The 125,948-nt window shown below is 37.1% G+C and overlaps 3 protein-coding genes across 6 annotated transcripts; 1 reads left to right on the top strand and 2 right to left on the bottom strand.

Moving 5' to 3' along the window:
- Window positions 1-11,987: 11,987 nt before the first annotated feature.
- DDHD2 (DDHD domain containing 2) lies at window positions 11,988-29,735 on the top strand (the record flags this gene model as incomplete). 2 transcript variants are annotated; one of them, XM_084232840.1, is made up of 16 exons in its annotated part: window positions 11,988-12,651; window positions 13,375-13,565; window positions 14,293-14,382; window positions 15,210-15,330; window positions 16,391-16,480; window positions 17,730-17,865; window positions 20,217-20,425; window positions 20,690-20,757; window positions 21,598-21,720; window positions 23,068-23,163; window positions 24,543-24,671; window positions 24,764-24,919; window positions 25,173-25,275; window positions 25,414-25,584; window positions 26,588-26,750; window positions 29,654-29,735. In XM_084232840.1, the coding sequence occupies exons 1-16, from the start codon at window positions 12,432-12,434 to the stop codon at window positions 29,733-29,735; spliced, it is 2,148 nt and encodes a 715-aa protein (XP_084088966.1). In that variant the 5' UTR covers window positions 11,988-12,431. The 2 variants fall into 2 exon arrangements, with proteins under 2 accessions (XP_084088966.1, XP_084088967.1); XM_084232841.1 differs by lacking the exons at window positions 24,543-24,671; window positions 24,764-24,919 and having other exon boundaries at window positions 23,068-23,160.
- A 4,214-nt stretch (window positions 29,736-33,949) lies between these two features.
- On the bottom strand, window positions 33,950-38,757 carry PLPP5 (phospholipid phosphatase 5; the record flags this gene model as incomplete). 2 transcript variants are annotated; one of them, XM_084231256.1, is made up of 7 exons in its annotated part: window positions 33,950-34,113; window positions 35,351-35,521; window positions 36,175-36,299; window positions 36,726-36,789; window positions 37,823-37,913; window positions 38,358-38,466; window positions 38,696-38,757. In XM_084231256.1, the coding sequence occupies 7 exons, from the start codon at window positions 38,755-38,757 to the stop codon at window positions 33,950-33,952; spliced, it is 786 nt and encodes a 261-aa protein (XP_084087382.1). The 2 variants fall into 2 exon arrangements, with proteins under 2 accessions (XP_084087382.1, XP_084087383.1); XM_084231257.1 differs by lacking the exon at window positions 38,696-38,757 and having other exon boundaries at window positions 37,823-37,859; window positions 38,358-38,459.
- A 6,415-nt stretch (window positions 38,758-45,172) lies between these two features.
- NSD3 (nuclear receptor binding SET domain protein 3) lies at window positions 45,173-111,805 on the bottom strand (the record flags this gene model as incomplete). 2 transcript variants are annotated; one of them, XM_084232837.1, is made up of 23 exons in its annotated part: window positions 111,086-111,805; window positions 103,136-103,207; window positions 102,823-102,985; window positions 95,884-96,038; window positions 93,663-94,178; window positions 91,341-91,473; window positions 87,955-88,049; window positions 85,795-85,840; window positions 82,790-82,920; window positions 82,288-82,416; window positions 81,287-81,413; window positions 74,765-74,962; window positions 74,114-74,287; window positions 69,918-70,064; window positions 66,646-66,802; window positions 60,341-60,543; window positions 59,242-59,354; window positions 57,300-57,569; window positions 50,371-50,487; window positions 47,713-47,854; window positions 46,540-46,646; window positions 45,832-46,036; window positions 45,173-45,414 (listed from the first exon to the last, which is right to left on the bottom strand). In XM_084232837.1, the coding sequence occupies exons 1-23, from the start codon at window positions 111,758-111,760 to the stop codon at window positions 45,173-45,175; spliced, it is 4,317 nt and encodes a 1,438-aa protein (XP_084088963.1). In that variant the 5' UTR covers window positions 111,761-111,805. The 2 variants fall into 2 exon arrangements, with proteins under 2 accessions (XP_084088963.1, XP_084088964.1); XM_084232838.1 differs by lacking the exons at window positions 45,173-45,414; window positions 45,832-46,036; window positions 46,540-46,646; ... (10 more) ...; window positions 82,288-82,416; window positions 82,790-82,920 and adding an exon at window positions 84,813-84,895.
- Window positions 111,806-125,948: the final 14,143 nt, after the last annotated feature.

Below are 125,948 nucleotides of genomic sequence, written 5' to 3'. Positions count from 1 at the left end.
AATGTAATAGGAAGCTATGGAGTTATCAATATTGCCAAGTAGACTTACTCCTTAAGAAATTTATGGATATTTATAAACTGCTTCTTATCAGCAGGAGGGAAATATACTTTATGTAACAGGCTTGTCAGAATCCTAACAGATGAGACTGGATAATCTGAGACAAACAGGCTCTGTTTTTTAAAACATCTTATTTAAAAAAATCTTGTCACATTTTTGTAAGTTGTGACTGCTTTCAGCATATACTTTATGTGTAAATTACAATTTGGACGTTTGCCTTCTGGGATCTTTGTTTTGTTTTGTTATTTGCAGTTCACAAATATAGTATTCTCTACTTCTTGGTACATTTTGTAGTAATATGTTTAATATGATTATTCAAGAGACTATATTGACAGCCAGATAGTTTGGCAATTCTGAATGAATTTGTATCTTTTCATCACTTGAATATATTGCAGTGTGTAGTGAGTTCCTGAAGTAAATTGTCTCCTTTTTTGTATAGATCATTAGGCTAGAGTTTTGCCCCTTTGCTTTTCATGTTACTAGTGGAAGGTGAATTTGGAAATGGCATTGGCATAGGAATGAAAATGTTGCTTTTTTATTTTATTTGGATAAAGATTCACTTATAAAATTCCTTTTTCTTTCTTTTACAAAATATAACTATCTTTTCACTACTGCTGCTTCCATACAGAGCATTGTGATAAATACAGATAAAAAATTAAATGCCACAGTGAGTGGAAATAATAGCTATTTATTATTGCAAAAGTAATAAATTATGACTATCTGCAAATGTTATTCCCTATCTAAAATATTAATTTCACCACCAAGATTCCTATGAGCAAATTTCAACTTAGTTTATAGTCAGAAATGAGGGTAAAAGAGGGTTCATGCTCAGGGAATGAATCAGCCATAGCTAGAGTGGGAAATTATTTTCTTCTTTTAAGGTAGATTTGGTGTTTGTCTTTATTTCCCTAGATTAAATTACATGGACAATATTGCCTGTTTTATTTTTAAAAGATGATTATTACCATTAATAATGTTTTAGAGCCAGATTTAAGGAAGGGATACTGTAAGGGCTTTCGCTGGGTTCACTTGGTTAGCTCTATGCTGTCATGTAGAAAAGGCTTAGGTAAGTAACTTAGTTTTCACATCTGAAGTGAATTCTATACAATATCTGTTACTGGAAAGACATCTCTTAAGATGTCAAATTGATAACATTTTTTTCTAGACTTCCAGGTCTATTAGTGATAATGAATCTATCAGTCTTTTCCACTCCTTGTACACAAAATAAAACATATATAATGAGAAGAAAGAAAGTAAAAATATTGGCTAGGTCTTATAGTTGGGATGAATGATTTTTATGAGATAAGGTGGTGATAATTTTATTCTAGGATTTTTATTTTTGGCCTAATAAAGGAATGTTAAAAATTTTTCTATGAAAATTTAAAATTATACTCGGAACTAAAAATTTAGAGGAAGGAGAACCTTACAGCTATTATAAACCAGTAAGACAATGATTAAGACAGGAGGGAACATTGCTATTTAACTGAGTGCCCATGAAGTCTTGATTTATATGTATAATTATACATATTATGTACATATATAAATATGCGTGTGCTTTTTAACATTTATTTTTTTAATTTTTAGATAATTTTAGACTTACTGAAGATTGTAAAAAATAGTCATTTCTGTAGTTGCTTCACCCAACTTCTTGTTAACATCTTACATAACCATAGAACATTTGTGAAATTAAGAAGTTATCCTTGATGCAACACTATTTATCCAAAGTAGGGAGTTTATAAAAAGTAGAGATTTTCTTAGTCTTTTCAACATTACAGAATTCAACCTTGCACTTAACTGTCATGTTTCTGTTGTGTCCTCTAATCTGTGATACTGTAGCATGACACCTGATGTTGTAATGTATTTCTGGTGTTGTTACCCTTAATTGCTACCTAGGGTGGTGTCTGCTAGGATTTTCTACTGTACAATTCCTATGTTTTCCTTAATAACTAAATATTTGATGGAGATGCTTTGAGACTATGCAAATGTCCTGTTTCTGTAAGCAGAAATCATTTTTGTATCCATTAGCATATCTTGCTGTGTCAGTTACTACTGTGATGTTCTAATGGTGATTTTCTATTTCTTTCATTTCTTGTACAGTTATTAATTGGAATTCTCTAAGAAAAGGCTATTGCTTCTGGATTTATATTTTCAATTATAGTAAGATATTTAAGATCAGTACATTTTCAGAGCTTAAAGAAGTAAACCATGTTAAAATGATTCCAAATGCCAGTATAAAAGGAAAACTTAAGTTGGTAATCTGTTTCAGAAAATAATGGATTTTAAGAAGAAAAATAGTATTTATGATTTGTGGATTTGGTGAGTTTTTTTTTCTTAAAAAGCTTTATTATTTACTTATGCATACAAGAACTGGGGTATAGGCCAGAGGTGCAGGGGGTGAGAGGATTCACAAGAGACAGAGTGGGGAACAGAACAGGCAGACTGACTGAAATACATTACTGAGGGGAGCGGCAGGCAAGTCAGGCGAGGTCTGCTGTGCCATGTGGGTTGCTCCCTGGCCTGGGGATCGAACTCGTGCTGCAGAGGCTGTGGATAGCTTCATAATGCTGTGCTTAACCCCTTGCACCACCAGGGAGGCCCTGGATTTGGTTTTTGCTTTAACATTGACACCAGACTGAGTAATTACAGCGTTTTCTTGAAATTTCAAATAAAAACTTTTAAAAAGTATACCTTAATTTATATGACTTTGGGGGTAATATTTGTAAAAATCTAGAATAAAATTGTCCAGACTTGTTATGTTATATATAATTATCTTTATAATTAGCCACTATTGTTCCAAATATAAATGTCACTATAAATATTTAGACACATAGCCCTAATGAAGTATCTGGAGGATGGGTTATATTTGTGTTAATATTAAATCAAAAACCTTGTGTCTACTCTTAAATAATTTCAAATATAGGGTTTTGAAAAAAGCTGTTTAGTTGGGTAATATAATGCCATTAAAGATAGGCCAATTAAAAAATAGATGAGGGATGTAGATAAAAATGGCATTAAAATGGTATGGGGGAGATGGATATTTGATAACTGGAGGGTTTATGTTCTAAAATAACAAGTTTATTAGGAAAAAATATTCTTGCAGTCATAAGAGGGCAGAAAGAGCTACCTCTGCTGCTTTGCAAAGAGAAAAGGTGAAACACCTGCATAGTCACAGGTGGGCAGGAGAGCTACCGAAAACTGGAGTTTTTCATCTTTTTTTAAAAATTGTGAATTTAGGACCTCCCTGGTTGCGCAGTGTGTTGAACACAGGGCTGTGAAGCTGTCCACAGCCTCTGCAGCACGGGTTCGATTCCCAGCCAGCCAGGGAGATACCCACATGGCGTGGCAGACCTCTCCTGTCTCCCCCACTGCTCCCCTCAGCAGTGTTTTCGGTCCCTCTGCCTGTTCTGGTCCCCGCTCTGTCTCTGGTGAGTTCTCTCACCCTCCCGCGCCTTTGTACGCCAGTTCTTGTATAAATAAATAAATCTTTAAAATGTGAATTTAAAGACTCATCATCCTATGGAAGTTTTGAGTTTAAAGAGTCAATTCTCTGAGAAGCATTCATTCTTCTATTGCCAGTTTTCCTTGTATAAGAGCAACTTTGCATTGAGTGGAAAAAATTTATCTCCACATTTTTAACAGAATTGCATTGCCTCTTGACTTGTCAGTTTTAGGTTATTTCTACTCATATTGTATTATAGAGGATGAGGATTTTGGTTTATCTGCTAATACACACATCTCAGTTCCTTATCCACCTAACTACTTAATCTAGTCAGACAGCATTTCTGTTATACGTGATTATGACTGTAAATGCTGGCCAGCTATCATGCAGTTAATGGTGATTACTTTGCCTTTCCTGAACAAATTTTCATGGAATTAATTGTTTATGACTTCAAACCTTCCATGATTTGTCTAAATTTTCTCAAGATTTTCAGACATAAATTTTACCAATTTCAAATTCCTGAAGAAGAAGACTATCTTAGAATCTTCTGATTGGAGAACTGATATGATCTTGGTGCATACTCTATCATTGTGGGGTCTTTATCCTGGGGATTCTTTTCACATTTCTTGTTGGTTTCTTGTTTTCTGTAGCCTGTGTCTTTTTCTTTTGTTTATTCCTTCCTTTTGGTGGTAGAATATGTTTTCCAGTAGCTCACTAGGAAAGGGTGCATGGGAAATAATTTTTTTCTACATCTTATGTATTTAAATGTGTTTTCTTGATCATTGACATAAAAACTGATTTTTCTCTTTGCAAATTGTAGGATATTTTTGTCCCTTCTGCTCTAAAATTTACTGGCTGTGACTTTGGTTAAACTATTAAAAATGTTTTTGAACATTTTGCTGGGCACATTTCATTCTGGAAACTCATACCCTTAACTCCTATGAAATTATCTTGATTCTTGTATTCTAGTCTTGATTCCTATTCCAGTCTGTTAACTCTTTTTAACTCTTTCCAGAATTCTTGTTATTTCTATTATTGACCTTCTAAATGGAATCTTTACTTTTCCCTCATTTTCATATTTTGCCTTTAGTTTGCCTGTACTTTGTGGGAGATTGACTTTTTTTATTTTCCAACTCTTCTTTGAATCTTACATTTCTTCTATCATAATTTTAAATATTCTTTGTTTCTTCTGGGATTCTGCTCTTGTTTATGGATGTAGCACTTTATATCTGAGAATTTTAATGATGATTTCTTGTATAATAACAGATTTACCTAACGTTGCTTTTTCTTTCTTTCTTGATCTCTTAGTCTATTCTTGGATATGCTTTCTTACTGTTGTGTTATATACTAGAGTCTCATTGTTTTTAGAAAATGCTTTCTGGCTATTTTTTCCCACAATCTTTCTTGGAATGGAATAGCTATTTTAACTCTGAAATTTGGAAGGGTAAATTTTCTGGATAGCTTTCTTCCTCATAATGAAAGCCAGGAGTGTTTTGTACTTTTTATAATTTATCTCACTGTGACAGTCTCACAAATGTACAAAATGAAGCAGAGGAGGTGCCAGCTGCTGAAAGTAAGGATTTAGTGGCTTCACATTTTCTCTCAGCCAACCCTTAAATGTCTTTTTTTTTTTTTTTGAAGATTTATTGATTTATGCATACAAGAGCCGGGTGCAGGCCAAAGATGCAGGGGTGGGGGATGTGAGAGGATTCACCAGAGACAGAGTGGGGAGTAGAATAGGCAGATGTACTGAAATACACTGCTGAGGGGAGCAGAGGGCAAGACAGGAGAGGTCTGCTGTGCCATGTGGGTCACCTCCCTGGCTGGGGATCAAACTCATGCTGCAGTTGCTGTGGATTGCTTCATAGTGCTGTGTGTCTTAACCCTTGCACAACCAGGGAGGTCCCTAAATGTCTTTTTATTTTGCAATATGTTTCATTTAGGAAAGCTAATACCAAGAGTATTATTGCCAAATAAAGTATAGGACTCCCAGTTAAATTTGATTTTCAGATAAACAATAGGTCATTTTTTATTACAAGTGCTTCAAATATTGCATAGGACATACAGGTACTAAAGATGATTGTTTTTCTGAAACACAAATTTAACTGGGAGGACTAAAGTTCTTTAAGTTTTGAGGTAATTGTAATTCATATTTAATTTTAAGAAACAGTGCAGAGTTTTTGCTTATTGCAATGTCACAATGAGGATACTGACATTGAACCAATTGAGATACAGGAAAATTCCATTACCACAGTTATCCCTTCTTTTGACCTTTCATTTCCACATTTACTTCTTTCCTACCATACTAGCCTGCAATCACTAATCTGTTCTATATTTCTGAATTTTGTCCTTATAAGAATGTTATATAAGTAGAATTATACAGTATGCAACCTTTAGAGATTTTTTTTCACACTTAGCATAATTCTCAAGATTCAGCAGAGTTGTTTCCTGTATCAATAGATTTGTTTTCCTTTTTGCTGAGTAGTAGTCTATGGTATGGATGTACAACAATTTAACTATTCACCTGTTGAAAGACATCTGGTTTCCAGTTTTTGGCTATTATGATGAATAAAGCTGCTATGTACATTCATGTATAGGTTTTTGTGTGGACATAGTTTTCATTTCTTTGGGATCAATCCCAGAAGTGCAGTTATGGGTCATTTATGGTAATAGCATGTTTAATTTTTTAGGAACCCCCCCCAACCTTTTTAGAGTAACTATACCATTTTACATTCCTCCTAGCAATGTGTGAGTTTCTTGGCATCCTATCAGTATTTGGTATTGTCATTATATTTTAACCATTCTGACAGCTGTGTAGTGATATCTGGTGGTTTAATTTGTATTTCCATAGTAGTTAATGGTGTTGAACACCTTTAATATGCTTATTTGCTGTCTGTATATTTTCTTCTGTTAAATGTCTGTGCATGTTTTCTAATTGGACTTATTTTTAATAAACTTATTTTAGATTAGTTTGGATTTACAAAAAAATTGTGATAATATTATAGTTTCCTTATACTCCATACCCTTTTATTAACACTTTTAATTAGTGTTACACATTTGTTACAGTTAAGGGATCAAAATTGATACATCCTTATCCACTAAAGTCCATAAGTTACTCAGATTTTTTTTTGTTTTTACCTAAATTTTCCTCTTGCAGGATCCCATTCATAATGCAATTAGTCATTTCTCCTTAGGATCCTCTTAGTTGTGACATTTTCTCAGACTTCCTTGTTTTTGATAAGCTTGATAGTTTTGAGGAGTACTGGGCAGATACTTTTAGAATGCCCGTCAATTGGTATTCTTCTGATGTTTTACTCATAATTACATGGGTCTCTACATTTTTGGGAGGAAGACCACCGTGGTAAGTGCTTTTCTCATACATTATTATACATCATGTATTCAGTGTGTATGCTATCAGTATAACTTAGTACTATTGATGTTAAACTTCATCACCTGGCTGAGGTGATGTTTGTCAGGTTTCTTCCAATATAAAGTTACTTATTCATACTGTAAGGAAATCACTATACACAGCGTCACACTTAGAAGTGGGGCGTTACCTTCTCCTAGCTCTGTGAGGGTATTCAGTTACACATATGTGAATTTCCCTACAAGTGTCTAGTCTCCATTTATTTAATCACTTTTATCAATATGGACTCAGATATTTATTTTATACTTTGTGTTATGCTCTAATACTACCTTACTTATTTTGTTGCTCAAATTTGCCTGCTTTGGCAATTGGGAGTGCTTTCTTTTGGCCCTGTGTCCTTTTTACATAGCTGTATCATTGTGTGTATATGAGGCCTTTGGGAAAAAAAGACAAAGCCCTTTCTGACACTACATTATTCTTTATGCCCATTTTGTATATTTCCTGTTCTGGAAGCAGTTATATTTCTTTAAGTCCTGGTTCCTCTTACTGAAGAATGGTATTGAATGGGATAGCCATTGTCTCTTTCTACTGTTGAGTTTTGAGAATTTGTTTTCTAGGTCTTAGTCCTTTGTTAGCTGTGTGGTTGCAAATATTTCAGTCTGTGCTTACCTTTTCATCCTCTTTTGCAGAGTTTCACAGAGCAATTTTTATTGAAATCCTACTTACCAATTTTAAATTTCATTGAAATCCTACTTATCAGTTTTTCCTCTTAAGTATCAGACTTTTCGTGTCAAATCTCTCAAAATTCCTTGATTACCCCTCAGTTTCTGAAGATTTCCTCCTGTTTTTTTTTTTTTTAAAGATTTATTTATTCATGCATACAAGAACAGGGTACAGGCCAGATGCGTGGGATGGGAGAGGATTCACCAGAGACAGAGTGGGGAACAAAACAGGCAAACTAACTGAAATACACTGCGGGCAGGACAGGACAGGTCTGCTGCGCCATGTGGGATTCTTGCTGGCCAGCCGGGATCGAATCTGTGCTGCAGAGGCTGTGGACAGCTTCACAGCCCTGCGCTCAACCGCCTGCGCCACCAGGGGAGGCCCCTCCAGTTTTTTTTCCCCCAAAGTTTTATAATTTAATTTGCATTTACTACATTTACATTTGTTCAATCTGACAACTGTAGCTGAAAAGAAACTTCTAGGGTTTATAGAAACCTCCAAGGATTAGAGGAAAGCCACCTTGCTGCTCAGCTAAACTTATCAGGTTGTCAGCTCTCAAAACAAATAGCCCTCATTGAAATAAGACAGAAATCGTAAGTATAAATCACTTTCCTCACAATGAAAACAAATAGGTTTATTCAAGTTGGGTGCAGGAACTATTACTCAGAGTCATAAAGTGCATTTTGTAAATGGTTTATGGACTTAAAAAATCACCAACTTTGACTGGAAGAGAACATCACACTGCCTGTCTCTCAGGTTCCATCTAGTCCTACCATCATTATTTTATAAACAAAGTCAGCAAATGGTACAGCTGAAATTATAGTTCAGGTTTTCTGTTTTTTAATTTAAGCAATTTGCCTCAGCAGCAGCCTGTGTAGTCTTTTTTTTTAATAAAGTTTTTTTTTTTTTTAAAGATTTATTTATACAAGCACTGGGTACAGTCAGAAGCGAGGGAGGGTGAGAGAATTCACCAGAGCCAGAGCAGGGAGCAGATCAGGCAGAAGGACCGAAGTACACTGCTGAGGGGAGCAGCGGGCGGCAGGAGAGGTCTGTGCGCCATGCGGGACCCTCCTCCAGTGGCTGGGGAGCAGCCGGGGATCGAACTGGCGCTTCAGAGGCTGTGGGCAGCTTCACAACCCAACGCTCAACCGCTGCGCCACCGGGGAGGCCCAGCCTGTGTAGTCTTGATTAAGATGTAGATTCATGTATCCTTCTGAGTGTTAGAGCTGAAAAATCTACATTTTGAAGAATCTACTCAGCGTACTCTTCAATTCGTTAGAGTTTATCAAACTAGAAAATTTCTAGGACCTAGAAAACAAATGTGGACTGTCACAGTCCAAAGCCCTAGTCTTACAGCCCAGGCATCGGAGGCAACTGGAGTTTTCCTCAACTCTGTATACTTAGATGCTATGAAGGATGGAAGACATCTGCGTTCAGAAACTATGTATCCTCCTGTCACCTAATACCTTCAATAGCACTCAACACATACTTTTTAAAAAAAATCTATGCATACAAGAACTGGGGCACAGGCCAGAGGTGTGGGGGTGGGGGCTTGGTGGTGAGAGGATTCACCAGAGACAGAGTGGGGAACAGAACAGGAGGGCAGTCTGAATATACACTGCTGAGGGGAGCAGCGGGGGAGGCAGGAGCGGTCTTCTGCACCATGTGAGTAGCTCCTTGGCCTGCCCCGGATAGAACTCACCCTGCAATGGCTGCAGACAGCTTCATAGGTTGCCTCTAACCCCTTGTGCCACCAGAGAGTCCCCACACATACTTTGAATACTGAAATTTGGTTTATTCTGGAAAGGGGAATTCAAAATTGACGCCTGTCAATTTTGGATATTAAATCAAATTGTTTCATGACCCTCAGACACTTGGTGTTGCTGTTTTTTGCAATGTATTGGCCATTACATTATCTTTTATAGTATAGCATGGAGTCAGCAAATTTAATCTACCCTAAGTTTTTGGAACTGCAGTTTTACTTGAATACAACTGATAGGAGGCTAAAAGTAGAAAATTTAGGGTGGAGGTGTCACAAGACCAGAAATTGGAGGTGGGTGTAGATATGATTAACATAGTTATTCAACTGGCTATAGAAATGAAAATCCTTAGGTGCAGACTGCTATAGAAAAAGACTTATAGAAAGGATCTGGAGACACAGAGCAGAGGTGACGATAGGGAATTTGAGGGTCATTATAGAGAATCAACTACCTAGCACATAGTAAGAGCTCAGTGAATGTTAGTTAGCTGCTACCATTAATTAGTCTATTAGGTAATTCTCTGACAGGGTCTTAGATAACGAGACACACTCCTGGCCTTCATCTCTAGAGAACAGAAGCAATTTGGGTATTACAAATTTGATACGGTATAAGTAAATTTGTGAATATTTGTGTTTGGCTTTAGCCTGTAAGAGAATGTGTTAAGACAAATCCCTTTCCCCCGCCCCCTTTTTTTTTGGCTTCCGAATAAATAACTAAAATTGAAATACAATTCCCTGAATCCTTGCCCTATAATCTAGTTATAAAATAGGAAGTATTTTATTGAGTACCCAAAGGAATTGACATCTTCCAGAAGACGAAATACTCAGGAGAGCAGGTTAAGGATACTAATCAGCTTCATAACTAGGAAATTCGTTTAAATGTTAACCTCCATTATCTTACTGTAACTGCCCCCTCCCGTCCCGCCGCCCAAAAACCAAAACAAAACAAAACAAAAAACAACCCAAACCAAAAACCTCGTTTCTAACCAATTTGGGTCTCCTAAAATTCGGTCAATACATTTTCGGCAGCCTCTAACTCCAAACTAACAGGGCGGGACCAGAGAAACTTTTTTCCTTGCAAATGCAAATACTCTCCTCAGCACCCCGGAGGCCGGGCCGACCTAACGGCCGCAAACGCCCGGCCGTTCCGCTCCTCGGGGCGTGGCCTCCCCGCGTCTCCCGGGTTCCCGCGCCAGCCCGGGCACTGGGTCGGGCTAAGCCGGAGCGCCACTCGGGTCGGAGAGCTCGTGTCCCCCCTAGGAGGGGAGGCTGGACGTCAGTGAAAAGCCTTCCTTTCACTGAATTTCAGCATGCGCTCTTACACCCGCACCGTCTTATGCCCCAGCTTCGCCTTTTTAAAGACCTATGACCAGAGAGACGGCGCGACCGGCTCAGCGCGGCGCACTCGCCGCACGCACCACCCGCACCCGGCGCCGCGGCCCCTGCCCGCGAGGAGGAGCCACATCTCGCGCGACTCCCTCCACCTCTCGCGACACTTCCGCCGGTTTCCCCCGGGGCCCTCCTCGCTGCACCCGTCGCTTCACGCCCGGCGCCCAGTCGCCTCCCCTTCGCCCTGCGCCGCCCGGCCCGCTACTCGCCCGCTGGGAGCGCGCTGGAGCCCGGCGTCGGGCCCGGGCCCCGCGGAGCCACAGGCGCCGCCCCGCCCCGCCCCGCCCCGCCCCGCCCGGGCTGGAGGAAAAGGCCGCCGCTGGGTCATGTCGTGCTCCCCTCGGCGAGGGCCGGGGAGCGTGAGAGGCGGCGGGCCTGCCAGGTGAGCTCGGACGCGGGGCGGGGCGGGGCGGGGCGGGGCGGGGGGGGGCACCGCGGCGCGGCGATGCCGGCGGGGAGGACGCGGTGTCGAGGCAGGGAAGGGGAGGGTGGGAGCTGTTGGCCGGGCTGGCACCGGGGGGATGAGGGCGAGCGCGGTCCTGGGGAAGGAGCCCGGGCCCCTTGTGTTGAGCCCCCAAAGGAATTGAGGTCCCTGCGCCTCGAGACGCCGGCGAGTCACCTTGTTGCCCCGGGGAGCGCCGCTCTTCTGTGAGGGCTGAGGTAGGAGGAGACAGGACCGTAGTTTCTGGTCTCTTATCTGGACTGCAGGAGGCCCAGGGGGTCGTGGGGTGAAGGGACGCGCCAGGCTGACCCAGGTAGATTCGTGCTAGAAAAAGTGGAACGCGGCCGAGAGCCCGAGCGCGCGCTGCGGAGGCCAGGTGTTTCCACTCGGCTGTAGGGGCGGGGGTACCGGGGCTGCTGCTCACTCTCCTCAGAGGAGCGTGAGCGTTGTCAGTGGCAGCGGTGTGGGTCGCTGCCGGGGGGTCTGAGTGTAAAGGGGGTAGAAACGCAGAGGTCTAGTCGCCCCTGGGGAAAGAGGCATTTGAGGTCACCTGTTACCTCGCACCTGAGCTGGAGCGTCGCGGCGCGCGTGCGCGCGGTGGCCCCGAGCGAGGGCTCGCGTTCTCGGAATCGGTACTGTGGTCCCTTCCTAAGCTTAAGTCGCGAGTTCTCTTTTCAGTGTTTTAAGATGCCAATCGTCATGTTCATGTGGAATGATACAGGCCTGGAGCCTAAACCCAGGTGTTATTAAACATGGCAAACTGACTTGGCTGAAGTAAATTTTTTACATTGAAGGTAGACTTAGATTGGGATATTTTGTTATAATCAAGTTTTTGACCATGTGAATCTTGTGATTCTGGGTTTTTTTTTTTTTTTTAAACAAACTGGTGAAAACCATACAGTTTTCTGAGAGAATTGGGAGATTGGCCTCACTATAAGAAGTATTTTGTTTAAAGAGCTTCCCTCCACGTCCAGCTGTTAATCTATGTTATTTTTAAAGTATGTAGCCCCCACAGACTTTTTTGTTTGTTTTTGCAGAAATGACTCCTTAAAATGACCAGTTTTGGATGTGTTTGTGTCAGCAGTTACATTTCTTTTTTTTTTTTTTTAAGTTATAAATAGACCTTTAATGACTGGGGTGTGATTTAGGACTTAAAGGCAGAATGGTCTAGGTTGAGGGCAGAAGTGCAGTTACATTCTTAATTGAAGGAAAATAATTTTTTCTTAAAGTTTTCTTTTATCTTTTAGAGAGCGAAATGTCATCAGTGGAATCACACCAGGAGCAGTTGTCCCAGTCCGATCCATCCCCATCACCAAATTCATGTAGTTCCTTTGAGCTAGTAGACATGGATGCTGGCAGTTTGTACGAACCAGTTTCTCCTCATTGGTTTTATTGTAAGATAATTGATTCTAAGGAGACATGGATTCCTTTCAACTCTGAAGATTCACAGCAGCTGGAAGAGGCATATGGCTCTGGTAGGGTGAAAATGATTACTTGTACTAGATAAAGGCTTACTGTTATCTCTCTCAAACTGTCATTGTTTTTATAGTGAGTGCTATTAAAAAATTGCTAGGTTTTTTCCCCTTAGTTATCACCTAGGGTTTTTATATAGAAAAACTCTGCATTACTACCCAACAAATATTTAATACTCAAGAATTTGGTCTGTATTTTGAAAAAAGTACCCATTGTAATTTCTGTGTAGTTATTTGGTATTATGTTCTAGCTTGTTTCATTGGAGAGAGAGAAAGAAAGAAAATGAGAGAATGAGAATGTGTGTGTGTGTGTGGGTTGGTGTCACATTGCAAATGAATGCATTTTTTAACTTGTCACTCATTTTTTTCTTTTATGAAATAAGAATGATGCTAGTTACTGTTTCATCATGATAATCATCATTAATTTACTTACTGACTTTTCTTACATACTTTTTGTTTTTGTTTTTAAGGTATACTGTTTCACTCCTCAGAAAAAGAACAAAATAATGTTTGGGTATTTTTGTTTTGTTAAAACCATGAATGATTTTGATAGTTCATAAAGTTGTCAGTGTTAAAAGATATATTTATTAAATTTCATCTTGCTAAATGTTTATTCAAGTAGAAACTTCATGTGTTTCATAACATTATTTATAATATAATTCAGAATTGTATTTTGGGAGGTGTATTTTGATAAATGCACTTTTTCCCTTTTCTAATCCTTGATAGGGAAAGATTGTAATGGGAAAATTGTCCCCACTGATGGAGGCAGATATGATGTTCATTTGGGGGAGAGGATGCGGTATGCTGTATATTGGGATGAGCTAGCTTCAGAAGTGAGACGATGTACCTGGTTTTACAAAGGAGACAAAGATAATAAATATGTTCCCTATTCAGAGAACTTCAGCCAAGTATTAGAGGTATTCCTCTGACTGCTTTCTACTCATCATTTTTTCCTTTCTGTTATTTAATAATCTTTTCTTCTTCTTGTGACTTTGTGAAATTTCTAGATAGAGTTTAAGTCTGTCTGCATCAGTTTATAGCATTTCTTTTTCAAGTTAGTTTCAGAATAAAATAGTTTTACTTTCAAATTTTAAAATATGGGAACTTATGACCTTATATTAACATATCCTCCCCCACTAGTGTTAATACTTAAACTATAACCAAAGGATTGGCTATTCGCTTTTTAGTTTTTGCTCTGAAAACAATCTGAAATTTCTTCAAGCTGAAGTAAGACATTAATCACTGCCGAAAGGAATATTTCAAAAATATGATTGTTACTACTTTACATGATGGAATTAGGAGTGATTTTTTTTCTTATCCTTATTACTGTTATTTTAAAATAACTTAAAAGTAAATTCATAAATCCAGAGAAAGAATTGTCTGATAATATATCTAATTTTATGGAAAATATACATGCATTATTCTTATTGAAAAAAAATCAAAATATGAATGGCATTTTCTTTAAATGATAGAAGTAGTGATTTTTGTTCTTGTGCTATACTTTTTTTTGTAATTTTAAAGTAATTTAAAAATAAATTTGATAAACTAGAGTAGGATATCTTACTGTAATTATTTAGCAGTATTCTTGTAAGTTCAGTTTTAAGATGTATTAAATAAATGTAATGAAATATGTTTACTTTTAAGGAAACTTACATGCTTGCTGTAACTCTGGATGAATGGAAAAAGAAACTGGAGTCTCCCAACAGAGAAATTATTATATTACACAATCCAAAGGTAGAGGAAATTAAAGCCTATCTCTATGTGGGGTTAAAGGTTAATTGCATTGCTAATGATAAATGATTTCTTTTTCCTAAGGATTCTACTTAGGATAACCTTTGGAAATTTTTGTGTTACCTTCACAACTATGCAACTTAAAACTTGTAGCCACTACTATTTACCTTGTTCAGCTTATACTAAAGTTTTGTTGGCTTTTTTTTTTTTAAAGAAAATTATGCCACTATAGATTAAGAAAGTCACACATTATGTGGGAATATCATCCATGTGTAGGGGATCATTGAAAGTTGTTAACCCGATTTACTTTACTTTTGCCGAGGTATAATTGACAAAATTGCAAGATTTAAAGTGTACTATATTATCAGTAGTATAACATATTTCCAGGGGTTTTATTTCAAGCTTAGGAGATGCATATCAAAACTCAGGTTGAGATTTAACTATATATTATGTTTTCAAAGATATGTTCCCACTCTTCAGAATGTATAAATAGAGGGCCTCCCCTAGGTGGTGCAGGCAGTTGAGCACAGCGCTGTGTAGCTGTCCACAGCCTCTGCAGCGCTGGTTCAATCCCAGCCAGCCGGCGAGAATCCCACATGGCATGGCAGACCTCTCCAGTCTCGCCCAATGCTCCCCTCAGCAGTGTATTTCAGTCAGTCTACTTGTTCTGTTCCCTGCTCTGTCTCTGGTGAATACTCTCACCCTCCTGCACATCTGGCCTGTACCCCGGTTCTTGTATGCTTGAATAAATAAATCTTTTTAAAAAAATGTATAAATAGAGATGACTTTAATATGGAATATCTTTTTTGTTGTCCTCTTTTGTATTTAAGCTTATGGTACATTACCAGCCAGTGGCAGGCGCTGATGATTGGGGTTCAACACCCACTGAACAGGGTCGACCAAGAACAGTGAAGAGAGGGGTTGAAAACATCTCTGTTGACATTCACTGTGGTAATGTTAATCTTTTTTTCTTATCTTCTTATATAGTTATTTACTTACGACTTAAATGGTTACCTTTTTTTGGTGGATTTGGATTCTATCAAGGTTTAAAAATCTTCAGCTACATAGATTTTTCTAAATTAAGATTAGGATCACATCATCTACTAAGAATCTTAATGCCTTTTAGAGTTGCTAATTACATATGGTAGTAATCAGGAAGTCACTAAGTACAGATGAATTGATTTAGTCCTAATTTTAAGACATGTGATTCTCTCTGCTTGATTAGAAATTTATTTCTGGTAACTCCTTGAAGATTTTCAACTAAAGAAAACTAATTTTTCAGTAGGATCTTGATAGTTACTGGTTGCTGTCTAGCTTGGGTTATTTATCGTTGATTTTATTATACACTTGATTATAAGATTCCTTTTATTTTATAAAGGCGATGGCTTGTTTCTTGGAATTTATCTTAGACTTAATACAAATAAAAAAAATGAGTTTAATATAATGTGTTTCTACTACATACCAGACATTATTGGTATAATTGATAAAAATGAATATTAGATAAAAATATTTTATCAATGTAAAGTTGTCTGAATTTGATAACACATTATGATTATGTAGAGAATAGTCTTAGGAAATACACATTAAAATATTAAAAGGTTAAAAAAATATATATATGGGCAATCTGATGATGCATACAGTCTGTTCCCAAGTGGTTCAGAAAAATAAATGTGTGTATATACATACAGATAGAGAAATAAACAGTAAAGCAAATATGGTAAATGTTAAAGTACTCAATCTGTATAAAAAGTACATCAGCGTTTATTCCTTCATATTTTCTGTAAGATTGCAGTTAAATATTCAACATAAAAATTAAAAATTTCAACATAAATTGCAAATAGTAAGATCACTATATTTTTACTAAGTAGTTAAGTAGAGAACAATTTTGTGTCCTTTAGTTAAAGCTCATATTTTCACTTGATCATCCTATAACCTGTTCATTGTAAATGTTTGATTTTAGAATACATGACTAGTAACATAGAATAAGATTTCTTTTTAATTTCATTTATAGGGGAACCTTTACAAATAGATCACTTGGTTTTTGTAGTGCATGGGATTGGACCAGCTTGTGATCTCCGTTTTCGAAGCATTGTACAGTGTGGTAGGTTTGCAAAGTACCTGTGATTAAATCATTTACAGGGACTATTAGTGCTTCTGTGAGCTGAGATAAAGCATTGTCTTTGTTGTCTTAACTGCATAAGATTGGGAGAACTAAAGACAGGTGGTGGGGTACTAAAGCTTCTGAGCTTAGACCTAAAGTAAATTCCTTAGGTTAGTAGTGTAAAACTCTAAACTAATAATTCTTCAGTGGATAAGCCTTTCATTCTTTAATTTTTAAAATTTTTTTTATTTTTTACATCATTGTTCATTTTTAAGCAATATTTGCTTCCCTCCACCCCCTAAGGTGTAGTCCCCATAGAATTTCCTTCACCAGTGCACCCGTGCACTATCACCTCAGTCCCCTGTGCTTCTCCCTCCCTCCCTCCGATCCCTCTCCCTCCTCCTCCCTTGCAGTATGTCTCTGATTTATAATTGTCTGTTTTTGCTTTGTTGTGTTTTGTATTGTTACTGTTTTTTTACACTGATGTCGTATTGGGTCCCCCTATATTCCTGCTATAAGTAAAACCATCTGATATTTTTCTTTTTCCTTCTGACTTGCTTCACTGAGAGCCTTTCATTCTTATAAAATTGTTTTATGATATGATGGCCCTGTTTCTGACCATTCCAAATCTAAATGGACCTTTAAAGATGATATAATTTAAATGAATAACAAAACTTTTCATCACTTTTGTAATGTATGCTGTGATAAATGTTTTGATATTTTAATTGGCATATTAAATCATTAATATAACTTGATTTTGAAAGATAGCATCTTTTGAAACGTGATAGTAGCCAAAGTCTGATTGTCCCAAATTGGGAGTCTTACCCTACTAAAAGGTATAAGCCCTCTAGAGGGTTGAGACTGATGTAATATAAACTTCAATCAGCAGTGTATTTTTTTTTAAATCTGAAATGTTGGTTAGTGGTTATAAGAAGCAGAAAGGTAGGGTAAAAGTCTGATTGCAATGTCTAATAACATAATTACGAGGTTTTTTTTTCAAATTGAAATGAAAAATTCTAACAGAATTTTTGAAGTTTTCTTTTGATGAAATCTTTTCAATGGTGAAAGCAAGTTCTATGTTAAAGGAATGTCTTTTCCTATATGCACTGATAATTTTTCCTTAATACCACTTAGCTATTTTTGATTCAAGTCTATATGGTTTCAAAGAAAATCTAGAGTATAAATACGTGATCTGTTGCATTCTGATTGTGACTTCATGGTTGATGCATAAGTTAATTTTCTTTTTCAGTTAATGATTTTCGCAGTGTTTCCTTGAACCTGCTGCAGACACATTTTAAGAAAGCTCAAGAAAATCAGCAGATTGGAAGGGTAGAATTTCTTCCAGTCAACTGGCATAGTCCTTTACATTCTACTGGTGTAGATGTGTGAGTAATGTCTTATATCTTTGAGTTGTTAATTGTGATTGTAATGTTTGCTGATCTTTGAAATGCTTAGGGACATTTCTGTTATAGTGGATTGTAGATTTAAAATTTTTTTTAACATTAGGCTTTTTTACTTCTTTATCTCATAGATATACATTATTAAATGCTGACCTCTCCCTTGACTTAATTAGCCAGGATTAGGAATAAAGAGCTGTATGTTCTTATATATTTTACTCGCACATTAGTATTTAAAGTAACATCTTCACTTTGTCTTTAACACTATAGATAAACATTAAAAACATAAAGGGTAAACATTGATTTTTTTTTTCCTAGAATGTGTAAACATTTATATCCTCAGTTGTCAAAAGCCAAATTGGACCTTAAGATGTACAAAGTATTTAGTTCCTTTTGTATTTAGTTCATATTTAGATATTATTTGTCCAAGTTTGGGGATAAAAAGAAATTCAGAGGGTCTTCCCTGGTGGCGCAGTGGTTGAGTGCTGGGCTGCGAAGCTGCCGGCAGCCTCTGCTGCGCCATTCGATCCCCTGCCGCAGGGAGGGTCTCACATGGTGCAACAGACCTCTTCTGCCTCACCTGCTGCTCCCCTCAGCAGTGTATTTCATTAGTCTGCCTGTTCTGTTCCCTGCTCTGGCTCTGGTGAATTCACTCACCCTCCTGGGCTTCTGACTGTACCCAATGCTTGTATAAATAAATCTTTAAAAAAAATTTTTTTTTTTTAAAAAAAGTGCTTGACTTAAAAAAAAAAAAAAGAAATTCTGAAACATTAAATTGTTAGCATGAGTAACTTGAGGTTAATGGTACAGTGACTTCTAAATGATTACTTTTAAGTTATAAAATCCAGTAGTTTTGTTTGTAAATTTTATGTAATGTCCTCTAGAGAAGTTTGCCTTGTATTAAGGATTTTCAGCTATTGGCTCTTCAGAAAGGATGTTCGTAACATAGTTGTAGGATAAAACTAGAAGATGCTTCTCTGGAAGAGAGGAAATAGCATTATTTCCAGGCTGGTCTTAGAAATGCCTTTCCTGATTCTGCATCTCTCCATTCTTTTTTTTTTTTTTTTTTTTTAAAGATTTATTTATTTATTTTATGTAAGCACTGGGTATAGTCAGAAGCGCAGGAGGGTGAGAGAATTCACCAGAGCCAGAGCAGGGAGCAGAGCAGGCAGACTGACAAAGTACACACTGCTGAAGGGAGCAGTGGGCGTGGCAGGAGAGGTCTGCGCGCCATGTGGGACCCTCACCGTCAGCTGGGCATTGAACCAGTGCTGCAGAGGCTGCAGGGCAGCTTCGCAGCCCAGCCCTCAACCGCTGCGCCACCAGGGAGGCCCCATCTCTCCATTCTTAATACCCTATGATTTGAGCATATTCCATGTGTCAAATACTCCAAAAGATGTTGAATCTTTGAGGTAAAAGTTATGGGAATTTTGAAAAAGCTTTAACTGAATGTTACTTTAGACTACATCAGCAGAATTTTCCTGTGTGAGATATGAGTCTGTTTGTCTTTGACACCTTTTCAGCTTTTAGACATTCTGAATTAAGAGGGAGTTGATTGGTTTATCATTTGACTTGTTATCAAAAACCTTATGTTGAGAATCCTAAGAAAATCCCCTTTGTATCTTGTCTTTTTTAAAAAATATTTCATTATATAGAATTTTACACAAAAATATATATATAATGAATCTTAGTACTTACTGTGATTACCCAGCTGACATCAGCACATAGCCAGTTCTGCCCCAGCCATATCTTCAAACATATGTCTACTACCCATCTTTCTACCATATTATTTTTGAATCAAGTCTTAGACATCATATCATCTGTAAATGTTTCAGTTTGTATATCTTAAGGGACTTAAAATTACATAAACATACACCATTATCACACCTAAAAAAATTAATGTCAGCAACTATATAGTATAGTCAGTATTCAAATTCCCAATTGTTTGATAAATGTCATGATATATATGTATATATAAACATACACACTGGGATTTTAAACATACACTGGAATTTTAAACAGATCCAAATAAGGGCTATGTATTACAAGGTCTCTTAATCTCTTGATTACCTTTCTAATTTTGTTTTTTTGGCAATTTATATATTGAGAAAATTGGGTTGTTTGCCTTGTAGAGTTTCCTGCACTCTGAATTTTGCTGATTAATATCCCTTCGGCATTATTAAACATATCTCTCTGTCCTCAATTTCCTGTAACTTGATAATTCTTTCTTGTATTTATAAATGTCTAAATCTAAGCTTGAAGGCTAAGGTGGAAAATTACTTATTGGAATTATGAAATGTATTTAGAGTTTCTGCTTAAAATAGCTTTCCTTTTTTCAGAGATCTGCAGCGAATAACCCTGCCCAGCATTAACCGCCTAAGGCACTTCACCAATGACACAATTCTGGATGTCTTCTTCTACAATAGCCCCACCTACTGTCAGACTATTGTGGACACAGTTGCTTCTGAAATGAACAGAATATATACACTTTTTCTGCAGAGGAACCCTGATTTCAAAGGGGGTGTATCCATTGCTGGTCATAGTTTAGGTAACAAATGAATTCTCTGTGACCTGGGAGGACACATTTTAAGGACATTTATTAAAGCACAGTGCCTTCTCTCAGTATTAGTTTTAGAAGTCTAGAACTGATTTCTGATAAAGAATTTGTGAAGGGTTGGAAGGGTGGTGGTAGATTGGAAAGGACTCTCTGCCTCATAGAAGTTGCTCCATGGGTAATTGACATTATTTGTATATAAGTAGCTATTTAGCGCTAATGCTTAGAAATTGTCCCTTTCTTCTATTTTACTTATAGGTTCGCTTATATTGTTTGATATCCTAACAAATCAGAAAGATTCTTTGTGGGATATTGACAATGAAAAGGTAATTTAGATGTTCAGATAGGTTTTCTTGTAGTATTTATTAGTAAGGATTTTTGGATTTCAGATGTACATTTTGTTTTCAGCTTAGTTTACTTATAACATTAATTGCATTTATTTTCCTTTCATTACATTTCATTGTAATTATTTGTTATTCTTGAATGATAGAAGCAAGATAGTAATGTGCTTCTACAAATATTTGCCACATTCTAAAATAACTGTAGGTATGTTATTTTCTATTACAGACTTGCACTTTGTCTATACACATTACTAGAATTCTATTAGAATTATAGAACCATGAAGTTGAAATGGAGTTTGCATATGAGAAGATGAAGAATAAATCAGATGCAAATTGATAAAATTTTTAGAAATTCTGTTTGAAAGGAATGAGAGGACTTGGTATTTTAGCATGTTTCAGTAAAGCAAAGTCCTGTGAACATTTGTCTATAGTACTGATTTAGTATTTAGTATATACTATCTTGTATTTTTTTCTGTTTTTTTGTAAGTGTCCTATTTCTTGTGTTGCATTGTGATTTCTTCCAGCACAGGGTTTTGTCTTAGGTTCTTTTCTCTTAAACAGTTTGCTTAATACAGTCAGTAAATGTTTTGTTAATGATGATGAAAAATTTTCATACTCTGAATCATCCATTCATTTATTTAAAAACATTAACTTTCAACTGAAGTTGCAAAAACTTGAGATCAACCACCTTCATTTTGTGTAAATTATAATTTAAAATTAAGATATATCTGTGGAAATCATATAGTAATTTATTGCAAAATAGTATTAATAAGGGAACATTTAAGCAAAATGAGGGGCTATGATCTTTACAATTTGATTTTTAAGGATTCAACAAATATTGTTATGGATCAAGGAGACGTATCTACACTAGAAGAAGATCTGAAGAAACTTCAACTCTCTGAATTCTTTAGTATCTTTGAGAAGGAGAAAGTAGATAAGGAAGCACTGGTAAAAGTAATCTTTTAAAACTACTTCATTTTCAGTATCTTTATTATCTTCATCATACTGCTTACTAAACACCTGCACTTTGGAAGCATTTTAGCCATACTTTGTTATCATTAGTAATGTTGTTTAGCATTATTTATGTGTCTTTTTTTAATTATACCAAGTGACCTTTGCGTTGTGGGAATGCAAAGTTCAGAGGAGCCATATTTATATATGTACAATGATAGAACAAATACTGTGCAACACCACAGCTGAGAAAACATGAGCAAGAGTAAATTACTGCCAACTAATCCAGCTTTTATTTTTAAAAGCACAGCTGTTGATATTTGTTTTTGCCACTTTTTCTTTTTAAAGATTGATTTATTTATGCATACAAGAGCTAGGGTATAGGCCAGAAGCGTGGGGGGTGTGTGAGAGGATTCACCAGAGACCGAGTGGGGAACAGAACAGGCAGATTGACCGAAGTATATTGTTGAGGGGAGCAGCGGGTGAGCCAGGAGAGCTCTGCTGCGCCATGTGGGTAGCTCCCTGTCTGGCTGGGGATTGAACTTGTGCTGTGGAGGCTGCAGACAGCAGACAGCTTCATTGGTTGTGTCCTAACCCTTTGTGCCACCAGGGAGGCCTGGTTTTGCTACTTTTGTTGTGCTATTTTTCAGGTTTGTGATTCTTTCATTTCACAGATAGATAACATAGTTGATGCACCCTGAAGATAGACTGGTGAATTAGACAAATATGGTCCCTAACTTCATGGTGTTTATATGTTAGTGAAAAAGACACATAAATAATCAAACACATAATTATAATTGTGGTAAGTTCTAAGTAAGAGTACAAGTAGTACAGGAATGTAACACTAACCTAGCTAGTCTGGGAGGGTTAAGGGATGTTTCCCTAATCAGATGCCTAATACTAAACTGAGTTCTTATTAGTCTGTTTAGTACTGTGTTTGCTATATGTTCTTATTGCTTGCATCCATGAGTAGGGATAAAATATTTCTCAAGATTGTGACATGAGTATGGAAATCAAAGAGTTTTTTGTTGTGAAATTAGATATCCACTACTATAGTTTTTCCCCCAGTAATATTATCAATATCCCATTAACATTGACACTGTAGTGCTGATACTTTTTTTTTCTTTTTTTAGGCTTTTTTTAATGAATAAAATACCCTATCCTTCTTAAAGTTATTAATTTTATATATATATATATATATATATATATATATATATATATAAAACTAGAGCCCTAGTAATATAAAGAATAACAGATGCATGGGTCTTATTCCTCTCAGAAAAAAAGACACTTGATTTTATTTGCCTAGAAATAAGAAAGATGTGATTGGTTTTCTATACTTAGGTTTTATGTTCAGACAAAGATCTTCAGGAAATGGGAATTCCCTTAGGACCAAGAAAGAAGATATTAAACTACTTTAGGACCAGAAAAAATTCAATGGTATGTATTAATATAGCTTATAGGAGTAAACAATTTTTGGTATCCTTGTATTCTTATGTTCTGTGAGATGCTTAATCTGTGGAGCTAAACAGCATTTTAAATTGGCCTGTGGCTCTTTTTTTAGAAATGAAAAATTTTCTCTATCAGTATCCTTAAAAATGTTTATTAGCATCAAAAATCTACTCTGGACTCAAACCTTTCTATTGTTTTGTTTTATAACTGCTTATTGAAATATAATTCACATACTATAAAATTTGCCCTTTTGAATTATACAATTCAGTGGGTTTTAGTATATTGAGAATTATGTAACCATTGCCACTATAACTCCTGAGCACTTCCATCACCCCCCCAAAAGAAGCCCCATACCTATTAGCAGTCACTTCCCATTCCTCATAAGGTTTTTTTATTCTGGACATTTCATACAAATAGAATCATACAGTATGTACCCTTTTGTGACTGGCTTCCATTTAGCATGCTCAAGGCTTATCCATATTATAATAGTTTTTATTTTATTTTTTATTTTTATTTTTTTGTGGGACCCTCGCCAGCGGCCGGGGGACGAACCGGCGCTGCAGAGGCTGCGGGCAGCCTTGCAGCCCAGTGCGCAACTGCTATGCCACCAGGGGAGGCCCAATAGTTTTTATTTTTTAAAGATTTTATTTTTGTGTAGAACTGGGGTGCAGGCCAGAGGTGCAGCGGGTGTGGGGGGGCATTTAGAGGATTCACCAGAGACAGAGTTGGGAGCAAACAGGCAGATCTAATGAAGTACACTACTGAGGGGAGGAACTGGCAAAGCAGGAGAGGTCTGCTGTGGCATGTGTGTTAGCTCCCTGGCTGGTGGAACTCAGGCCTTCAGGTTGGTACACTGAGAATTAATCCCTAGGCCACCAGGGAGGCCCCCTGTAATAATTCTTCTGCATTCAGTTATTTTGGCCAGTGACTTACTTTCCATGTTAGTAGTTATTTTTCAACTTTTTATTGGCAGGGTGCTTAGTTATGAAGGTCCAGTTCTTGGCCTACTATTTGCATAATATTCTGTACCCAGATACTACTTGCTTTTATTAGAAAGGCATCGCACTTTATTGAACTCCTCAGTACCCCTCAGTATTCCTTCCCATGGTGCTCTGCTAGTTTCTCTCTCGATAGTTGCCTGAAATTTAATCTGCTGCCCAAATGACTGTGACCAGCTTTATCATTTTAAACTATATAGGGATGTCAGTTCATAATTCAAAGCAATTTTTGTTTTCATCAGTGATTCTTCCTAGATTCACTCATTTCAGAAATTTTCCAAGCATCCTTTGAAACCAGTAGAAAACGATATAATCCTTTAGATATTTTTACTGCATAGTAGCTCTACAGAATTATTTTTTATTCTTCAGGGTGTTAATAGACCAACCCTACAGTCAGCTTTAGGAGCAAATGGGTCTAACATCCCCAAAGAATTGGAATTCAGCAGTGGTGCTGGTGATACTGGAGACGATGAGTATTTGGACGTTGGCATTGGGCAGGTAACAATGCTAATTTTCTTTGGTCATTTTATTGCTTACATTGGTATGGTAGGAACAGAGGTAACTTTTCTTATTAATTTCCCCTTTCCAAGGTGTCAGTAAAATACCCCCGGCTCATCTATAAACCAGAAATATTCTTTGCTTTTGGATCTCCCATTGGAATGTTCCTTACCGTCCGAGGACTAAAAAGAATAGATCCCAATTACAAATTTCCAACATGCAAAGGTTTCTTCAATATTTATCATCCAGTAAGCATTGGACAGCTCTTGTGGTTCTACCTGAATATTAGGGCTTATTGGTAAAGAGCATATGCTTTTCTGTTGTGTTTGGTTGCTTTTTCTGGTACTATTCTGTAGTAATGAGACAACTTACAACAGTATTGATACAGAAAACTGTATGTTTTTATTTGACCATTTAATTATTCTTGCCCAATATATAGTTCCTCAGATTATTTGACTTTCTTCAGCAGAGTTAAGTGTAGTTACTGTATTTCCTATACAGTTTGATCCTGTGGCCTATAGGATTGAGCCAATGATTGTCCCAAAAGTGGAATTTGAGCCAATGCTGATCCCACATCATAAAGGCAGGAAGCGGATGCACTTAGGTAAGTCTTAGTATAGAACCTGATAATTCTAGATCTTCTGGTTTGTGCAAACTTACTGGACCACATTTCCTTTGTTATGCTTGGTTGGACTCTGAACTATATAAACCATTCAGTGTTCTTTATTAATATATTTTTCAGAACTGAGAGAGGGATTGACTAGAATGAGTATGGACCTTAAGAACAACTTGCTAGGTTCACTACGAATGGCCTGGAAATCTTTCACCAGACCGCAAAACCCTGCATTACAAGCTTCAGAAACTACAGAAGAAACTGAAGTAGAATCTGAATCAAGTTCAGAGAAGCCTAGTGGTCAGTGACACTATACACATTGATTTCCTGCATCAGGTCAGATAAGAGGGACTCCACCAAAGTTGTATAGTAATTTTTCTCCCAGGGACTTTTTCCCCCTTTCTATTGTATAGGACCAATACTATTGGTTCTCAGTGGACCTTCAATTCAGCTGATCTTTTCTGTCATCTATAACTATAAATTACGGAAAAACATTTCTGTGAGGAAAATGTCCTGGGAAACTGAACATCTGGTAATAAGGCTTTAAAACATTCACCACTTGAAATGGGGTGATGTTTAGAACATACTCTGTGAAGCACTTTGCTTTTTTTTTTTTTTTTTTAGAGGCATGTTTTTATTTATTTGTTTGTTTGTTTTGTTTATACATGCACTGGGTACAGTCAGAAGCGCGGGAGGGTGAGAGAATTCACCAGAGTCAGAGCGGGGAGCAGAGCAGGCAGAGGGACCGAAGCACACTGCTGAGGGGAGCAGCAGGCGGCAGGAGAGGTCTGCGTGCCATGTGGGACCCTCCTCTGGTGGCCGGGGAGCAGCCAGGGATCGAACCAGAGCCGCAGAGGCCGCGGGCAGCTGCTGCGCAACCCAGCGCTCTACCGCTGCGCCACCGGGGAGGCCCTGAAGCACTTTGCTTTTACAGGGGAATATTCTCGAGTCAGTTTTATTTTCCTAGCTGGGAACGAGTTAGGATACTCTTTTCCTAACATTGATCAGTTAATGTTTCATTCTTTCGCATAAGCTTTCAGCCACCTAAAGAGTTTTATCCCACCTTACATTTAGTTTATAAACTGAAGGCAAATGAATTAGCTGTCAATGTACTGAAAGCACAGGATTGTACAAAATCAGTGTGACCTGAGAAACTTTAAAGGGCTTGAGGAAGATGAGCAAGCATTTTCCAAATGGAAAGTAACTTATTGTGTGGTAAACTTGGAAGTATGAGAGGTAGTAACAGGGCTACTTTGGAGGACAGGAAGCTTTCAGATTCTTACTGTGGCTCCTCCATATCCAGATGTTAACACAGAAGAGGCCTCTGTGGCAGTTAAAGAAGAAGACCCACCCATTAATGTGGGAATGCTGAACGGAGGCCAACGTATTGACTATGTGCTACAGGAGAAACCCATTGAAAGCTTTAATGAGTATTTATTTGCTCTACAAAGCCATCTGTGCTATTGGTAAGTGTTAATTTGTTTTTGCTTCTGGTGTTATTCGGTCTAGTAGTTTCAGTTATTTGATAGATGTAGAAAAATGATAGGCTGGTGTACTTTGGGGATTAAAATGTTTTCTTATTTAGATGATTTCAAAATAGCACAATTATGTCGTTTAAAGAAATTTGGTTTAAATACTACTTTATTTTCGTAGTTGGTTAGAACCTAGAGCTGATGATGCTAGCAGCTGTGAGTTCAGTTAATCTTAAAAGTGTGTCCTTTGTCCATTGGTGGGATAGGCTGAGTAATGAATAAGCTGGAACAAATACATTACTATTGCTGAAAGCATTTTTAAAAATTCACTTGAAAGTATTTACAGGGACCTCCCCGGTGGCGCAGCGGTTGAGCGGTGGGTTGCGAAGCTGCCCGCAGCCTCTGCAGCCTCGGTTCGATCCCCGGCTGCTCCCGGCCACCGGAGGAGGGTCCCACATGGCGCGCAGACCTCTCCTGCCGCCCACTGCTCCCCTCAGCAGTGTACTTCGGTCCTTCTGCCTGCTCTGCTCCCCACTCTGGCTCTGGTGAATTCTCTCACCCTCCCGCGCTTCTGACTGTACCCAGTGCTTGTATAAATAAATAAATAATAATAAAAAAAATCTTTTTTAAAAAAAAAAAAAGTATTTACAACAGCTAGATCAGAACATATTTTTTGTTTTCATGGTTAAGTTTTTAATGTTTAAATTTTTTTTCCAGTTTTACTGAGATGTAATTGACACATAACATGTGAGTTTAAGGTGTACAATATGATTTGATACATGTATATATTGTGAAATTATTACTATACTAGGACAGGTTAATACCTCCATCACTTCACGTAAATGTTTTTTTTTTTTTGTGGTAAGAATATTTAAGATGTCACAGCAATTGTCAATTCTATATACAGTATTACTAATTGTACCACCATTCTGAATAGTAGACCTCCCCACAACTTTTATCAGAATTAAGAATAATTACCTAGTGAGTTGTAGAATGGATTAAGGGTGCTTTCTGAAATTCATATGTTATAGAATAGAATTTAATCACTGAAGAAATTGAACTGAAGGAAAATGAAGCTAGGAAAGTAAGATAGGTAAGGGACAAGATAAGTTTTTTGAGAAATGCATGCATTAATATTTTGCAAGGAATTTTGTTAGATTTGATATGATTAATATCACCGCGAACAAGTAAGAGTAGGACATAAAATCAAAGTGCAACTTACTGAATTACTATATGAGGCCAAAATGATGCTAAGAATGACTTCTTTTAAGATTTTATTTATGTGTACAAGAACGGGGGTGTAGGCCAGAGGTGTGGGGGGTGAGAGGAATCACCAGAGACAGAGTGGGGAACAGAACAGGCAGATTTACTGAAATAGATCCTGTTATGAGTAAAGTTGAGCATCTTAACATCTAAAGGAAATTTTTATTACTGTTTCAAATATTGAAATGTTAGTCTTTTTATTGATTAGACTACATTATGAGTTGAAAATAGCTTTCCCCATTTGTCTTTGCCTTCATTGGTTTTCGCTGAGTAGAAAATTTCTTTAATAGTCAAATTTGATTTTTTTCTTTTTTGGTTTACAGAATTTGTGTTATACTTATCTTCCTAACTCTTCTGGGGATTTCTTGGTTTATTTGATGTTTTCATTTTTACATATTAATCTTTGATTAATTTCAAAATTTATTAAAAGGATGTGGCTTGATCGCTCATCTTTTTCTCTGTGCCTATCCAGTTGTCATAACTGTTAATAAATGTGCATTTCTAACTTTATTGTACTAAATACCTGTATATATTTAGGAGTATTTATGATTTTTATATTGATCACTTATTTATACACCAGAATTAGAGCATTTTCAGTGTCTGGTGTAGCTAACCCTCCCTTGTTGGTAACAGGAGCTCCTTAATCTGAAATTTTTGTATGAACCTTGTGGGGGATAGAAAAGGTTTATGAATCCAGTGAAATCCTATTTACAATTTGGGGCATATATGATGTGATATTTTCTGGGAAGAAACTGATAGGTTTCATTAGGTTCTGAAATAGATCCGTAACTCAAAAATGTTTAATCACAGCTCTAGAGAAGTGTTTGAGTACTACATCCAGAGGTAATTCTTCACAAATATTTTTTATAATCAAATTTCTTTAAGAACTGCATAAAGTAATTGCTTGTACACATATACCGCAGTATTTGGAAGAGACAGAAGAAATTAACAGTGATTATCAAAAGATGGGAACTAGTGGTTAAGTAACAGGTTGAAGGGAGACTTCTTGAACCATTATAATTGTATTCTTTTTTTAAAAATGAGTAACATTTAAAAAGTTGACCAACTGGATTGACCTTTCTTCATATTACCCCAAGAATAAACTTGGGAAAGTTGTTTGTCTTTTTTTTTTAACCATTAACTCCTGTTATGAGACATAATACTAGACTTTTTTTTTTTTTTTAAATGCATACAAGAGCTGGGGGTGCAGGCCAGAGGTGGAGGGGGTGGTGAGACCATTGACCAGAGACAGAGTAGGGAGTAGGATAGGTGGATCCACTGAAACACACTGCTGAGGGGAGCAGCTGGCAAGACAGGAGAGGTCTGCTGCACCATGTGTGTTAGCTCCCTGGCCTGATAGAAATCCTCCAGGGGAACTCTTGCTGCAGTGGCTGCTGATAGCTTAATAGTGCTGAGAATTTAACCCTTGTGCCAGTAAGGAGGCCCCAGTGCTAGACTTTTGTTAGAAAGTTACCTTCCCGTTACTTGACCTCTCACTCTGATCTTTTTTTTTTGCTGTAGTAAAAAAAATGCATGTGCAAGGTAGTTGTATAGATGCAGTGAGGTAATGATATTTGTAAAGCTACTAGCAAAATGTTAGTTTCTTCTTTTCACAACGTAGTCTCTTTCTATAGGGAGTCTGAAGATACAGTATTATTGGTCCTCAAAGAAATCTACCAAACCCAGGGGATCTTCCTTGATCAGCCTTTACAGTAAAAATGAACCATCAATGACTGCTTATTGTAAGTTTTTAAATGTCATATATGTAGTATAATTCTTACATATTAACATTATAGACACTGGAGCCTTACAGTCTTCATAAATATACTTTTCTGTGCTTGTTCAAGGTCTAAGTTATTTTACGTTTTTCAAGATTTATTTTTATTTATGCTTACAAGAACTGGGTTGTAGGACAGAGGTGCATGTGGTGAGAACAGGTGGAAATACTGAAATACACTGCCGAGGGGAGCAGTGGGCAAGACAGGTAGGTCTTCTGTGACACATGGGTTGGCTCCGTGACTGGGGATCAAATTCATGCTGCAGTGGCTGCCAACAGCTTGATAGTGCTGACACTTAACCCCCTGCACCACCAGGGAGGACCCCTACTTTTCATTTTTAAACACAGAACTGTGTTTAAAATTAATGGGGTGAGGGCCTCCCCAGTGGCGCAGCGGTTGAGCGCCGGGTTGCGAAGCTGCCCGCAGCCTCTGCAGCGCCGGTTCAATCCCCGGCTGCTCCCCGGTCACCAGAGGAGGGTCCCACATGGCGCGCAGACCTCTCCTGCCGCCCGCTGCTCCCCTCAGCAGTGTACTTTGGTCCTTCTGCCTGCTCTGCTCCCCGCTCTGGCTCTGGTGAATTCTCTCACCCTCCCACGCTTCTGACTGTGCCCAGTGCTTGTAGGAATAAATAAACAAATCTTTAAAAATAAATAAAAAATAAAATTAATGGGGTGAAAGCATACCTACTTAGAAGTTAATGTTGCCAGTGACTTGATCCAATAATATTCATTTCAATTACTCAGCTTTTTAGGTGTGTAACTAGAAAGTTTGTCTATTGTATATTAGATTTTGGCATTTTCCCTAGTGTCTTCCAGTTGTGACTGCATGATGGCCTGTTCTCCACTCTCTCCCCTAGATGGACTTTGAGGGAGCCTTCCCCAGAAAACTCATCTGTTTGTTGCTGCAGTTTTCCTCAGCTGCATCATTTCCTGCATGTTGCCTGTCACTTACCCACCTTTGGGGTGCTTGGAAGATGATCTTTTGGAAGTGAGTGGAAAAGCAAAGGGAAGACCCTATTACTTTTTACCACTGACTTCATACAAACAAACAGTTTCCGTTCATTCTTAATAGCTGGGAGTGGTTTGCATCTTTAATTCTTTGATGATAGTAAATGAGTACCAAACTTTATTTTTTACTACTTGAGATAATATAAAGTCTGTTTTAAGTTTGATTTGGGTGGGTGATTTAAGTTTGATTTTTCTAGAAAATTACTGCTTACCTTAGAAAATGTTCTAGTTTGGAAGCAGGTGAGGTTCAGAAGACATTTTGGAACTTGCACTTCTCTTGTTGATGTTTCTCTGCATTTGAACGCGAAGGCTAACTGGACAGAGAAAGACTTGGACAAATTTTTTTGAGCCAGCTTTGCTTTCTTACAAGTACTGTATGAAGAAAGACTGAAATGTAGCATAAAGAGTATTGTTTAGTCTCTCTACAGGCGACTGACAGATTTATTGCTAGGAATCACTATCCTGATAATTGTTTTTATAGCTATTTGAGTCTAAAGTGGGCAATTAGCTTACATTAAATGCATTTTTATAAAGCAAAGATGCTGTGTGTGTGTATGTGTCTGTATATATATATATATATATACACACACACACACTCTCTCTCTCAGATCTGCCCTTTTATATCATACTTAAAATTGGGAATCGGGAGACTCTTCTGTTCTTGAAGGTGAAGTTATAAAAACTGACAAACCTGAAATTACACAGCCTTAACAGACTGCTTAGGTTATAAAGTTCATAGTGAAATAGTTTGCTTAAGCCATCTGTGACATCCATTTGGGTGAAGATGGTTTTGTGTTGTCGGCTTTAAAAGCATTTTGTAAATATCATTGCCATCTTAGGTGTCTATAATCCAGAATCCTTATTTAAAAGGCTCGTGGCACAGGCATTGTTCGGTGAACAGGTAGGTTTGGCTAGGGGAAAATGTTTCTTATTCTGAAAGAAAAACCTATGCCTATAAGGCCCGAGGAACAGCTGCTGCAGAGTCAGTCTCAAAACATGCAAAGTGACATAAATCTTGATGAAGGCAAGTGAATGTAGACTAATTTTTTTAAAGGCATTTTTTCACCACTGTGCTTATATGTATTTTCTTTCTCATTGGTCGGAGTTCTCTTCGTGATTAGACCTTTGCACTCCCCAGAGTTCCACAGGCCCTTGTTTATAGAGTGGCATAGGCAGGCAAGCTGTGTTTTGCTTTTTATGAATGTTTTTTGTAAATGCATCATGGTGTCCAGAGCACTGGCATTTAATATTCATTTAAGCCCTCTGTTAGATAGCACCGGTCTTTATCCCTTTCTGAAGAGAAAAGCAAAGGGAAGGTTTTTTTAATGTCACCCTAGAAATGGGAGAGGTAAGGCTACATTGGAGATCAAAGCTTGGCCTTCCTGTCCATTTGCTTTAAGTGGCTGATTAAGCCTCTAAGAAGTTTCAGACATATTCTGAGTTTGAAGTATGGGTTATTGAGAATTAAGTTGCATCTTCAATTTCAAATTTACTCTTCATATTAGCAGAATAGGTACCATACGAATGAGTAAACTACAGGACAAGCAAGAACAAGTTCCTAAAACCAAAGATGAACAACATAACCCTGGACAGCTAGATAAACCACATCTTTGTACTGAGAACTGTTTCTTTCCTGGTGGGGAGGGGCAGGTAACTTAAAGAACTTTATATCTTGCCTGTTTACTTGTGGTATCATCATGGGTGTATATTACAGCGGTAATAAGCTTGATTTAATTCCTTTGTTTGGTTGTACATTATTTGCACTAGTTCAGTTGTATCATGTGCAATCTCTTGACCAAGTCTATTTTTAAATTCTGGTGAAGCATCATTTTATACATATCCCAGCTGCAGAATTGGTCTTGCTTATCTCAGCAAGAGATTGCATGGGAAGATTAATAGCACTGATTAGCTTTCTAACATTTTGCACTTTTTGAAATGTTTGTTTTTTACATGATTATATTTTAAAACTTTAGTAAATACTGAAATAAAATCTTATTGAACAGTTGCCTATTTTTACCTGATTTCAGCTATCATAAGGAAAATCAATACATTAACTGTTTTCTCTAACATTTACATTTCTTTTCCCTTGAATAAGGTTTTCATTATCACAGGCAAATGTAGTTTAGAATTTAAAGCATGGCAATTACAAGGTAAATACTGAGACTATCCTTTGGTTGTATAAGTGTTTTACTTACGTTCCAGTTCTCAAACAATACTGTAAATACAAAATAAAAAGCACATTTCTCATTTTACTTTTTTGGAATATCACATTTACTGAAGGAAAAAGATACAATGAAAATGTTATATATCAAAATGATGTCATATTTAAAGGATAATCCCAATAAAGAGAAAAAGTATGCCCCATAGTAGTTAGAAAAAAAGATCTCCTTGTCTTCCAGGAGTTAATGATAGTTGTGATTTTTTTTTTTCTTGCCTCAGCCAGTTGGCAAAGTTGATGCATTTTGGCAGCTCTTCAATCATGGTGTGGAAGGAAAGCAGCTCATGAGCAGTTAGGACAAATGAGGTAGAAACAAGCATCATTTGTTAGCACAGAAATCACACTCCTGAGCATTTTTTGAAATTCTGTTTACAAGTCACTTATTTTCACAGTATTCAGAATGGACAGCAATATCTGCCTCAACTGGCATAAGATAGTCCTAATAGCTGTAAATTAGTCAGAATCAGACATTTCCCTATTTGAGGCTTAATGGAACTGTCACCAGAGAAAGTAAACCACCAAAATAATGTAATTGGCCATGGTCATGCTATAGATTTTGAGCTATGGGAAAAGGAGTAAGTTAATTCTAGCTCTAGGAGAAAGTGGGACTAAATAAAGGCTTCTTAGTGACGAGAGCCTTCCAACAGTACATAAATTAATTGTGAAACCACTGTATGCTGAGATACCAATCTGGAAGACTACTGCAAGATCCCTTGACCAGAAGGTATGGCTCATGGTTCCCTCACTTCTCATGATAAAATCATGTGGGGGCGGGGAGGTGGCAAAATGCAGTACTTATGCCTTCACCTGTACCTCTTAAGAGGTACCTTTGTAAAAGGTACCTTTAAAAAAGGTTCAGAAATTGCTGCTTGGGTATGGTCCAGTTAGCAGGGGACTGATTATTTTCCAGTGAGATAGCTTCAATTTCTAAATATTAAAATGATAAGGATCACCAGGCTGCTTCTGTGCAGTGGGAAGTGTAAGTCTGTCCTGCAGTGGCTTGTGGCATTCTGCGTCAGTCAGAGGAGGATAATACTGCCTGTAGCAGATGTAGGCAAATGTCAGGCCAATCATGGATCCAACTAGTACATCTGAGGAGAGAATAGATAGGGTCTTAATCATATTTGACTCTGAAATCTTGTTCGATACCACACAAAATAGAGAAGTCAGTCTTCCATGTTACTTATTTGGGCATCAAAAACCTTCAATTTTTAATAAAGGGTTATCATTATCAAGTTCTCTAAACATTAAAATCAAAATGCATCTTTAGTAAGCTTTTCCCAAGTATACTAGATTAGAATTTTTTAAATACAGGAGAGTAACAATGTTATTAACAATCCCTTTCCATCATTTACAGAATTCTAGAGGAAGGAATAAACTCTTTAAGAGTTGCTTCCTTTTGGAAAAATTTAGTTTATTCTTTCAAACAGGACTCCTAAGGACCTCTGGGCAATACTGTCATCCTTTTTTGGGGGGAATTGTGGGTTTTCTGTGGATGTTTTATCATTTATGAATAAAAGTCTCATGACAACTTGATTTGTAAGACAATAGATTGAGCATTGGGGTTTGTTGTGAAAAATTTGAAACACTTCAAAATAGACCAGTCTCTCACATCCCACAATTTTACTTTCTATAATTTCAGTTACCTGAGGTCAAAAAAGGTATTTTGAGAATGATACCTCATTCACATAACTTATTGTAGTATAACATTAATTGGGTTTGTTATTTTTTTTAAAGATTTATTTATACAAGAACAGGGGTACAGGCCAGATGCACGGGAGGGTGAAAGGATTCACCAGAGACAGAGTGGGGAGCAGAACAGGCAGACTGACTAAATACACTGCTAAGGGGAGCAGCGGGCGAGACTGGAGAGGTCTGCCGCGCCATGTGGGACCCTCACTGGCCGGCTGGGATCGAACCGGCGCTGCAGAGGCTGCGAACAGCTTCACAGCAAGGTGCTCAACTGCCTGCGCCACCAGGGGAGGCCCTTGTTATTTCTTATTAAGCCTAATTTATAAATTTAGCTTCGTCACAGGAAAAAACAGCAGTATTATCAGTGGCTTCATGCATCCATTGGGGGTCTTGGAACATATCCCGAGGACAAGCAGAGATTACTACAGTGGAAAAATTAGGGGGTTCCTCCTTGGCAGTCTCTTTAAAAGGTAACAGTGCTTTCTCATCTTCCAGATGATCATAAAGTCATACTTCTAATAGAGAACCTAGAACATCTTCTACCTGTTTATTCATTTGACAGACACTAAGTGAGCCAGTGCTAGGGATAAGATGAGCAAAACATGGAAGCTTGCAGGACATGATTGGCTCACTTACCTTGCCAGTGATGCTTATAGTCACAGGTACGGGACAGTGCAATCACAACTGCAAAAAGTAGAGGTGACAAAAAGGCACAAAATCTCCAAGATTTCCCACGGCCTTGGGGTGTGAAGCAATGTAGTTTCCCTGCCAGGTAGAATGAAGCGAAGGCCAAACCAGCAAATGCAACTAGAAGGAGAAAACATGTAAGTATGTATTTTAAAGGACGCTCATCTCCAAATAGGCCGGGGGGGGGGCATGAAAATGTTTTTATCCCCATTTTTTTATATACTTCTGATACAGATTATTGATTGAGGGAGAAAGACACAGAAAAATGATTTTGTTTTGCATCCCAAAGTTGTTAGTATTTACCTGAGAGGAGATTGTGGAGTACTAGCTAAATGACTTTGGACAGGTTACTTAACTTCTCAATGACTTAGTTCCCTCATACATAAATGGGAATCAAAAATTATAGCACCCACCTCACTGTGATATTATAATATCAAATGAGGTAAAAATCTAAAATACATTCCTAAGCAGTTAATTGATATATACAGTAGCTATTCAATACAAGTTAATATTTTAACCTTTAGATTGTGGAATCAAGGCAAAGACTACAATAAAATGTTCAAATCCCATAAACTATCTCCTCTGTGCTTGAATTTTTTCCCTAATACTCCAGGCTCAAACTTTTGAAGCCTTGGGGTTATTAAAGAAGAGGGGGTTGTTCTTCAATTTCTAGATATAAGAACAAGAGCAGTGAAATGTCTGCATTCTCATAAGTATCCTATGTAAAATTCAGCGATCTGCAAAAAAGCAGAGAGTCCATGTGGTATTCATACAGGAAGAATGTCCACTAGGGAAGCTCTTGCGGCCCTCATTCACCACTGTTTTATCTCCAGTGCATGCCAAGTCGGAATGGGCTTGCCCATCGGGGAAGCAGCGGTAGAAGAAGTCTGGACGTGGCCTGGAAGAAAATAAGCATTTACAACTCTAGAAATTAATTTTTGATTGTATCAGACATCAATTATTCTGTTAACTAGTAGTATCCCAGACAAAATAATAAAACTGGATGAGGATATTCACCACCAAGAAAAAATCTTACTTTCAGAGTCAATATTTAGGAATTAAGAAGTCACACTTTATGTATGACAAACACTTTTTAGGGTAAAGAGCAAATCCGACTGCAGCGTTAGGAGGTGCTCTGCGAGACACGGAACTCTGAGTGGCTGTCGGTGGGAAAGAGCCCATGTGGACAGGAGGCAGTATTCAATGAAAAAAGAACAATTAAACTGAAAATAAAGGAGAAAACAATGTGTGTGAATGCCATTAATCATATCTCCTGAGGAGGAAAGGGCTGAGGCAGATCGGGTGGCTAACTCTTCTCGCTTACCTCCCTACTATCAATTTTATCGTGTTGGTAAAGACACCGTTCAGAGCCAAGGCAAGGCTGGCAGCTAGAAAGCAAAGAAACATACTATTAGTGATTTCTGCTGTGAGAAGTGCATGGTCTTCCTGAGACATGGCAACAGTCAGTCTTCAGCCAGAGCTGAGTATAAAAATAATTATACTCCTCAATGACCACTGTTCTAACACAGGGAGAATAAATACACGCAGCATGCAATAGGCTGGAGACCTTTCTGGGATACAAAATAACCCAGCACTTTGTTTTAATCTACCACATAACTTGACATTTCCTTTTTCACATCACTTACTTCATATCCTTTTTCTTTTAAACATTTATTTATTTATTTATACAAGAACTGGGGTACAGTCAGAAGTACGGGAGGGTGAGAGAATTTACCAGAGAGAGCAGGGAACAGAACAGGCAGGTGGACTAAAGACACTGCTGAGGGGAGCAGCGGGCAAGGCAGGAGAGGTCTGCCCCACCATGTGGGTTTCTCCCTGGCAGGCTGGGAATCAAACCCATGCTGTAGAGGCTGCGGACAGCTCCACAGCACGGCATTCAACCCACTGTGCCACGGGGGGAGGCCCAACCCAGCACTTTTTTAAAGATTTATTTTTATTTATGCATACAAGAACTGGGGTGCAGGCCAGAGGTGTGGAAGGTGAGAGGATCCACCAGAGGGACAGGAGGGAGCAGAACAGGGGGATCTACTGAAACACACTGCTGAGGGGAGCAGTGGGCGAGACAGGAGAGGTCTGCTGCACCATGTGGGTTAGCTCCCTGGGTGGGGATTGAACTTGTGCTGCTGCTAGCTTGATAGTGCTGAGACCTAACCCTCTGCCACCAGGGAGGCCCAACAGCACTGAGACTGTAAAGCCTGCAGCACCACAGAGGCCCAAATAACCCAGCACATTTAGGCATGCCTATCAGGTTAACTGACCAACTTCTCACAGCGATGATTTTCTTGTGGGGTACAGGGTAGATAGATTATTTTAGGAATGCAAAGCTCAGTGGCCTCTACACACTGAGCTATCCTATCTCATTCCAGCACTGAGAAAACCAACCATAAAGGGTTAACTCACCAAGGCAGGCTTGTGTGCTGTCTGTTGTGTCTGCCTTCTTGAGACATCTGACCAGGAAGATAATAGACAGTGGAGAGAGAGAAGCAATCAACTGAAAAAGAATGTCAAAGGTTAAACAAACAAAACCACAAACCACCACATACTAGTTGTTAAAGTAGTTCCTGCAGGGAAGAGCGATAGAACGGACAGCAGAACGGACAGTGAGACCCAACTTCCCCTGTAAATATAAGGAGTGATCCTGACTTCAGAGTCTCTGGGTTAAGCCGGCTCCAGGAGGTCCCATCAGCAGCAAACACCCATTATTCTAGGTCACCTTAGACCATCCTCAGAACATGTTTCTTGAGGCTAAACAGACTGACATCTTGCTCTCCAAACTTGTTTCTTAAACTTTTGGAAGTAAAGTCTTTAGCATGTCAACAGAAGGCTAAGTTCCCTACAGTGACACTTTGGGGCCAGAATGATCCCTTCCTGTTTCCTGGCATTAATCAGTCGGCAAGTATTAAGAGTCAGAAGGAAGGGCTAGTTCTCCACGCACAAACATCGACACGGCGGGGAAATACTCTCTTTCCACATACGGATTCCGGTAAAGCCACATCTCCTCCGGTTGAATAAGCCTCTGGAAGGGAGGGAGAAACTCTGTTACCCTAAAGGGGAAACAAAAGAAAGTGCAAAGCACGTTGGCTGGCTTTCTGGGCTCTCCTCTGGGCGTCACACCCGCTTCCCCCTCACCTCGGGCTGCAGGGGATGGGGCGGTCAGGAGGGCGGGGGAGGTGGTGCTGCCGCTAGGCCCAGGCCTCGGCCCTGCCCGCCTCCAGCCCGCACGCCCGCCCCTCTGTGCGAGAGGCCCCGGGGTCCAATCCGCAAATCGCTTACACAAAGGCCGTGAACAGTGCGATCCGCAGGCCCCATTCCGCACGGAGGGCCGCCTTCCCCATCCGGCCTCACCGCTCCTGGACAGACGCCGCGCTGACGTGGCAGCCGCTGGGTGGGGAGAACGGGCCGCCCCGGAGGCCGGATCTCTGCTGCTCCCGGCGCGCAGGCGGGCGGGCGGGCACCGCGGGAACTGCACGCAGGGAAGGCGCGAGCCACTTCCTCAGCCCTGGGCGGCAGGTCGGCAATCCAGGAAGCAGGCGAGGCAGCTCTGTTCTGAGAACCCGGCCTGGCAAAATAATGAAAAGCAAGCAGTGCTGTTCTCTGGCACTGGTCCAGCAGTGAGCCGGCTCGCCGAGTTCAGCCAAGCACAAGTCAACTTTAGTCTGTTAAACCAACGGGACGAGCGATGACTAGCTCCTCAACGCACTCTTGGCCCACCAGGCAGTACCTCAGTATTCTCGTCTCCTGCCAAATCAGGGAGCAACATTCTCCAGGGATCTTTCCTGTACCTACCCCTCCCCCACCAGTCCCCAGCCCCTATTTTCAGAACCAAGTTGCTTAGGAGCAGAGCAACACTTTGAAGGAAGATATACATACAGGACTTTGTCTTGCTGCAAGCCTCACAGATAATTGGGTCATCAGCTACCTGCGAGGTCCCCTCCCTCCCATGATGGCTTCTGGCTCAGCGAGTTGTTGCAAGAAATTACAGGCAATGAACAAGTCCACGGATTTAATTTGGAACATACAGGGCAATTTATTGAAGTCAATCCCAAGCAAAATCTGAAATCAGTGGAATGTCATTAAAAACCTTTCCAAATTAATCCTCACGGAAGCAAAAACACATTTTGATTCCAAAGTATTTGTAAAATAAAAAAAGGCGACATCTCAGTAAATATAATGTACAAAAATTATATGTTCCTACCAGCACACACAGAAGTAAGAAGCTTAAATATTACAGGCAATCCTAAATACACTATAACTAGTCAACAATAAGCTATCTATATACAGGTTAACCAAGCTTTACACGTTTCACACTATGCAATAAAACATAGGCCAACCAACAAAATCCCCAAAATATCATATATCTTGAAGTCTATGTGGCAACATCAAGTCATTATACAGTAATGCCCTAGTGGAACACCCCCAGGGAAATTTAACACTAAAACCTTAGTGTCAAGAGCTTCTAGCCAAGTCACAGAAACTCAAAAGAGATTGACTTTAGTGAATATTGATACTTTGTTATTAAAGACTCAAGTCTCAAGTGATTTAGGCAAAATAACATTTCACAGGATCTACAAAGTTTATTACAGATAAACAAAGTACAGAAATAACCAATCTACAAAGGTCATTATCATAAAGATCACAAGGAAATGAAAACAGAATCTGTAGGTATCTATGTTGTGCAATATCACAAGTGGATACAAATTAATTTTTCATATCAATTCCAATAATGCACACACCCTTGTATATAAAAAGAATTTTATTATTAGCCAGTTGTAATCATCATGTAGCATCTTGGTTATCAGTGGCAATATGATTTTCTTTTTTAACACAGGGTATGTAACACAGGGTAAATGAGATAAAGAGCAATATTAATGACAACAAAGTAAAAGGAAATTTTATCCAGTCCACTTCTAAACTGACAAGAATACCTTATAAATACCTTATCTAGGTAATCACGTGGACGCTGAGAGCGGGCCCGCGTGTCAGAAGTCCGCGGCAGGCAGGGAAGGCAGTACTGGAGCCTGAGGCTGCTCGCTTGCCAATTTGAAGACCCAGTAATGTCACGGAAGAAAACTAAGGACTGAATAAATTACTTTGGCAACTATTCATCCTTCCTTTCTCTCACATAATAATAATGGCTACAGGCTACTGAAGTACAGGTAATTCTTTTGCTCCCCCCTCTTTATAAGTATGTCCACAAGCACCTGCACTTGTCACTGAAGCAATGGACTGACGACAGGGGAATGGGTGTGGTGGCTTGAAACACACAGGTTACACCCAGCATTTCAGGAGTGTAACATAAGTGCAATTTTTTGTTTTGCTTTTTTTTTTCCCTACCCAGGCATATATTAAAAGGAAAGAAGAGGTGCTTGGCAATAGGGTTGAAAAATGACAAAATAATGTATATAAGAAATATTCATAAAAATGCTGCTGGTATTTCATGCAGGAGTCTCTTCCTCAAATGTGTACATTAAATCTGAGCTATCTACTGTGAACATTCTCCCGCTTGCAGAATGTCACCTTTAATCCAAGTTAAAGAGGATAAGAGACTAGGCTACTAATTCACAAAAGAGTATACAAAACAATGCTTTCTACTTCAGAAATTGAAAAATAACTGTAAAATAAGGAGAATCTGAAGAGTTTCAAGTACTTAAAAAAACCTGAATTCAATGAGGCAGAGGTCTCAAATGTTAAAGTGACTACTTCGTACCTGTGGTAAACATCATCATTCCCCTCCCATTCCCTCGTATAACCCCCTTTTCTCCCTGTACCCCACTCTAGATAAAAGTTGGTAGATATCAGTATATACAAATTTCCAACTTTTCAATATTCTTAAATTCATGGCAAAGCTGTCTCATGAGAGCTATTCCCTAGTCATCTGAAAATGCAAGTGAGTTCTACTCTTTGTTTACAAATAACCAGAGGCCAATTCCAGGTGGCCAAGGTCACAGGAAATCATTCCAAATAATCCTTTCATGTCTGCAGCAACTTGGACAACTTGGGGTGGCTGATGTATCTGCCTCGTGAGAAGTAACTCGAGTCTGATGTGCACTGCCCCAGCAATAAAGCAAGTTCCCAATGTCACTGAACCTCGTGTAGAAGTATATTAAGCTTCCCCAGCTGTAAGGACTCTATGGTGACTTGTTTTCTTATCCTGTTGGGACATGGCATGTGGCAGCACCTTGACTTTAAGGTAAATGCTTTGTATTTAAAAATGGAATGAAAGACAAGCAACAAATTCTGGGAAGTTCAGAGGTTATTCTGTATAGCTAGCTGGGCTTTTTCCAAACTACAAGTTTGACCCCGATTGGAAAACAGGTATGGATCCAACGAGTACAGGTGCAACAGACCACTTCATGAACCAGGAAAGACAGCCGTCCAACAGCCTGCCAAGTCTGCAAGTCCTTTATATGATTATCTCAACTTTACAATGTTATTTACAGGCATATTTCCAAATATTATGTGGAAATGGCGGAAAGGAGCTAAGGGAATAGGTTTCCCTCCATTATATATTTTTTTACATGTTCCTTGCTTGAATACCCAGAAATTGCCAAGTTTCAATGATTCTAAAAATCGGCCTATTCTATGGTTTTAGGCCAGATAATAATTTAAGTATTAAGATACAGTGGGGACGTGTTAAAACAAAAATGAAAATAAAACCCATCTCACTCCTAACTCTAGCCCTGATTAGATAATAAAGAAGTGAACCACTTCCTCCAGCTTCTCAGCCCTCCAGGGATGAAGGGCCAGCCACCTACCCCTTGGGTAGCCAGCTCCAGGCAGCTCTGCGACTCCTCACACCCGCCAAGGTCCAGCCCCTCCCTCCCTGCACTGCACAGTCCCTGGAAGGTTTCCCAGCATTTCATCTTCAGTTGTTGTCCAAATTCTGAAGGTTTATGCTGATTATCAAAAATCTTACATTCACATTTTCTCTAAAGAGTTAATACGAGGTTTAAAAAAAAACCACCATTATTCTATGCTGCTTTAAGTTATTTCAATTTTTTGGACAAGAATAAAAACCAACAATTTATGCTCTGACCACATACAGATTTATAAAGGCAACAAATATCAACTTCAGACTATGAGTGAGCAGTGAGTCTTCTGGACTATCTCACTGATGGAGCACAGGCAAGCATGGCGCAGATATACTATGCACAAATAAAGCTTCCAAAACGTGCAATTTAAAGATATGTAAAAGAGATCAACAGTGATACTATGGAGGTGTGAAGAAAGTTCCTTGATTCTGGCATGACTAAATCCACTTTATAGATCATGGAAGAACATCATGGACAAAGATTCCAGAGCATGGTTAGCTATTTTGTTTTCTACCCTGACTTCTGAAATGGCAGAACAATCCTATTAGTCATCCGTCTTTACCTCCCAAAAAAGATCTTTAAAATCTCAGCAGAGCTCTGTTTACAGATATACAAACAAAATGTGACACAATGAAGAAGCTGCATAAAAATACTTAAACCTAAGGTATTTGCAGTATATAGGATATATACCCTGGCTTACCATATAAAAGTCATCAGATATTAAATAGCACTAAGTCTAAAAACAAAGCAAGGAGTTAAGATTTCATGTTGGATACTGTTTCAACAAGAGTTGCAATTTCAAATATTAAAGGAAATCCTTCATGTTAGTAAGTTTAGAAAAACAAACATTTATCATATACATATATAAAATAATAAAGTTTTAGTATGATAAAACCTAGATTTTCTTAAATTATTTAAAAGGACATCAAACTATATAACTGCTCAAGAGCAAAGGTTAGTGTTTTGGTGATCTGTAATCCATGTTACTTGTAGCAACTATTCCTGGTAACATGGACAGCATTTTCTATTTTTGCTCTTCTGTTGGGACCACATCTAATCAATAGAATAACTGGAGACCCAATGAGTTACCTCAGTATTGCTGGACTCAGGCAAATGGCAGTTTAGGAGCTTAAATAAAGGAATTGTAGTGTTTTTTGTTTGTTTTTGTTTTTTAAAAGAGAAAATCCAGTATAATTGCACATTTACATACAAAAAAAGAGGCACAAAACAGCTTTTTTTCTTCTTTTTTCCAGAGAAGAGCTCTAAGTTGCTAAGAAAAAGGAACACAGGTAACACAACTGGAGGAATGTAGTGGAGCGTCTATCTTCCCTACCTTCATAAGGTTACTAGGTACTTTTTGAGGGAAAATAACTGCTATCAGGTACCAGCAATGGTAAGCAGTCAACATTCACAGAGAACGAGAACGTTCATTCAAGCTAACCCTACCTAGACTTCTACTTAATACAGTGTTACAGCAATGTCTGACATTACTAGTTACTTCATACAAGGAATACTGGAATATACATATTCCTAAGCATTAAAAGCAAGTGAGTTTTGTGAGCAGACATCTTAATACACTTGCATCTGTGAGATTCAAGCATCAGCCAACCACTTCTGCTAACACTGACTTTCTTGGGAGCTTTCCCTAAGTGCTTTCTAAGATGAAGTGTGCTGTGTGGCTCTTATATACCCTGTAGAAGTAGAAGTGTTCCCCTTCTCAATGGGGACGATTTTAAGTACTGGATAGTAATGAACAGAAATTGTTCACATGTAACTGGGGGATGCCCCTATCCCTTTTACTCCCCAAATTAAGAACACTAAACCAAAAAGATCTATTTGAATACAATTCAAATTAATTTCTGCAGTTTCACCAGGAAACATGATTGAATGGTCAGTTGACAAAGGGAATGTTTGATCAGGAAAGGGAAGCAGAACAGAAATTAAAATCCCATAATTCTCTCCAAGCTAGACCTAGCTCTACATAAAATGAGACGGGAAATGGTGCTTCTATGATTCAACTTTTGGTCTGTGCCTTTCATCTCTCTCTAGCTGCCTTTATCAATGTATCATGATAACAGGGATGTCCATTCTAACTATGCATTCATATCCACACAAATGCACTTCATCAAAATACCCACTGTCAATGGAAAACATTTCAAGCTCAGTGAGTGCATTGTTTCTTTTTTCCCTCTAAAAAAAAAAATCAAAACCACATTTTATACCTTTCTAGATAAAGTTATCAAATTACAAAGCCCACCCAGTTTAAGACCAGACAGGTAAAATCCACGGAGTCATTTTCTTTTCAAGAGGCCAGATTCAACACTCCCATTAAGCCCTTTTAAAAGACTATGAAAAACATTCTGAAAGAGAAGTTAGCCTACTTACTGCTCAGTGAAGAGGTATATAATGATAATTATACCCTTTCCTAGAGGGCTTTCTCCAATTCCTACTTAAAACACACATATGCACACATACATTAATTACGGACTATCTGAACTACACTTCTCAAAACTTAAAAAAAAATAAATAAAGGAATGATGGCAACTTTTACTTTTTACACCCACAGAATACATCCTAGACTTTAAGTTTATCTCGTCACTTTCTTTTCACTTGTTCTTAATGAAAAGCAAAGACAACTCTTTCCAGCTGAAAAGGCATTGAAGCACAATAAAAGGCAAGAAAAGACCAAGGGTATTTAACCCTCCATAAAAGAATCCTCAAACCAGGAAAACAAAACAGAAAAACCAGACACTACCAACAGCTTCTGCCTGCACATTCCAGTTCCCCCTCCCCCATTTTTGCTTTTAATAAGGCAGTACTGATGGCAAAGGTTGTATGCACTGCAGCAGTCTCTGTTTTACAAAGGCATTATCTATTTGCTTTTCTTTTCCTTTTTTCATTTAAATGAAAAAAAAAAAAAAGGGAAATCACCACCCATTTATTCTTTTACTTCTTCTCCATGATCTTGTGATTCCAATTTACATTTGATCTTGCTCCAGTATTCTGGTGACACAGGAGCTACAGGGTCATGTTCAGAGCAGCAGAGCCGGCCTTCCAGTGCAGAGGGAACCAGTGCCCCCTTGTCATGATCTTTACAAAATGAATGTGGACAGAATTCACAGAAGGAAACAGCTGCACTGCTGCACTCACTGCACTGATGCCACGGGCATTCCCACTTTCCTAGTGAGGGGCGGGAAGAGGGAAAAGAGCCCAAGTTAGTGCCTGTCTCCACTGCCCCGAGAAACTTAAGTTCCCAGCGTCTCGGATTGGATACTGAGTTCAGTTGAATACAACTCCAAATTTCAGTCAAACAAAAGTCTGGGTGTACCATTCGGTATGGGAGCTAGTGACCAAAACCCAATACCATAGGCACCAACTACTCACCTAGGGTAATAATAAGCAAAAAGAAAAAAAACAATCCTTGCGAACCAACAGGTATCTGAGATTTGCAGATTCTTCACCAGCATAATCTTTGTTTACTATTGTTATTTGTCCTATTTAATATATCCCACTCCACTGCTCCATTTAGGAAGTGGAACATATTCCAAGCTACACAAGGCTGGGAAGCCAGAGGAAAGGTCTGGAACTCTAGCTTACCGTATGGTGGCTGTGTCAGGTTAAGGCATAGGAGGTGGTATGCTTTGGGACAGTCTTTTTTGTCACACATGACCAGCTCTCCACCATCTCCACATTGAAAACAGAAATCTTCATGCATCTGCTTTGGTTCTGCTTTAATTTTTCGTCTCTTCTGCTTTAATTTAGCATTTTTTGTCTTTTCCTCAGTTGTTGACGCACATGTAGACTGGCAGGAGAAAAGGATCACAGCTTTAACCACCACAGTATATGACGTTTCCATAGAAAGAAAAATCCAACCACCTCACATTCATTTGAATTCATCTGTTGTTCAGTTACCTAAAACACCAGGAGGACTTATCCTATTAACAGTAATATAGCTAATATAGCAAAAATAAGGCTTCATTTCACTGACTTCTGAATGGGTGATTTTTTTTTATATTGCAAGGACACTGAAATATAGTTCATATATTATAAAATTCACCCTTTACCAGTGTATAATTCAGTGGTTTTTAATATATTCTGAATTTCAAAGACATTTTTGTAAAGGATTTTGCTAACTTAAGTCAGAAATACAAATATATTTCCAGAACCTAATATCTCTTACTAAGATGTGTTTCAGGAAAGTCAGAGAGTCTAAACTTTGGGATAAACCACCGATGACAACCAAACTGAACTAGGTACCATTTGCCAGCATTTTCCTGAGCTTGTTTACAAACTTCTTTGACTGACCTTCGGCCGTACTCCTAGAAAACCACTGCAGTTCTCTGCCCCACAGTGGCACTCTGTTCTGCCATTGCCCAGACAATCCAGGTTATAATTAAATGTTAACTCCATCCCTAAAATATAAGAGAAATAATTACTCATATTCCAGTTACAGGAAGGAGAAATGTGGTCACACACTCTTTCATAATGAAAAAAAAGAGATACAATCTGACAAGAATACTTTCCCTCTGCTGTATTCTGCACTGAAGATAATGATGGACAAAAAAAGGGGGGGAGCCCCATCCAATCACCACAGCAAAAATAAATGTTTTACTAAAGAATTCACATTTTTCTTGTTGAAATGGCCAAAATCTAAATAACAGTGAATGAAAAACCTGAAACCTATGCTCAAGAAAAATGGATTCCAGTTTAGCCCTCTTTTCTAATACTAATTTACGCTAGATCCTAAATGAACAACATGATCATGGAATTGTAATGACTGTACTATTTGCAATAATTAATGAGTGCTTATATTATGATCAGAGCAATTCGAAATAGAGGTTTACTATAGATACCAAAGACCCACAGGGTTCAAAGTAGGAGGCCCAAGCTTTCCTTTAATTGGGCTTCACAATCCACAATGAGTTCTAGGAAAAATTAAAATCTCTTAGCTACAACATTTCTCATGTATTTTCCTACAAACTTAAAGGAGAAAACTGAATTCTGTTGTTAAGATGCTGGATGGGTAAGGGGAAAAAAAGCACTAACTCTGGCTTTAGAGGCTTTTTATGTCTAATTTAAAACAGACTGACCTTTCAAACTAAAACAAAACAAGACAAAACCCCACAAATCAAGAAACCAGATGATGTTAACACAGGCTAATTACTTTTAATACTTTAAAAAAAGAAAACAGAAGTTTAAACAACTGGTTACATTTATAGACAGGGATAATTTGGAGAATTAATTCAGTAGGATCATGGACACACAGAATTCTCTATTATTGCTCTCACATAAAGGCTCTTATTAAGCTCTCTTTTACAGAATATAGATTTTTATGTCTTATTGGCAGATAATTCTAAATATAACTTTATCTTATTTGAATAAATACTTTAGCATCAGACTTTAAAGAATATTGCACTGCATTCAAAGGATATACTTGGTTCCCAGGAACAGGGACATGGGAATAAGTCACTTTTTTACCTGCAGGAATATCACAAAGAGCAAAAAGTCCAACTCGAACATCCCCATTCACTGTCCACTTTTGTGTTTCACAGTTTGGATTACAACTGTGGTTCATAAAGCGAGAATAATTTCCTTTTGGGCCAGCATCAATTATACGATCCTTTAAAATAAAGGAAATGAAAGACACCTGTGACATAAAACTAAGTATAACTTTATTTTAGAAACATCCAATTCAGTCAAGAGCCACAAGGCAGCAGCATTTTGCTATCAGCTGATGTTTGACAACCACAGCTCTAAAAATGTGGGACTCTCTATGCTCTCACAAAGTTCTCAACTTGAAACCTTCAAGTCAAAGCAACTAAGATAAAATGAAATTTAATTTGTTTTTACATTAGTTTCAAGAAACAAACCCCAGTGGCACAGCAGTTGAGCGCTAGGCTGCGAAGCTGCCTGCAGCTTCTAAAGCACCGGTTCGATCCCTGGCTGCCGGCGAGGGTCCCACATGGCGCACAGACCTCTCCTGCCACGCCCACTGCTCCCCCCAGCAGTGTACTTAGGTCCTTCTGCCTGTCCTGCTCTCTGCTCTGGCTCTGGTGAATTCTCTCACCCTCCTGCACTTCTGACTGTACCTAGTGCTTGTATAAATAAATAAATCTTTAAAAAAAAAACAAACTTTGACTTAAAAAAACAAACAAACAAACAGACCTTAGAATAAAACCATTTAGAAGATTATCTGGCCACAGGTTTAGGAATGATATTTTCAGATTAAAGAGCTACTTGTAATAGGAACTATGATATTTTACGATCACCCCTCCTTTCTTGTTCTGAGCAAAAAGCAAAATAAGTATGGAGGTACATGGATGGAATTTAGGCCATCGAGAAGGAAAAATGAGAAACTTGTCTGAAAGTTGGAGATGTGGAGAAGTGACTGACAGAAGGACTATAGTTTGAGATATAATCCCTAGTAGCTATCTGTTCTATTTATATTTAAAGTTCAAAATATAGTAGAGAGCTCCACATTTTGGCCCTTGAACTAAAAGTTTGAACAAATTCTAGAGGATGGAGTCTCCCAAGTGTTGTCAAGGATGGAGTGGGGGCCTCCCTGGTGGTACAAGGGGTTAAGCACCACGCTATGAAGCAATCAGCAGCCTCTGCAGCACGAGTTCAATCCCCGGCCGGCCAGGGAGCAATTCACATGGCGAAGCAGACCTCTCCTGACTCACTCACTGCTCCCCTCAGCGGTGTATTTCAGTCAGTCTGCCTGTTCTGTTCCCCACTCTGTCTCTGATGGATCCTCTCACCCCCCGTATCTCTGGCCTGTACCCCAGCTCTTGTATACATAAATAAATCTTAAAAAAAAAAAAAAAAAGGAGGAAGGATGGTGTGGTCAGGACTGGATCTAAGGGGTCAATCAGCAATGATAAATGAATAAAATTTTATGTTTATGAAAGCTGTACAACTTTCAAACAATGACACATTAGTTAACAGATCTCTTAAATGATCTCTACTTCTTTCTTTTAATGATATTCTGATTCTTAGATTTAGAGAGATCATGGATCACAGGAAACATGGGTACTAGTCTCGGCTCCTTTATTCTTTTTGTGTGTAGAAGACCTGGGTCAGAGGTCTGAGAGGATTCACCAGAGAGAGTGGGGAGCAGAACAGGCAGATTGACTGAAATACACTGCTAAGGGGAGCTGCGGGTGAGACAGGAGAGGTCTGCTGCGTCATATGTGGGTTAGCTCCTTGGTGGGGAATCAATCTCAGGCCATAGGGGTGATAGCACTGAGACTTAACCCCTAGGCCACCAGGGAGGCCCTTGGCTCTTCATTAAACTGTAACAAGGTATTCAACAAATACTTATCCTTCTGGACATCAGTTACTTATCCTCAGCAAATCAGAGGACTGTAGAAAATAAATAAAATATTGGATGTACTGTGCATCAAATAGGACTTAAAATTGCATGTATTAAATTAGCAGTTTTAATGTCATTTTTTCCCCAGCATTCATTTTTCCTAACTCATAAAAAAGTTGGAACTTATAAAATGGAATTTTTGCTAAAATGAAAGCTTATTAATGCTTTCTAACTTAGAATTATAGAGCTGATTCTCTCTTTCAGTAATAGACTGAAGGTCAGCTTTTCAGTGAGGAGAGCTGGGATTAAAATCCAGGCAAGTTGGGCCTCCATGGTGGCACAAGGGGTTAAGGCTCATTATCAAGCTATCAGCTGCCACTAGCCCACATGGCACAACAGATCTCTTCTGTCTCGCCTACTGCTCCCCTCAGCAGTGTTTCAGTAGATCTGCCTCAGCAGTGTTTCAGTAGATCTGCCTGTTCTTCTCCCCACTCTGTCCCTGGTGAATCCTCTTAGCCCCCCACACTTCTGGCCTACACCCCAGTTCTTGCATGCATAAACAAACAAACAAAAAAATCTTAAAAAAAAAAATCCAGGCAAGTTAACCCCATTCCTGGTTCTCTTTTCATTCAGTGCTGTCTCACATGACATGTGCAGGGCTTCAGCAATCATTCATTGTATACTCTGGTATAATTGGCACATTATAGTAGGTAGCATTATAATTTTCTTGAGAAATGTCAAATTAGAGAAAACAAAATTAACCTAAGACTATGAAACAAAACCAAAAAAATCTTTTGGGAAAAAAGAATAAGCAATTTTACCTTGGTAACTGTTAACATATAAAAATTAGTTACACTGTTCTCGTTGGCTCGTTTGATTCTCAATCTGCATTCTTCTTCATCAATTAATTCTCCAACATATTCGTTTACAAATTCACCCTGCAGAGAATCACGCAATATGTAAATGTAAAATCAGTATATTGTATTAGAAAGCATTCCTTAACACCATATATATATATATATATATATATATTGTTTTTTAAAGGTTTACTTTTTTTTTAAATTTATTTATATAAACACTGGGTACAGTCAGAAGCGCAGGAGGGTGAGAGAATTCACCAGAGCCAGAGCGGGGAGCAGAACAGGCAGAGTGACGAAATACACTGCTGAGGGGAGCAGCGGGTGCAGCAGGAGAGGTCTGCATGCCATGTGTATTTGAAGTAATTACAGATCCCTGAACCCTTCAGTTTCCCCCAATGATAACATACAACTATAGCAAAATATTAATATTACACTATTCTCGTTGGCTTGCTTGATCTCAATTGACAAATCTTATTCAAATTTCATAGGTTTTACATACATTCGTGTGTGTGTGTCTAGTTCTATGGAATTTTATTAAGTATAAACTGTGAAATCACCAACACAATCAAGATACAGAACTGTTCTATTACTACAGATGTTCCTTGTAGTAATCCTTTATAATCACATTCATCCTCTATCCCTCACCTCATCCCATAGCCAGTTTATTCTTCATCTCTATAATTTTCTCATTTTGAGAATGTTCTGTAAGTGGAATCGTGTGGTATATAACCTGCCAGTTGACTTTTAAAAAATCTCAGCCTCACTCCCTTGAGATCCATCATTTGTTGTATGTTATTAATAATTCAATTTTTTAAATAGATGAATAGTATTCCCAAGTATGGACATTCCACAGTTCATTTAAATCATTCACCTACTGAAAAACCGTTTTTTCCCCTTATTGAGGTAACACTGCTTTACACTACTGTACAGATTCATTACTACTCAGATGTCTGTTACCACATCACTACATCAAGGCACCCATAATCCTTTACCCTAGGGCAGTAGGCCACTGCTTTCTCCATACCCTCTTTCTCTCTTCCCCTCCAGCAGCCTTAATTCTAGTTATATTTCTAGGGTTTGTTTTATAAATAGTCTAATCAGCCCCTTTGCTTTTGTTTATATTCCACATGAAAGGATCCAGTACTTTTTGATTTATTTCACTTAGCATAATCCCTTCCAGTTCTGTCCATGTTGTTGCCAATGACAAGAGATTTTTTTTCTTTTTTTTTTTTAAATAGTGCTGCAATGAACTTTCCTTCAAATTGTGTTTTCTTTTCTTTTCTTTTTTTTTTTTTGCATTCTTTGGGTAGATACTTAGGAGTGGAATTGCTAGGTCATATGGTAGATCTATTTTTAATGCTTTGAGAGAACTCCATACTGTTTTCCACAGGGGTGGGCCAGTTTATATTCCCACCAACAGTATATGAGGATTCCTTTTTTCTCCACACCCTCCCAACATTTGTTTTTCTATTTTTTTTAATGGGTCATTCTTACAAGTAAAAGGTGCTCTCTCATTGTGCCTTTGATTTGCATTTTCCTGGTAAGTGATGTTGAACATTTTTTTCATATGCTTGTCAGCCATTTGTATGTGCTCCTGGGAGAACTATCTATTTAGCTCATCTGCCCATTTTTTGATTGGGCTCTTTGCTTGCTTTTTATTGCTTTATGTATTCTTTTTTTTTTTTTAAATAAATGAGGTCCATGTTTATTTTTATTTGTATTTTTTTAAAGATTTATCTATCTATCTATCTATCTATCTATCTATCTATCTATCTATTTATTTATTTATTTATTTATTTATTTATTTATACAAGTACTGGGTACAGTCAGAAGCGCGGGAGGGTGAGAGAATTCACCAGAGCCAGATCGGGGAGCAGAGCAGACAGAAGGACCGAAGTACACTGCTGAGGGGAGCAGCGGGCGGCAGGAGAGGTCTGCACGCCATGCGGGACCCTCCTCCGGTGGCCGGGGAGCAGCCGGGGATCGAACCGACGCTGCAGAGGCTGCGGGCAGCTTCGCAACCCAGTGCTCAACCGCTGCGCCATCGGGGAGGCCCGCTTTATGTATTCTTTATAGATACTGGTTATCAGTCCCTAGTCAGATGTATGATGTGCAAATATTTTCTCCTATTCATTAGGGCATTTTTTTGTTTTAATGATAGTTTTTTGCTGTACAGAAGCTTTCTAGTTGATCTAATTCCATTCATTTTTGCATGTTTTCTTTGCCATTGCAGTCAAGTCCCAAACATAACCCCCAAAGCTAATGTCATGGAATGTTTTCTTCTTATGTACTTTATGGTTTCTGGTCTTGTCTCCAAGACCTTAGTTCATTTTGAGTTAATTTTTTGTGTATAGTGTGAGAAAATGCAGAAAAATTAATTTTTCTGCATGTGGCTCTCATTTTCCTAGTACTATTTGAAGAGACTTTCCTTTCCCCTTTGTATATTCTTGGCTCTTTTGTCGTAGATTAACTGTCCATAAAAATGTGGGTAAACTTTTTGGCTCTCAATTCTATTCCAGTGGCCTGTGAGTCTATTTTTATTCTAATACCAAACTCTTTTTATTACTATAGTCTTACAATAGTTTGAAGCATGAGCCCGTCATTCCTTTTTTGTCAATTGCTTTGGCTATTTGAGGTCTATGTGGTTCCATATAAATTTCAATAATGTTTGCTCTATTTCTTTCAAGAATTCCATTGATGATAGGGATTGCATTGAGTCTATATATTGCTTTGGGTTTAGATGGACTTTTTTTTTAAAGATTTATTTATCTATTTATACAAGCAAGGGTACAGTCAGAAGTGCAGGAGGGTGAGAGATTTCACCAGAGCCAGAGCAGGGAGCAGAACAGGCAGACAGACGGAGGACACTGCTAAGGGGCAGCGGGAGCAGCAGGAGAGGTCTGTGCACCATGAGGGACCCTCGCCGGCGGCCAGGGATGGAACCGGCACTGCGGAGGCTGTGGGCAGCTTCGCAGCCCAGGGCTCAACTGCTGTGCCACTGGGGAGGCCCTTATATGGACTTTTAATAATGTTAATTCTTCCAATCCATGAGCATGGAATATCTTTCCATTTCCTCATTTTCTATTTCTTTTAACAATGTTCTATAGTTTTCACTGAATAGATCTTTCACCTCCTTTTTTAGATTTATTACTAGGTATTTAGTATTTTTTGCTGCTACTGTAAATGGGATTGTTTTTATGATTTCTTTCTCTTCTAGTTTACTATTTGCATTAGGAATACAAGAGAACTTTATATGTTGTTTTTGTAGCCTGTCACTTTACTGATTTATTGTTTCTATTAGTTTTTAAGTTGAGTCTTAAAAGTTTTCTATGTGTATTAATATGTTACCTACAAATAATGGCAGTTATTTCATTGGTAATTTGGATTCTTTTGTATGTTTCTCTTGCCTAACTGTCCTATCTAGGACTTCCAATACTATGTTAAATAGTAGTGGTGAGAGTAGACATCTTGCTGTGTACCTGATCTTAAAAGAAACGATTCCAGTTTCTTACCACTGAGGATATTGTTAGCTGTGAGTCTGTCACACATGGACTTCATTATTTTGAGGTATGTTCCTTTTATCCCCATTTTACTAAAACTTTTCATCACAAATGGATGGTGCATCTTGTCAAATGCTGAAGAAACATTTTAATTGTTTCCAGATTTTGGCTATTATACATAAAACTGGTATCAACATTCTGGTAAGAGTTTTTGGTTTTGTTGGGTCATATGTTGAGTACATGTTTAATTTTTTAAGAAACTGCCAAACTATTTTCCAGAGTTTCTATATCATTGTACATTCTCAGCATATATTTTGTGTTTATAAATGCATAAATATTAACCCTTTTACCTGAAAACATGACTGATTCAATCTATAACAATCATATTATCTATAGGATTCATCAGTTTTACTGATAAATTTTTGAGGAAAAGAAATGTCTTAGGAAATAAATACATGTGCTTTTTGCTTTATCAGACTCTATTCCTCACATACACACAAATTTTCACTATCCCTTCTCATAGCTCTTAGCATCACAGAACTGATATTAGAAAATACCAGTATTCTAAGGAGAAGTATTATATCATAATTTCTGATTTTTTGTAAATTAGTAAGAACAAAAGAATGTTCATAAAAATATTTCATTTTTTCCCTATTAACAAGAGTAAAAAGACCATTACTTCTGTAATAAGAGAAAAGAAGTTAATGGGTCAAACTGGAAAGAATCAAACTAACTTCCCACGCATCAGTTTTTTCCCTTGACAGCTTGCTGCTAGTGAGGTCAATGAGGAATCAGTGTGCCTACACACTTGCTTCAACTGGGGAATGATCACCACAAAAGCTGACCTCTGATTTTTTTCTCTCCCATTTTTTTTGATTGTACAAGCTATGATAATTAGGTTAGAAAAAGAATAACATTTCATCTATAACTGAAACACCCTAATAGGACACTTTATTTTTCCCTTCCAATCCTTTGTCATGAAGGATATCGGATGGTTCTACACATTTGTATTTTATGTGTGGTCAGGCTTAAATGGCTTTTCCAACATCCAGTTTAGACTCTGATATCACTGATGGGCTATCTAAATTATGCAGTTATATGGTATCACTGCCTTCACGGAGAGAAGATTTTGTCGATATTTGGCTGGATTGCCTCCTAGCATTGCTATTTTACGGTAATTTTTTTTTAATGGAAATCTGTTGAGAATTTCAAACAAATCAGCTCTACTTCATTTTTTTTACATAGTAGGATTCAAAGTAAGATATTATTTGGAAAAAATAGTTCTGTGGCTTTAAAAGCTTGAGAACATTTATTATGTTCGATACTTACTATTCTATAAAAATGAGTGAATATAGAAAAATTTAAGTGTTGTTACCAAACATGAGTACAAGTCTCATAAACTTGACACCATCATGAGTAAAGATGAAAATATTTTACATGCCCTAAAAGCGACACATCTTTAGATTAAAAGAGTTGCTTATTGACTTGAAATCATTAACTGTGAATTCAATCGAGACCAAAAATAACAAAGGACAAAAAAATATTAGAAACCTATCCTTAAAGCTGTGGCAACAACCAGGTCAACAAGAGCCAGTTATTTTCCAGGTGAATGTTGAAGATGACAATCATGGCGATTTTAGTAACACATGTTGCTCTAGATTATATTATATACGTGCTTAAATTCCATGTACACAATTACCACTGTGACCCGGGGCTTATATTGATTCTGGTTATATGCCGTCATAAATGGACGTATGGCTTACAGTGATTTATTACCAGTTGGTAATTAGCCTCCCTTTTCCTTGGTGGTGAATGTGGTTTGTGGTAACAAATATCTGAAGAGGTGTGATCCTATACTTCTCAATCATATATAATGTAAACCAAAGTTACCTCCAAAACAAAAAAGTTAGAATGATTAAAAGATTGTGGCAATAAAGCAGGCTGTAATTTAGCATATTTAATATGTATTTTAGTATATTTAATATAATTTAGTATATTTAATATGTATTTTTTCATTTCCAGAAAAGAAACTTCTTCACAGTAAGAAGTCACTTTGTCTGACTCTGACACGTCTTTTCGGGAATTTGTGTGTGAAAAGATGGGGTCTGTGTTCCTTCAGTTCAAATTTGGCTGTAGTCTCCTAAATGTACGAAAATTTTTTCCAGGTTATTACCAAGTCTTCATGAGTATGCTTTTCAGCGACTGCATAGTTCTAATTATTTTTTAAAATATCAGTTGTCCTACATTAGCAGTTCCTTAAGTGTTACAGGTAAGAATAATTTGGATTGTGCTTTCTTTTCTCTTCATTATGTCATTAATTTAATAAATCAGATTATATTTTAGAATAAATAAAATTACCATTGAATGGTGTTGACACAATATCTAACTGGTTTCAGGATGGCTCTCAAAATGCTCCAGAAATCATAGGCAAAATTTGTATGTGTAACATGAATGGTATTAAAGTAGTATTAAGATTTTTTGCACTATAGTATAAAATGACATTCTCAATGCAGATGACCTGTGAACAACTCAATCCACACAGCCAATATATCAGTAAATTCTGTCCATGCCACAATTCTGTCTCTCCAGAACAATCATGGTCTCCTTTTGTCACTCGTCCCCCATTAATGTAAAATCTCCATGCTATAGTTAAAAGTTATTCTTTTGAAACCCAAGGGTGGCAGACAGATTTTTAAAATGGTTCCCATGATCCTTGCCTCCTGGTACTAATGTGTTGTGATCCTCTCCCCTTGAATACAGTCATAATAAAATATGACAAGGGTGGCAGGATGAGTGGTGATTAAGAGTCCATCTTTCCGAAGTGTCTATCTCCCTGTTGACGGTACAAAAATAAGTGGCCTCCTCAGGTTTGTCTTAACCAATTCATTTAAAATAACAATCCCTGTCATCAGCTCTCCACTTTAACATCTTTATTTTTTCTTTACAGCATTAGGGCAGGGATTATAATATCCAGTTCAGAGATGAAGATGAGGCTTAGGGTAGTTAGTGACTGGGTAATGAGTTCATGACCAGTGAGTTATGATGTTGGAGCAAAGTCCTGGGTTTGCTAGTCTCTGTCCCAGTACACTAATTTTACCTTTACTGAGTCTTTTAATCTACTTTGCTTACCAAGTAAAAAATAATTTCAAATAGAGAATGTCCAATGTCCCCTGTCCTTTTTATGACTGATCATTAATACCCAAATTTTGTGTATTTTATTACTAACTCCTCCTACAGTTTCTTTGCCCAAGAAGTGCCAAGTGAGACCTTTCAAAGGTTGCCATAGTTCCCTATGTGATTCACCCCTTCTGAAGCATCTCTAAGAGGCATAATTCTAGTCTATCTCCCACCCACTATACAAACCTCCACCCTATCCCCGACCCATGCTACCTTCTTAATGCTCCTTTTGGTCCTGAGGCCCCAGCCTCTTCGCTCCGTTTTGATGATTTCTGCATCAGGGTAGAGCCTCTTTGTAAAGCACTGGTTCTGGCATCGATCTCCAGCTGGGCATACCTGCGGGTGACACTCATACTGCAACATTCTGTTCAGGCACTCAGATTCTAAGCCGCAAGGGTTCTCATCAGCAGGCTTGCAGTTGCAGCGGGGAATCTCTGATAGGTCTGCAACATGGATCTGGACTTTTCCTATAACCTTGTTAGCCTAGGAAACAAGCCAGAAATGAGAGGGAAGAATTAACACCAGGACATAAGAAACATCCATGCTATTCTTGGCCCTGTCTCTGCCTTGTGGTGTAAAAGGGTATTCATCTTAATTTTTGTTTCCTTATGAATAAGCTAGGAAAAATAACTGTCTTTTTAGTTGACAAAAATATCAAAACCTGGTGTGGGGCCTCCCCTAGTGAAGCATGCGGTTGAGTGCCGTGCTGTGAAGCTGTCCGCAGCCTCTGCAGCACCGGTTCGATCCCTGCCAGCCCGCAAGGGTCCCACTTGGCGCGGCAGACCTCTGCCATGCCCGTTGCTCCCCTCAGCAGTGTATTTCAGTTGGTCTGCCTGTTCTGTTCCCTGCTCTGTCTTTGGTGAATCCTTTCACCCTCCCACGCATCTGGCCTATACCCCGGTTCTTGTGTCTGCCTGCTCTGCTCTCCCCTCTGGCTCTGGTGAATTCTCTCGCCCTCCTGTGCTGCTGACTGTGCCCAGTGCTTGTGTAAACAAATAGGTAAATCTTTAAAAAACAAATAAACAAACAAACAAAAAAAAACCTGGTGTGAATTCTCATTTAACTTGTGCATTTTTCATCTTTAATGGAAATTTCATAACTGAAAACAACTGTGGGCTCGCTGGAAGAAAGGGGTTAAATATCTATATTCTCATTTAGTTGCAGAATAATCTAGTTGAGCAAGAATAAGATTTCACATCTGCGATACTATGATTTCTAAGAAATGTATTTTGGTCAATTTTAATCTTTGGTTCAGGACTCCTGGCTTCCAAAACCCTTCATTCTGTAATTTCCCAAGTGATAAAGAGTTATGGGAACATCCTTTGTCATAGTATTTGGTTTCTTATTCTCACTTTCTGAAAGCACTTCAAAGCCATAACAGTGAAATGGGTGCCTTTTTATTCCTGACAAGCCTTTTTCCACAACTGGGTTTATGCTAATGAAGTGACTTCTGGATGCACCTGGGGGAGGTGGGGTGGGGGGCCAGTCAGAGAGCTATTTGCAGAGGAACCAACCCTGAATTGAGGGTTGTAACTTTATGCACTGCTCTGATTTTTAGGGAAGGGAGTGGGCTACAGATTGACTTAATCGCCACCTGCCAGTGATTTAATTAATTAGGCCTATGTGATGAAGCTGCCGTAAAAACCCAAACAGAGGGATTCAGAGACTTTCTGGGTTGATGGAATACTGAGAGATTGGTGTGCCCAGGAGAGGGCACAAGGGAAAATCTGAACTTCTACTGGCTACTGGCAGCTGGAGTGGGTGGAAGTGGGGGGATCTTATGAGAGATGGAATCTGATACTATCTCTAGGTATACAGTATCAGAATTAAGTGGAATTCTCAGACATCCTGCTGATGTCCAGAACTGCCTGGAGGAACTCCCCTCACACACACATTGGTTTGGGTGCACAACCCCAAAACAACATTAAACATTTTGCTCCTAGACTTGACAGGGTTTATCAAAAAACTCATCACAGAGGATAGCAGCTATGGCTCCCATTTGATGCTTCCAACAAATGTTCTCAGTTGTTTTACAGAGGATTAGGTGATAATTAACAAGAGTTTCCACAAATCAAAAAAGAGCCTTCTAAATACTGAGATGAATGCATTTTATCTTTCCTGTCAAATACCAGTGTTTTCATGGGTAAAAACTTACTTTGATGTGTTTGTAGGGAGGGGGTTTTCTTGAGTTCTTTTCAATCTCTAGTGCTTCTTTACTTTCTCGTTGTGCTTTTAATTCCTGGAAACGCTTTGCAGCTTCTTCCAGTGCTGCCAACAAGACCAAAGTAAGTATATAAATACCAGAAAAACAAATAAAATAAAACCTGTTAGAAGACTAGTTTTATACTGCCTTCACAATGCACTGATCTGGTCTGAGGTCTTCTTTTTAAAATTACATTCTGGAGGGCCTCCCTGGTGGTGCAGGTGGTTGAGCGCAGTGCTGTGAAGCTGTCCGCAGCCTCTGCAGTGCTGGTTTGATCCGCGCCGACCACAGAGCAACCCACAAGGCGCGGCAGACCTCTCCTGTCTCGCCTGCTGCTCCCCTCAGCAGTGTATTTCAGTCGGTCTGCCTGTTCTGGTTCCTGCTCTGTGCCTGGTGAATCCTCTCACCCTCCCGCACATCTGGCCTGTACCCTGGTTTTTGTATGAATAAATAAATCTTTAACAAAATAAAAAATAAAAAAAAAATAAAGTTACATTCTGGAAATAGCCATTTCTACCAGAATAGGGTAAATAGTTCAAAATAGGATATAAGTCATTTATAACTGAAAACTATTACGCTCCCAGCTGCTGCCTCAGAGAAGCGGTCCTATTTCAATGATCAGAGGCTTCCAAATGAATCAAAGAGCAGCTTTTCACTTAGTACTAGACTTACCAGTCATTTTTCTTTTACCCAGTAAGTCAAACTTTCTGGTTACTTGTTGCACAAACACTTGTAACGTTTGTCATAGGAAGATTTTACTTCTCTTCTGTGGTAAAAGAGCTTCACTTAAGAAAACTACTGCCAGAGTAGTTTTCCATGTCTGTAGAAAGATGACTAAAACACTTTCCATAATAGCAAAGTATGTATTTTTTTAATTGGAGAATTTTTAATTGGCTGAGTTCTTGCATGGTTTTAATATGACTGGAAATTTGCATCATAATCCCTGGTAAAATTCTCCAATCCCAAAAACATGTTATATGCACATCAGGAGGTTTCAAGAAATCATCCTGGAGACTCAGTTTTGAGCCACTATAAACATCCTCCAACTTACCTTTCTTGAAGGTTTTGTTAATACTTGTCTGTCCCTCAGCAAAACTTTTGTCTCCTTCAACATAAGGGAATACTCTGCCCTGGTGCACCCAATAGTAGTCATGAGAACCAAAGAAGAACACAGGGAAGTCCCCTAAGTCATGCTTAAGGCCTTGGATGTTCAGTGGCACGGACCTGGGATTGCAGATCTCGGCCGGCCACCACCTGGGAAAAACAAGCAAGAGGATGAAAAATGACACTATTCTTTAGATGGCTGGCAGAAAGGGGTGAGGGTAGGGGGTGGGGGGTGGGGCAGGTTTTATACTTTGTACTTTTCATTCACATTCTAAGGACACAAAATACTTTGTCATTAATTCTGCCCAAATCATTTAAAAACATGTTGAATAATGAATAGTGAACATAGATTAAACTAGTTCTAAGCACCTGATCTAGCTTCTTTAAAAAATTAATAGTTGATATTTATAAAATAACATTATGAAAATGTAAGTCATAAGGCATAATAATAAAATAATAATGAACCTGCTACCCAACCTAAGAATTAGAGAATTACCAATACTGTTCCAAACCCAATTTGAATCCTAGAAAAAGTCATGCTTCTCTCCAAACTTGATATTCTTAATACCAAGATCATCTTTCAAAGTGTAAAAACTTCTAAACAAATCAGCACTTTCTGGCTAATCAACCAGGGTCAATACTAGATTTTATATCAATGTATATTTCTGAATCTAATTATCTTAGATCATAACAAACATGGGTTTTGGACATAATGAAAACAATTATTTCATGCAGTAATGGTTGAATTACTACTAAATGAAACCATCTATGAGGCAACTGACAATTTTTAACAATTGGGCAAGTCAGGAATTGAAGGGTATAGCTTCTTCAGTATATAAAGTCAATAATAGGAATAGTAAATATACAAAAACTTAAATTTTTTCACTTTATTTTTCATGTCTAACAAAACCATTTACTTTCTGAAAAATTACATTATTTGGAACATAATTGAAGGAAGTCATCACTCTCCCACATTCATAGTATAGAACTTGAATACACATCATCTAAAAGTTATCCTACTGTCCACGTGAGAATTAAAAACATGGTTAAGAAGCAAATGCTTAATTAATACAAAACACTATTGGGGGCCTCCCCGGTGGCGCAGTGGTTGAGTGCTGGGTTGCAAAGCTGCCCGCAGGCAGCCTCTGCAGTGCTGGTTCAAACCCCGGCTGCTCCACGGCCACCCGAGGAGGGTCCCACATGGCGCGCAGACCTCTCCTGCCGCCCGCTGCTCCCCGCAGCAGTGTACTTCGGTCCTTCTGCCTGCTCTGCTCCCCGCTCTGGCTCTGGTGAATTCTCTCACCCTCCCGCGCTTCTGACTGTACCCAGTGCTTGTATAAATAAAAAAAAAAAAAAAAAAAAAAAACACTATTGGTTTCCTCTTGAAGTAATATAGGAAATGATTATTCTGTCTACTTCTAAATCACCTTAAGGCATTTAAGTATGTACATAACAACTGCATTCATCGGGTCAGTTAGGAAGAGGCATATATTCTGCCACTGATTGTTCCAAGTTCTAGTTCTATACTCCTAAGGAAGGCTTCACACTGAGGTAACTAATTATTGGAAAGAAATAGTTTCATGTGGCCCAGCTGGGCCTAACTGGAAAGAAACATTAAGAATCAGTTCATGGATGGCAGTCTTTCCAAAACATGTAAGAAGAATCTGACCTACATATAAAATTTGATTAGACTGAACTAGAGCACTGCTTTGGGTTTCTTTAAAATGTAATGTGATTGAAGCGTAGATATTAAAATTAAGGCAAAGATATATTCACAGTAACTTTTAAAAAAAGAAAATAAGTATTATAAGCATGGTGTCTACAGTTAATAATACTGTATTACATATTTATTTATTTATTTTTGTGGGACCCTTGCCCGGGGATCGAACTGGCGCTGCAGAGGCTCGGCAGCCTCACAACCCAGCGCTCAACCACTGCGCCACCAGGGGAGGCCCTGTATTACATATTTAAAAGTTGCTGAGAGATCTTAAAATTTTTCATGACAAGAAAAAAAAATTGCAACAAACAGGATGATGCACCTTAACTAAACTTATCATGGTAATCATTTCACAATATATACACATGTCAAATCATGGTGAACGGGCCTCCCTGGTGGCACAGCGGTTGAGCGTTGGGTTGCGAAGCTGCCCGCAGCCTCTGCAGCACCGGTTCGATCCCCAGCTGCTCCCCGGCCACCAGAGGAGGGTCCCGCATGGCGCGCAGACCTCTCCTGCCGCCCACTGCTCCCCTCAGCAGTGTACTTCGGTCCTTCTGCCTGCTCTGCTCCCCGCTCTGGCTCTGGTGAATTCGCTCACTCTCCCACGCTTCTGACTGTACCCAGTGCTTGTATAAATAAATAAATAAATAAATCTTAAAAAAAAAAAATTCATGGTGAATACCTAAGACTAATATAATACTACAACATGTCAATTATATCTCAAATTTTTAAAAAAGATTTGTTTTTATTTATGCATAGAAGAATTGGGGTGTAGGCCAGAGGTATAGGGGGGTGAGAGGATTCACTAGGGACAGAGCAGGGAGCAGAACAGGCTGCTGAGGGGAGCAGCGGGTGAGACAGGAGAGGTCCACCTTGCCATGTGGGTTAGTTCCCCAGCTGGGGATCAAACTCATGCTGCAGGGTCTGGCGATAGCTTCATAGTGCTGCCTCTTAACCCCTTGTGCCACCAGGAAGACCCTATATCTCAAATTTTTAAAAAGTGAAAAATGGGGGAAATATCTTGAAATATCTTGAAACTTATGTGAAGATTTGGAGCTCCTTATGCTGCATAGATCTTTCGTATCTAGGAATGTCTGTCTTGTCGATTAAATGTCAAACTCACACCCCTTCGCCAGAAAGATACATATTTTTTAATTATAAAAGCAGTGTCTGCCTCGACTAGAAAGTAAAACAGTGCAGAAAAACTGAAAATGTCTTCCCTTAAAGTGTCATACCTCAGATTATTAATGTTAGATGTATTTCTTTCCAGGTGTTAAAAAACATATTTTCAGAATCACATGGAAAGACTGGCTCTGTAGAGTTCATTCCCAAGAATGAACAACACAAAGTTGTTTTGGGGTTTGATACTTTTTAGAGGTTATATTTGTCTGCAGATGGACATGTGAAAGATCGTTTTTTGGATTTTGTTTTTGTAGCCAAAAAAATGTTTATTAGAGTTGACTTAGAAAAACTTGTTGATACTGTAAAATTAAACTCATTTACTATTTCTACAATACTTTAAAAAAATAAATGACCACATTCTTTTAGTGGATTATATAAATTTTATACTTATTGAAAAAAAACAACCTGACTACATATAAGAATTTTTTTAAAACACAAGAATTCACAATTCCACTAGCTAGAAATTTAGTGCTAAGGCGATTGCAAATACTTCAGACTTTCTTATGCTTATACATACAAAAACATGCACACTCACTTTTCTTTCTTTAAAAAATACTATTTTAAAAAAACCTACCTTTTTCTTTTAAAAAAGAGGAAAACTAGATCTGCAGCCATTAAAAATTATACTACAAACAAATGGGGAAATGATGTATATACTGCTTAACATACTTTTTAACTTCAACTATATCCTGAAGATCTTCTCAGTTTACTCTTGGGGATGGGGGAAGGATGTCCTGAATGAACTCCACAAACATAGGATTTATGGACTCCACCTCCACCCCAGACCAAAGAGATCCAAGACACCAAGGACTACAAATCCCATAATGTCATCATCACCAAAGGAAGGATTAGTGGGAACTGAGGGTGGGGTTAAGCAGCCAGGTTTGGTATATAACCAGACATGTGGGCCTTGTGGTGGTCTCTTGGTTTTTCACCAGCTCTCAGCATGCTAATGGGATTCCAGCTCAGTGGAACTGGTAGGATGCATTCATGAATTTATCTCTCTTGTTCTCCCTGAGTTATTCATTTCTGCATTTCCCTTTTTTGTAAATTAACCCTTTATTAACCTTTTGTGTATGCCTGCAGTTGAGTCTCATAAGTCCCTTTTAAGCACATGGGTGAGGACCCACAGTCAGGCACCCCTTTCTTGTTTGTTTTTTTTTTTTAAGATTTTTTTTATTTATTTTGCATAGATGAGCTGGGGTGCAGGCCAGACATGCAGAGGGTGAAAGGATTCATCAGAGACAGAGTTGGGAGCAAAACAGGTGGATCTACTGAAGTATACTGTTGACGGAACAGCAGGTGAGACAGGAGAGATCTGCTGCACCATGTGGGTAGCTCCCTGGCCTGAGATCAAACTCATGCTGCGGTGGCCGGCAACAGCGTGATAGAACTGAGTCTTTAACCCCTGCACCACCAGGGAGGCCCCCAGGCAACCCATTTCATGTTGGGGTTGCCCTGTAACATTACTACATAGATCTGCATTAGCCTTTTATTGGCTTTAAGGTGTTTTACAATATGAATACACTATAATTTATTTGACAGATCCCCCAATGACTGAGCATTTGAGTTATTTCAAATTTGCAGTTAGAAATAATACTGCAGTAGACATCCCTAGAACTGCATTTTTGCTTGCAAGTCCAATTTTTCCCCTCTTAAATTCCTTAAAGTCAAAGGGTACACACAGTTATAATTCTGATACATGATGTCAGACTGCCTTAAAGGTAGCACTTGTTTCTTCATGCTAGCCCTCATCACGAAATTATTACTCTTTCTGATCTTTGCTAATCTGTTAACTGAAAACATAAAAACCTCTGTTTTTAATGTACATTTACTTTTTATGAAGCTGAGTATTTTTCGTATGTTCATTTTCTATTTGCTATTCTTTTTACGAACTGGCTCTCTCTCATCTTTGCCCATTTTTCTAAGTAAGGTATTTATTTAATCTTTTCTTATTGGAAGTAGAAGAGCAAACACTTTCCCCTGGTTTGACATTTGCCTTTTAAAACTTTATGATCTCTTTTGCCATACAGTATAAAACTGTTTAGGTATTCAAACTGTCAGTTTTATTTCTCAGAACTTGGAGGTTTACTGGAATATGTTATAAAACAAACACACACACAAAAACAGTGCTGGGTGGTAGTGGCTTCTCAATCCCCTATTGCCCCAATCTCAGCTGTAAATGAAGCTTTGAAGTTAAACACATAGGCAAGCAGCATAATTCAACCTGAGACCATGGCAGAGCACTTACTGAAAAAAATTAAAGCATGTGTGCCTCCCTTGTGGCGCAGAGGATTGAGCGCCATGCTATGAAGCTGTCCGCAGCCTCTGTAGTGCAGGTTCGATTCCCGCATGGCCAGAGAGAAACCCTCATGGAGTGGCAGACCTCTCTTGCCTTGCCTGCTGCTCCCCTCGGCAGTGTCTTTGGTCTGTCTGCCTGTTCTGATCCCTGCTCTGTCTATTGTAAATTCTCTCACCCTCCCAGGCCTCTGACCCCCAGTTCTTATATAAATAAATCAATCTTAAAAAAAAAATCATATATTAAAAAAAATTACAGTACGTTGGAAATTCTCTAGAAAGACATTTTACTTAGGATTCTAACTGGGAAAAAAAAAAAAAAAACCTCTGTTGTGCTCTTTTTTTTTTAATAATAAATTTTATTTTTATATTCCCCATACAATTGCAACCCCCTTATTTTTGTTGTGCTCTCTTGAATTGTATCTATTTTCTTAGTAAAATGATAAACAGTCCCAAAACATGGAGCATAGAAATTTTCAAATATACTGCTACTCCTTCAGTGAAGACTTACTAAAAGAAAGCTTCTTACAGGAGGAAATTTTATTCAAATAATAGCAATCCTACATACTTCTTACTTTAGTCCCTTAAGAACAAAAGGCTCTTGATATAATAAATTAATCTCTTTATAAATTCTAAAAGCACTCTCTTTGCATACAGCTTAAAGCTTCTAGCTAGAACTAAAATGGAAGAGCTATTTTAGCCAGGATATAAACTCTCGATTTTATTTGAAATAAAAAAATGAATAAAAATCCAATTAGGACACAAGAAAACATTCCTCACTATCCACATAATACCCTTTATTCCAGAATCTAATTGTCTATTGTTAATCAGTATAAAATAACTTTCAGAGAAAAAAAAATAACCAATCCAAAGGAAAAAAAAAATTAGCAACATAACCTTCCCAATCCTCCAAAACCTACACTTATAACATTTCTTTTATTTAAGGACGGAGTTCTGTGCTGTTCTACCTATCTTCTACCCACTTGGTATAAAGATTATGAGCCTATGTGTGATCAGTGACTGAATACTTCCTCTTTGCCCTTGGAAAAACTTGCCTGTAATTTCCCAATTTGACCCAAACAATCTGCTTGTAATGTAGTTTCTTGCCAGCTTTACAGTCATTACAATTCCAGCAGCCTTCTGGCATTTCTATGCTCAGGCATTCCGGGTGGAAGGAAGCTGGGCACGATTCACAGCAGAGCAGTCTTCCACCTTGAAACAAATAAACAGTCTTAATAACTGAGAATAGAAGAAAGAGAGGAGAAAAAAAAAAAAGGACAAAGTTATCTTTGTAGTGCATTAAATTTGATTCAAACTGGGGGGAAATAACAAAGGGATTGAGTCATAGCTATAGTGATGGATTAAAATAGAAAGCAAATTGAACAGATTAAGTTATTTCAAGTTTTGGAGTTGCACCAAAATATTAGTGTATTCTTTACCACTCTAAAATCTGGGCAGCTGAAACTTTAACATGACAAAATAGATGCATAAAAATCTTTAGACTGAGTAGACTTGAGAGCAGATTTTTCAAATAAATATGTAGCAACTTATTTTCTTTGCTCCTTGAGAACAAAGAAAGCAAGCAATAGTCATCTTTGTATTTTAATCCAGTGCCACAGTTAACTAAATCCCTTTATAACAAAATTAGCAAGAATGAAAATATAGCCAATAGGTTGATCAGCACGTTTTTTCTTCCGATAAAATACAAAAAAGCAAAAGGATTGTACTTTGTCAAGTTGGTCATTATATTATCAGTACCTTTTCAGTGAAGATAAAGTCAAATAAGCTATACAGCAGTGGTTTGAAACTTTTCATCACCAAGGGTTCCCTTTCCATTCATTATGAACCTGTATATTTTTGAATATTTTATCAACTTTATGGACCTATGTTTTCAAATATTTTATCAACCAAAAAAAAACACCTGCAAACCAAAATCCCTGCATTTTAAAAATAACAGATTAGTTTCTCTTGTTTATATCAAAGAAAAATATAACTGCCAATCAGAGCTTATGATCCCAATAACTAGTATTATCACATTAAATGGTTAAAATTGTAGCCAAATATAAAAAATACACATGCAGCCTAATTTTGTACAAATGTGTGATTCTCCTAGATTTTCTGATATTAAACAGTTCAAAAATTTTGTTTATATAAGTCTTTTCTGACTTCATATTGAGAACCACTGCTTTATAGCATAAAACTAAGTAATTATAAGTATAGAATGAAGTACCACACACAAGGAGATCCTTCCAAGATCCCTAGCAAAATCTTCTTCTTTTAAATACACAAAATGATCTTTGGATTAAGAACAAAACATGTGCAGCAAACAAAATAATATTTTTAAATGGGGGATATTAGGTATTTCTAACAGGTATTTCAACAAGTAATGGAGAAAGATGTAACCACTGAAGATGAGATAAAATAAAGACAGTTACTGCAAAGAAAAAATTCATCTTTCCATTGGAAAATCAGATCTATAATCCACAAGTGTTCTGAAAATTAATGCCTCATACACAAAAGGTTGAGTCCTTTATATAACTTTATCAAATCACATGTTCCAACCTTTTGAGGATTTGCTATCAATTTTCCAGACTTTCTGTAGACTTTCAAACATCTAACTGATTAACATAAAAACAAAAAGAAAATCCATACACAAATCAGTGATGAGTTAAATTACTATATTTCCTCTGCTTAAAAGTTTTTACTTCAATCATTAGTATTATTTCTTTTTGTCTACAGATCTCAATATGGATTAACTGTTCCAATTCTCCAGTCTAGAAATTAGCTGCCTGAGTGCTCTTCTCCTAGGTGGGGAACTTTTCTGTTTTAAGTAAAATGAGATAATTAATTTTTCCATCAGGAAGGAGTGGCCAATAAGGAGAGCTTTGCAAACAGCTTTAAGGGACATGGGATTATTAGAGCTGATGTGGAAAAGTCAGGCTGGCCACTTTGCCATTACGGAATAGTTTTTAATTTTAAGTCTTATTTCAGAGGAAATACAGACCCAGAATCATAAGTGAAAATCATCACGATTTTTTGACAAAAAATACACAAGGGAAATAGAAAAATAAAAATATGAATAATCCACCTTGGTGCTATGCAAGAACACTGCTTTAGGATGCAAGAGAAGATATGGTTCAGCTAAGCAAATAGAGGGCTCAAAATAATTTCAGTTCACGTCAAGGTCAATACTCAGTACTGAAAACGAAGTAGTCAACAACTGAATTAATCTAATTTTATAAAGATGCTAGCAGCAAAATAAGGTATTTCTTAAAATGCCTTGGGTAGTCTAATTTCATTGCATTATGGAGTTAGTCAGACTTATGTCCGTCTTTGTTTTGGAAGTAGTGTACCACCAGCAAGGTGACATACTGACTTTAATGGAAAGCAAACAAAAATGCCAATACTCTCTTTTAGCCTACTTCTTGACAGGTGCTAATCAACTTGCTTAGTTATACTTTCTTTTAGTAATGGGTTGCCACTCAGATGTTTGATAGAGAGCAAAGATAAACCAAGCAGGCAACAAAGACTAGAATAAAAAGCCCATTTCAAATATCCTTAAAATATTAGGTATGAATTAATTTTTCTGTAAGGATTCTGACTCTGTGGCCTAGATCCATAACAGGAATATATACAAGAAAAAGCCTTCACCTTCCAGGTTATTTATTTTACATTCTGGCATAACTCCCCAGTTGATACATTATTGTTAAACCATTTCTCTCTTTTATTGCAAGTAGGTTATATAAAGCTAAACACAAGATTTTCTTCATAGATTAAATTATGTGTGTGTAAATATATATACACATACATCAGACTGCCTTTCAATATCCATTATTTGGGGATATCTGCCCTAGTTGCCCACCAATGTCTCTGGAGAGAAGAGCAACTAGTTTTTATATATTTGTAATAAAACTTTACAAAACAAAAAGAATGTGCCTAAAATCAAAATGTTAAATATCAGTATCTTGGTTTCCTTCTATTTAATAATCTTCTTGTTATTTAGTTGAAAGTAAAAAATAACATCACATCTATGCTATCCTAACATGAAAAGCAGTTCTACATCAGGCAAAAGAATGAGTGTCCTCATAATGTTCTTCTGTGAAAATTTATTCAAGGAGAGGAGTAAAATTTTGTAATAATGGAATTATTTTAAGCCCTTTTAAATAATTTTGCAGCCATATGAAGACAAAGTCACAACCACCAAGGTAGAATTTACCAAAAATAACAGATGGTGTTTGACAGGCATACATTTGCCCCCCTTTGTTGAAAGAGAGAAAAATAGGAAATGCAAAAATAAAAGCAAGAGATAAACTATTTTGATTATTACCTTTCTCACATTTCTTTTTGGAAGCTGACGAAGAAGGAATCATAGGTAATTTCATCAACTCTGCACGATTTGATTCATTCAGTAGGTAGTGGGACTTATAGGCATATGAACTGAACATGGGGTCTGAATGGTCCTGAACTATCAGCCCTATACGAAACAAACAGAAAGAGATGAGCTGCAATGAAACTACCCATGATTCCATGAGGAAAAAATAAACCGACACCTATTATGTAGCTGTGCTTAAAGTTGAGGGGAAAAAAGAGAGTATGAAGAAAAGGAAAGACCTGACAGAAAAGGCCTTCTATAGTTATTAAAGGGAGTTTAAACTACTCTTGTTTTATCCCTATATAGAAATCTATATGCCATAGAAGAAAACTCCAAAGTAATTTGAAGATGTAAACTGCATCTGAGATCATACTGAAAACAACCTATGGAAAACAAACCTACATTCCTTAATATTTAGAAGTGCTGTGATGACAATCCAGTGAACTAAATGATACACCATTTTTTTACTAGAAATAAGAATTACTTACATAACACAGTAGAGACAGACCCTGATCTACCTTCAATGTATCAAGTATCATAAAGGCAGAATTAAGTCTCTCCTCTTCTTTATTCATACCTTTATACTCAAATTCTAGCTTGCTCTGCCAAATAATGAAGCTTTTCTCTATTAATGTGATACATGAGTCTAGAGGAAACATAATTTGTTGAACTCTACTGAGGCAATACAAACCATTTAAAAATCTTCCCTGCCAGATATAAAGTGATTGACATCTTAAGGGCTTATAAAAGCAATCTTTTCTGATTTATCAGTACAATAATTATACTATTTGGAGGAAAACACAAGATCTGCTCTAATACACATGTGACACCCATTTCTCTTCACAACTCTTCTCCTCATCGAATTTATAGTATATATAGCTACAGGCCCCTGCTAAACCTAGGGGAACTGTGAGACCAGGGAAAAATTCTCTATGTGGATACTGGTCAGTTTAGCATGATCTAGGAGTTTACAATACAAATTATAACAGCAGTTTTACAGAGATCATTTTGATAAGAGGGATGAGTTTCATTTTTAATGGGGTTATTTACTTTTTTCTGTGGATGCTGTCAAGAAATCTCTCTCACACATATGATAAAATAGAACTTGAAACTGCTTATGGTAACATAAGAATCTTAAAAGGTGCTATAAAGTTAAATAAATTTTATAGATTTAATAGAGAGAAGAAGAGGAATTATATAAAACAAGGGCTTTGAAAGAGGAAAGATCAGGTACAAATGTTGGTACCTGTGTAACCCCGAGTAAATTCCTTGTGTAACCCCGAGTAAATTAATTAATCTGGGCTTTAGTGTTCTTGTTCATATAAAATGGAGAAATAACAAAGCAATTGTGGCAATTCATTCAGATATGTCCAGCAGAGTTTGATTTGCAGATACAAAATAAATTGCTATTATTATTAAAATGTAAAAGAAAACCTTAATCTACCATCTTCATTTTAAATTACCATTACAAAGAAAAGCACAGAATATTATATAACTTTCATTTCATACCACCCTTCAGTTGAAGAGAAATGTAAAGAATATATATAAAACTGAAATATGACTGAACATTTCCATGGTGGGAGGTGGGGCAGAGAGGAGTAATGTTCCTCTAAACCTTAAAGCATTTTTTTAAGATTTATTTATTTATGCATACACTAACTGGGGTATAGTCCAGAGGCAGTGGTGGCGGGTTGGGGGAGAGAGAGGATTCATCAGAGACAGAGCAAGGAGCAGAATAGACATATCTACTGAAATAAACTGCTGAGGGGAGCAGACAGCAAGACAGGAGAGGTCTGCTGTGCCATGTGGGTAGCTACTGGCTAGTGATCAAACTCATGGCACAATGGCTGCTGAGAGCTTGATAGTGCTGAAACTTTAACTCCTCTACCACCTTGGAGGCCAGAACCTTGAAACATTTCTATAAATATTTCTAGATATGTCAGTCCTTAATAATTACCTTAATGATTTAAAACAACTAGCAGCAATAAAAAATCCCCTCCAAGGAGGAAAAAATTCTCTATGAGGCAAAGAAAGAAAAGCAAAACAAGCTAACTTTTCTAATATCAAAGCATAAATGATTAAAATATACATTTTTGTGTGTGGATTTATTACAATCAGGGCTCTTTTAAAATGAAAATCTCTATAAATACCGATTAATGAACACATATTTACTTTTGAAAAACTTTGATTTAAATAAGCCTTCTCAAATCTCAACATCTGATCTATTTAGAATAAATTTCTGTAAAATGCTGCAAAGAAAAACAAAAGGTTCTGTTTACTGCACAGTTTCACAGTTAAAATGTTTGAGAATTAAATAATCTTGCTTAAATAGGCATTTAAATACAGTAACTCCTTCAGAATAGCTGCCAAATTGATAAATGCATATACAAATTCTGCTATTAAAACATGAATGCTCCCCCTCTATTTACATTATCTCAAGTTTATAATCAAGGTTTAAAAGAGACTGTAAGAGACTAGGGTTCTTGAAAATGGGATATTTACCACCTATCTTAAATTGAAAATGTCCATTTTAAAGGCCTCCAAATTTTTAAATGAAACAGAGTAAGAGAAAACACTGGTTAATATACTGATGGTACTTAATTCAGAATATATTCTAAAACAAGGCAGCACGATAGTTATAAACTTGATATTTAAAATGTTGGTTCAATTATATACACACACACACACAAATACACATACACACAGAGCTAATAAAAGTATGTGCTCATAATAGCAGAATAAAAGATTTATAGTGATAGAGATTTTATCATTGACATGCTTTTCTGTTTAAAATTCTCTAAAGCTAGCCACTCAAAAGATAATTCAATATCTCCATCCTATCTTTGTTTTTAGGGATGGGCACACAGAAAGACACAACTGGTGACTTTTTAATTGCTTTTCACTATTTCAATACTTTCTACCACCTGTTACAATGTTAGTATCAAACATTTCAGATGATTCCTTTATGTACTAATCAGGCTTCAGAGCTGGTTACAAATGTAATTGCTCTTATAAAAATAAAACAAAAACAAGCAAACAAATAAGCAAAAACAAATCCACCACAATGCTTCCTTAATGGCAGACAGCCCTGCTGCTTATAAAACCCTGGCATACTGAAAGCCGTAATATACAATGGACTCAGTAGCTGCTACAAAAAGGACTACTATTTATTTAATCTTTTATTGCCTACTTTCTCAGGTTATTAACTTTTTAAATGAAAGATACAAAAGCACAACAACTGAAGATCCACCTAAATTCTATTTTAAAACACTTTATAGTACTTTCACCAAAATAAGACTGTCTCCTAAAGAAAAACCAAAACCAAAATCAAACCATCTTCATCTTCAGTATAGCCTAATATAATCAACAGGTTGGACAAGCCATAGAATCCTTTCAGATATTTTACTTTAAGCGAAGTTTAGAAAACTTAGTGTTTACATTAGAAAGAACAAACTGCATTTGGGGATATAATTTGGTTTCTAAATTGCTTACTAACTACTAAAAATTGTTTCATTATAGTACAGCTGAGATAAAATTGGACGCTCTGTATTCAACTTAAGAAGTTCTATTTTCTGTTTATCACAAACTCTAGTTCACTGACCCCCTCAGGGATACAATATTGTTTTTAGTTGATCAGTCTCTTGGCATATTTAAATATCAACAGCTGGCAAATAAGGAAGTCTCTATTGCTGGCTCTTAACTAACACTATCACATATGTTCCCTTGGCTGTATCCCATTAGACCTTCTTCAATGCCAGACCAAAACATGATAAAATACAACGTAAACAAGTGAAAAATAAATGTGCTTGCCTTCCAAATGAAATATCAGCAAGTTGAAGATAATGGATTAAAGGATATAACATAGGAAGAGTCTAATTTGAATGGAAGAACTGTGAGCAGAAGGAAATAATCTTCTGATGCGCCAACAGGAACACTAAGAACTTATCTATAATCTAAGTTATTTTTTAAAATGCGGATTTCAACTTAATAAATGGAAAAATTAACATTCTAACAATTTGGATATCTAATGTTATAAAAGGGATTAGTTACTGGAAGTATAAATCTCTCTCAAGGATAATACTTAAAATCTGTTTTAATGGGGAAATATGTGTCAATGAACTCAGAAAGAAACAGAAAGAACTTCCACTCACCTCTTGCACAAACGAAACAAAAGCCTACATTTACAGCAGAGGAAGAATTGCTGCTCCGTTTGGAATGATTACTACAGATGAGAATGTAGGAGGATACAAATATGCTTCCTGCAGCAATGCAAGCATCTCCAGAGTGATAGGCTACTGGACATCTCAAACATCTCATCATGCGACCTATTTAAACACAAGTCAAAAAGGAATGTATGTAACAGGACAGCAGCTCTGAATTTAAATGAGATTTTTGGAGCTGGGTTCTTTGAATTCCCATTTGATGCTGGTTAAAGACACAAACATTTTTCTTCATTGTTTGGTTGTCATTCCTATGCTATGTGCCCCCTAAGTGCAATAACCACCTAGAGATCACTCAGGTCTGTTCCAATGCTGAAGAGATGGTTGTCATTCTATGAACCATGTTAAAGAAATTTTCAAGGATAATTTTGAACATACGTAACTTTCTTCTCATGGTCTGAATGAATGAGAACCTAATCTTCACTTATTCTGCTACTGATTGTGGGTGAGCTGTTATAACTATAGATAAACAGAGGGAGAATGCCATTGTTTCTTATAATAGTGTAGGTAATAAATTATTTACCACTGCACTTAAAACAACAACAGCAAAAAGCATTGTCCCCTTCTTTAGCCCTGTTTTACCTTTACTTGCTTTGTGGATATCTTTCTCCATAGAGCAGGCAGAGCAGCAGTGCTGGGGACAGCGGAATCCTTTTGATTCGAAGATGGCAGTGGGGAATTTGCGGACACAGGCTTCATGATAAAATTTCCCACAAGCACCAACAGAGCAACGCTTCACATCTGTACCAGACACCTTGCATGAAAAACATAGGTGCTGTCCTAGAAAATAAGTTGAGGAATACATATTAAATATGATTAAAGTATATTCTTTATATATAGGAGCAACTACTGACATCAAAGAGTTATCCTCAAAAGATTATGCTAGCATGTATTAAGAATTTAACATACAAAAGAAGGCATTGAAAATAAATGGTTAAATTAAAAGATTATTTAACAAATTTTGTTAGAATAATTGATTTATGGGCCTCCCCGGTGGCGCAGGTGATTGAGCACAGCGCTATGTTTGTTTTCCACAAATGTGGAAAAACACATGCAACAAAGAAGACAAAGGACTGTTGTTATATAAAGAATTCAGATATGTATCTTGCATATTTTTTATATATCAGCAAAGATAACTAAACAAGACTTATCAAGAAATTGACAAAATATCCGAATATGAAAATGGGCAAAAGGTGGGAATAAGCAATTTACAGAAGGTAAAAAGACAAATAGTCAATAAACATGAAAAATGTTCACCTTCACCATTAATCTGATAAATATTAACACCACAGTATCATTTAAAAATTAATTAGGAAAAAACTTAAGAGAGTTTGATAATGACAACTGTTGATTAGTGTGTAGAGAAATAGGTACTTTTATATATTGCTGGTAGTTGAGATGGAAGAACTATCTTAGAAGGCAGGGTAATACCCATTAAAATAAAAGCACATTCCCTTTCTGTCACCTAGAAATTCCACTTCTTGTTTATCTACATTAGGGAGGACTTGTACATGAAAAGGATGTTGAGTGAAGCATTGTTTGCAACTGAAAGCAACTCAGTGTTCTTCAATAGGGAAATAGTTAAATAAACAATGAAACGTGGGTACTAGGAAGCTCTAGGCAGAAACTAAACAGAATGTATCTGTACTGACATAAAAGAGATCCAAGACAAACTTAGCAAAAAGAACAAGCTACAGAACAATGGTATAACACAATTTCACTACCACACACAGACACACACACATTCACAGGGTCATATACCAAACTGATGAACAGTAGAACCTCTGGTAAGGGCTAGAATTAAGCAAAATTCCATTAAGACTAACGACCAAAAGGAACTTCAGCTTGAGCTAAAATTACAATACTTTCATAACACTGCATTTGTGCATTATTTGTACAATTAGAATAGTAAATTTAAAATACCAGCATAAAAATACCTTTAAAATTGCAAAACATGAATGGACAAGACACCTGGAACTGATCATAAGCATGTCAATAAAGATGCAGGAAAAAGGGGGGCAATAAAGAGGCAAGAAAGGAGGCAGGTACAGAGGAGGGAAGCAGATAGGGTATTGCAAAAGTGATTTGGTGGAGGTTGAGTAAAACATCTGCATATGTGGAGTAGTAAAAAAATGTAACCCCCCCAAATTAGAATAATTTTTTTAATGCAGAAAAATGGTTGGTTATAAATAAAGAACAACAAAATACAACATTTTCATCACCATTTGTCTTATTATTCTTTCAAGGTAATTATCTTTTTTTTTATTTTTTTATTTTATTTTTTTTATAGAGGCATGTTTTATTTGTTTGTTTGTTTGTTTGTTTTGTTTATACATGCACTGGGTACAGTCAGAAGCGCGGGAGGGTGAGAGAATTCACCAGAGCCAGAGCGGGGAGCAGAGCAGGCAGAAGGACCGAAGTACACTGCTGAGGGGAGCAGCGGGCGGCAGGAGAGGTCTGCGCGCCATGTGGGACCCTTCTCCGGTGGCCGGGGAGCAACCGGGGATCGAACCGGCGCCGCAGAGGCCGCGGGCAGCTTCGCAAGCCAGCGCTCAACCGCTGCGCCACCGGGGAGGCCCGGTAATTATCTTTTCTGTGAATAATTTTAGTATTTTTATCCTTGAGTCTACAGTTTTAATTAGATATCCAGCTATAATTTTGTTATATAATTTTTTATTGAGATTGAGTTTTCACTTTGTATCGCCTGCTTTACATATGAAAATTGAAGTTATTATTGGCCATTTATATATCATCTTTTGAGAAGTGTTCAAGTTTTTGCCCATTTTTTGTATTATACTACAAAAATCTGCATTGCTTGATTCATGAAATTTTTTTTAAGTTAGCAGATTCAGCTGTGATTTTCATGTTTTTCACCCACTGTTTTTTGTTATAGAAACAATAAGCAAAATTTTTAGAAATACAGCAGAGTATTTTTGTCCTGATGTATAGATATAATTTCAAATTATATTTATATGCATGTAGATATGAAATAATATTTTTAAATTTTTAAAATTTATTCTTGCATAGAAGAACTGGGGTGTATTATTTATTTTTGCATAAAAGAACAGATGTGTGTGTGTAAGAGGATTTACCATAGAAAGAGTGGGGAGTAGAACAGGCGGATTGATTGAAATATACTGCTAAGGGGCACAGCAGTGAAACAGGAGAGGTCTGCTGTGCCATATGTGGGTCAGTTCCCTGACCAGGGATCAAACTCAGGCTGTAGTGATGACTTAACCCCTAGACCACCAGGAAGGCCCCATGAAATAATATTTTTTAAAAGTAGCTTTTAGAAATCTTGGGCGTCCCTGATGGCGCAAGGAGTTAGCATGCAGCCTATGATCTGTCCACAGTCACTGCAGCATGAGTTCGATCCCCAGCCAGGGAATTGCCCACATGGCGCGGCAGACCTCTCCTGATTCACCTGCTGCTCCCCTCAGCAGTGTATTTCGGTAGTTCTGCCTGTTCTGTTCCCCACTCTGTCTCTGGTGAATCCTTTCACCCCTTCCCCTGACACTTCTAGCCTGTACCCCAGTTCTTATATGCATAAATAATCTTTAAAAAAAAATTAGGGCCTCCCTGGTGGCGCAAGGGGTTAAGCACTGCACTATGAAATAATCCGCAGCCTCTGCAGCACAGGTTCAATCCCAGGCCGGCCAGGCCAGGGAGAAACCCACATGGCGAGGCAGACCTCTCCTGACTCAGGCGCTGCTCCCCTCAGCAGTGTATTTCAGTCAATCTGCCTGTTCTATTCCCCACTCTGCCCCTGGTGGATCCTCTTACCCCCTGCATCTCTGACCTGTACCCAGCTCTTGTATATATTAATAAATAAATCTTTTAAAAAAATTAAAAATAAAATAATTTAGAAATTTTAAAATTGAAGAAAATTATCTTAAGAGGTTTGACTTTACAATTTTATCTAATGCAAAAACTTCTGTATGTAAAAAGAGGCTTTCACTTTCATAATGATCAAAGTGAGTATAAAATAAAGAAAAATTATTATAACTAATGATACTGTTATATTAATAGAGAGCTGAGTGATGAAAACCTTTTAAGACTTATGTTTAAAATTATAGCATATGATACTTCTAATACACCTCCTTCTCACTAGGATATGGCCTTCATCTAGACAAATAACAAATAAAATTTCAAGTGATACATTTTATTCAAAAGGGCAAATGTAAATACTTTATAAGAACTTATGTATGCTATAATACTTTTCATATATAAAGTGTACATATTTTGATAAACATAAGAAAATTTCCTAAGACCTTAAATAATGATTTGAAAAACCTGAGTCTTAATCCTATGTTTAAAAGATACCAAATAGTATAAACTAATTTTCATGTAATAATGAATTGAAATCAAAAGCTGAAATGTAATTTTAAAATTGTAGTTAAATATATAACACAAAATTTACCATTTTATCCATTTTTAAGTGTATACTTCAGAGACATTAAGTACATTCACATATCTGCAACCATCTCCAGAATTTTTTTATTATCCCATATTGAAACACTATATACCAAAAAGCTCCTCTTCCCCGCCACAACTGTTCTACTTTCCATGAATTTACCTACACTAACTACAGTTAATCATGCATAGTAGTGGAATCATGGAATATTCGTCCTTTGTGTTTTGCTTATTTCCCTTATTATGAAAACATAATGATGTTTTTGAGGTTAATCCATGTTGTAGCATGTATTAAAATTTCATTTCTTTTTAAAGCTAAATAATATTCCATTGCCTGTACATACCACATTTTGTTTATCCATTCTTCCATTGATGGTTATTTGAGCTGTCTCCACTCTTCTGGCTGTTACGAATAATGTTGCAACGAATATGTGCTTAAGTCCCTGCTTTCAATTCTTTAAGGTATATTCACAGAGGAAGAATTGCTGGTTCATACAGTAATTTCCACATTGGCTATACCATTTTATATTCTAACCAATAATATGTAAGGGTTTCAATTTCTCCATACTCTGCTCAAAACTTGTGGTTTTCTGTTTTATTTTTGATAATAGCTGTCCTAATGAGTGTAAAGTAGCATCTCTCTGTGGTTTTGAGTTGCATTCCCTGGATTACTAACGATGTTGAGCATTCTTCATGCTTATTAGCCGTGTGTGTGTGTGCATGTGTGTGTGTGTCTTTAAAGAAATGTCTATGAAAGTATTTTGCCTAATTTTGAACAGAGCTGTTTTGGTTTTTTGGCTGTTACTGCTGTTGAGTTGTAGGAATTCATATATTCCAGATATTAGTCCTTTGTCAGACATATGATTTGTAAAAATTTTCTCCCATTTTGTGGGATGATTTTTCTCTCTGTTGATAGCATCATTTGGTATATAAAGTTTTTAATTTTGATAAAGTTCTATTTATTTATTTATTTGTTTGTTTGTTTGTTTATTTATGCCTGTGTCTTTGGTATCATATCCAGGAAATCACTGCCACATCCAATGTTATAGATTGTTTTTCCAGGTCTTCTTCCAAGAGTTTTATAGTTTTAGCTTTTATGTTTTGGTCTTTGATGCATTTGAATTAATTTTTGTTTATGGTATTAGGCAAAGGTTAAACTTCATTCTTTGAATGTGTATATCCATTTTTCCAGTATCATTTGTTGAAAAGGACTGTCCTTATTCTATTGAATGGCCTTTATACCTTGTCAAAAAATCATTTGACCATATATGCCAATGTTCATTTTCGGGCTTTCCATACAATGGAATAGACTTATATGTCTCTTTATGTCAGTACCACACTGCTTTAATTACTGTAGCTTTGCAGTAAGTTTTGAAATCATGAAGTATAAGCTTTCCAATTTTGTTCTACTTGTTTTTTTTTATTGTTTTTAAAGCAAATTTCCCATTAAATTTCCTTACAGCTATATCTAATTTTTGTTGGCAGAGTGTTGATGCATCCGGAAGTTAGAAGTACTCAGTATTTTAATACTGATATATATGGTCCTTTTAATAAGTAGTCTAAATCACAGCAAACAAATGTTTAAGGAGTTAAGCAGGTTACATAAATGACTGGAGTGACAGCGTTTTAGAAAAAAAAAATGATAAGGAATATGGGATACCAGTAATGCATGCCCAATTCGTGTTCAGACTTTCAAAACACATTTTGAGAGCCAAAGGAAAGGACGTGGAGATAATTTGACCCCCAGGTTGCCAGTTGACGTACTTCAAACTAAAAAATTATTACTCTAATGGAATTTAGAATAAAAGGATTTTAAGAGACAACAATCAAAAATCATAAATATCTGTGAAGATCAAATAAAGGAAGTGAGCATATTATAAATACTTGATATTTATATTATAAATATAATATTTATTATATATTAGCATATTATAAATACTTGATCAGCATATTATTAATACTTGATATGCAATTGGCTCATAGTTCAGTAGAGCAAAAATGAATTAAAAACAAACAAAAAATCACAAAAACACAGCTGTGAGGGGCACTATCATACCACCTCTGGTAGACTTTTCATTTACTGTGTTACAACTCTACTCTGACTTTCTTTGACCTTAACTAGAACTATGGTTACAAAGAGAAGAAATATAAACTTGCATATTTCTTTTTCAATTATTTTGATAGAATCTAGTCTATGTATGGGGGAGGTAAGAAATAAATGGTGATTCCCAAACTCCCATGTTTTAAAAACAATTTCCAGTAATTCTATCTTTCTACTAAAATTACAATCATTATGGTTATAGTTTATGACTGACATTTATTCCAATTTATTAATATCAAAGAGGCTGTAAACCAATTTATTAAACACAAAATCCTCAAATCCAACTGAAAAATAATTGCATATACACACTTTATATAGCTCTTTCAATAGAACAGAACAAGTACATCTCAATGAGTAGATATATTTTATGGTAAAAGCACTGGTGGGAGTACATCAGACCATAACATTGCTAACTGCTCTTTAATCTTAGGAATGCAAATCATTGAATGGTCTTAATTTGTTGAAATACCTATAGGAGAGGATATGAGATAGATTAAAAGCAGTTAGTGAATTAGACGTCATGGGAGATGATGGCATTGCATATTCCTCTCTAGTCATCTTTCCATATTTATGAAAGTAAGAAAACTTACCAGTTTTACATTCCATGCAGATAAACTTTCCATCAGGGAGTGATGTCAGTCCTAGGCACTCCAGGTGAAAGTATTTGCAGCACTCTCCCTCACAAGGAATCAGAGAATCACCAGAGCTTTCACAAATCTGTAATATGGCAAAAGGCAATGGTTCTCAAACTTTAGCTAGCACCATAATCACATGGACGTTCCATTAAGACAGACTGTTGGATCCCTCCTCCCAGTTTCTGATCCAGTAGGTATGTGATGGGGCCCAAGAATCTGTGTGTCTAAGAAGGATCCTGACAATGCAGATGCACATTGTCCTCAGCCCTCACTTTGAGAATGGCTGAACTAGATAATCATTTCCAGACCCAATATGGAATAAAGTTTAAAACACATACATACTTCATCTTTTATAATTCCTTCTTTGAAATCTGCATACTTTTAACTTTTCTTCACAGGGCAAAACAGTATTTTTCAAAAATGTTAAATACACATTTAAAAAGTACCAACTTGGGCCTCCTGGTGGCGCAGCGGGTTAAGCACAGCACTGTGAAGCTGTCCGCAGCCTCTGCAGCGCAGGTTCGATTCCCAGCCAGCCAGGGAGATTCCCATATGGCGCATCGGTGCCCAATGCTCCCCTCAGTGCTGTCGGTCTGTCTGCCTGTTCTGCTCCCCACTCTGTCTCTGGTGAATCCTCTCACCCTCCCGTGCCTCTGGCCTGTACCCCAGCTATTGTATAAATAAAAAATAAATCTTTAAAAAAAATAAAAAATACCAACTTAAGTTTAAGTAATGCTTTTGAAATCAGTCATTTGCCATTTACTTTCAATTAATAGTAGATTAGCACAAGACAACTTTCGCATATAAAAAGTAAGCATTCCAACTCAGAAAAAAAGTTAGATAAGGCTTTCAGATCTGCAGCTTTAAAGTAATGTCATTCACTTAGAACACAAATAAGTATATTATTAGCAGAATATAGCAGCTGTTTCACCCTACAGGACAGGTCACTTGCCTACCTGACACACAGTATCCTTCTTACTCATTCCAGCGCCTCTTCTCGAAAAACTTGAATCCACAGACTGCACATCAGAAATGTCTGCATCTGCAGTAGCTGAAGGGCTATCTACTTGCTTCCCAAAGCCTACCTATATGGAAAACAGCACATTTTTTTAAAAAAACAATTTTTTTCTCAAACTTAGGTATTATGAAAACCCTAGTAAGACTTGCTCAAATAAACCTTGATCCAAACTCTTTTCCTTTCTTCCTAAAACCCCTGGATATCATAAGTTTGGTGTTTTGAGAGAAACTGTAGTTCAAATCAAAAAGCTTGAAACAAACTAGGTTTCCTTTATGTGAGAGATCAGCAAAATGAAGGTACTTATAAGGTATAAAATAACCACAATGATTTCTTTTTCATGCATATGTTTAAAATCTTCCCAAATATGTCAAGCCAAACATTGTTACTTGGTTTTGCAAAGCAAAAAAGAGCACTGTGCCCAGACCCTTGGCCATATTTACCTGCAGATCACTCAGTCCTCTAGAATCGGAGTCAGATGTGTCTCTGTATGCTGAACTAGTCATTTCTACATCAGTTGAGGCGCGACTCCTTTTCTTTAGAGGTTTACAGGAATCTGAAATCTCGCTGGCACCTTAATACAACACACTGAAATTAATCCTAAAATAGTGCTTAAAGTTTTAATTTTTCTGTGGGACAATATTTTCTTTCCCCAAACTCATCTGTAGTGTAAAAAAAGCACAGCTCTTTGTAACACTGAAATCATAAGTCAAAACTTCGTAAGCTCCTGACCTTCCTGACAGTGAGTGATTTAATTTTACAACCGCTCTATAAAAACACTTAATTCGGTGCTCCTGCTCTAAAATTATGTTCAGTAAACAGAGCCCAAGTTCCAACCTAAGAATCAATTTATCAAAACTGCAGGATAGTTGATTTGGAGCAATCAAAGAACCATTCAATTTGGAGGGGGGGAAGAAGACATAAACCCAACACACTGGTGTAGCTTACAAATATGGTCGCAGAGACATCTCCATCTTTTTATTAGGGATGTGACAAATCTTTGATTTGTATTCGATTCGTACACGGATAGTGCCATTTTCCCCCGAATTTTGCAATTCAGTTGATTATTGCCCCCCACATAAATTTTGGATGTTCATAATTGTTCATCTGAGACTTCCTTGGTGAAGTGGCATTTATTGTGACCATGAGCAAGTGCTGCAGCATATCTACATATGTCATGCCATTTAGGAGGCACACTGCTGAGGGTTGTGAACGGACAATCAATGTTCAAGTGCAGCCAAATTACGAAGAGCTGGATGAGAGGCCTTTATGTGGAATTTGTATGGGAAGGAATATGAAAAAAAAAAAAAAAAGGCAGAGAATAGTGTGGAATTTTTTTTTAAAACTGTGTGTAATACAAATCCAGCCAAAACAATAGTGCAAAAAGTTACAAAGCAACAATCTCTTGGGCTAATGCAGTATAGGCTATACAGAAACAGCCACGATGAAATGTGCAGATCAGGCACGGTGAATACCAAGGAACCAAGGAGACGGTTAATATTTCAACCCACAGTTTGTGTTTTGGATATTTCCCCCAAAATTTCCATACAACAAACAGACATCTAGATCAGCCCAGCAAGCTATGGTGGAAGTGTGCAGTCCAGAAGAGACCACGGAGAAACAAGTCTCCTGAGGCCATGAAGATCCGCAACAGGCTGAGTGAGAGCAGCACTTGGTATACAGCATGTTCTGTGGTGGAGGATGTGGGCCTCGTTAGACTGCTCAGATTACTGGAACCTTGTTATCACATCCCATTCTACAAGTTTTTCACTGAATGTTTCCTTACATCTATAAATGAGGGTGCCTGCCCATGTTAACGCTGATTAAAAAACACAAGTACACAAATCTATCTCCTTCATTGCTGGTGTATGGACCCAGAACACCACCACAAAATATTTCCTTGGCCTACAAGATCACTGGATTAACAAGGAGTTTTAACAGAGGAACAGGAGTGTTGTACTGAGAGGCTTTCCAAGGGAAACACAGGTACCGCCATATTTCCGATGAGTTTCTGAAAATGCTAGAAAAATGACAGACTGCCAAAGACAGCTGTCATGCTGTTCTCCATGATAACGGCACTAATAAAAAAAAGAACTTTTAATGATTGTAATGTATACAGTTTGGGCTGTTTGGCAAAACCCTGCAGATGTGCATTAATGATGCTTTATTTGAAAACAAAAAACAAAAACAGTCCATGTTGATCAGTGTAAGTTAAACGATGGTTTTTAGGCTGGACCCCTGATTTAAGCTGTACCCATCCAGCTCAGACCGAAAAAAAGAAAAATCATTTGAATGTTAAAGCAATTGTTCAGAGTCTTGAAGAAGAAACCAGGCAGGAAAATGCCAATAATGATGTTTGGCAAATCAAAATTGAAAACAAAGAAACTGTTTATCGAGCCGCCGACAAAGAAATCTTGCATGGAGACTACAAGTCTGGAGTTTCTGGGATGAAATTGTACAGGAATCTCAGTCCACAGTTTCCTCAATCGCTGCGGAGACGGAGCTGTCACTGAATCTGACAGAGCCCTGCACTCCCCGGTCCGCCGACCCTGTGGAATGGTGGAAACACAACGCAATCAGGCCTCCTAATCTCGCAGCGATCGCGATGTCTTTTCTTGGAGCTCCGCCAAGCAGTGTTCCCTCCGAGAGGCTGTTCAGTTCTGCTGAGGATCTCCACGGAGACCATCGCTGCAGACTTCTCCCCGAGAATGCAGAGAGGCTGGTGTGTTTTTTTTTTTTTTTTAAATAATGCAATTTGCCCAGAGTAAACTACAGGTATTAAATACAGTTTGAATGATCTCACCAAAAACGCACGAATCATGCTATGGAGTTTGTACTGTAGTCAAATTGCACACAGAAAATACAGATATAAGTTTAAGGTTTCTTAAACTTTGTGCATATTTCAAATAGATTTGCATAGGTCATCTAATGATGGCCATAAATATGCCATGAATCACTTTAATTTACAAAAAGATTTTACAGCACTGTAAAAATAAATGTGGCAAGATTTTTTTTCAATCTGGTGTCTTGTCTGATTTGTCATTGTCCATGTTTGACAAACATTAATAGCTACTATTCGGTATTCAGTCGAATACCAAAAAAAGTGGATTCGTCACATCCCTAGTTTATGAACCAGTGAAACCCCAGAATCTTATGGAGAAAAGTTGGAAACAGTATCAAGTCTACATGGTGTTCTCCAATTTACCAAAACAATTATGACTTTTTACATGGAGGTACAGAATAAGATAAATTCTGTAAGTCAAACACACACACACACACATACACACACACACACAAACACTAGGGCATACTGCAATTTCACACAAATTATTGACTGAAGAGCAACAACAATGATTAAACATAGACAAACAAAAATACATGAAATACAAATAATTCTTAAAAATTGGTTTTAATCAAGGAAATGCAAAGCCACATTATAATAACTCACCTTTCTGTAATCCAGTCTTCACAGTAGCCTGAGGAACTGTTTCAACCTGTTTGAACAGAAAAATACAGCATTAACAAGAAATTTTTTTCACTTTTAGTAACAGAGGGAAAAAATAATATTTTCATTAATCTAAGTTAAGATGAGTGATTAATGTATCTGAAATCTGAACTCAGTCCCATATTCTGGGTAAAAGTCTCTGTCTCGAGGTCGGGTAGGGTTAAAGCCTCGCTGCCTGTGCTGAATACCAAGTGACAACACACAGCCACATGCTCTCTAGCAGACTTTTCCCACCATACCCTTGGTATATGAAGAGAACAAAAATACTTTCCTCAGTGTCTGGGAGGCAGGAGAGGGGTTGTTTCTGCAACCAGCCCCAATGTTGCTATAAACCCCTCCCACCCCAAAGACGTTAGGATAAATTTTTACTTACTATGATACTCAGGTTAATGTAACTCACGCCACTTTAAGACCCTTCCGCGCCTGCACTCACAGCTAAGTTGCTGGGAATCAGGACCCTCTCTGTAGAGAGTGCTACAGGGCTCCATACAGCTGGAAGCTCAATACTTTTGCTGCTAGTACAAACTTAAGAAAATAAGTTTGTGATATTGCAAAAGCACTTTCTTGAGTGTCTTATGAACAGTGTCTTGATCCTACATTAGGAGAGCGAGATCAGAAGTTATTCTGCCAATGTATATGTAAAACACGTGGTAATTTGAGGACCATTGTAATTAAAGAGAGGATGCTGTTTGGAGGAGTTCCTGTTTAAGCTATGAATTGAATTTTATGTTTCTTTAAGAAGTGGTGAAATATGCATGTTGAAACACATTTTGTAAATATGTAAGGATTGTTCTAAGCTTTTTAAAAAAAATTTTATTTTTTTTTACAGCAAGTAAAAAAACATACAACAGAAGTGCTTTTATAAGATACAATTAGTAATACAAATATAAAATCTTCTAAACAATCACTGGTATTGATCTACTACTTACTATAACACAGTGGCATTAACAATTTGTCCCATTTTTGCACTCATTCTGCTTATTAATTTTAAACTGACTGGTCACAGACTGAATTTGGGAACCAGCTGGCAAAATCACAAATTCATTTTGGTAATGAATACTGTAGATTTGCAAGAGCTTAGAAAGATTTTTTGGAATATGATTTCCTATGTATGAAAGTTAATTATGGTAAATAAATGACAAATTAGTATATTTTTAAAATTTTAGTTTAATATTTCTGGGAAAATGGTTTTACATGCTTGATGCTACCATTGTATACCAACAGATTCACCTTGTAAGTTTCAGAGTTTAAAATTATGAAGGAAATAATTTAAATAGAAAAGTCCACACTCTTCCATATTAAGCAGTTTAAAAATATATAGCTTGTTGGGACTAACATTATTCAGAATTTTTTTTATTTAATTGCAGCTGTCTGGGCTGTAAAAATGAATATTATTCCACTTTAAAAAAATTAGGAAAAAATTCTATTGTGAATTTAATTTAAATGAGTAATGGTTTCTAAAAATTTCTTTGAAAAGGTTATTTAATATATATATATAACTACATTGATTACAAAGGTTTAGGACCCTTCAAATGCCCCTCCTCTTTTTTTTTTTTTTTTTTCACTTAAATAGTGTGTATCTGATAACCCAGTAATAGGTGAGTGCCATTCCACTGGGAAAATAACATTCCAAAAAATCTGTCATGCCAACAGAAAAATCAGACGATCTATGATTATGTTTCTTAAATATACTTCTTATAAATTAGATTTGTTTAAAAAATAAAACAACATACCAGCAGCTTAAACCAAAAATCAAAATTAAGGAAAAAAGGGAACTCAATGATGGTTCCAAATAAAAATCATGAAAACATGAAATCATTTTTCTCATAACAGAAATTTCAAATTAAATATGAGGATTCTTTAAGAGTCTTGCACCACTGGCTTCCCATCTCCTGACGCCTGACTGTTTTCTGTGAAAATGCTTGAAGCAGAATCACAGAGATGGCTGTTAGAATTAGGTTCTGGAACTCACCATAGAGAAGCATAACATAGTCCAGAAAGGAAACCCAGTGTGGAAAAAGTTTCTCTTTCTTTTAAGATATCAATAGAAGCCACAACATTTACAAATATAATGTATTAACTCTCTACATGTAGGAAGCCAACCTGCTCCTTTTTGATCTTCTTCTTTGGCACAACCTCAGTGGATTTCTCTGATTCAGATCGTGTTCTAATTGATCTTCTCTGTTGCTTCTTTTCTACTGAGCCTAAGGGATGATTAACACAAAGACTCATTTAAGGATCTCTTAAGAATGCCTAAGGATGCGTTAAGGATAAATATATGACATTTATATAATTTAAGATTTGACCAAATTCCCTAATTTCTAATCCATTTATTTGGTCTTGGGAACACAGACAATATTTTTATAGCTCAAACTGTAAAGGTTGATAGGTTGAAATTGGGAATTCATTAAGGACCCTAAATTATACAGATAAAGATGTACTAAAATTATAAATTCTAACTAAAAATAGCAACAGCAGAGAAACAGTTTAATTTTAAAGGCAGGTATGTTCATTTAGGTAACTATGATTGAGGGGAAGGATGAAATGACTTCATTAACCAGTTGACATTAGGAATTATTGGTTCAAAATTCAACCAGTACTACATATTTTGCATTTTAACAAATGAATTAAATTCTACATGTAAAAAACTTAACAATGATTCGTATGCTTTTATGTTTTACGATTGGTATTAGCCAAAGGAAAAAAAGCAGGAAAGGCACAAAAATGTGACCAAATCTAAATTGTTAATTTGAATATAAAGGGAATTGTTATGCTTTAGAAAGTCAAAGAAAACCAGTTAAAACAAATTATCAAGCTTTTTCATGTTAAATAGTAAAATAATAAGCTATTAAGATTTTTAAACAGTAAAATTCTTTGAAAGTAAACAGAAGAAAACTCACATGGACCCCATTTTTGGAAAGGATAAAACATAGATTGAAGACCACAACTTGAAAGAACACTAAGTCAGGGATGATTTCATTCTGTGATCCTGAGAAGGAATGATACCTTCAGTGCAGCTGTTCTTCATCTTTTCATTGCTTGGACCACCTAAATGGTCCTTCTTAGAAAATAAATCATCTTTCATTTGCCAAGGGAAAAGCTACTAAGACCTATAAAATCAGTCAGAAGCTATTTAAATAAAGCCTGCCATATCAGCTTATTTATTTTCTGATTTCATTGCTCTTGGTTATGTAAATGGTTTCCTTCATCATAGCACAATGCCAAATCAAAGAAGGATTCCACTATTTTTGTTTGTGAGAAGGAATGGGGAGTTTGATCATTATATATTGCTACTGAGCTATGGTTATTTCTAGGAGGAAAATCAAAAATGAAGATATTGGCTCCTTCCTTTACCCTCACTCATCTTTATACTGATGAAAGTGTTGGACAACAGATACACTACCCTTATAAACACCTGAATATCCAGAGATCCATACTTTAGAATAGTCATCAATATTCAAGTACCTACATCAGGGAACAGGAAAATGAAATAGATCTGCCTAAGACAAACAAAAAAAAATCTTTGTTTTGATGATGACTATAATTTTCCATCAAGTGCAGATAACATTTGATCTAAAGCAACATGACTTTTTAGAAAATAGCTTAGAAATCTAGTATAAATGCAATTTTTCAAACTATAGAAATGAATGTGTATCTCACCTGCTTATTAGGAAAAAGCTCAAGAATTCTCCCAAAGTATTTAACACCAACTGAGATAATGATGCAATTGATTTCTGAAGGGAAAACTAAGTCAAAGTTGTGGAACACTAATCCCTAAATTAAGGTTCTAATATTAATTTACAACCTAATTATCGTATGTATGCCTAAGGAAGGAAGTAGGCTACCTTTTTCCAGATACAAAGAATTAGAACCTTGCATTTTATCTTTCACTTTAAGAATAAACAATTCATAGCAGAACTTAAATCTTACAATGAAAAGAGCATTAAAAAATGTTTAGTAGTTGCAGGTAAGGAAAAACCAAGCTTCGTTAAAAATAAACAAAATATTTAAAATCACTGTACTACTAAATAAAAAATTGACTTTTCCCCTAGTTAGGATTAGATGTTTAAATAAAGATTCTCCTAGCTTAAGTACCATGCTTACATTCAAATTAACAATTGTGTAGTGTAAAGATAATAAAATGATAACTATGGGTAGGTGAGGCCAAATATTTTTTAATACACAAAGAAGGGAACATTTTTAATGATAACTAATTAATGCAAAACCTAAGTCTGTTATAATTTCACTTTTAATGCAATATTTTGAAATTATAGAAGCTGCAAATCTTGTTGTGAACTTAGCCACTCCCTTCTTTCTGCAACACAGCTCCCTTTCCCAACCCAATTTTGGATAAAGGCATACTCTTTAACATGATCTATCCAATATATGCCCCATGCCCTCTGCCACTACCTCTCCCTGTCCTGAAGGCCCCATATTTTTCTTAAAGGAAGCTAGCCCAATCTTTCCTAAAAAATGATTATTTTATTTACCTTTTATAAGAATCTTACTCAAAAGTTCCCTTAAAAAACATATTTGCCACAGGCCTACCCTGGTGGCCCAGCAGTTGAGCGCTGAGCTGCCAGGCTGCCCACAGCCTCTGCAGCACCAGTCCCCCCCCCACTCCCAGCCACCGGCGAGGGTTCCACAAAAAAAAAAAATTGTCCCTTGTTACCATACAATCACAGATTTGCCTGAGTTACAGCTAATTCAAGATTATTACCTTCGGTTATAAGACTTCAATACTTTCTGGAAAATTATTTGGTCACTTACTAGATTGCAAAAAAATTTAAAAGAACAAAGAACTAAATTCCTTTCTCCTTTATTAAGATTCTCAGTGACCAAGCTAGGTAATATTTAACTCTTTTCTTGATAACTGCATGAAACAGACAGTTAAAATGATCCTCAGTTAAGTCTTTTTATAAAAATTACTTTGACCATTCCAAAGGGACAATATTCCTGAATATAGGCATTTTTCTTTTAAGCAAGAATAATACAGTTTGATTTTCAATTCTTGGTATCTGTTAATCAGAGAATAAACAATAATAGAAGAGTTAGGTCCTAGGTCCTTAGCTGCTAACATATAGCACACCTAAGAAATATGAAAAAAGCCTGGGCAGCTACTAATGTTTCCAACAGGGGACAAGGGAGAAAATATTAAGAATGTTTTGACAATGCTGGAAAAGTAAGTGCAAAGATAGATAATCAAATGGTCCATGTACTCACTTATGTGCAGATTTCATAACTACACTCTTAATTACAGAACCCTCCTGTTATTTAAACTTCTATTGGAAAAGTGACTATTGCTATGAAAAAAGGTCTTTATTAGCCCCTCAACCAATCTTTCCTATTGAAATTACTGATTTTATAATTTAATTTTTTTAAATATAATTTGATTTTGACAACTAAAAGTTTCTTACACACATAGCTATCGTATTATCACAGAACAAAACTATGACCTCTCAAAATAGATTCATACATTCTTCACTCACACCAACCTGTAAGACCAGATGTTGGTTCAGGAGACGATATATTCTGAGTTGCCTTTTCATTTCTCTGGTTTGGTGTAGAAATTATAAGTCTGTCTTGTCCTCTGACGCTTATTTCTGTTTTATTACCAATTCCCTTAAAAATAAGGCAAATTAAAAAATTGGTGATTAGCAGGCAAATGGCATCACTGGTTTAGAAATATAGTTTAAGATGATCACAGTTTGCTTGATTTTTATATAGTCTGATTAGAGTGAATTATCTTAACCATTATCAGAAAGATTTTATTTAGTTATCAGTATGTTTTCTAAACGCCCAATGTAGAGTATGTAGGAAAAAAAACTAATAACACTAAAAAATGAAACTATGTCATCTAATTTTCTGTCAAAATCAAAATATTCTCTGTCTTGAATATAACAGTAAGAGAACTCTAAGTCATTTTCATTTGGTAAAACACATTATTACATAGGTAGATGTGTCACCACATCTTAAAAGACAAAATATTCTTCGATATAGAAATATGCCATTTATGGTTACCAAAATGTGGCCAATAAGCAGTCAGAACAGACAGAAAGTAGGTACAATTACAGTTCTGTCACATTTTAGGTATTTCTAATGCAATGAAACAAAGGAGTGATTTATAATATATATATAGTTGCATGTTTGTATTTTTAAAGCCTTCATTTTGAAAAGACCAGTTTTATATTGAATTTCATTTAAAATAGCACTCTTTGGAGGAGGTGACAAAGTTTGATTTATGCATCCAAACGTAGATCAAACCAACTCAAAAATGAAGCCAATTTGCAGTGAAAAAAAAAAAGATGCAAAACATTCATTCAACAGAACCAAGTGGGTTTTGAAGATTTTTTTTTTTAAGATTTATTTTATTTATACAAGAGCCGGAGTACAGGCCAGATGTGGGGGAGGGTGAGAGGATTCACCAGAGACAGAGCGGGGAACGGAGCAGGCGGACTTAAGAAATACACTACTGAGGGGAGCAGCGGGCGACACAGGAGAGGTCTGCTCGCCATATGGGAACCTTGCTGGCTGGCAGGGATCGAACCGGTGCTGCAGAGGCTGGGAACGGCTTCACAGCGCTGCGCTCAACCCCCTGTGCCACCAGGCAGGCCCTGAAGATTTTTTTTTTTAAATTTTATTTATGCATGCAAGAACTGGGGTGTAGGTCAGAGGTACAGGGGTTGAGAGGATTCACCAGAGACAGAGTGGGGAGCAGAACAGGCAGATCTATTAAAATACATTGCTGAGGAGAGCAGCGGAAGAGACAGGAGAGGTCTGCTGAACTATGTTGGTTAGTACCCTGGTGGGGATGGAACTCAGACCACAGGACTGGCAATAGCTTGATAGCACTGAGACTTTAACGCCTGTGAAGCTCCCCCAGGGAAGCTCCCCCAAGTGGGTTTTGTACCTTAAAATTTTTACAAGCAGCTTAACCTTACCACAATTGGTTGAACCTATAAGCAGAAACAGGCTAATAGAGGGTGCTTACACTACTTTCTAGGAAAATATACAACTAATGAGGCATACTTCATTATTTTAATGTATATATGATGATGTTAGGAAATAGATACTGAAATCTTTGAAAGTATACATCCCCGAGGTTCCACTAAATTGAATTTACAAACCCAAAATTGTGGTTTGGATTGGAAGGCTAGTGCAGGGATATATGAAATATTACAAATGTTAGGAAAGAATTTCAAAATCTTTAGGCAAAAGTATAAGTGCCCAAAATGGGCTGATGAAGACACTCTATTTGAAGAAGCTATTTTCACCCTTTTCCAAATTATCACTGTATTTAACTGTTACAGAACCATCACAGTTCTGTCATTTCTCTAAAATGCATTTAGATATCCTAAGTCAACATGGGCCTAACAAAACTGCTGGTGCAATCAAACAGATCAGCAGGTATAATTATTACAATGGTTAATTCCATAATAGACAAAAATGATTTCACAAGAAGCACACTTTGCATCTAGGAAAAACTAACTATACAAACTAGAAATAGGCAAAGTGCCCAGTTTTTTCCCCACAACTGTAGGAACCTAAGCTCAATTTTGGCTACACAGTTCAAGATTAATCTAGTACAGATGGGGATATTACAAAAGGGGGGGGGGGAACTATAGCCCTTTTGCCCATGTCTTTTTTGCCCTATCTAAAACAGAGTAAACTTACCGCACATTTTTAATGCAGTGGCTACAAAAGCTACATAAACTATAATTTTGGGTTTCTTGTTTTTTGTTTAAATGCCAAGATTGACTACCTATTAAATATCATCCCGCCAAGAAATTCGTGAAAAAAAAAAGAGGTACCTTTGTTGAATAAACAAATTGGTCAATAAATTTCCCATCTCCTGTAGCATTCTGAAGAGCAAACACTTGTTCAATTTTCACAACTGGAGACATGTTACATTTCTGCAAATCCAGGCTCCCTTTGTGCATTGTAATTGAAGCTGGTAAGGATTTCCTTGCTGCTGCTGTTTTCCAGGCAATTTTAACAGGAGGTGCTTCTTCCTCTTCCACACTTGTATGCCGCCTCTGGCTATGTCTCCGATTTTCAGTACTTGATAGTGAGGAAGGTACCTCACCAGCATTGGTCTGTTCTGGCTGAGTATTCAGCACTGATCTTGGTCTTCGAGTTTTTTTAACTTCAGCTTTGGAGCCAACATTCTTTTTTGCTTGGGATAAAGCCTCCTCAGGCTGTTTATCAATATAGATAAAAGTATATTGTTCTATCCTTTCCTCTCGGGTCATTTTCAATGCTTTCTCAGCATGAGCAATGCCTATATCCCACTGAGCACGTTCTCTCTGAGGTCGGGGTTTCCGAATCTTAAAAAAAAATAATAATACAATAACATAATCGGACATGCTCTAATAGGTACATTTAAGTCAATTAGCATTTCCCATGTACTCTTTCTAGGTATGCATAAAAGTCTTCAGGTTCTTCAGTCAAATAAATGAAATGTTCTAGCTCCATAATTCTGATAAACCACTATAAGATGACATGCAGGCCTACTCTTCTATAAATCCTCCTTTGTGGACCACTCTGCTGAACAAATCCCTTAAAGAGGGAGTCACTCATCTCACATCATATTCATGAAAAAGCTAGCAATAATGAGGGCAAAGAGAAGATTATAGAAATACTTACTTTCCGTGGCCAATAAAACACCAACATTAAAAATGATACCCTATGCTCACAGTGCTACCAAGAACACAACAAAGCTAAATGGTAAAAAGCAAGCACTGTAAAATGTGCTGCTAGTTTGATCATAATGCAAACACAGACAAGATGAAGAGAAAGGAGAGAGGCTAGGAAACAAGTGAAAGCTGACAACACATAGAAAAGCACGAATGGATGAGAAAAAAAATAAACCTGAACTAGTTTCTATAGGTCGCTGTCCACAGCTAATCAGAAGATTTTGAATTGACAAGAAAAAAGAGAAAACTTTAAATAAAGGTATACGAGATCACCAAAGCAATTAAGAATTATCCATGGGCCTCCCCGGTGGCGCAGCGGTTGAGCGCTGGGTTGCGAAGCTGCCCGCAGCCTCTGTGACGCCAGTTCGATCCCCGGCTGCTCCCCGGCCACGGGAGGAGGGTCCCGCATGGCGCACAGACCTCTCCTGCCACCCACCGCTCCCCTAGGCAGTGTACTTAGGTCCTTCTGCCTGCTCTGCTCCCTGCTCTGACTCTGGTGAATTCTCTCACCCTCCCGCGCTTCTGACTGTACCCAGTGCTTGTACGGATAAATAAATATTTAAAAAAAAAAAATTATCCAGGGGATTACAGGCGGCTCAGGTATGCAGAAATCAACTAATGAAGCTGTTAAATGGCTTCTTTAGCCATATGTTGAATGCTGATATCTAAATCTGTAAAATGTTCAGTCTGATAAAAGTAATCAACCCCTTTGTGAAAAAATTTAGCAAATGACAAAGTTCTGAATCACAAGAGACCCACACTAAAATAGGTTGATTAAAAATCTCAACTAGAACAAAAATTTCAGCCAAATACTAAAATACCTACTACCACGTCAAACATATTTCTTGGTTCCATCATTTGTGTGACCTTGACTGAACCAGTTACTTAAGTTTTTTAGGTAACAATTTCTCCATCTGTGCAGACACAAGTAATAGTATCTACCCCATTTATGTTACAAAGATTAAAGGAATTATTAAAATTAATAATTTAAAATAGCACCTGTCTCAGCAAATATTTTTAAAACTACATTCATCAAATAATTCTGCTAAATGAAAACAAGAGAATTAAGAAAAAATTATGAAATGAGGGAAAAAACCAAGGCAAAACCCACATTTCATTAGATCTACCAGATTTAAGTACATTAATCCAATTCAAAACAGAATCAACATTGTATTAATGTTATAGTTTTCAATAGTACTGTAATTTTGCTTATACAACACAGTAGCTTCAAGGAGTTAACACACATTCTAACAATTGTCTGAATTCAAATATGAAAAATTCCAAATTATTACATCCAACCACATTTGAGTGATAGTATTAATAAAGTGTCAGTTACCTTTTGTTTCTCAGAATGATTGCTGGCTTGTTTGGTTGCTTCAGCCAGTAACTCCTCATACTGTTTATGACCTTTATACTCTCGTACCCGCTTTTCATGAACCCATGCCCTCTCGGGCTGGTTGCTAAAAAACTGGACATGATACTCCCGGGCACCTGCAAGTGAAAATTCTTATTAACCATTTCAGAACATAAGCATCCACATATACTTTGCCATAAATTTGCTATAAAAACTTACATGATTTGGGTTGTCCAAAGATATAATACAATACCTACCAATTAGAGAACTGTAAAAATCATCTCAAATGATTAAAATTAGTTTTAAGAAAATCAGAAATTCTGCTAATTATCAAATTTTATTATCTTGGTAACATATTTTTCCTTGCCTCAAGCCTTTTTGCAAACAAATCTCAGTATAAATCATGTTTGCTTTGAAAAATATATAACTATTTTCTTGGACTTTTAAAAGACAAGTGCTGATCATTGATTTTCTAGCTATGCAGAAGTGCAATATACAGGCCTACAGGTGGAGGAGGAGAGGGCTCTGAGACTCTTTCAGGGATGTTATGAGGGCAAAACTATCTTCATAATAATACCACGTTGTTACTTGTCTCTCTTACTATGTTGACGCTTGCACTTAACACTGAAAGAGCAATGGTGGTTGTAAAAGTGCTGGCATCTTACCACAAATAAAGGCAGTAAAAGAAACCAAATCATACTAGTGCCATATTCTTGGCAGTCATAATCTGAGTTTTTTTTAAAAATTGTTAATGTCCTTGATACAGTAAAAAAAATTAATTTCATTGAATCTTAACCTTTGAATACATACATGTCTGTTAATAGTCTATGTGACAAAATGGGAAGTATGCATTAAGCACTTCGTATATCGAAGCACAGTATGATGGTTATCTTGAGGAACAGTTGTGTGTGACTGTGTAAGTTGCAAGGTGAATTGGCCACTTTTAGGGGAACACCATTTTTACTTGAAAGAATTACTAACAGAAAAATTATGGTTATTTTAATTTGGGCACTTGACAACTATTCCTCAAAAAAAAAGGAACAAATAAGTTTGTCACTTCAGGGAAAACAACTGACAGCATTTGTTGCCAGTAATGACATTTGATCTTCCAATCAAAAATTAGAATTTTGGAAAAACTAGTATCTGCCCCTATGAGTCTTTCAACTTCTCAATAATCAAAGAATTTTCTGAGTAAGCAGTGATATTAACAAAAGTGATTTTTTAAATTCTCTATAAAGAAATATGTCAACACTAACATCTGGAAAATATGAATGACTTAGCGAACCAGTATTTTTTAAACAGCCAATGTGCAATGTTTCAAAGGTATAAAAAAGATCAAGTGCAAGAGAACCAATGGATTTTTTTTAAGATTTATTTGTTTGTTTGTTTGTTTATTTATTTATTTATACAAGCACTGGGTACAGTCAGAAGCGCAGGAGGGTGAGAGAATTCACCAGAGCCAGAGCGGGGAGCAGAGCAGGCAGAAGGATCGAAGTACACTGCTGAGGGGAGCAGCGGGCTGCAGGAAAGGTCCGAGCACCATTTGGGACCCTCCTCTGGTGGCCAGGGAGCAGCCGGGGATCGAACTGGCAGCACAGAGGCTGCGGGCAGCCCCGCAACCCAGCGCTCAACCGCTGCGCCACCGGGGAGGCCCAGAGAACCAATGGATTTTAATGTCACAGTACAAATATTTTACTGATAGGATTTCAGATTCCATATTGCAACTAAACCACCAATTGTTAAATTTTTTGCTTAATAGCAGAGAAAAATCTACAATTGTCTGAAAGGCCATTAAAATAGCCTTTCTTCTTCCAATGACATATCTGTGTCAGGCCAGATTATCTTCATATACTTCAATCAAAACAATGAACCATAATAGAGTGAACATAGTAACATGCAAGAATCTAGTGTCTTCATTTAAGCCAGACATTAGAGATTTGCAAAACTGTGAAGTGGCATTCTTTTTATTAATTTTTTGGTTAGGAAATCTGTTATTTTTTATAAAACCATAATGATAATGCTTATTTTTAAATAAACTAGTAAATATCCTTAAATTTTGATTTCTTAGTTAAAATAAATAGCAGAGGATGTAATCCATACAAAAAAAAAAATTTAGAGCCCTCAAATTTTAAGAGTAAAGTGGGTCCTGGGACCAAAACATTTAAGAACTGTTGCTATAAAGTACTACGACCCTGATACTGTGGTTCCCAGAACAAGTCTGTATACGACGTAATAAGCACAAAAGTTAAGAGTAAGCATTTAGACTATAATTTGACATTCCCAAGACATCTAGATATATGATCAGGGATTTTGTACTATGTTTTTTTTTTTTTGGGGGGGGTGGCCTGTTTTTAGAGAGGGAATAGAGAGGGAAACCTTTCATTTTTTTTAAAAAAATCTTTTCTGTTTCAAGATTTATGTAGTTATGCATAGAAGAGCTGGGATATAGGACAGAGGCGTGGGGGGTGTGTGTTTTTGTGTGTGAGAGGACCCACCAGAGACAGAGTGGGGAACAGAACAGGCAGACTGACTGAAATACACTGCTGAGGGGAGCAGCGGGCGAGTCAGGAGTGGTCTGCTGCACCATGTGGGTAGCTCCCTGGCCACCTTTCATTTTTCGAATAGTTAATTTTATTATATTTTGCAGAAGTATTAGTCCATGGTGGACTGAAAATTAAAGAAAAAAAACTGGCCCTTTACTATAGTTGAAAAAATGCTGCCCTACAGAATACATCTCAGGTCAAGAGAGAAATAACAGAAATGGGTCTTCTTGGGGAATCTAAGATAATACAGGTAGGGAGAGAAAGGCAGCAAGCAGATCCTGTCTAGAAAAATATGGGCACAGGTCTAAGTTGGAGTAACGTTATCTGCCATTGGTTACATCTAGAATTTGAAAAACTTTCGTTTTATTAGTCGTTAATGAGAAATTAAGAAACTATTTTTGAAATCAGATTAAAATTTCATATACAAAATAGCCAATGAGAAAAAACACACACCCATCTCAGATTTCCATATCATCTAATCTGAGAAGAGCCAAGCACAAATTTGCTTATAATTAATCAAAGAAAATATGTCAAAAGTACAAGGGTTTTGAAGGAAAAAGCAGAAATATAACCTAAACTAATAGGTAAGTATGTGAGACAGAATAGTAGGTAAAGTAATAGGGTCAAAATAACAAAATATAATCTGTTTCCAAAAGTAAAAATTATTTATTCAGAAGCAAATAGGGAATTACGAAGGATAAATTATAGTTTAAAACAGAAAACAGAACAAAATCTCATTTTAATCTTTATTTTCAACCTCTTCCAACATTAAGTCATTTATTACAGATAAAACAAATCAAACAATTTGGCTGTATGTTAGCACTTTGTTTCCTGCTGGGTGGAAAACTATAAAATAAGAGCAAAATAAAAACTCTTAGATATGAAAGACTGAAAAACAAGTATACCTGTCTCTAAAAAGTAAATTAAATTTCCAATAGATAAATATTGAGGAAATGTTTTAATATACAGGTAAAACCATCTAGCTTTAAACTTACACACACACACACACACACACACACACACACACACGGGGCCTCCCTGATGGTACATGGGTTAAATTATCAGTGCTATCAAGCTATCACCAACCACTGCGGTCCAAGTTCAATCCCCAGCCAGGGAGCTAATCCACATGGTGCAAAAGACCTCTCCTGTCTCAACTGCATTGCTGCTCAAAGTGTATTTCAGTAGATCCACCTGTTCTGCTCCCCACTCTGTCTCTGGTGCTCTCACCCCCAACACCTCTGGTCTACACCCTAGTTCATAAATACATAAAAATAAATCTTTAAAAATATATATATACATATATTAAGATTAAAAGTAATTATAAAACTCTCAGGAAAAGGCTTTATTTTCTATCTATTAATTACAATATGCATAGAGAAAAGACTTAACTCTCAAACTTTTAATAGTAGTTATAGATCTGCAGGATGAGACAACGGGCAGCTTTTGCTTTGACCTGATATGTATTTTATTTCTAAAAACAGAAAAAGCATTCATTTTTAACTCTTAAACTTATAAGTCTTAAACAAGGAAATACAACTTAAGATAGACATAATTAAAACTTTTTTTAAAGATTTATTTTATTTATACAAGAGCTGGGGTACAGGACAGAGTATGGGAGGGTGAGAGAATTCACCAGAGACAGAGTGGGGAGCAGAACAGACAGATGGAACAAAGACACTGCTGAGGGGAGCAGTGGGCGAGACAGAAGAGGTCTGCCCTGCCATGTGGGTTGCTCCCTGGCTGGCTGGGAATAGAACTGGCACTGCAGAGACTGCGACAGCTTCACAGCGCTGCGCTCAACCCACTGCGCCACCAGGGAGGCCCAATTAAAACATTTTCAACATGTTCTTACAAAGAACTGTATATGTGCGAAAACTTATACATTCCCAATGCTAAGAATCTGACTAATAACAATACTGATAATAATATAGAAACCACTGTTGACTATACATAACCAAGATAAAGAGTTTGCAAAGCAGTTTAGATAATAAGCAATACAAAAGGCTTCACAGGCATCATGTGCTCAATGTAATCAATAAAGTTTTATGCTGTTTTCTTGGTATCCAGAAAACTAATTCTCTTAAAACTGCATGTGACAAACAGTAGAGCATTACTAGCAATAAAAAGAGATGAAGTACTGATACATGATGCAATATGGATGAACCTCTAAAACATTATGCTAAGTGAAAAAGGGCATACATTGTACAATCCTATTTATATGAAATCTACAGAAAGGCAGATCTACAGAGACAGAAAAGTAAATTTACTTAAAAATTACTGAATCGCACTTTTAAAAAGGTTTATTTTATGGTGTATAAATCAAATCAAGAAAACTATTACTTAAAAACTACTGCAGAAGGAAAAATTTAAATATCAGAATATGCATTTTAACCTAAATTGTCAGATTTCTTTGCTCCTCAATAATACAAATTCAGTTTTTCAGCACTAAAGGGGACTTCGGAGCATATATCCAACCAGATTATTTCACAAAATTAAATTTAAATACTTTCTTTGAAATACAAATGAGGTGAAATTGTGCTTTCATTTGTATCCCATTTTTAAAAAAAGCTAAAATGAGTAGATTCTCATAAAGTAATTAAACATGAAACTCTTTATATAATCTCAAAGGGATAATTTTCTAAGGTGAGAAAATTAGAGAACTGAAGAGCCACAACTCTCACATGATACAGCATCTCAAAGTGCTTTGGCAACCCAGAGAGGGACATGAATTGCTTTAAGAAGGGCAGGTCCTCTTGGGAAATCCTTATTCCATTCTTCTCCCATTCATAAAATCAGACTATTAAATTTGCAAGAGACTTCAGACATTAACAACCTAACATACTTATGATACAAATAAAGGAATCAGGAATGTCTCCCTACAATCTTTGTAAATTGTGACTGGATGAATTTGATTACTTTCACTTTACTATATGGTGGTTATGAAGTAAGATTTCTTGAGATTCTATTACTTATCTGAAACCAGGTTAATAATGCCTGTTTCACAGTGTTGCTGCTATGAGAACTGCATAAAAAATTGCTTAACACAGTGCCTTGCACAAAATAGACACACAACACTGGTTTTCTGTTTTGTTATTTTACATCTGCCCCAATGATGCATCAAGCTACCCCAACCTTTAATCAGCAGGTTATGACAAGATGACTGCCTTCTATACCAGGGCAGATTCCTGGCTATGTAGCACAAAAGTTACAGAGAAGGCGGATTCTGTCACAAATCTGACTTGCTAAACTGATTTAGGTATGTTTTCTCCTTATAAAAGTGAACAGGGACCAAGAAATACCAAGTTTAAAGGAGCAATAAAAGCAAGGGGCAAAGATGTCACAAACAATAAGGAAATTCAATGCATAACAAGAGTGAGTTCACAAAGAGGATATCCAAAAATAAGTTCTAAGTTCAAATCTTCCTTTGGCTACTAAGCAAATCCATTCCAAATGCTAGAATTTCAGGAATCTAATCCACATGTTTTGGTCAAACCCAGGAAAAGGAACAGAGAAACGTAAGAACATCTTTTCTTAATTTTTATTAACATTCCTAAGGTAGGATTCTATGTTACACAGCTAGGTTTAAACTATACTTCTATGTCATATTGAATTCATAAGAATGTCACAGTAAACGCACAGATTCACAAATGGGGTGGAGAAAAAAAATCATCCTGCAAAATTTATCAGAATGAAAAGCACCTATGTTGGTTAAAAAATTGCTATCCATAGAAGTCAATGGTGAAATTAAAATGTTTAAAGAAGGGTTGGCTGAAATGCCTATTAAGCTCATCTCAGAAATCTAATTACTTATCCATGTACTGTCTTTAAGATTTCTTATGAAAGGCAAGTCAGATTATAGTCTTAAAAAAACGTTGTGAAAGAAAGGACAAAACAAAGGATAAAAAAGTTTCTATTAGGGCTTCCCCTGCTGGTCAGGCGGCTGAGCGCAGCACTGTGAAGCTATCCGCAGCCTCTACAGTATGGGTTCGATACCAGCAGGCCTGTGAGAAACCCCACATGGCGCAGCAGACCTCTCCTGTCTCACCAGCTGCTCGCCTTAGCAGTGTACTTAGGTCCTTCTGCCAGTTCTGCTCCCTGCTCTATCTCTGGTGAATTCTCTCACCCTCCTGCGCCTCTGGCCTGTACCCCAGTGCTTGTACAAATAAATTTAAAAAAAAAAAAAAATTTCTATTAAAACGGAAAATAAGGATTATACCAGTTATAGATCTTTCTGTCAGCTAAGATGACCATAATTATTTCACTGATATTAAAAACTGAGGTATTTTGGAATCAGGTTATATGTGTGTAATCTTATATTCATATAAAACATTTAAGATTCAGTTTTATTTTTTTCCAACCTTTTACTTTTGCTTACCTCTTGTGTTAATTTTGGTATGAACCTCAAGCTGGGGATCACTTGAAACCATACAAGGCCACCAAGGATAGGTTCCCACCTTAGACCAAACAAGATCGCCAACCTGGAACCTAACACCAGCAGACACTTCCGTTGTTGGGACAGAAGATAATACTGGTTGAACCTATAGAAAAAGGTCATAAAACTTCATTAGCAGAGAAGTTTTAGAAATTATGCACAAAGTACTGTAATAATATTATTCCATAATTTAATCACTCTGCTTTCACCTCCTTACATCATATTTGGTCAGAGAATATTCAAGAAAGCAACTCACTGGGGTTTCCTCTTTTACTACTGGATCTTCTCTTGGCTTTTCTGATACAGTGTCAATCCTCTCATTTGGTCCCTAGGTGAAAAGATATAGGTGAAAAGAATAAACTGCCAGCAAACCAAAGGATAGTGACATACAGAAAAAGATTCAAAGAAAACTAAATAGCAAAGGCAATAGAGGACATTTGTTAACCAAATAACATAAGGAGTATGAATATAACTTATGTAGTACTTGAAGCTATATATTAGTATTAATTTTTCATTCCACACCATTGCTATTATTACCTTTATTATTACCATTGTCTTATTACTTTCAAAACTTAATTTCAAATTAAACTGTTGCTTTTTTTTTTTAACCAATCAGAGTCAGGAAAATTGGTACTCTGAGACTGCTAGTAAGATATAATTGGAAACTTTTCCAGAAAGTAACAGTATGTATAAAAAGCTTGAAATTGGGCCTCCCTGGTGGCGCAAGGGGTTAAACATCACACTATGAAGCATCCACAACCTCTGCAGCACGAGTTCAAACCCCAGCCAGGGAGAAACCCACATGGCAAGGCAGACCTCTCCTGTCTTGCCTGCTGCTCCCCTCAGCAGAGTATTTCGGTCACTCTGCCTCTTCTGTTCCCCACTCTGTCTCTGGTAGATCCTCTCACCCCCTGCATCTCTGGCCTGTACCCCAGCTCTTGTATACATAAAAAATCTTAAAAAAAAAAAAGCCTGAAATTTTCAGACTCTGACCCAGTAAAATCCACTTGTAAGCATAAGAAATATAAAAATATTTATTAAGAATGAGGATATGCATTCTAATGCTATTGATAAGAACAAATGTTAGGGGAAAAGAAGAACAAATGTTAGAAACAGTTTAGATGTCCAAAAATGTAGAATTAAATTATAACTACATAGAATAACATACACTATAAAATGACATGGAAAAACAATATTTTATATTACAATGATGAAAACCAACTTTATCTCAAATAACTTGATAAAAATTCAAACCACGTACAATCTTTAATCGAGCAACTATATTTTAGGAACCTATTCTAACAGAAATATACGAAGTGAGAAAACCTCAGCAGAAGTATGGTAAGCATAGTATTATTTCATGTCAGTAATCTACATGCCTATCAATATCTTCCTGGTTTTTTTTTTTATTTTAAAAGCCTATATATATGCTTTGAAAATATTTGGTATGTTGTATATCAAACTGATGAGTAGTTTTATCTTTAGGTAATGAAATGATGAAAATATATTTTTAAAATATTTATATTTATGCACAGAAGAACTGGGGTATAGGCCAGATGTGCAGGGGTGAAAGGATTCACCGGAGACAGATGGGGAGCAGAACAGACGGATTTACTGAAATACACTGCTGAGGGGAGTGGTGGGCAAGATGGAAAAGGTCTGCTGCATATCACGTGTGTTAGCTCCCTGGCAGGGGATCGAACTTATGCTGCAGTGGCTGGTGACAGCTTGATAGCACTGAGACTTAATACCTGCGCCACCAGGGAGGCCCAAATTAAGAAAATATTGAAGGAAGATTTTCTATCCTTTTGCATTATGCATTTTCTATATAAAAGCAAGTTATTTCTGTAATTTAAAATAAAGTTTTCTCATTTGTCAAAAAAAAATTTAATTGAGATGGCTTAAATAGAAGGGTATATCCATTAAATGAGGGCTTATTCCACTAAAAAAAAAAAGGCTAATTCTACAGGTTACTGAAAATTCTCATTCAATTAATTTAGGACTTTTGCAAAAACAAAGTTTCATAATTTGTAAAAAGGTATCAAACTGTTAGGAAATAATAAGCCAAATGAATATTCAAAACTCCAAGTGTCAACTACTCAACAGTGCCTATGACAACGGTGAAACAAGCTGATGTGATTCCTGGCCTCAAAGAGCTTAGTTTGGGTAGGAAAAAAACAGATATTAAATAAACACATATAGATTTTTACAATGTAAGTATATGAAATAATGGTTACATGTATGTGTTTATATTTAGATATGAAGACTAGGAAAGGTGTCTGAGAAAATAAATTATAATTTGAGAATCAAAGGAAGAGTAGTTAATCTAGTAAAAACTGGGGAAAATCCCAGAAAGGAATAGCATATGTGAGGTGCCTAAGGTTAAAAAGGCAGAAACTTGAAGAAGACTATTACAACTGACTTCCAAAAGGAGATAGGTTTATAAGGTGACAGTGGAGATGCAGGCTATATTACAAGTGCCTTGTAAGCCATGTTCAAGAGTTTTATCTCAGCTGCAATAAAAAGCCACTGAAGAGATTAGATAGAGGGGGTATTATATATTGATTTGTATATTTGAAAGAGTATTAGTAGCTCTGTGGAAAATATTTTGGAAAGGCAAGAGGGGAAGCAGAATGTTTAATTAAATTACTGAGATTAGAAACATCCTGGATGAAAGAAAGTAACAACTTATTGATGTGCACAAAATTAGATGTCAGATGCATCTATCTGTGAAAGCATCATGAATACCTAATCTGAAAAGACACGTTCATTGAGCAAGGAAAAGAAAATCTGTGTTCAAATGAAATTCTTTTTCTTGATCACTACTGTAATAAAAAAGCAGTTTAGAAATGTTGCACACATTTTCATGGGCCTCCTTCATAGCTTCATTTTAGTTTACAGATGTAGCTTAAGCCTTCACCACAGCTTCTCATTCTCACGCTACAGTAAGAAAATAGGACCACTCACGGAAGCACAGATGTAGCCAAGAAAACAAGTCATCCTCCCCTGTACATTCAGTTTTCATGATGTCTGGGTGTAAAGGATCTCTTCTTTTTGAGGGTTAGATAGGTATGTGGTGACTAATCTTTACAAACAATAGAATCCTACTATTATAAGAATTTATCTGAAGTCCATTAACATTTTTCCCTTTCTGGGTTAAAGACAGGATTTCCTTCAAGACCTTTTTATTATTCAAACAGCTTATCTTCTTTTTTTTAATTTTTGGTTTATTGGATTGTTGGCATTGCTTTCAGGCTAGCTTGAAATACTGTTAAAATCACTTTCATAGAATTGATTTTACACAGTCATTTTATTTATTTTTTTTTAAGTTTACCCTTTCAAACATTTCTTTTTTTTTTTAAGCTTTATTTTTATTTATTTATTTTATTTATTTATACAACCACTGGGTACAGTCAGAAGCGCGGGAGGGCTAGAGAATTCACCAGAGCCAGAGTGGGGAGCAGAGCAGGCAGAAGGATCGAAGTAATTTGCTGAGGGGAGCAGCGGGCGGCAGGAGAGGTCTGCGCGCCATGCGGGACCCTCCTCTGGTGGCCAGGGAGCAGCCAGGGATTGAACTGGCGCCGCAGAGGCTGTGGGCAGCTTCGCAACCCAGCGCTCAACCACTGGGCCACCGGGGAGGCCCTACACAGTCATTTTAAAAGGAAAAAAATAACAAGGGAAAGAAAGAAGTCCAAGATTTATTCTAAATTTTTAAGACTAATAAAGGGGGGAAAGTCAACTAAGGATGCTGCAATGAGTACATTAGTAAATTCTGCTAGTTAGCAAATTAGTAAATTGTAACATATGCTAATATGTATGCAAAATAGAAATGTCAGAAGGCATATTAGATCTATGACTTGAACTCAAAAATAAGCTAAGAAGGATAAGTCAGAGCTAACATAGTATCAGAAATACCAGTTTAAGAAAGGGAAATGAAAATAATCAACAAAAGTTAACTGTTTTTAGATATCAAGAAAAATAAAGATCAAAAATTACCAACAGATAAAATTACCAACATCTGGATATAAAATCCATTTTCTTTGGATAGGACAAGCTTAAAAGTGATTAAAATCAAGTAAGAACAGAAGATATCTTTTTTGATACTAGTAGTGTTGCTTTACAGAGAGAAAACATCGGCAAAAAAGATGACAGTGAGTTCTTAGCATTTGATTCACTTGAATGTTAAATTTATGATTTTATGGGCATACACTACTTTTTTACATTTTTAATTGATTCCACATGGGAAAGACCAATATTCCAGGAGAGAATCACAGCAAGTTTCTTAAACAAGAAAAAAAGTTGAGACCAGTTAAAATTACATTATCCTCAATATTCCTTTAAAAAAATTTGGTCTACATTTTACAATATACACAAATATCAAATGATGATGCTATATGCCCACAAGTATTGTCATATGCACATCATACCACAATAAAAAACAAATAACAATTAAAAACAAGCTTTGGTTTAGTACTTTTATTAAAACCTAGAGATTTACTAAGATAAATAATATGCAAATTTTTAACACTTTCAAGTTCAACATTAAGCAGAATCATACTCTCTAAAAAAACTGAAAACTTATATCACATTTAAAGTATAAAGAAAATTTTAAAGACAGTAAATTGTTCATGCATTTTTTTACTTCCAACATAACTGATTGTTTATAATCTTAAAAACTAAAAAATCTGTATAAAAAGAACATATGCATGTGAACAGTTCCTAAGTATTTTTTAAGAAAAAAATCCTTTAAGACTACAGAACCATATTCAACCCTCTAACTTAATGCTAATAGCACCAAACCAGCTATAAATAAAAATAGCAAGCTAAGAGTTAATGAGACCAAGTGGATAAGCCCACTGAGGTGCTCACAGAAGACCAATGTTTGAATAGGGCCTACCCTCACATGCCTGAGGCATTACACCTGCCAAGGAGAAAGAAATGCAGAAATATTTCCACATGTTTCTAATTTGGTGAGAAGAAAAACAGCTAGCAGCTTTATAAAATATACAATTTCAATAGTGATTTCAGGTCTCCTGCTGACTAGATGTTTGGACACATTTTCATTGTTGAGGAGTTATACTTAGATGTTCCAAATAAACAGCCACTCTGTAAAAGGCCAAGGAGCTCAGAAGTGGGAGGAAATACTTGTAGATTAACTACAAAGTAAGAAAGTAGTTATTTTGTGTGCATTTTAGATAAAATTTTATCTAATAGTGTTATTTTAGATGAAACTTTGTTTTCTCAAAAAATAAACAGTGTTCTTTATACACACACACACTACACACAAATGCAGCTTGAGAACAATAATTTAAATTTTTTTTCCCCGGGTAGATAGTTCTCTATAAGCATCATATAAATGCTTCTCTAAGGCATCTGCAGGAGGGGAGCTATCCAGGAGCATCAGGACTTACTAGAACAACTCTTTCACTTTTAAGGTGCTCTATAATGCTAAACAACAATAATTTGGATCCCCAGTGATAGTCAGGAGGTATAGGATGTCAAAAATTAAAACTTTAAAAAAATCATCCTGAAGGATGCAAAACAGATATGCAAATTAAGAAATCCAATTAAGAACTATTTTAAAAAATACACAAAATTAATTTATGCACACCATTAGTTTTCTGGGTAGATTAGCAGAAGCATGACACTAACAAGGAAGAGTCTTGGTAGTTCTAGCTTTAAAGTTCTTAGTTGTTCACTTCTTTGAAAGAAAGAGAGGGAGTGAAGGATGAGGGATGTGGGAAGAGGACTTCAGGGAAAGAGAATGGAGGATGGAGGAAAGGTAAGGAGGGAGGAAGAGAAACAAGTAAAAAAATCTAGATTTCCCCTACAAACTGAAGGTTTAAGTAATAGAAAGAGCCAGGTATAGCAGATAGCCAGCAAAGACAGAACTAACTATAAAATCTCATTACAAAAGGACTATTGAATTTTTTCCTAGATTCAAATAAAGCAAAAAGTGGATACAAAGAGTAAATAGATCCTATTATCCTACCTAATTGCTTCCAGTTCTATTTCAATTTTAAGATATCTATTCTAACTAACTTTATCAATAAAGGCAAAAGTCTAGCCTAATAAGAAAATTGGACATTCCCCTATTTACCAGATTCACTAGAGCAAAAGCAAGATGGGCCAGCAAGACAATACTTGGAAACTAAGCTAAAACAAAATTCAGGTTTATGCATTTCTGATTTCCAATGGCCTAAGTGTATCTCATATCTTTTCACTTCAGGTCTATAGAAAGAATTGCTACAGTGAATATATCTAATGTGCAAAAAAGTTAACTTTTCTCCTTTCATTTATTTATCTACCTAACAAATGGCGTTAAGATATTATGTATATGACATAAGAATTAAAAGACATTTCAAAAACCATTTCCAAAATCTTAATTTTGCAGATGTATAAACTAAGATACCAATATAACTAAGAACACCTGATTACTTTTATCTTATTACCCAGTTTTATTTTCTAAATAATACTCATCACTATTTGAACTTCTATACATATATACATGTGTATGTATTTTCTGGTTCCTCTTCCTAGAATATAAGCATCTTGCATACTGGCATCTTTAGATTTCACCCACTGCTCTACATTTTTTTTTCTTTCATTATACCAAATTTAATTTTTTATTATTAATTTTTTTCTTACATCATTGTAGTCCCCACATTGTAGTAACCTACCACCATGCCACCCGTGAACCATATTCCCTTGTGTTCATCCCTTCCCTATTTTGCTCCCCTCCTCCTTTGCTGTAATGTTTCAGTTCTACCGTCAGCTTGCTAGTTTTGACTTTTTCTTGACCCTTTGCTTGGTATCTCTATATTCCACATATAAGTGAGAACATTCAGTATTTACCTTTTTTCCTTCTGACTAATTTCCAAGCAAGATCCCTTCCACTCCATCCTTATTGCCACAAATGGCATGAGTTTGTGTTCTTTGATCACTGAGTAATATTCCATTGTATAAATTACGCCACAACTTTTTGATCCATTCATCTATTTGGGGCATTTGGGTTATTCCTACATCTTGGCTATTGTAAATAATGCTGCAATAAACACAGGAGTGCAGGTTTCCTTTTGAATTAGTGTTTTTGTGTCCTTTGGGTAGATTCCTAGGAGTAAAATCGCTGGATCATATGGTAGATCCATTTTTAGTGTTCTGAGGAACCACCACACAGCTTTCCATACCCATTGTTGTACTGTTAATTCTTAAGAGTCGAGCACACAGCAGCTAGACTTTTGTTAATTGAATTCATACTTGTTAATTGAATAAGAAAACTATAGAAGAATGAGGGAACCTATCAAAATGAGGGAACCTATCAAAATATCATACTGAGACTTGTCGAAGTGTAGAACCACTGTGCTTTACTCCATAAAAAATCACAATTGAGTTGTACAAAGCACTGTAACCCTATCACCAAGCAAAAGTGAGTTGATAAGTCAACATTTCTTTGAACAGAAGATAACATATTATTCAGGCATACCAGATATAAAAGTATACAACTGTCACATACACAAAAATACATACATACATACATACATACACATATATATACACACACATATGTTTTGTCCCAAATAATTTTGTCCCAATGTCTGGGAAACATCTTTAATACATACCATGTATCATTCAAGGTAGAATTAATTTGTTACATAATTAATTATGAGGATAAAAATTCAAACTGAAACCTTAGCTATTAAAAAATTTAGCACCATGCATCTTAAATTATCTATGAAAGATGACTTACAAAAACTGAAGTTTTAATCAGTAAATATAAATATTCACTAATTTAAAAAGTTCCTCTATTACTTCAAATTTTTTTGCAGCAAACACATTAACAATGAGTACTAAAATTGCTCTACCAGCAACAGTTAGTCTGAAATAATGAAAAACTGGTATTAACCACCTTCTCTTTGCCTTTCCTTTTCATTCTTCAGAAATGAGTTTATTATAACAAGTGAGTTATTAGGTCAAGAAACAAAATTCTTAGTATCACATGTTTTAAAAATCTCTCTTCATTCAACTGATGTCCATTCATTCATTCAACAAATGTTTACTCAATACCAATTATAATATCATAAGCTCCTTTCTGGGATTAGAAATTATCAGAAATATTTATATTTGACAAGATAAAAAGTGAAAAATCTCTGGAACTTCCTGTAAATTTGAAATATTACAAAATTTTCAAAAAGATGTTTCAACTTACATTTTGCTCCTCTGGTTCTAATTTGGGGATTTTGTGTGACTTGCGCTCTTCAGATCTGGATGAATCATGCTTGTTGCTTTTTTTCCTCTTTTCTTTTCTGCTTTCATGCTTTGACTTTGTGTGCTCACTTGCCTGTACTTCATTTAAAAGGTCTCCACAAAGGGAAGACTCAAACAATTCCCTGCCATTCTGGATAGTTTTGGTTATTTTTAGTTTAATTTCAGGTGAGCCAGTCTTCTTTGGAATCACAGTTTGTGGTACCGAAGGAGGTGGTGGTGGCTGTGGAGGAGACGGTTTTTCCAGAATTTCATGTGGTCTTGTGTTTGGAATTTCTGAATGGTAATAGTCAGTGGGGCTAAAGTTTCTAACTGCACCAAAGCCATTGGCTGACCCATTGGGATACTGACTATATGATTGGTATTTGGTTTGAGTTTCATACATGTTGATTGAAGGTGGATAGCCATTCGTGAGTGGAGGAAGATCTTCTGTCGTAGGTGGGTACTGAAAGCCTTGCTGCAAGGTAGCTTCATACGGTGTCTGGCCACCATCTTCAACAATGTCACTGTTGTTATCAAAGGCATCCTCCTGACGGATATTGGCGGAGTCAATGAGTTGAGGTGGTTGCTGAATTGTGTTTCCCATGATCCCTTGCATGAAAGAGAAAGAGAAATCCATTGTTCTGCTCCAGCATCCTTAACTTTCCCTTTCTCTCATCGGGCCTAAAGTTTTAAAAGAGGAGATTAAAAGGTATTAATACCTTCATAGGTTAAAGGCTAATCAATTGAAAAAGAATTAAACTGAAATATTATGAATCCAATTTTCACACCCAGATATGCATACACACTAATATTTCTAAAACAGCTAGCCAATGTAATTTTGACACAGGACAAATACTTTTTATCATAAATGCTTATCTGTTCAAAATTATCAATTACTTTTGCGGTAACTTTAATAATAAAATTATATCTTCCTTGCAAACATGCAAAATATTTTTAACATTCCTTTCTGTTTCCCAAGTTAGAATTATAAATCCCTGCTTAAAACTGGTATTTGCAAAATAAGTAGCTTTCTGACACAATAAACTAGGTTTCATACAAGTTTCCTCCATATCATTGATGTTTTGTACAGAAGTTCTTTTATTATGAGAACAAAATATTACTGCAATATTTTAAATACAAAAGTAAAAAAGGCCAATTCCTTCCCCTTTCCTTTATTCCCACACTTCTATATCATAAACACTGTAAACACTTTGGTGTGTATTTGTCCAAGTCTTTATACAGGCACATACGAAATTTTAAAAAGAGGGTTTATTCAGACTTGCTTATTCAACCTAACAATACATCAATATTTTTCTACATTGTCATATATAGAAAATTTTCATGCATTCTTCATTCTTTAAATGGATACATAGTAAACAACTATGACAACTACCACAATATATTTAATTATTTGTGTACTAATAATCATTGAGTTGCACATAACTGTATGATATATATGTAGCCTTATAGGATACGTTCTTGAAACCACATCTCTGTGTATATATTTACTTTCCTATAGGACATATTTGAACTTTTTGATAGACACATTAAAACTGTTCGACAGGCAAGTACTACATCAATTTACATTCAGCCCAATAGTGTGTAAGAAAGCCTGATACACTGCTAGCATCAAGTTGTTTTTAATCAATGGTATGAGTAGCAGAATTATCTGGGGTGTTTTTACAAAATGTACATGTTAAGGTCTATTTCTTGATGAACCTGATTCAATAAATCTGGGATGAGACCCACAGCATGAGTATTTTAAGATCACACTCCAGCTGATTCTGATACACACTCTTGGTTAGGTCACTGCATTATAGTCTTACAACTACCTCATGTCTTCTGAAAGGTATCTAAAGATGTCCACATCTGTAACAATATTACAATATAGATAAGCATCTCTTAGAAGATACTCTAAAACCACTCTGCTGTGTCATAAATTTGGCATGTCCACATCTTGAGACAGGATTAAGGAACAGTCCAGATACTATTTTGATAATTCCACAAACATTTCTTCTAGGAAACTCTAAAGCAGAGAGGATTTCACTATTGTAGCAAGTCTGATAAACAGCTTGTAGCTATCGGAAAAATATTGTGAAAAGGGATTCTGAGGCTGTAATTCAGTTCAATTCTATGACTGTCTACCATCTTGGTTTTAGTGGGATTTACCATTAATGACAAAGTAATCCAAAATAGCAAAGAAAGAGGGGGAAAAAAAGTTGACAATATACTTTTCAAGGTGTATCCAATTAAAAAGCTGCGGTTCATTTTGTTGTTAGCAAATGGAAAGAATTTCCAAAGTTCTAAAATTGCAAACAAATGAGTATGAGAAAACACAGGAAAATCAAACTTGCCCATATTGCTCTATAGTAGAGGAAGGGGCTTGGGAGTAAAACGCACTCTGATTTTTTAAGCATCTACTCTGGACTAAGAACTTATACATTATCTCATTTATTCCTCATAACAACGCTGCAAGATAGATATTGTTGACTCCTAGTCCAGAGGTGAAAGTAACTGAGCTGCAGGGGGGGTTAGGCAACTTGCTTAAATCACAAAGCAAAAGGGGACAGAATTAAGATTTGAATCTAAGTATTTCTAACTTAAAAATCTATGATCTTTACCCTTATACCACCTCCACGTCCCTCAACTATCAGTTTGGGGAGGATTACTTTTTTAAAGATTTATTTTTATTTATGCATATAAGAACTGGGGTGTAGGCCAGATGTACAGGGGGTGAGAGATTCACCAGAGACAGAGTGGGGAGTAGAACGGGTGGATCCACTGAAATACACTGCTGAGGGGAGCAGCAGGCAAGACAGGCCTTGCTGATACCTCCCCCAATTTCCCCTCTGCAGGGGACAGAACTCAGCTGCAGTGGCTGAGACTTTAACCCCTGCACCATCATGAAGGCCCAGGATTACTTTCTTTTTCTCAAGTACTTTATTTCTTGGTTGCTGCCAAAATAACAACTAACTATTCTATAATAACCACCACTAACACTTAAATAGTGCTTGGTATATGCCCAGAACCAATCTAAATATTTTACATGAAGTACATACAGTAAAACATTTAGTCCCCCCAATACCCTTCAGGTAAACATTAATTCCCAATGCAGATAGGAATAGAGGCATTGAGAAATTAAATGACTTGCTCAAGTACACGAGCCAGTCATAAACTGACAGAGCTGGGACTCAATCCAGGCAGTCTGGTTTCAGAATCTGTGATTCTAACCAACTTACCATACTGATAATTTCCATAAATGTTAGGAATAATTATTTCTTTATATATAGCTTAAGAATGAAATATTACCCTAATTTAACACTTTGCAAAAATGTATAGCTTACAGACACAAGGATATATTCCAAAATTATGTAAACAGGGCCTCCCTGGTGGCACAAGGGGTTAAGACGCAACCTATGAAGCTATCTGCAGCCACTGCAGCACGAGTTCAATACCCGGCCTGCCAGGGAGCTACCCACATGGCTCAGCAGACCTCTCCTGTCTCGCCCGCTGCTCCCCTCAGCAGTGTATTTCAGTAGATCTGCCTATTCTGTTCCCCACTCTGTCTCTGGTGAATCCTCTCACCCCCCCCCCCCACTCCTCTGGCCTGTACCCCAGCTCTTGTACGCATAATCTTTCAAATAAAATAATGTAAACATCCATGGGACAACTATACTGATGGAATTCAAAAGTTCTTTGGGGCCTCCCTGGTGGCATAAGGGGTTAAGCACAGCACTATGAAGCTATCGACAGCCTCCACAGCATCAGTTCGATCCCGTCCCGGACAGGGAGCCACCCACATGGCACAGCAGACCACTCCTTTCTCACCCACTGCTCCCCTCAGCAGTGTATTTCACTCAGAATGCCTGTTCTATTCCCCATTCTGTCTCTGGTGAATCATCTCGGCCCCCCGCACCTCCAGTCTATACCCCAGTTCTTGTATGCATAAAGAAATAAATCTTAAAAAAAAAAAAAAGGATAGAACAGAACAAAAGTTCTTTGAACTTTCAATTTGAAGGCAAGTTAAATACTGACATTGGACAAGATGCAACCTGTGTTTTTGGTTTCTCATAACTGTCATATATAAGATCAGCTTCCAGATTAGTCTCCCAAATTATAGTCTACAGGGCTTTTCAGACATATAAATTCAGAGACTAAGATTTCTGATTTATTTCCAAACATAAATTTTTAACATGTTTGGTACTTCCCCTCCTTTTCTTCTCCATCCTAGTTCTAGAACCAAATGTTTCATTTTAGTTTAAATTAAGAAATGACATTACCATCTTACAATTACATAGAAATTGACAATTACAATATTTTCCTGTATGTTCATATTTGATCTCAAAACATTCCTATATTGCTGACATGGCAGATGTTAGCTTCATTTTTTAAACAACTACATTGAGTATTTAAGAAGCTGAAATCTTAAGACAACAAAACTAACTGGTGATTAAGCCCAAAAAAGTATCAATCTCCTGAACTTCTAATCTTACACTCTTTTCCATAATATCTCACTGGCACAGAATATCCAACTCCCCAGTGACAACCACCTGAATGCTGAAATACAACCTTATGAGTCATATGTTCAGAACTAAATGCACTACCCTTTCTCTAAGTCAGTTTTCCTTTCAGACTACCCCAGACTTTTCACTGCTTCCACTATTTTACTAGTTTCCTGACTGAAAGCCTAAGGCTCTCGATGACTGATTCTTCCCACTCAAATTAGTCATTGAACAAATCTTAATAGTTTTTCCCTTGACATCTTTCAGTTGTTGTTTGATCTCTACATCTATGTCAGGCCAGACCCTCAGCACATTTATCTGAACTGTGAAAACTAATTTTCTAAATATTTTTGCCATTACCTTCTTCCTATAGAGTTAGATGATGTGTCCTAAAACCAAACTACAGTAAGTCTACTTCTAGACTGAGAAACTCTAAAGTTCCCTATTATACCAACTCCCTTCCATGTCTTTCAATGCCTTCCTTGATCTCATTTTTTTCCTACCAACCCAAATTGTATGTGCATGAATAAATTTTTCTGAGCATCCATTGGGTCAAATATCTGTAAGACATGACCTCGCTCATACATTATGCTTTGTTTAATCCCGTAAGTAGTAGTATTCCCAAATAGAGAATGGAGTTCAAAAAGATTAATTCACCCTTAATCACACAATCAACAGAAGTTGAATAAAATGGTGAAGCTCTATCTTCTAATTTCAATACCATGCTCTTTACACAGCAAATGCTTCATGATCTGCAAACAATCCATATTTTCCACTTTCCCCCGATATGTTCCATACCCATAATCCAAATACCTGTTTAACAAGCTTCTTTCATCTCTCACAAACATCTTAAAATGCCTAATAACGAATTCCTAATTTTTATTCTACTTAAATGTGTCCTTCCCCCAAGTCTGCCTATGAAGAAACAATGATACCTCCTCCTCTCAGTTGCTCAAGTCAGATACCTAGAAAGCATGATGATACATTCTTTCCCTCATTGTTACTCTTATCCAATATAGCAGCAAATCCTCTGAATTTTATCTTCAAAGCATATTTCATATTTGTCTATCTCATTTCATCTCTTCTGCTTTTCATATTAGTGCAAGCTCTTCACCCAGTGTATGCTATAGCTACCTTCCCAGTCTCCATGCTGCTTCTCATCTCTCTAAAATCTATTTTTTCATATAACTTAAGCCACCCTTTAAAAACTAAACCAATCATGTACCTATCCCTCTCAAAGTACAGCAAGGCAAATGGACTACTGCTACATTCAACAATGACTCTGACAAGCATCATTCTGAGTGAAAGGAGCCAGACAAGATTCCATTCAAACGGTATATCATGTTCTTTCATTTATGTAAGATTCAAGAACAGGATAAAGTTAAAAATAAATCTATGGAGACAGCCATTAAAATTATAAATAGGGCCTCCCCGGTGGCGCAGCGGTTGAGCGCTGGGTTGCGAAGCTGCCCGCAGCCTCTGCAGCGCCAGTTCTATCCCCGGCTGCTCCCCGGCCACCGAAGGAGGGTCCCACATGGCGCGGAGACCTCTCCCTGCCGCCCGCTGCTCCCCTCAGCAGTGTGCTTCGGTCCTTCTGCCTGCTCTGCTCCCCGCTCTGGCTCTGGTGAATTCTCTCGCCCTCCCACGCTTCTGACTGTACCCAGTGCTTGTATAAATAAAATAAAAAATAAAAATAAATCTTTAAAAAAAAATTATAAATAGTTGCTTCTTGTGGAGGCGGAGAACTTGAAGGGGGATATAAGATGGTTTCTGGGTTAATATTAAAATGTATTGATCTAGACGGTGGCTGCCATGGTTGGTAGAATAAATAAAAAGAACAAAACCTCTACGCCTTCCCACTGCACTTGAACTGAATCCAAGCTACTTACCATACCCAGCAAGTTCCTGCATGGCCAGGCCTCAGTTTATATTTCCAAAGTTATCTACTAGCACTCTCCGCTGCACCACTGCCCTCTCCACACATTCCCTTCTTTTCAGTTTTCCAAATGGGCCAAATTTGATTTTGCAATCAGGAGTTTCACTACCTGAGTACTCTAATCTCCCAGAGGCCTCCTGAGGTCCCTTGCTCAGCTTCCTCATTAAGCCTACTTTTTTCTTTTTTTCTAGCATTTAAATAATGTGTTATACAAATGTGTTTGTGTTCTTACTGATTGTCTCCCTCACCCCACTGTATGCTCTGTAAGTGCAGGGACCATGTATGGCATACACTCAAGGCTGGACACTCAACATGGTTTAATTAATAAATATATCAAAGAGTCCCTACCATCAAAGGGCCTAAACCTGGTATACCACTTCCATTTATCTGCCAGGTATCTGGGGTTATTACTCTTCAACATAACTTTACTCATGCACTAATTGCTTAACTGCCAAAAATGCACCATGCCCACTATAATAAAAACAAACAAAACAAAGCAAAAAAAAAAAAAAAAAAACACTGACATGCATAGTTACGTGATCAACTGATTGTCCATGAAGATGGCAAGGTAATTCAAGGGGAAAGGATACTACTTCCAACAAATGGGGCTCGAACAACTGAATCAATTATCTGTATGGAAAAAAAGTGAACCTCAATCCTTACTCTACATTGTACATAGAAAGTAAATTAGTTCATAAACCTAATACCAAAGTCAAAACTATAAAACTTCTAGACTAAGACATGGGGGAAAAATATACCATTGGTTGAGGCAAATTCTTAAACAGCACACAAATATAATGAACCATGAAAGAAAAACATTGATAAAATGGATTTTAAAATTAAAAATTTTCACTCTTCAAAAGACAAAGTCAAGAAAACAAAAAGCATGGAGTAGGGTAGGGGAAAAAAGAAAAAAGCCAAGTTACAGGTATGAAAAAAATACTTGTGAAATATACTTAATAAAGAATATCCTTATTCTCACATTCCAGAAAATGATGAGACACCCAGTAAGGTTTTTTGAGCAAAACTGAGAGAAGTGAAATTATAATTTAAATATTCGTTACTCCACAGATTACTTATTAATTGCAACCAGAAATATATACAACAGAACTACCTGGGAGACACCATTAAAAAAAAAGTGATGAAACATCACCTTACTAAAAGCAAGATAACCTGGTATTATACACCCTATGATGTGACTCATTAACACATCATCTCCAATGCATAAACTGAATCTCAAAATGAGGAAACTGACAAATCCACAATATGAGAGAGTCTCTCAGACAACTGGCCTGCGCTCTCTCTTCAAAAAAGCTATTATCAACACACAAAAGGAAGAAAGGCTATTGTAGATTTTCAAAGATTATCCAACATAATGCATGAACTTTCATTAAATCCTGGATTTAGGCATACACACATAGGTAAGAAACATTTTGGAGACAATTATTTAGTAATGAACTGGCTATTAAATAATAGAGCTATTACTTTTCAAGGGTATAGCAACAGCATTCTTTTTATATAAGAAGAGTGTCCTTATTCCTACGAGAGCTATGCTGAAATACTTAAAGTGTCATAGGATCTGGGGTCTCCCTGGTGGCGCAGGGGTTAGTCTCAGCGCTATCAAGCTATCGCCAGCCACTGCGCCAGTCACTATACCATATGCCAGCCACTGCACCATGCGCAGCAAACCTCTCTTGTTTGGCCCACTGCTTCCCTCAGCAGTGTATTCAGTAAATCTGCCTGTTCTGCTCCCCACTCTGTCTCTGGTCAATCCTCTCACCCCACCACACCTTTGGCCTACACCCCAGTTCTTGTGTGCATAATTAAAAATAAATCTTTCAAAAATAGGGTCATTGGATCCATAACATTCAAATAGTTCAGGATTTAGAAAGTAGATATACCTAAAGCAAAACAAAGCAGGCAATATGTTAACCACTGGCTTATCCAGGTGCTGACTGCGATGTTTTTCTAAAGGTTTGAAAATTTTTTAAGTACTGAAAAGGAAAAACTTACTGTTTAAGATGGGAAAAATCTGGTGGTGCAAGGGGTTAAGATGCAGCACTATGAAGCTATCCGCAGCCACTGCAGCATGAGTTCGATCCCCCAACAGGGAGGTGATCCACATAGTGCATCACTGACTTGCCTGCTGCTCCCCTCAGCAGCGTATTTCAGTCAGTCTGCCTGTTCTGTTCCCCATTCTGTTTCTGGTGAATCTTCTCACCCCCCCACAACTCTGGCCTGCATCCCAGTTCTTGTATGAATGAAGGAATGAATGAATGAATAAATAATTTTTAAAAAAATAAAATGTGATACCATATTCTGACCAAATATGCCAAATGGTCTACTGTATTAATTTCTAGAAAGTCAAAGAACAAACAGAGCCATATTTTTTTCTTATACCTCCAAATAATACATGATTGCAACCAAGAAAGCAGTTTTGATAATTTTTTAAAGACATTTGGGACTATAACTAAATTCATTTACATAATGATGTACTTTACATTATATGTACCGGAATCTGGTAGCCAACATTCAAGTAACAGACATGCAGACTAATATCAATGTTTGAAACTTACTAAATTAGTGAACACTGGTAGAGAGTATAGGTAAGACTCAAACTGCTATGTTCAAAATCCAGACTAAGGCTTTTCAGTTCTGTGACTTTAGGCAACCAAATCTCACAAAACCTCAATTTGCTTATCCAGGTACTATGAATACTCATATTCATCTACCTTGTACAATATTATTTTAAGAATTAAAGAGTTAATCCATTAGTAGTAGTTCAGACAGTGCCTGGCATACAGGAGTACCCCCTTATCTGTAAGAGAGATGGTCCAAGACTCCTAGTGGATGACTGAAATCCAGCTAGTATTAAACACCTACATATGCTATATTTTTCTACATGTACATACCTATGTTAAAGTTAAATCTGTAAATTAAACACAGTAAGAGACTAATAACTAGCAATAAAACAGTCATAACAATATACTATAATGAAAGGTATATGAATGTGGTCTCTCTCTTGAAACCTTGTTGTACATATTTTCAGTCTCTGGTTGACTATGGGTAACTGAAACTGCAGAAAGCAAAACCATGGATGAGAGAGGACTAAAGTATGGTTACAGCTCAATGTCTGTTAGCTATTATCATCATTCAGTCTGATGTTTGGCACAAAGAACTTGTGAAAAATCTGATCTCTGACCTAAAAGCATTTATAGTCTCTTCAGTAAGAAAAGATTTTATAAGACTCATAAAATTATAGTAAACAATAGAATAACATAAAACAGAAAGTGATTGAGAATTAGACTATATTACCATAACAGACTACCATTACAACAATAACTGTGTTACCGTTACAGACATTTAGAGAAGAACAATATTCTTTGGAGAGAGGCACTTAGGCCAGGAAGTGTTTTTCACCCTTTAATTTTATTTTATTTTATTTTTTTCAAAGATTTATTTATTTATTTGTACAAGCACTGGGTACAGTCAGAAGCACGGGAGGGTAAGAGAATTCACCACAGAGAGCCAGGAACAGAACAGGCAGACTGACGAAGTACACTGCTGAGGGGAGCAGTGGGCGAGACAGGAGAAGTCTGTTGAGCCACGTGGGGCCCTCGCAGGCGGCCGGGGATCTAACCGGTGCTTCAGAGGTTGCGGGCAGCTTCGCAGTCCAGCGCTCAACCACTGTGCCACATGGGGAGGCCCTTATTTTTTTTTCAAGATTTATTTTTATTTAAACAAGAACTGGGGTACAGATCAGAGTTGTGGGAGGGTGAGATAATTCACCAGAGACAGAGCGGGGAGCAGAACAGGCAGACAGACCAAAGACACTAATGAGGGGAGCAGTGGGTGAAGCAGGAGAGGTCTGTCAAGCCATGTGGGTTTCTCCCTGGCCAGCCAGGAATCAAACCGGTGCTGCAGAGGCTGTGAACAGCTTTACAGCATGGCGCTCAACCCACTGCACCATCAGGGAGGCCCCTAATTTTATTTTTTTAAAGATATTTATTTATGCATTCAAGAACTGGGGTACAGGCCAGAGGTGCGGGGGGTAAGGAGATTCACCAGAGACAATGGGCAACAGAACAGGCAGACTGACTGAAATATACTGCTGAGGGGAGCAGCGGGCGAGTCAGGAGAGGTCTGCTGCGCCCTGTAGGTAGTTCCCTGGCTTGAACTTGTGCTACAGTGGCTATGGATAGCTTCACAGTGCTGTGCTTAATCCTTTGCACCAGCAGGGAGGCCCTCACCTTCTAATTTTAAAACCACAGTTTAGGACACCAAAAATTCTCACACCTTTTTCCTTAAAAAATCCCTGAAAAAGATGGTGTGTTTTAATTTTTTTGTATTACTAAAATAGTAATAATAATGGTTAACATCTGAACGCTGTATGTCAACAATATCCTAAACGCTTCACATTTTTCTTATTATTTTACTTCTCATAACATCCATTTGGGGTAATTCTATTACTACACCCATTTTACAAATGAAATATGAATGCCAGCATGATTAAGTAACTTGCCCACATTCACACATCTAGTAAGTAACTTGCCCACATTCACACATGTAGGACTCAAACCCAGGCAACTGTTGCACAGCATTTTCATTCATCACATATCCCCAGTCCCACTCACTGGAGTAAAACAATTTGGATGGTGGACTAAATAATGGTACTAGTCTTTTCCAACATTTTGATGTACTTCCAAGTAAATGAAAACCATCATGTGCAAACAATTTATGACAAATCCATCCTCTAGTCAATGTTTCTAGGTCTTTTTAAAGATAATAAATACTTTGTTCTTGATTTCACTAAAGTTGTCCATAGACACCGTTTTTTTTTTTTTTAAGATTTATTTATGCATACAAGAGCTGGGGTATAAGCCAGAGATGTGGGGGGGGTAAGAGGATTCACCAGAGACAGAGTGAGGAACACAACAGGCAGACTGACTGAAATACACTGCTGAGGGGAGAGGTGGGCAACACAGGAGAGGTCTGCTTCGCCATGTTGTTTCTCCCTGGCTGGGCGGGGATCGAACTTGTGCTGCAGAGGCTGCAGATTGCTTCATACTACTGTGCTTAACTCCTTGCGCCAGCAGGGAAGCTTGTCCATAGACACTTTTAATGTAGAAAATTAACAACTAAAGCTTTAGTGCTCTTATTTATTTGTTTATTTATTTATTTATTTATTTATTTATTTATTAGAGAGGAAAGTGGTAACATAAAAGTTTATAGAATCCTTAAGTCAAAGTATAGGTACAAAGAAAAAAGGAATCAGATGAACAACTTGAGGCTATAAATATCAATGAAGTTCTCATATGTCAAATGTCACAGTTTAAATAACTTATAACAATTCTTAAAATGAGCAATTCCCTTTGGTAGGCCATATACATTGCCAGATTCTACCTTATTTCAAAATTAAATGCTGTAAATGCTGTCAATAATTATTTTTCTATGCTTAACACCTGTCTCTTCTCAATAAGACGAAACTTTATATTTCACTATACACTAAAATTATTCATGCATCTATCATCATTCAGTTATTTTGGAATTAGAGTAGTTCCAAGACGACATGAATTGCCTATTTGTTTTCGTACCCAACTACCCCTTAAATACATTACTATTTAATTTGTAAATCCAACCACATCATTCTGCTAACTAAAATCCTTCAATAATTACTAGAAGGCCTATCATGAGACCCAAGTCTACATCTCCAACCTCAAGTAACTTTTGTATGCTAGTAATGTTAAATCACTGAGAAATACCATAACTGATATAATCTCAGAACTTTGTGCCTTTACAAGTATTATCTCCTAAGCCAAATAAATGCCCTATTAACGCCCTCTTCTTTGCTTGAATTTTAACCATCTTTTGAGCTCAGAAAGTCAGTTCCAAGAAGCAGTCACAAGTTCCAGGTTAGTGTGAGCAATTGTCCTCTGTATTCCTAAAATACCCTATGCATGCCTTTTAGATGTAATCATGAAACAAACTGTTTATCTGATTTTCAAGAACAGGAATAATTTTATCGATAGGTTCCTAGAATCTGAAGCAATTAGAGGAGTTTAAAGAATGTTTTAAATTGAACTATATAAACATCAAGGAATTATTACATGTAAGTGAAATGCTTTAAAGGGTTGTCAAAGATCTTCCCATAGAGAAGTAAAAATATAAATGTAGTTATAGTCTCTCCCAGTAATATCCCTGGCAAAATTTGACTGATGACTGCTTACCTAGCCATTACTAAGAATGTCTTTAGTTCTGAGTTAAACTTCCCTTAAGATTTAAAGTTTCAAGAGACTGACATGAAGTCAAAAGAACTTCTAAGGAATCTATTAATCCAACAAGGGATATGTAAAACTGCTATAAAATATATATATATTTAAAACCTTATTGATACTGTAGATCTGAAATTCAAAATGTAGCTCTCAAAATATAATTTTCATAGTCATAGTTGACTATGAACATTAATCTTTATTTTCCATCTCAATTGCAGTAATTATAATCACACTGAAATACAAAACATACTTGATAAATCAGCATGAGAATTTTTATAGCTAAATAAAATAGCGGAAAATAACATGATTTCCACAACACAGAGGAAGAGGGTGGTCTTCCTTTACCCCAGGATAAACAAGGAATCCAGATGTTTCTTATGTGAATTGCTGCAAGGACATTTCTCAAGGTTTATGATAAATCCAGTCTGTATGTGTTTCTATAGTAACAGGCATAGAGTGCATGCAGACAGAGTACAGTAATAAACCAGCTATGTTGGCTCTTGAAAACCTGGTGATTTTACTGTTGACGATTTCTGTGGTAAAAATATTTTAAAAGGGCCTCCCCGATGGCGCAGCGGGTTAAGCGATGAGCTGTGAAGCTGTCCTCAGCCTCTGCAGCAAGGGTTCGATTCCCGGCCGGCCAAGGAGAAACCCACATGGCGTGGCAGACCTCTCCTGCCTCACCCACTGCTCCCCTCAGCAGTGTCTTCGGTCTGTCTGCCTATTCTCTCCCTGCTCTCTCTGGTGAATTCTCTCACCCTCCTGTGCCTCTGACCTGTACCCCAGTTCTTATATAAATAAATCTTAAAAAAACTATTTTAAAAAATGTTTAAGACACATAACAGTAATAAAAAATTTGAGTATCATTTTGCTTTAGAGCAAAAAATAGAAATATAGTATTGAAAGGCCAGCTTAAGTATACACTGTTGGAGATATAACAAGAGAAGGCCATCATATATATATTTATGCACACTACACAATTTCTAACCAATCACTTAAATTAAAAATCAGATTGCATTTGAAATTGATTTAATACATACACATATAAATCCCCCCCCCAAAAAAACCTTCCAACGGTGATTCATACATAATGATAAAACATGACAATTTCAGGTAACAATATCAAGAGAGCTTTTCATGTTCATTTTACTAATTTTTCCCCAAATCAGTATCAAGAAGAAAACAGGTGAAGAAATTTTTTATTTTTTAACATGGTTCATTATTTTCAGACCATAGGTTTACAAGAGTAAAACCAGAGCCTCTATAAAGTAAAAACTTGAAGAAACACGTTTATCTATAAAAAGAATGCTAAAGTCTTCTACTGCTAGGGTTTTAAAAGAGGCCCCTCTTGGGGGCCTCCCTGGTGGTGCAAGGGTTAAGACGCAACCTATGAAGCTCTCCTCAGCCACTGCAGCATGAGTACGATTCCCTGCCAGGGAGCAACCCACATGGCGCAGCTGACTCGCTGTTGTTCCCCTCAGCAGTGTACTTTGGTCAATCTGCCTGTTCTGTTCTCCACTCTGTCTCTGGTGAATCCTCTCACCCCTGCCCCATGCCTCTGTCCTGTACCCCAGTTCTTGTATGCATAAATAAATACTTAAAAAAAAAAAGAGGCCCCATTCTTTTAGGCTCTGTGTTCAAGTCAGATTTTAACCTAATTATGTGGTCAGGATGATCCTTTGACTGCAAGTCATAAATTCTTTATTGCCTACTTTGGCCTTCAAAATCTAAGTCATTTAACTGTTAAGGTAATAAAGATGTATGTTAAAAAATAGAGATCACGCTATTTTATTATGCTAGATCTAGTTTAAAACTACAAGCAACTGGGCCTCCCCAGTGGCACAGCGGCTGAGCGCTGGGCTGCAAAGCTGCCCACAGCCTCTGCGGCGCCAGTTCGATCCCTGGCCACTGGCAAGGGTCCCACATGGCGCGCAGACCTCTCCTGCCTGCTGCCCGCTGCTCCCCTCAGCAGTGTACTTCGGTCCTTCTGCCTGCTCTGCTCCCTGCTCTGGCTCTGGTGAATTCTCTCACCCTCCTGTGTTTCTGACTGTACCCAGTGCTTGTATAAATAAATAATCTTTAAAAAAAAAAAAACTACAAGCAATTCATTCTTTT

Source organism: Talpa europaea (assembly GCF_964194135.1).
Source record: "Talpa europaea genome assembly, chromosome: 4".
Classification (NCBI taxonomy): Eukaryota; Metazoa; Chordata; class Mammalia; order Eulipotyphla; family Talpidae; genus Talpa; species Talpa europaea.
Note: the sequence above shows the minus strand (reverse complement) of the source record. Positions and strands in the feature narration are given on the sequence as shown.